The sequence below is a fragment of the Felis catus genome, chromosome A1 (assembly GCF_018350175.1).
Source record: "Felis catus isolate Fca126 chromosome A1, F.catus_Fca126_mat1.0, whole genome shotgun sequence".
Taxonomy (NCBI): domain Eukaryota; kingdom Metazoa; phylum Chordata; class Mammalia; order Carnivora; family Felidae; genus Felis; species Felis catus.
Genome location: NC_058368.1, coordinates 28,002,042 through 28,123,937, shown reverse-complemented (window position 1 = coordinate 28,123,937; position 121,896 = coordinate 28,002,042). Strand labels below are relative to the sequence as shown.

At 42.5% G+C, this 121,896-nt stretch overlaps 1 protein-coding gene and 1 long non-coding RNA gene across 5 annotated transcripts; one reads left to right on the top strand and one right to left on the bottom strand.

Moving 5' to 3' along the window:
* Positions 1-1,068: 1,068 nt before the first annotated feature.
* TNFSF11 (TNF superfamily member 11) lies at positions 1,069-33,862 on the top strand. The gene is made up of 5 exons (XM_023251873.2): positions 1,069-1,589; positions 8,746-8,913; positions 27,919-27,964; positions 28,045-28,143; positions 32,328-33,862. The coding sequence occupies exons 1-5, from the start codon at positions 1,359-1,361 to the stop codon at positions 32,747-32,749; spliced, it is 966 nt and encodes a 321-aa protein (XP_023107641.1). The 5' UTR covers positions 1,069-1,358; the 3' UTR covers positions 32,750-33,862.
* Positions 33,863-33,936: 74 nt separating this feature from the next.
* Positions 33,937-61,560, bottom strand: LOC109498172. 4 transcript variants are annotated; one of them, XR_006595074.1, is made up of 6 exons: positions 59,768-61,560; positions 46,407-46,466; positions 41,243-41,310; positions 37,093-38,752; positions 36,703-36,768; positions 33,937-35,630 (listed from the first exon to the last, which is right to left on the bottom strand). It is a non-coding gene; the product is annotated as an uncharacterized LOC109498172 (long non-coding RNA). The 4 variants fall into 4 exon arrangements; XR_006595067.1 differs by having other exon boundaries at positions 36,703-38,752; positions 59,768-59,879; positions 60,181-61,560; XR_006595056.1 differs by having other exon boundaries at positions 36,703-38,752.
* Positions 61,561-121,896: the final 60,336 nt, after the last annotated feature.

Here is a 121,896-nt window from a genome sequence, read left to right as displayed (position 1 = left end):
ACCTCAACATGTGCTGAGTTCTAAGTGTTCACCTGAGATCACAAGCTTTAATAACTTAGAGATGTGTCATTTGTGATAAATCTTGCCTATAGGAGTGCCCGTTGCAGAACGGTAAAGAGGACACAAAACTAAAAAGTATTAACGAGATGTAGAACATCCACAAATGCGGAATTTTTGTAGGTGTCTAAATTGTCCAGCACCTCCTTCTCTTACCTTCTGCTGAAGATGCCTCAGAATCTGTGAGTCTAGTCCATATTTTCATTTTCTCACCAAGGCGCCCAATTCTAAATAGGGGCTTTTACAAAAACCCTGGGAAGTTTTCTTTAGCAATGAAACTAACATTTAACGACACCTTCAACCTTGTGTAACATTCATCTTTCCCGAGGCACAGGGGGATTAGCTCTCCCGGGGTTCCTTACATCTTGGTGTCTGCCTCTCTTACCTTCAGGATCCTGAAGGGAAATCACCACCGCGCGGTAGGAATGGCATGTGCCGAACCCTGTGGAAATGTAATACATGGTCCTGTACATGAGGCGCACTGGATCCTACCCTTCTCTCCGGACCGGTTCCCTTTTGTAGGCCAGGCTCGGTGCCTGTAGGCTCTCTGCTCCCACATTCAAAACGCGCCTTACTCAAAACCACTTTTTGAGGGTGCAGAAGCAGGGATCTGGGACGGGAGCTCTGGTTTTCTAAGGCTGCCAAAATAATTCGGAACCTGTATTTGGAAGCATGATAGAGGCTGTACCCTCAGGATCCTCAAGGATATTCCTTAGTGAATTTCTTCTGGGGTGAGCGGAGGGGGAAGGGACTTCAGAGATCACCAAGTCCAACTTTCTACATCCTCTAGCAGAAACTGAAGCTCAGGGATGCTAACTGCCAGAGCAATGTGTGTGACGTCACCTTATCCTCTATCCTTAACTGAGGCACTATCTGCATCTGGCCCGGCCCTGAGGGGCAGCTGAGGATGGGCGAGGGGCGTCCGGCACCGCCGGAGCAACCCACAGCCTTATGCTCTCAGTGTGTGATGGGGAGGAGGCCATTCAGTGCGAGTAAGAAAGCGAGGGAGGGAGAAAGGAAGGAAGGGGAGCCAGAGGTGGGAGTGGAAGAGGCAGCCTCGCCCGGGGCTGATTGGCTCCCGGGGCCAGCCCTCGCCAGCGGTTTATAAGAGTTGGGGTAGCCGGGCGCCCAGCCCGCTCGCCCGCGCGCCCCCCGAGCAGCGCCCGGCTCTGAGCGCCGCACGTCGAGGCCCGCCTGGCCCCGCGCCGGCTCCGCGCCGTCTTCAGGCTCGGTCGCGGGCCGAGGAGCCAGGGAGGGAGCCAGCGAGGGAGGCGAGCGCCGCAGCCAGCGGGCCGAGCGCCATGCGCCGCGCCAGCCGAGACTACACCAAGTACCTGCGCGGCTCGGAGGAGATGGGCGGCGGCGGCCCCGGCGCCCCGCACGAGGGCCCCCTGCACGCCCCGCCGCCGCCCGCGCCGCCCGCGCCGCACCCGCCCGCCGCCGCCTCGCGCTCCATGTTCGTGGCCTTCCTGGGACTGGGGCTGGGCCAGGTGGTCTGCAGCGTCGCCCTGTTCCTCTACTTCAGAGCGCAGGTGAGTGCCCGCCTCCCCGGGGACCCGCCCACCTCGTCCGTTCCGCGCAGGTGGGAAACTGAGGCTGGCCGCCGGCTCGGCTCCCCAGACCTTGCAAGTTCCGGAGGGGAAAGGGACTCTAAAGAGGGTGCGCCCCGCTCGGGGCCAGCCTGGCGCGGGGCCGGGCGCCCGGGCCTCGGGTCTCCGCGCCCGCCTGGGCCCCGCAGGGAGCGGAGCGTGGGCTCGCTGGTACCGACCTGGTGCGTTTGAATTTCCCCCGCGACGCAGCATTGGCTGCTAACCTCTAATGGATGATTGCACACTCCCCACCCACCCCAACCCCAAATCCTTGCATTTCTCACTAGGAGCTAAGGATTGACTTACGTCCACTTGGGGAGGGGGCGGGGGGGGATGAGCGCAACCCTGTCCCTTCCCGCCCACCACCTGGAGGGGTTGGTTCCCGGCGCTGGCTGCTTTGCAGGTGTGCTCCGGGCCGCTCGGCTGGAAGGGAGCGCAGAGCGGAAGGTCGCGGTGCTTGCACCGCAGGCAGCCGCTGGAGCACCCCGGGGGGGATGCCCAAGGCGCCAGATGGGCGGAGAAGCCTGGTGGCAGGACCCGGGCTCCGCTCGCGCCTGGGGGCACGAAGAGGGGAGCACCACGTGCCTTCCCGTTAAGGTGGGCGGCAGAAGGAAGCCAGGGGTGCGTGATGGTGGTGAGGTTCTCACCCCTGATACAGCCTCGCTACAATCCAGCAGACAACTAAACTTCTAAAAGATGAGAAAGACGGCTGGGAACTGCAGTGAAAGATAGTAGAAAGGAAGGGGTAAATCTGTAATATTATGCTTTCTGGTGGTTTATGCTCTTGTGTTTTCTTGGAAATTGCAGTGCAGTTGGTTGGATTCATTCAAATGTTCTTGTCTGGTGCTGTGAACTCTTTCTCAGAGGAAGTGGAGGGCTGACTGTGCATTTTTTTTTTTTTTTTATGGGAAAAGAGAGTTGGGTTTGGACTTCATTGGTTTTCAGATTCAAAGGTGATTACCAAACCAAATAGGACGCATCAAAACATGGCATTGCTTGGAGTGTATGGGTTTTGACATGTGCCAGAGTCTTGAACTCCATTATTTGTAATCCTGGGATTTTTGTTTAATATTCATTATCCACTGTTTTGTGTTTTATAGAGCTAGTTTGATTTACCTACTAAAACAAAGGTGGAGATACGATGAGCCATACTTGAGGACACTTGTATTTGTATATTAATACAAGTAATCTTTACCTATTAAGATATTTGTTTAAAAAAAAAAAGCCCACAACTTTTGCTATAAAGATTACACCCACCTATAGGGAAGTGATGGAAAATGCCTTTTCTTTCATCAGAGTATACTACAGTGGAGAATGACCCATTTTCCCATCCAGTTTTCTCCCGCCACCCCCACCTGTAAAGTCTGTATATACTGAGTACCTACACTGCAGATGAGACTATTAAATGCTGTGGAGTGTGTGTTAAGAATCCTTAATTCAGCATACAATCTCCACCTACTGTGTGCATCACGTGGTGCCAGGCATTAGAGAGACCTGTTAACAAAAGACTTAAAATTCTTAGTCAAACACGACAGCACGATTCAGAAAAAGGATGGGACTGCACAAGTTGTCTACTACTTTTTATCTTCTCTATCACCTTAGGGACGTGGCATTTTCGTAGCAGTAATGGTGAAGTGAGTCTTAAGCATTGAGAGAGCAGTAGGCAATGAATGAGCTCAGGGACCAGCAACAGCTCAGATTGGCGGGAGCCATGGATGGGTGTGGCCACGTACAAAAGAGTGACCTGCTTCTGTAAGAATGGCAATGGTCTGGACAGGCCAAAGGGTCTGTCTGATGATCGCTCATTATAACTTAGCAGTCTTGATATTACATGGGTGATAGTGAAATTCTCAACCCCATTTTTCCCAAAACAAAACAAAACAAAACAAAACAAAACCATGCAAATTAGTAAGCCCAGCTAGAAAATTTTCATTTTGGAGATTTAATGTCATCAGATTTCATAAGTACAGTTTTCCTAAATGCCATAAAGATTGGGGTTTTTTAAAGACTTATGCAAAATATATTAACCATTACTCTGGACCCCATTTTGTACTGCATTTTTTTTTAAATTTTTTTTTTCAACATTTATTTATTTTTGGGACAGAGAGAGACAGAGCATGAACGGGCGAGGGGCAGAGAGAGGGGGAGACACAGAATCGGAAACAGGCTCCAGGCTCTGAGCCATCAGCCCAGAGCCCGACGCGGGGCTTGAACTCACGGACCGCGAGATCGTGACCTGGCTGAAGTCGGACGCTTAACCGACTGCGCCACCCAGGCGCCCCTGTACTGCATTTAAAAAAATGTTTATTTATTTTTGAGAGAGAGAGAGAACACGAGTGGGGGAGGATCAAGGAGAGAGGGGACTGAAGAGAGGGTCTGAAGCAGTCTCTGTGCTGACAGCAGTGAGCCTGATGCAGGGCTTGAACTCAGGAACTGTGAGATCATGACCTGAACCAAAGTCTAACTCTCAACTGACTGAGCCACCCAGTCACCCCTGTACTGCATTTTTAAAGGGGCATCTTCTTTAGGAAAAAAGTTACTGAGTTATAGTATCTACCTCTGATACCTAAAGGAGGCCTGATTATTTAGAGATACATTCTGAAATAGTTACAAGTGAAGTGCTAAGATGTCCGGAATGTGCTTCAAAATAGTAAGTGGGGAGCTTTAGGGGTAGAGAAGTGGTTTCCTACAGACGAAAAAAGATTGGCCATGGGTTGATAATTGTTGAAGCTGGGTGATGGGTTTGTGGAGTCCATTCTACAATTCTTCCTACTTTTATGTGTGCCTGAGGCCTTCTTTCAAAGTTCTAGCTAAGAGAATAGACTCCGTTTGACCCGTCACTGATTTAACATGTTTACTCATATCAGCTCCTTTAGGTTAGAACTTGGTACCAAATAAGAGATTTTTTTTTAATTTCCACTAAAGTTGGGGGTGTCAACGACTTGGGGTTTCTGAATACCTCTGAATTAGAATGAAATCATTTTGTGTCAAGTAACTTGTTTGCAGTTTACAGTAAAAAATGAGAAGGAGCCAGTTTTATTGTTTTTGTTTAAAGTGGGGACAGGGTAGCTATGCAATTCCTCAAGAAAAAAAAATAGAATTTAGTTTTAAATGCATTTATTTTTATTTTTATTTTTTATGTATTTATTTTATTTTGAGAGAGAAAGTGAAAGAGAGAGTTCGCGCACGCGTGTGTGTGTGTGGGGGGGGGGGGGTTGCGGGGAAGAGCAGAGGGAGAGAGAGAGAGAGAGAGAGAGAGAGAGAGAGAATCTTAAGCAGGTTCCATGCCGGCACTGAGCCTGATGAGGGGCTCAGTCTTACAACCACGAGATATGACCTGAACTGAAATCAAGAGTAGGACGCTCAACCGACTGAGCCACCCAGGTGCCCCTAAATGCATTTGAGAAGAATGCCCAGAATAGTGTAAAAATTACAGTGAGTTTAAAAAGTTTTTTCCATTCTCAATTCATGATTGAATAGTTAAAAATGAATCAGCCTCCTGGATGTTTGCAGATTGCCTGAGCCCAGATTGAAAAGAAAAAAAAAAAGCACTAGATCTAGACTAGATTGGCTTTTCCTCTACCAACGTTGCCAAAGAAAAAAATAGCATGTGGTTTGTGCTATATATTTACCACATAGTATTCATACTTTGGTTTGCGAAGAAGAAGAAGAAGAAGAAGGAGAAGAAGAAGGAGAAGGAGAAAAAGGAGAAGAAGAAAACCTTGCAAAAAGTTGCTTGTAAAATTTATGTGCGTTTTGTTTCTCTTCTTTTAATCCACATAATCATATTCAAAGTTTGGAGGTTAGCTACAAGATAAGCTTTTCAGAAAACGCAATCTCTGTTGCCCTTTAACTCCTTCCCCCAAACCCCAGTGTGCACACCAACCTCCCTGGCTGTTTGTTACCCAAACAAGGGAGCAATCCCTACCGCAACTCTGATGTCGAGGTGTGCAGGCGCCTGTTTGAAAAAACAGATAACAAAGTAGCACAAATGTCAAACATCCTGCCTCATTTAACCCTACAAATGATTACATTTCTAGGAAGTTTTTTTTTTTTTTTTAAAGAGTCTCACTTCATATGAACTACATTATCTGGTAAATGCATTTATAAGCCTCTTAAATCAGATAGTCAAGATTTATATAATGTGTTCAGACATTTCTAGGTGTAATGAATTCATTTGTAACCCAGTTCACTGTGATTTTTTTTTTTTTTTTTGGATGAGCTTCTGTGTTCCTTTGTTGAGTGTAGTTAAGTTCAAGAAGGTAAAGACTGCCTGTTGTGCTCACTACATTATCGGCAGCATCTAGCCCAGTGCCTGGCATGTTTCGTTTGCTGAAGAAGCTTTTCAAATGATTCAGGATGCTAGAAATTTGCAAATATGTAAGTCAGCTAAGGAGTAGCTAAACTAGGCTAAAAAGTAGCACTTTTTATGTAGTCGCGCAAATTCTCTATCCAGACCATGGTGTCTGGAGAGAGGGTGTGGGGTAAGAGTGTGGTTGCTGGAGCCACTGGATGAGCCCTGGGGTGTCCAGCTCTGGGCACCAATCCCACCCCTTGCTAGCAGTCTTTCCAGCACAGAGACTCCAGACCAGAGACCCTCACTGGTGTGTGCAGTCAGCCCACCCCCATGCCCCAACTCCTCTCTTTTCTCCTGGTCTCCATTTCTGGGAAGGGAGGGCTACAAGACCCTGGAAAAAGACATTCCTAACATACGCTCTAAACTGAAGTAAACAAAATAAATGACTCTATCAAAATGAACGATGCCATGCTTTCGTCACTTCTTTTGGGAAAACAATTGATCGCTTTGCTCTATGTTTTAGCTCTTGTGTTACCTTCTGAACCGTGGTTCTCAGCTGAACATTCGAAGCCCTTGCAGAGAGAGCCAGTTGGCTCTTACCCTGAGGGATGTGGGTTCCATTGGCTGAGGGTGGCACCTGGGTGTGGAGACTTGCTCAGAGAGAGGGAACAAAATCTTTGTGTTACATTTCTTTGCACCGAATCATTAACCATTATTACTCTCACAATATTTTTGTACCAGTCAGCATGACTTGTAAAAAAAAAAAAAAATTCGTGTCCGAGAAATTTTGGGACGTTTTAATAGCAGAACATCTGTATTTGCACGTTTGGTATTTGAAAGCATTTCTGGTCAAACGTTCACGTACGTCGAGAGGGCCTGGGGTCTGGTTAGGACGCAGATCCCCAGGCAGCGTGCCAGGGACCTGAGATTCTGCATTTCTAACGAGCTCCAGGGGAGCCCGTGAAGCTACAGGTGTTTGGACTGGACTTGAAGTGGAGGCAGCATCCGTCACCGCGGCTTCTGTGTGATGGCACTTAGTTGGTCAGCAGGTCTGGAGCTCAACCAGTTTTAGGCTCCCCAGGCGTTTCCCCGCTAACACCGCCCTGTTCCTGTAGCTCAGCGATTTTCTGGTGGCGAGCCAACTAGGTCTTGGCATCATTCTTCTTTCTTGAGGTCTCAACCGAGTGACCCTTCACATCAGCTGCCCAGGCGTCTCTGATTTTGTGGGAAACTGATCGGCATGAGTGAGCTTTTTAAAAAAGTGCGATTGCAAAGCTTTCCTTATATAAAAACTCACATATTCTGATCTGTACTTATCATTTTAATTGTTTTTAGTGCTTACTTTGGACACAGACAAAGTGTGAGCAGGGGACGGGCAGGGAGAGAGGGAGAGACACAGAATCCGAAGCAGGCTCCAGGCTCCGAGCTGTCAGCACAGAGCCCCACGCGGGGCTCAAACTCACAAACTGCGAGATTGTGACCTGAGCCGAAGCCGGACGCCTAACTGGCTGAGCCACCCCGGCACCTCTAAAGAAAATATGAAAAATAAATATGGCTTGCAAATAGTTTTGCTTCATGAATGACACCTCTCCCAGGATTATAGATAATCCTTATTATAGATGCAAGACTGAAATAATAAAATTTGTATTGGTGGCTGCACATTTGTTGAAGGCTTATTATTTCATTTGAGAATCTCAGATATGGAGAGAGTACTTTCTAGTTTATGTCTGATGGTTGGTTAGTAAACCTGCACATCGTTTTGATTACTTTAAAAAAGGTAAATCAGGCAATGAGAGACCTGGTATTAATTGATGGAGCTCATATTATAAACTTCTATAATTCTTCCTTTTTTCATCCCGTCTATACCTATTAATAAGCAAATGCTCATGAGGCACCTTGAACTTTTTAAAGAAGAGGACAATAAATTAAGCAAGTGTTATTTAAACAACTGATGGCTAATTCTCTCTACCCTTTACCTGGCAGCTGAAACCGCTAAAAAGGCTCGTCAGAGCCCCAGGAGGAGACAATTTCAAGAGAAGAGTAATACTTGAAGAACTGTTTAGACAGGAAACCAGCTAACAATTCAAGGGGGATGGATATTTTGGGAGGGACAGTCCCTCACATTATAGAAATTTTAGCATGTCCCCTCCCCAGCATCTGTCCATACAGCCGGTTCGCCCCAAGCAGCCCTCCTTATCCCATGGGACACACCCCCTGATAAACGTACTACTCCAGTTGAAGAAATATTGATGAGAGTTTCAACAAAAAGGGAAATTTGCTTCTGGCTTTAGGTTTTGGGCAATGGATTTCTCCCTCCTTCCTTGGCTGATTGAAAAATATACATTGATTACGGAAAAAGGCCAAACATGGTGGCTAAAGATGGTGTTAATTTTGCCCGGTTTCGTAAGCTTCGTGCTTTGAATATCCTAGTGGGTTTCATCATCCCATCTAGCAATGCTGTGTGTGACTTACAGACCAAAACTTCTCTACCTGCACTGACCACGTGTGATTTTCCTTGATGCTCTTTCCTTCTATGAGGACTTTCGTTGCCAGACAATTTTAATAATTTCCCCATGAATCACACGTGTGTACTTGTGTTGTGAATCATAGCTACTCATAAAAATGAATTAGAAGTCAATGTTTCACCAACACCGAGGGTGATTGTATTAATTATTAATTGTTGGGGACATAAAGACTCTTGCAAGAGTGAATTTTGTGTCCTGAAGTCAGCCACACTTTATTAAATGGCAGAACGATCGAAGATAATTTCTCCGTATCCTGTCTTTTTTCTTCTCCCCTCAGATGGATCCTAATAGAATATCGGAAGATGACACTCACTGCATTAATAGAATTTTCAAACTCCACGAAAACGCAGATTTGCAAGACACAACTCTGGAGAGTCAAGACACAAAATTAATACCTGATTCGTGTAAGAGCATTAAACAGGCCTTCCGGGCAGCTGTACAAAAGGTGAGTCCATATGAGGATCTGAGTCAAGGGCCTGCACTGACCCTGCTATTGCTGAAAATTAATACTGGCTAAGTGCTGTTGACTTTGTTCTTTTTCATTTTCATCATTTGTAAAAGAGCTAAAGAGAATGGTTTTTAAGAGACGAGCAGAATTCTTTTGAAGCTGTTAGTGGCTTGTTATAGTGACCAGAGACTTTCATGCACAGACTTCGTCCCTTCCCTATCCTTTCTTTCCTTTCCTTTTCTTTTCTAAGAGGAGGCATTTAAATTCACACATTGAAGGACAGCAAAGATAGCTTGTGGTGGTCCATGGGTCAGTTTGCTGGTGTGAATTCCCCGCCCTGGAAACCTTTCCCTCAGCGTATAGGACTTGCTGCTGTTGCCTTTACATTTGATTTTGTATTGGCAGACTCTCCTGGTCCACATCTGTTGATGCAGGACTCTGTTAAAAATGCTTGTAACTGGTCCATTGTTGTCATCTGGGGTGAGGAGGTAAAGCGAGCACAACAGGAGTTGATGTGGTGCCCAAGGTGGAAACCGCGTCCATTTTCTCTTTTTCTGGGAGAGCTGGGTGAGAAGGGAGGAGATGGGGTTGGGGAAGACCAGTGACTTCTCTTACATCGACAGCTCTAAGTGAGAAACACTGTCATAACTGTCATAACTGTGCGTCCTACTTTTCTGAATAGAGTCACTCGAGAATTTTGCAGCCTTGGAATTATTTTACGGACTGACTCCACCAAAAACTGGGGAGAACCCAGTGACTCCAGTGAATTCTAGCATGCACATCTGTGTGGATTCTTATATGTACCCATATATCCCAGTCTCTAGTTTGCAGCTCCCTGGTCTATTTCTGATCATCTTCGAGTAAATCCTGAAGATCTCAAACTCCTTGAATCTAAATTGAATTTTAATTTAGTTTATTGTTTAAAAACTCCAATAGAGTAACAGCATTTTTTTAATGTTTATCTATTTATTTTGAGAGAGAGAGAGAAAGTGTGTGCACACGTGTATGCAAGCTGGGGAGGGGCAAAGAGAGAGGGAGAGAGAGAATTCCAAGCAGGCTCCATGCTATCAGCGCAGAGCCTGAGAGCCTGACGCAGGTCTCGAACCCACGACCCTGGGATCATGACCTGAGATGAAATCAAGAGTCGGGTGCTCAAATGACTGAGCCACCCACACGCCCCTAGTAATAGCATTTTTAGAAAAAAGTGTATCGGAGCTAGAAGTAGGGAGATGAAGCTGTTTTGTGTGACCCATAAAGCTGATATTTGCTGTATTTTGTCAAATCTAAGATACCACCAGTTTCCAACTTACATCATTACTTCATGCATCAGAAAGAAAAGAAAAAGAAAGAGAAAGAAAGGAAGAAAAAAAATTAAACATGATCTTTATAGATTCTGTTTGCATCTTACTTTCAGAGTTAGTCTGTTCATATTTTTGTTTCATTTTATGTTTTATTTTCATTGGCTTGCTTTTTATCCTATCTCCCCAATGTTGAGCAAACTATCTATAAACAATGATTTACATGTACGAGGGGGTAATCTATTAGTTAAAAACCAAACCCCTAATTAAGGTAATTCTGCTTAGGTAAGTGGTTGTCTCCTTATTTTGTGTGTGAACTGACTTATATTGTAACTCCTTACAATGAAGAGATAAGCTTTTAATTTCACAGGTGTCCTTGTTCTTAAAAATTATCCTTAGGTTGTTTTGTTTTGTTTTGTTTTGTTTTCCTGGAAGAATGAGATCAGCCATGATAATTTTGAAAATAAAAAATATTAGGAAGAGCAGATAAGGGCACCTGGGTGGCTCAGTCAGTTAAGCGTCTGACTTTGGCTCAGGTCATGATCTCATGGTTTGTGAGTTCGAGCCCTGCATCGGGCTCTGTGCTGACAGCTCAGAGACTGGAACCTGTTTCAGATTCTGTGTCTCCCTCTCTCTCTGCCCCTCTCCCGCTTGCACTCTGTCTCTTTCTGTCTCTCAAAAATAAAGAAACATTTAAAAAACAATTAAAAAGAAGAACAGATAGCATTAACATTTATTTAGGAGAATGCAAGTGTGGTTCATCTTAACCAGTCAAAAGAGAAAAACATTAGCATCTCGTAGATACTAAGAAGTGATTGTCAAAATTTCGCATTTATTTCTGATGCTTAAAATCCATTAGAAAACAGAACCAGATGGATTCTTGATGTTTTTCTAAATACCTCAAACTAAAAGGTAGCTAATGATGAAAAACAGAAACATTTTCTTAGGACACAACAAAGATGCCTAGTGTCCCCGCATTATTTAACATTGTTCAGAATACTAGCTAATGTAATTATACAAGAGAATGAAATCGGAAAGCATATGTGAATATACACACACAGATATGGAAAAGGCAAAATTTGCATATGCTGATTGTATACTTGGGAAAATTCAAAAGGACCAAAAGGCTGCAAGCCAAATAAATCAGTTTGTAAAAATTAATAAGTAATAATCACTAGCTGTCCCTATTTCAAACAAGAATTAGAAAACACAAAACAGGAGAATTAGAAAATATAAAAGTGCCTGGCTGGCTCAGTCAGTGGAGCGTGTGATTCTTGATCTTGGGGTTGCAGGTTCAAGCCCCACATTGGGTGTGGAGATTGCTCAAAAATAAAATCTTTAAAAAAAAAAAAAGGAAAGACAAAGAAAACACAAAAGAAAGATTCCGTTTGTAATTTTTAAAGAGCCCTAAAAATAAACTTAGCAAGGCATGGACAAAGCTTATGGAGATTAAAGTAGAAAACTCTACGTGGGTATTTACAAGGTAAAGACGTAACTATGCAAAGTCCTGACCTGAGAAAGAGACCAAACACCTCAAAGTAGACCTTACTGGAGGTGTGCATGTGTGTATTCAATTTAGTATAATATAACATTGTTTTAAATAAGTGGGCATCGCTTGAATTATTCAAAACTAGTACTGGGAGGATTTGTTTACTATTTTTGAAAAGTGATAGCCTTACTTCATGTCCAAGGTGAAAACAAATCCCAGCTGGAGAAAGTATTGGGTGGCCAATGGCTACTGTCTACTCTCTGGCAGTCCCACGCCTTCCGCAGCTCCGGTGGACTTTTCTGCCCCCAGCTGCCCCCTCAGAACTTACCTGCTCACTGTCCCATTTCCTTTGAGCTTTCCAAGTGACTGCCTAGATAGTAGGACAAGCCAGTCTGTACTTAAAATGAGCAACAATGGCAGAATTTTCACTACTTTAGGAGCCTGTTGGAGACATGGTGCCTCGTTCCAAATAAGTAAAACTCATCTTAGCGCTTCAGTAGCTGGCAAGCCAAAGGAGAAAGATTTGTGGGCAGACAAGAATGATCAACTCTTCTCATGAAAGGCACACAGTTTGCATTGTATTTACAGATTAGTATGACTCAGAGGATGAGTAGAACTTTATTGTTAATAGCGCATTTTTTGTTGCTGTGCTATAAGGTTTTACCCATTATTCATGGGTAATAACGCTACACACAGACAATCCTTTTTAAAGAGTAAGGAGCCGTCATAACATACCAATGTGTGTTTGGAGGTGGAAAATGCCATTTCTTCCCCCAGACAAGAGACTGTTTAGGAAGGAGATGGGTGTTCTCCATACCGTATGATTAGAATCAAGCCATGTTTGGGGTGCCCGGGTGGCTCCGTCGGTTGAGCGTCTGACCTCGGCTCAGGTCGTGATCTCACAGTCTGTGGGTTCGAGCCCCGCGTCGGGCTCTGTGCTGACCGCTCAGAGCTGGGAGCCTGCTTCGGATTCTGTGTCTCCCTCTCTCTCTGCCCCTCCCCCGCTCACGTTCTGTCTCAAAAATAAATTAAAAAAAAAAAAAAGAATCAAGCCACGTTTATTAAGTGCACATACCGTGCTAGGCACTTTGCCATAACTTCTCCTGTACCCCAAGACTCAGCCTTCTCTTACTTTCGCCAAATAGTGATTTGCCGGCTGTGTTGTCCTTTGATGATTATTGGTTAATATGACATTCTCCACATCCTGCCAAAATAATCAGGCTTCTCATTTCTCTTGCCGATGCTGAAAATAGAATGGAGGCATCAGGCGTCCATAAGTAGGTCTGTATCTCAGTTTTAGTTCTAACACAGATATTGAGTGAACCCGTAAAAGAAAATTACATGTGAGGCTGCAATCATTATTGAAAGATCAACCCATCCAGTGGTAACAAATGCTAGACATAAGCACAATATTACATTATATGTGTGCAAAAGCGGTGTTTACCTAGCCTGTCTTTGGTCAGACAAGTAATGCTGTTTTTCTCCCTTTTTTTTTGTTTGTGGCTGGGCTTTCTTGGCTTTTTTTCCCCTTTAGCACAGAACTCTGAAAGCCTCTTAGCGATCCAGCCCTACCAACCACAATTTACAAAGTCTATCATAACAGTCTATGACAATAAAGAAAACACTAGTACAAATATGGTGTCCAATTTATAAAGCAATTCTTGTTTCCAGCTTTGGCAGCCTTTCTGGCCTCTGCCAGCCTGAGGAGTGGAGTGGTGAGCTCGGGTCTGAGCGGGGGGCCCTTGGTCCTTAGGTGTCCCGGCCGGTCCCTGTGGAAAACCACGTGTGTATGCACTAAATGTACATTCTGAGCACTCGGGGCTGTGACTCGACTTACGATTTTAGTGTGTCCAGTTGTTGATTTCCCATTGAGTACCTGTTTGTGAAAAACCATCCTGAAACTTACTTTGAAAAGTATTTGAAAGAATGATATGGAGGAGAGAGATTAATGTGGGCTGTTCAGTGCATTCAAGATAACCCCTCTCCCCCGCCCCCACCCCCCGATGTGGAAAGGCAGCATGAAGATTTACACATATATGACTTTATTTATTTATTTTAAGGTTTCTTTTTAAATATTTATTTATTTTGAGAGAGAGAGAGAGAGCGTGTGCGTGAGTGGGGGAGAGGTTCAGAGAGAGAGGGAGAGAGAATCTTAAGTAGACTCCTTGCTCAGCGTGGAGCCCAGTGTGGGGCTTGATCCGAGACGAGATCACGAGCGGAGAGCGAAATCAAGAGTTGGACGCTTAACTGACTGAGCCACCCGGGCGCCCCCTCCATGTATATGGATTTTTTAATACTAGCTTTTAAATCATTTCTGTGACTATTCTATAATGTACCTAATATACAGGACTATTTTATTTAATACTTACATTAATAAATAAATGTTTGGGAGCATTAAGACATTTTCCCCCAAAAAGCCATATAATCAGAAGTGTTTAGAGGTCGTGGAACGAAGGTGCAGGCTCCATCAGGACAAGAAGTGCAGCTCTTTTGCTCACCTTTGACTACGTCACACATAATGTCGTCTCAAGAATGAAGGAAAAGAACAAATAAATGATAAATGACTTCTGGAACTCTGAGCTAAGATTTTTAAATAAACGTGGGTCATCGACCAACTCATAAAGCCACAGTGTTAGTAGCCTGGTTCTCATTTATCTGATGTCTTAACCAATGTTATAATGGATAATTATTAATATTATAGCCAGAGGCTATAAGGCTCCAACACAGATACAGTAATACAGATAATTTTTGTTGAAACTTATCTCCGTCCAGGCTTCTTCCTTTAGACATGCTTTCCTCAGGTTTCTGCCTTTCCATAGCTTATAAACTACCTAGAGGCAGGCCTGTAATGTGAACTGAAAACACGGCTCTGGCTTATTTAAGTATCATTTTATAAAACTCTCTAATTTCATTGCAGAAAAGCCAAAGATGGTAATGACTACCAATAAACTAACTTGTTGGCATATTCTTTTTTTTAATGTTTATTTATTTTTGAGAGAGAGAGAGAGAGAGAGACAGACAGACAGACAGAGTATGAGCAGGGGAAGGGCAGAGAGAGGGAGACACAGAATCAGAAGCACGCTCCAGGCTCTGAGCTATCAGCACAGAGCCCAACGTGGGGCTCGAACTCACAAGCTCTGAGATCGTGACCTGAACTGGAGTGGGACGCTCAACTGACTGAGCCACTTTGAGCTTCCAAAAGCTTAGTGGAAAATGGGGAGTAAAACCAGAATCACCATTATTGAACAATTAATTCTTACCTGGAATTCTTACTTTATTCCCTGAGTATCAGTGCATATTTGGTCTCATCTCCTGTAAGATTCACAGTGTAAATAAAACTGTCTCCTCATATTAAGAACAGTGTACCCTCGGAGTGCCTGAGTGGTTCAGTTGGTTGAGCGTGCGACTCTTGGTTTTAGCTCAGGCCATGATCTCATGGTTTGTGAGACTGAGCCCTGGGTCGGGCTCTGTGCTGAACAGTGCGAAGCCTGCTTGTGATTCTCTCTCTCCCTGTCTCTCTGGCCCTCCCCTGCTCATGCTCTCTCTCTCTCTCTCTCTCAAAATAAATAAATCAACATAAAAAAAAGAATGGTGTACCCACGGATTTTCAGTGCTTTGATCCCTAAGGAAATATTCATTGTTACATAGCACAGTCTACATTGTTGTAACAAAGAGAACCCTCACTCAATAACTCAATAAGACAGAAGTTTGTGCAATAATCCGGGGTGAGCAGTCCAGGGCTAGCAGGGAGGCTCCCCCATCCTCAGCTGGTACCTTCCATACCTGCCATCTCTTGGTCCAGGTTGGCTTTTCCATTTGTTGATATTTCCAGGGAGAGAGAGAAGGCAAATGTGGTCCCTGGGAGCTTATATGCCGTCACTTCTAGCAGCATCCTGTTGGCTGGGGCTTACTCATACGACCACATCTTGCTGCAAGGGAGGCTGCACCGTATCAGCAAATGAGTTGCCATTTGCACCCAGGCTTGAGGAAGGGGGTTTCCCATAACTGGGAAGAGGAGAGGCTTCATTCTAAGGGACAGTGACCAGTCTCCGATACTCACTAAACCCTGTTTAGGCAGGAGTGGGCTCACTCTATGAGCAGAGTTGACTTTGTTACATAAATCTATGAAAAATTTGAATGACTAAGATTTCATTTTCTAAAAGTTAAAGTACTTTAGGATTATCTGGATTCCAGGAGAGAGAGAAATTTAAAAGTAGATTTAACAGCATGCATCTTATGGAGGAACTTTCAAAGGTTTGTTTAGGCATATACAGCTCCACATCTGTGATCTTTGAATGAACCTTGACTGTCATCTGCACAGTTTTTAGTGGATTTTATGGATTCAAGAACATTAAAGCCAAAAAGTTTATCAGATTAAGTGGTTGTTTTCTCCAAATAGAGAGGTGATCCTTTAGAATTCCTATGTCAATTATTATAAGAAGACTATTTGCACCTTTAAAATTAAAGTACATAAGAAATCAATTAAAATTTGAGTAGATCTTAAATATTTATGAAGTTGTAATCATGACAGTTGTTATATAGCCATTATATCTCAATTGGTTTCTTCGTGAAATACACACATAACAAACGCAAGGGGAAAAATTAAACCCCATTCATTATCGCTTTGCCTTTGTATATGAGTATGTATGTATCCCAAGAAAATTTCTTGTAAACCCACAAGGAAACTTGGGGTTTGGGGGCACTGGTGTTCCCAAATCAAGATGTTAGTCATGTAGTGGTTTTCCAATGGGATTTCATCTACACCATAACAGTTTTGGGAACTGCAATTCCATCGACCCCAATCATATCTAGCATTTATGAAAGCTGTTGTTATGGGAAAGCTGAAGTAAGACCCACAGAATTTTCCTACAAAACCAAGGCCATCTACTGCCTTGTAGCCAGCAATAGGCTATTGGCTATGGTGTGCTCAATCTCAGGGAGACCCAGGGCAAAAGGTAGAAGAGTTTGCAAGAGGAAATAACAGTGAGTGGCACCAGGAGAGGAGGGCCTATCTTTGTGCTAGAAGTACCCTAGGATGGAAGAAAAGATATTTGGAGTTGGTAAGGAAAGACATGCCTGGAAGACAGCATCTCATTTTGTGGCTTGGGATCTTGAGCTACAGTTTTAGAAATGAATAAAACTGAGGGTCCTTGGCTGGAAGGGGAAGTGGCAAAGGATAGATTGGGTTGCTCCCCCAAAGGGGCTCATCCTGGGGGAAATATAACCTGTGGAAGTGGAGAGAATGTTGTTCCCTAGAGCAGTCTCCCAAACCTGCCTGATCTTAAGAATCACTTGGGGACCTTGTTTAAAAAAATAAATGAGAAGCGTTGGTAGTTCGGGAGTAGACTTTGTGATTTCAGAAATCCCCCCTGGAAAGGGCTGGCCTGTCTTTAAAGGAAGGCTTCAGGGTGGGAACGGAGATAGCACCTGGGACCAGGATAGCATCCTAAGAAGAGGTGAGGGCCACTGGGGTACAGGGAAGCCTTTGGTGAACTTAAGTGACTATATTTGAGAAGTAGGAGCAAGTCTGTGTGGTGGAAAAGGTGGGTTTTGAAAGTTGCAGAGAGCAGTCTGTAGCCAAAATGATGACACAGGTTTGCCTGAACTTTTTGAGATTTCGGGTCCGAGAGAGTTTTGTTTGCACCTAGCTTCCTCATCACTAGGGTGCTTCCCTCACCCCTAATCTTTACCTTTTGAGAACCTTGGGTGGTGATGGTGGTGGTGGTGATAGGAGTAAAAATGATAATAACTCTAAAGCATGAGGCTCATATTCATCAGAAAGTTTTGGAGGACTCTGGAACTCTTCCTCTCAGTGTCTGTACCTGCTTCTTATCTCATCGAACCCTTTCACGGTGAAGGACCAGACCATCATCTCCATCACCCCAACCACAAGCCAGAAGATGGTCTTACACTCTCCATTACCAACTCTTCGTCTCGCCCCCGTCCTGTGGGTCCTGCCTCCTTACAAAACCTTCAGTGACTTCTCTCCACCCAGTCACTGTTATTGTCACCTTAACGCAGGTGTCGCTGTCATTGTTTCTTGCCTGGGTCACTGCAAGTGGCCACCCCATCCTGTAGTCCTACAGGACCCCTGAAACCAACAGGATAAAGTCTGAGCTGCTGGACACATAACACCAACTCTTTTATGTTCTGGAAACCTCATTCTCACCCCTGCCTCTCCAGCCTCATTATCTTGTATGCCGTCCCATCACTCTGTGCTCAGCCTGTGCTCAGAGGCCCCGCCACAGTAAAATGCCAGAAGCTTCCTAACCTAGCTGTGCCCTTCCCCACTCTACTTCCCTGCTGTGATCCAAGGCAAGTGAGGGCACAGATGGTATCTCTCCCAGAAACACAGCATCCTCAGCACCGCACAGGATGCCTGGCCCCTAGTGGCCATCAATAAACTTTGTGGAACGGATGGATGGATGAATGAAAGATGGGTGTTTGCGCCTAGTCTTTTACATGCTATTCCAGGCCTTTCTTATGTAGTTAGTTCTCTGATTGTCTTTCAAATTTCAGCACAGTCCTTACTTGCTAAAGCAGGCCCCTACTGATGCCCGCCTGCCCACCTTTGGGTTAGGAGCTTCTCCTGTGCTCGCCCAGGGCCTCGTTATTCACCTCTGTCATTCACTACATCCATCGCAGGAGCATGGCGTGAACTTGCCAAGGATGGGGCTGTGTGATGTTTAGTTTCCCTCCCCAGTGACAGGCACACAGTAGGTGCCCAGTGGAAGGAAGAACCAGTTTAATGAACAAGTGAGCGGGCTCTGCTCATCCCTGCTCTTAGTGTCATCAGGTGGCTAGTTGTTTGATGTTGCCAGAAGCTGGCCACATTACACATGCTCAGGAAGATTCGCAAAGGGCCGGGAGTCACTCCTGAGCCTGATGCTTATCCTGCATCTTGCAGAGAGGAGTTTCGACCTTTGGGGCGTGAACACGTTAAAGGACCTTGAGGCTGGAGGACCTTGACTGGCCACCCCGCCCCTTCCTCCCTGGCCTTATTTGTCCGCAGTGGCTGGCCCGGGACCTCTGTGCCCCTCGGAGTCGCATTCCTAGCCGTCCGATACTTTGGGGAGGGTCTGTGCGGGTTCGCCTTCTTCCGAGGACACGAGGCTCAGTGAATGTCAAAGCTCTGCCAGTGTTAAGGTGGCATTATTGTTTCAAGTGGCAGAGGAAAGCAGCGACATGGTAAATAGCAGGGTTGGCCCAAGACGCTACACGGCAGTTACTCTGCCAGGCCCTTCGATTAAACTTTGTAAACGAGTACCATAGTGCAAGACATTTTGAAATTGGGCTCTTTATGAAGACTAATATTGCTATCATAAGGCAACTTTATGAAAACCCTAGGGGACCTTTAACTGTAGCAGAAGCTTCCTCATTTAAGCCATGAAGGTTAAACAATAAAAACTAATTTTCTATTCCCAGCATAGCCAGTGCGCTGCCAGGAAAGCATCACTCTCTTTTAGGAAAACAAGGGCACACTCTTCGCCAGCCCTTTGGTGGGGGGAGAGCATTATCTGTTTGCAAAGATGTGTCTTTTCCAATCAGCAGATTTCTTTCGGGAGAAACGAGCCCCCGCTGACTGTCCTCGGGTGGGAGGAGGAGACCAGCCCACATCTTGGTAAAGTCCTTCGCTGAGAATTTCCAGAGGTGGTCACGGGGACGGCGGTGGCTGATTTAGTTAGGAGGCAAACAAATGAGGCGGTTAAGAGGTGGGGTGCCGGGGCTGTGGGCTGTGGATAGAATCCGTGTTGAGTAAACTTTGGCCCTGGGTGAATTTTGTAAATCAGTAGTTTATATTAAGAAATAAGTAATCTGGGGGATCAAAATGTAGAATTACAAATACATCAGAGACGGCCCTTCCTTTCAGGATTGGTGACCCCAACGCCCCGTGTACCTGCCCCCCTCACCGGTCCTCCTCCCCCTGTCCCCAGTGGGGCTGGTCAAGAGCTGCCCTTCCCCCTCCCCCGTGCTCCTCTCCCATTGTCCTGGGACCTGAAGGGTGAGGAACACGGGCTGTGCCGTACCCTTCATAACGTATATTTAGGCGACAACACTCAAGGGATCCTCCTCTTAAAGCTCTTTGCTTCGAGGCTGTCTTTGGACTGTTGTTACCACTGACAACTAAGGAACTAAGGGGCCCCCAGCACCATCCAGGTGCGTATAACGTGTTCTCCCATATCCTGTGGATTAGAAGGTCGGTGTGAGCTTTGGGGGGGGGGGGGGTTGAAAGCAAGAGGCTGAGACACCATACTAATTCTGTCTCCTTAGCTGGTGCACAACAGCTGGGTATTCTTTCTGTACCTTGTAAACCAAGAATACATGGACGATAAAACCCTTACGGATTAAGAGCTATTGATAAGACGGTGAGCCGTGTCTCTCTGGGAGAGCCCTTGGAGACAAGGTCTGTATGGAGGGGAGGGCAGGATGCTCGCGGTGGAGACCGATTGGAAGTAGTTCTGCATGGCTGGCACCGGTGGTGTCCCGAGTGGCCTCAGAGGTGGGGTCTGGGGGCCCTGGGGAGGAGTAGCAAGAGAGCGCAGAGCGGTCACCAGGACATCGTACGGGACCTTGTAAGCCCAGGTGAGGCCTGTGGGCTTGCCCCCGACGTCCTTGCGCAGCACCCGGGGGGATGTTCCGAGAGGGAACATACTCCTCCGTGTACTTTAGGATTGCTCCAGCAGCAGAGATCAGTTGGAGCAAAGCAAGAGCCTGGCAGAGAGGTAGGAGGCTGTTCTCCTAATCCTGATGAGAAAGGAGGAAAGCTTGAAGGAAGGCAGTTGTACTTGGTGGCACCAAGGGGATGGATCTCTGAGCGCTTCACGAGGGAGGCGGAAGTCTGCAGGACTTCTCTGCAGGAATAGGAAACCTATTCATTTTCAGAAACAACCCATGTGTGGTATTCATGTGCTAACTCGGCTGATGAATACACCATTCTTGTAACTAGGTTGGAGAAGAATTACATGAAGGGTATCATTAAGATGTTAAAACGAACGCATTACATATGTTAACAAGTGTATGAACCCTGTATTATATCTGGCAAACGGGGTGTTAAATCCTTGTTCAACCAGCCAGATGTCCCTGCAGCTGCTGCTGGTACTGCAGAGGGAGGCAGCCACCTGAGACCCCAGCTACGAGCTGGTGCCAGTGGTTTCCGAGGCATCTGGCCGTACAAATTGCTTCTTCTGTGCTCTGACTGACAGGCGCCACACGGATTGCACAATTCACAGCACAATGCACAGGTGGGATTTTTCAGTCCGAGACGCCCCGCCTCCAGCAACTTGACCTTTTCTGGGAATCTTTAAAGCTAGGAATGTCCTCCGGTGGGAGCTGACATCTCCTTGTATCATTTTGTAAGATAATAAAACACTGCAATCAAGCAAATAAGACCAACTTGATAGCATTCACTGTCGGATTGGAATGTTCTCAAAGTCTTGTTTGGGGCAGTCGTCCAACTGAGTTTTCAAAGGCGGGCTGAACATTTGCTGTAAATGTTTAAATTACCTGGAGCAAAATCCTCCTAACTACCCAAAGGAGTTGAAAATACTCATAGGTATTTGTATTTATTCTTATGGAGTGTAATCTCTCCTAAGTGGCTTTGTCAAGATCGAGCCAGTTCTGGGATGTCTCCCACCTCCCCAGGTTTGGCGAAACACCCTAAAATATGTTAGAAGATGTCTGAAAGAGCCTGTTGCATCAGATTGAAGACACGGTCCTCCATACTCTTCAAATTTACCCCGCCACACTCTGGGTTGGGTGCTTCTTGGCTCTTGAGCTCGGGAGAAGCTGAAAAGAAGCAATCCTAGAGACCACAGTTACACAATCACATCGATCCTTTGTGCGCTTTCTTTCCTGGAGGAGAAATTGTGAAATCACAACATTTCTCTATGAGTGAAATAAAAGTCGAAATTAAAAAAAAATTTTTTTTTGTATCGGTTGTTTTCCTGTCTGTTCAGACGTACTCCGACAGCAAAGATGAAACTGAGTTTTGCAGTCTAAATAGGAAAATACCACAACGAGAAGATTAAAACATGTTGTGAAATCTCCTCATCTCTATTGTTTTTAGACTTTGGAGCGGGGGCGACAGCAATTTCAAATCTGCAGAGCCTGGCTGCGGCATCCCAGGCTTGTCAATGCGGGACGGCGTCCGCTAGGTGGCAGTATGTCAGAGGCTTTCTTTCGTCCCTGACTTGGCTGCAATTTCTTTGGCTGCCTACCAGCAGTCCTGCTTTCCTTCTTGTCCTGTTTTGAAGGGTTAAATGAAGCTATCATAATTTAGGTCCAAATTACACTTATCTAAAAATGCATAATTTTGCTGAAAAGCCTACTTGTTACAGCGTGACCTTAAAATAAATTCATTCATTCATGTGAGTTTTCTTGGTAGCTTATAGGTAATGATCGTAGTTGTCATGGATGGTTGATAGAAACCATGGGGCCATTCTTTCCGTCCCTGGCACGTAATAGATGCTAAACACGCTGTCTTCTGAGAAGGCAGATCGCTGGTCTTCCTGGGGGAGCAGACGGTGGCTTCTCTCTTGTGGCTCTTAGCAAAGACCTGAGACCTTAGGAGGACCCTCTGCCTGACTTCCTCACCTTGGAAACTTCCTGCTTCCTGCTGGGAGGTATGTCAACTACCTGTACTTCTTTATGATCCACTATGCACTGGATGTTTATCCAGAGAGTGCGTTTTTTTTTTTTTTTTAACTTACAGCTGGCTTTAAAGTAGGATAAATCACACACAACATTCTAAAAAAGATCTCTTTCATCTGAATAATTTGTTCAGAGGGAAGGAGATGGGATATCCTTTGTACTGTTTTCCCCGGATTAAATGATCAGAACTTTCTGAATTCAAAGAAACCAGAAGCGATGTCTGAGTGATAAGGTTTGGGAATAAAGAACTGCACGTTTTAAGATACTCTAATTAGTGCGACAGCAGTAGAGGACTAAAGTGGGTGAAAATAAATGTAAATGCACTGCTTAGACAACAAATGGAATTGTCAGTTGGGCTGGAGTACCAGTGCTCCTTTAGAAGGTTTCCTGTAATCTTGAAAATTAAAAATATTAGGGGGCATTCAAGAAAGGTCCGTGGTCGGTATATACGTAGCAAAGTATCCGATCCTTGAGAAAATTGACGAAGCCGAGGGGCTCCTGCTGTGTGGAGTGGGCTTGACAGTGTTCCATCCGGAGACACGGTGCCCCTCATGCCCAAGGTCTGCAGGCTGTAGTTTGGGCGGTTGACCAGCCAAGCCCTGAACATGGCTCAGCCCAGTCTGAGACAGTGATTTTCTGAAGACCCTGGGAATTCCAAGACCATATTTCCTGATGTCAAGACTCCTGTTTTGGGACGCCTGGGTGGCTCAGTCGATTATAAGCCTCTGACTCTTGATTTCAGCTCAGGTCATGATCTGGTTCGTGAGTTCGAGCCCCATGTAAGGCTCAGCACTGTGTGGGATTCTCTCTCTCCATCTCTCTCTCTCTCTCTCAACAATAAATAAATAAAAACTTAAAAACAAAGGCAGCTTTCTGTCAGGTTTTCCAGGTTGCTGGCAGGTACTAGGCACTAGATCCCCAGGGAAGGGAAACCTCCTTTTAGAATTTCTACTTCAGGGAGGAAAACACCCTCTAAGGATTTCTTGACAGGTGTAGTCAGTCCCTCTACCCACTTAGGTTCTCCAGTTGGGACTTCATAAATTAGACTGATGAAAGAAAGATTAATAAGAGAAAAGCATACACATTTATTGAATATAGACTTCATAAAGAAATGAAGACCTGAAGAAATGGTTAACCTGATTTTTAAAAAAATTTTTTAATGTATATTTATTTTTGAGAGAGAGAGACAGTGCATGAGCGGGGAGAGGGGCAGAGAGAGAGGGAGACACAGAATCAGAAGCACGCTCCAGGTTCTGAGCTGTCAGCACAGAGCCTGACGCGGGGCTCGAACTCACAGAGGGCAAGATCATGACCTGAGCCGAAGTCGGACGCTCAACCGACTGAGCTACCCAGGCGCCCCTAACCTGATTGGTTTTTATACCAGGTTTGGTGAAGTGGGAAAATGTGATAGGGCAGAGGGTCTGAGCTAAGTAAACTGAGGAGGCCCATTCCCTCGGATTCTTCTTGGCGTCCTTCCATCTTGGAGATAAGGATGCTCCTTTCCACCAGTTATGAGGACAGCACTCTCTCATGACGGTCTTATGACCTGCTTCAGAGAAGAAGGACAAGGTCAGGGAGTCCTTACTGCACCTGCCATTTCTCAAATTCCTTCAGCTAAAAATATTCACTATGCCAAGACATTATATTTTGGGGTAGCAGGTTCTGAACCTCATCACGAGCCCACGAAACTTTTCTGCCAGCTTTCAGGTGTGTATTTGAGGATTCCATCTTGTAAAGGGAGGTGGGCCTAGAGCTCTAAAAGAGAAGTCAGAAGGCAGAGGTTCTAGTCCCAGCCTTAATTAGGGCAGTCCTTATTCTCTTTCAGCCTCCATTTCCCAGTCTGAAAAATCAGGTTAGTGATAATTACCCAGCCTCTGATTCTAATAAGAATCAAATACGACAATACAAGGGAAACTACTTTGTTGGCTACAAGTGTAAGGGGTAATTTAATTTTCAGTATGAATATGCAGAATATATGTAAGTTGTGAGAATATAATTAATCTGTGACCAGAGAAGATGTCACCAAACAACCATTCACGGGAGCACTTAATTAGTAATAATGTTTGTCAGTGCCTGCCCTATGTTAGAATCACCTGGAGGGGCCCCTGGGTGGCTCAGTTGGTTTATAGTGTCGGACTTCAGCTCAGGTCATGATCTTGCGGTTGGTGAGTTCGAGCCCCTGTCAGCTCAGAGCCTGCTTTGGATCTTCTGTCCCCCTCTGTTCGCCCCTCCCCTGCTTGCACTCGCTCAAAAATAAATAAACATGAAAAAAATCACTTAGATTCTTTTTAAAAATACCAAGTCAGTATCAGACTAGTTACGTTAGACTGGCTGGAGTTGGGGCCTGGGTACCCTAAAGGAGGAGTAGTCTGAGAAGAATGTTCTTCATGGTTGACATCCATGCACATAAATAACACTCATGTTAAGAGTCCAAAAAATCGGGAGTGAGGTAAAGATACATAAACATATATATATATATGTATAATACACATGAATATATATCTATATATAAAGCTATGAAGATATATGCTTGTATAAAGATATACTGGGGGGGCCTGGGTGGCGCAGTCGGTTAAGCATCCGACTTCAGCCAGGTCACGATCTCGCGGTCCGTGAGTTCGAGCCCCGCATCAGGCTCTGGGCTGATGGCTCGGAGCCTGGAGCCTGTTTCCGATTCTGTGTCTCCCTCTCTCTCTGCCCCTCCCCCGTTCATGCTCTGTCTCTCTCTGTCCCAAAAATAAATAAACGTTGAAAAAAAAATTAAAAAAAAAGATATACTGTGTGTACAAATGTATAAGCTTTAGCTTTTACACACATCATGTACTCCCTTTTCACATGGAAACTTCCCTTGTAGGGTTTCTGAGAGGAACTGCAAGTCTTGAGTAGCTAAAAACAAATATAACATGAAAGCAGCATTGCCTAATGGGTCTCTAGCTAGAGTTTTAATTCATCCTGGGTCATGACACGTTAGGGTTTTTTTTTTTTTTTTTTTTTTTTTGGCTTTTTTGGTATTTGGCTTTTTTTTTTTTTTAAGCAGTCATTGAAAGTGCTTCTGACTGGTGCTGGTTATTGAATTTTCTTGTAATGAAAAGTTTCTGTCACAGTTCTGACCTAGAAGTCACTGATTGAATGGGCAGGAGTTTTTTCCCAGGTGGGAGAGAACAACCTTTCCCTGCCCATTTCATCACTGGCTTTAGTCTGCTGCTTCTTTGCCTGGGTCTGAAGCTTCAAACGTATTTCAGATTTGCCCATCTCTGAAATCTTTTGGGATGTCAGAGGGAATGTTGTTCTCAGATTGAGGCCTTAGGCCTGGAGCACCAGTGCACCTGTTAGAAATGCAAATTCTCAGGCCCCACCCAAGACCTTCCTGGGTCAGACACTATGTTTTAACACGCCCTCTGGGAGACTGTGATGCACGCTCAAGCCCAAGAACTTCTGAGCTGGCATATAGGTTCTCTCCATGCTTTTCTCCGTAAGATGTGTGTTTTTCTCCATAGAAAAGCACGAACCAGACATTTGTGGACACACTTAATTTTGCTTCCTTTCTCCCTCCTCCCTCTCCCCTCTGAGGATGAGGCACGTCAGGGCTAGAGGGAAAATGAAGGTAGCTTTAAATTTCTGTTACTCTGTCATCAAGGTTCCCATTCCAATCTTTTAAGAGATAGCAATCAGATAAAGACACATTGCATATACATATGTATAAAGATATTCACAATCTATAAAGACATATTATACTATAAATGTATAAATATATGGGATGAGCACTGGGTGTGGTATGGAAACCAATTTGACAATAAATTTAATATTTAAGAATAAAATAAAATATAAAAAATATATATATACAATGTACAAGTATATATATTTCCATTATAAATGTATGAATATGTAAAATGTATAAAGATACATTGTGTATGTATGTATATATATATATGTATATATGTGCATAAAAATATACACAATGTATAAAGGTACATTTTGTATATATAAATCTCTGTTGTAAGTACAGGGGAGACTAAATACAGGAAATTTCAGAAATCAGAGTACCATTGGGAATCAAAAGGTCGCAAGAAGAGACTTGGGTGATTGGAGGTCAGCAGGGGAGAAAAATAAATCTTGGATGGAGTGGGAAGAAGAAGGTCTGGTAAGGGCCATTGCACAGCTCAAAAGGGGCTGCCACAATTTGCTTAGTACTTCCTGCAAACCATGCTCCCAGAGCTTTGTAGTGCATGTTCTGGGTCAAGGCAAGGGGAGAATGTAGCCCTGGATGAGCAACCATGGTTCCTTGTAAAAGTCAGACTGACTTCTTTAGGTAACAGAAAACAGTTGTGCTATTTTCTCCAAGGGTCTTTAAAAGTATAGATTCTTATCTCTCTTGGGAGTCCTGAAGGCAGAGAGACAATTCAGTGTTATCTTATCTCTAGAACCCTTCCAACTGTTAACAGTTGAAGTTACGTTTGCCTTTGTCTATCTATCATCTATCTATCTATCTATCTATCTATCTATCTATCACCTATCTCAAAGCCCTTCTCTCCAGACACTCAAAGAACTTAAGCTATATGGCTAATGTTTTAAACATCATGGGATGGGGCAGGGGGCTGAGGAGAAGGTTACCATGGATGGTCATCCCAGTAACAGAGGAATTAGGCATCTCTCCAGAGTGTTTCTAGTATCTAGGTATTTGAGTTACCAGAGACACTCTGCTAAGTGCCTACATGCATTATGTCATTTAATCTTAACACCCACCTTATGATAGAGAAGGTGCTATGAATGTCCTTAGTGTAAGTAGGTGGCTGATAAGGGATTTGAATTGAAGTTAAACCTGAGGTTTTACCTACTCCACCTTACTATTTAACGGTCGCTGAGGTCTTGATTCAGGTGGGCATGTAGTTGGATGCTTCATCCTCAGGGCTCAAATTGAGTTACGCCATTACCTACGCTCGTTATATACTTGTGCTCTTTCTTTTTCTGGTTTGTTTCTAAACCTCTTTGTGGCAGTATTTAAACTTAACTATTGATCCTCCAAAAGCTCTTAGACTTCCATATAGTACTTTAAATACACTGTGATATTTTTAAATAAAAAATTAATCATTGGGAGCTGGGCATTATTCTCTTTGCTGTGGGCCAAGCTTCAGTGTCATAACAGGAATTCACTAATGAAATAGATATAAAAAGAGCCTCCCTAAAGATTTAAGAGGGTTATATATTCTGTGGTAATTGTTTTTTTCCTGGGTAACTTCATCTTCATTTGTGTACCTGCTACAAATTCTTAATTATGTTTAATTATTCCAGGTTTTATAATTTACATTGTCTTTTATTTCCTCTTATCGTCCAAAGTATTTTATTAGATGGCATGTGTGTGGTCTATTTTTTAAGCATATAGACATAATTCTTAGGGATGAAATTCTCTTGATAGCTACCTAGAACACCAAAGAATTTCACTGCCTATATATGTCTGGCATAGTTTGAAGGAAAGAAAATTAATTTATTGTATTTCCAACAGTCCTAAATTCTTACTGATTGATTGAAAGAGTGAATATACAAGATTTTTTTTTCTTTTTATTTCAGGAATTACAACATCTAGTTAGATCACAACACATCAGAGCAGAGAAAGGTAAGCAAGGATCTGCATGAATATTTGAAATCATATAGGGCCAGAACTCTTTGGGCTAACGTGGTTTCTCTCATCTCCAGCTATGATGGAAGGTTCATGGCTAGAACTGGCCAGGAGGGGCAAGCCTGATACCCAGCCTTTTGCTCATCTCACTATTAATGCCACTGACATCCCATCAGGTAAGTTCCATTAGCATCCAGCCTGAAAAAGATTTCAAAAGTCCTTTATCAGCCCATTTGAATACTCAAGAGTATTATTGTCCTGTTACTAAAATTTTGAGAGCCCTTAACTTCTAGATCAGAAGAAAGATCATTTGGCGTTCAGTTGATAATCTCTATTGTGGAAATAGTTATTCTCAACTCTGCCAGAATGGATGTCCTCGCTTCAATTTCAGATCATCAGAATGGGTGCTTATTTTTAATGACTGCCAGTTGAGGTTGCACAACTGGGAAGGACAGTCTCTTGTTACGTTCATCTGTATTTACCCTAACCAAAGTTGATACATCCCCACTGCCAACCCATGAAGTTCATGGATGTATCTCTTGCAGAGTTCCAGGTAGGGGCTTGACAGAGTAATATTTAAGAGGCAGTAGCCCTCTAGAAAAGGAAACATATTCCTCCTTCTCCAAGGGCTTATCGCTTTCTCTGGGCAAGAATTTAGCTCAATGCACTGGAAAGCTGATTATCTTTTAGAAATGAAGAAACTCAGAGCTCTGTGCCTCTATCTACTTTAATGCTCCTGCTGTTCCATCATGGCCACTCTACTTGGGATAGATGAACATCAAAAAGGTTACAAAGAAGATTATGATAGGGTGTCAGTTGACATTACCATCCTCATCATTATGACCTTTGTCCAACGTACTCTATGTACCAGGCATCTCACTGAATTCATTATCTCCAATCCTTGCTACAAGCACGCAAGGTGAGTGATTGTCATTCATTTCGCAGACAAGGAAACTGAGGTCCGTGTGGTACATCTGCCCAGGTCACAGTGGTGACAAGAGTGGAAGTTGAACTCCACTCTAGTTCGTTCCCAAGTCCACGGTTTTTACACTACAGTCTATCATATTAGGACCCTGTGGCCAGTTGGCTTTGTCAGAGAGAAGTAAATTCAGAGCTCTTATGTTCTTATTTTCCTGTAAGAAATAGATGAATGTAGTTTTAATAGCAGGGGCTCTGAAGTCTGACAGCCAGGGTGTGAGGCCCACTGTACCTCATTGGCTGTACGACCTCATGCAAATTATTGGAATAATTTGTGTATCAGCTTCTTCAGGGGATGGTGATCACATCCACCTCGTGGGGTGGCTGTGGAGACTGAATGAGGCAATGTCGGAGCATGTTCTTACAGAAGCTGGCATACAGTAAGCACTCCATGAAAGCAAGTTGTTATTATTATTTGAGTTTTATTAAATAATTATCCATATTCCACTTTGTTCTAAAAATCATTTAAGGCTCGTTTTTCTTGGAGTTAAAAAAAATATCCAAGTTTTGGTAATGATTTTGCAGCCACTATCATAGCATGGGCCGCAGAGAGATGTTTCCCGACTGTAGACATAGAAGCTGAGAAGCCAACTCTTTGGTTTGTAGCACATTTTCCTAAACTATCCGTCCTGTCCCAAGTACCTGCTTCATAAACAAATGTTCTCTCTGTGCATGTGTGCGTGCCTCACACTGACGCTACACGGATTTTCTGAGTGAAACCTATTTTGCATATTAGCAAATGCAATCAAATTAATACTGACGTCTCAGCTGTGTGTGCTATGAATGTACTCTGCATTTATCTTTCCGGTTCATTTTAAACGGCATATGATAAATACTGCATTGCTCTGTGTGCCAAAGTCTGTTTGGCAATAGCAAGCGTGTTTTCTTCAGGCACCTAGCATCAAATCATTGCCAAAAAACAAGGCAAAATTCCTAGTTATTTTCCGACGGTTATTGAGTTTGTGACTGAGTGAAATGCAGTAGTGTATGCTTCTGTTTAAGAAAATAGCATTTGCTCCTCTGGCTGAGCCAACAGCTCCTTGAGTCCATTTATCTCCTGGTTTGGGCCAGTACTGGTCTTCAGAGAAAGGGGGCTTTAACTTGGCATGCTCATTTTTGGCCTCTGTTTTCTGTTTATTTAAACATAAGAAAAAACCGATAATCTGCCTTATATTGATTGCTAGCTTGTGGGTTTTTTCAAAGCTGCTTGAATAAAATGCACTGGGAAGTATTTTGGGAGGCCAGACAACATGGCTTTCTTAAGGGGGCTGCTCAGGCTAAATATTTGGAGAAGCCTCTTGTCCCGCACCTACTGGCACTGACCACGGGGGATGAGGGGCTGGGGTGAAAGGTCGTCAGCATGCCTCATCAGTCATGGAAACCCAGGCTTGTCACGCGAGGTCCCTCCACCTGATCACAGGATAGTTTTCTCTTCCTGTCTCCTGCCCTTCTCTGTTCTTGAGTCCTCCTTCGCATTCATGCTGACGGCTGTCCTCCCTTTCTTCTCTGCATGCTGTGTGCATTCCATTCTTTGCACCAACAGTTTTCCTTGCTGACCGCAGTCTCCTTGTCTCAGCCCATCCACATCTGATTGGATTCTCCCTGTCCGCTGGTGCCTTCGTCCCCTCGGTGGGCCGAGTGCTTCTGATCACCGCTAATTTCTGCAGCTTTCACTTGGCAGTTAGATGCTTTAACTGAACTTCAGCCAAGTGCCACGCGATATGCAGCAACGAAACTACTCTATTTTCTATTTTATTTTACTTGCTTATTTCTCATTTTCTCCACTAGTAGTGCTAAATGCCGTGAGGTCATAGTGCTTGATAAAGTTCTTTATTATGGGCAGAGTGAATCTCCATAGAAGACCCCACACAGATATTTATTGAATGACTGATCAACTAACGGATTGGTGAATGGATGAGTGGATGAATAAAAAGAGAGGTGGTTAGTGGGGAATATGGACATTCCTTCCAATGGACTGGCTAACAGTGGGAGTGATATGTGGTCAAGGCTCCTGTCTTTTCTCCCCTCTCTGTTTCATATTCCTTTCTTGTCTTTCCAGGCTATATGTCTGAGCCCTTGGTCTAATACTAGCTAATTCTCCCACTGAGAGAGTAGACTTTGCCTTTCTGCTTCTCTCTGTTAAGAGTCATCATAGGAGATAAACTATAAGACAAGTCATTAATTGAGAAAAAGACTGAACACAGAGTAAGAAGAGGGAAACATGGGATAATTTCAGATGGGAAATTTCTTGAATTTTGTTTACTTTGTCGATGGTTTAGGTGGCTGTTTACCAGCCTGGAGGAATTATTTTACTACTGTTTGTGAGTCTTGCAGTCTTGTCTTGATTCACTGGGGACCATGGGATGATACTGACATTTGAAATGATAGTTACACTTGGCGTGATATTTACATTCTGGATTCTATAATCTGGGATGACCTGAGGCGGGACCTCCAATGAAAAAGAAAAAAAGTGCTACCGTGGGTCCTAGAGGCCGCAGTGCCTCTAATGGCTTCTCAGGCTCACTCTAGCACCCTCATGTGGATAAGGTATGGAGTTCAGGAAATATACTATTCTTGGACAGGGATTGGAACCATTGGAGTCAAGCAGAGTCTGGAAATTCTCTTCCTATACTTGTCTCTTGCTTTTCTGTATCAACTGCCTTTGGCTTATTCTCTGTCTTCAACCTTAAATGATCTTTCTGATTCTGTTGGCTGACTCCTGTACCTATTTTAAGTTCTCAGACTCAGTTGCAATTCAACAAAGTCATTCTTGATTCTTCTGGGAGGAACCAAACTCTCTTTCTTTTGAATTCCCATGGCAATTATCTGTCTGCACCTTGGCTCTCAGGGCATATGCCTTGCTTCTTATCTGAATACACCACACCTATCGGTCATGTCCTGTAGTCCCCTTCAGGGAAGGAACACTGGGTTTTTGTCTTTGTACTCTCTCAGGTGTCTAGCAGAGAGCGCTAAGCACATCTTAATGTTTCTCTGCCCTTTTAGAAAATAAATTCTGAGGAGGTATTCTCCGATTGGAACCATGACTGTTATGCTGTTTTTCTCCAACCTCATAGAATCGTGAGGATGTCCTTCTCCTCAGAGGGACAGATTTTATTTAAAAAAAAAATTTTTTTTTAACGTTTTATTTATTTTTGAGACAGAGAGAGACAGAGCATGAATGGGGGAGGGTCAGAGAGAGAGAGACACACAGAATCGGAAGCAGGCTCCAGGCTCTGAGGCGTCAGCCCAGAGCCTGACGCGGGGCTCGAACTCACGGACCGCGAGATCGTGACCTGAGCTGAAGTCGGCCGCTTAACCGACTGAGCCACCCAGGCGCCCCCAGAGGGACAGATTTTAAATTATGTGCCTTTCCTCCCCTCAGGTTCCCACAAAGTGAGCCTGTCCTCCTGGTACCATGACCGAGGTTGGGCCAAGATCTCCAACATGACTTTCAGCAATGGAAAACTAATAGTTAACCAAGATGGCTTTTATTTCCTGTATGCCAACATTTGCTTTCGACATCATGAAACTTCGGGAGACCTCGCCACAGAGTATCTTCAGCTGATGGTGTATGTCACTAAAACCAGCATCAAAATCCCGAGCTCTCATACCCTGATGAAAGGAGGTAGCACCAAATACTGGTCAGGGAATTCTGAATTCCATTTTTATTCCATAAATGTTGGAGGATTTTTTAAGCTACGGTCTGGTGAGGAAATAAGCATCGAGGTATCCAACCCTTCACTACTGGATCCAGATCAAGATGCAACATACTTTGGGGCTTTTAAAGTTCTAGATATAGATTGAGCCCCATTTTTTGGAGCGTTATTATGTATTTCCTAGGAGGTATGGAAAATTTTTTGTAAACAAGCCAAGAAGGATGTATATAGATGTGAGACTACTAAGGGGTATGACCCACAATGGTACAAGAAGACTCTTTCCATGCTTTTGACTATAGAGAGCACATGTATTTACAGCCAATGGGAGATGTTGGCTTAGGTTGTTACAGTCCGAGGGCTTTCTGACATAAAGGTTTTTAAATTTTGTAACGAATTCCTAGAATTAGGCCATAGGAGCAATTATGGTTGCCTTCATGCGGACTACGGGAGGGGTTAATTCTCTGGATCTGGCCTGTGGTTATGCGCCACGGTGCCACTGAAGTGGAGAGGGTGTCCTCTCATTGCAAATGGATGATCACCAGAAGGGTTAAGTTCTTTTGAATTGTTACATCATGCTGGAACCTGCAGATAAATACTTTTTCTAATGAGGAGAGAAAATATATGTATTTTTATATGATATCTAAAGTTATATTTCAGATGTAATGTTTTCTGTGCAAAGTATTGTAAATTATATTTGTGCCATAGTATTTGATTCAAAATATTTAAAAAATGTCTTGCTGTTGACATATTTAATGTTTTAAATGTACAGACATATTTAACTGGTGCACTTTGTAAATCCCCTGGGGAAAACTTGCAGCTAAGGGGGAAAAAAATGTGGGTTTTTTTTGCTACTATCAACTGTATCATATTTCTTTATTCTTTTTAACTTAGATTTTTCAGGCTTGTCAAGTCTGCGCAAAAAAATTAAAATGGATGCCTTGAATAATAAGCAGGATGTTGGCCACCAGGTGCCTTTCAAATTTAGAAGCTAATTGACTTTAGAAAGCTGACATTGCCAAAAAGTATACATAATGGGCTACTGGAATCTGTCAGGAGTATTTATATAATTATTGAACAGGTGTTTTTTCTACAAGTGCTGCAAATTGTAAATTTTGTGGGGTTTTTTTTAATGGAAAAGTTATCAGTGGCTTATCAGCAAAAAATCCCTTTTTAATATAGGAGATGATATTTTATATTGTACAGTAAAAACATTGCCTTTGAATGTTCATTTTTTTGGTACAAAAATAAATTTATAAGAGGACCTGCCTTGTGATACTGTGCCTCTCTTTTCCGTCTGTCTTGCTCTGTGATTCCATTCTCTCCAATGTGGTATTGTGGCTTCCATCTTTCCAAAGGTTACCAGGAGAAATGCAGATTTAATTAAAAATTAAGAATGGATTTAATTGAATTAGTGAACCTCAGAATTTGAAAAATAATTTATAAGGAATTTGTATGCAAGAACGTAGCCAGATCGAAAATAGAGGCTTCGTCGCTCAAAAAAGAACAGTTTGTGTCATGCTATGTCATGAGAAGAAAATGATATTGTGCACAAGTTCCTAATGCCCTGCAGGACAACCATTTGACCTGGAGGGGCCCCTGAACATTTTATGGCTTACCATGGTGAGGAAACATTAGCGATGGACTAGATCCTCGACCTCATGGAAATTTATGTGGGGAGCTGTCCCAACTCTGCTGGTTACTCACTTGAAAGAGATGTAAGAAAACAAGCAACTTAGGAAGGCACAGGAAACCATAATATAAGGCACTTGACATTCGCGGATAAATGTTTCTTGATGGTTGTGAAGAATGGAAAGAGGAAAGAAATAGCAGATGCTAAAGAAGAAATTGTACATTGAAAACAGCAAAGCTATGATTGTAGCACTCAATCATTGTCCAAAATGCACCTATTGTTTTAAACCTATCAGTAACTCTGAAGTAGATTGGCACAAAATATGATTTCAGTGACGCATATCCCAATCGCTGAGCCTTGCTTTAAGGAAAAATGATGTGCAATCGGAATTTCTCCACTCTCCTCGGACACAAAATGTTGTTATATAAAGAACCTAATTAGCTGCCCTAGCTCCTATGATGTGATTCTGTCATTTGCACAGGTGAATAACGTTCATTTGTTCCACATTATTTACGGAGCACTATGTGCTAGGCACTGTGGATTCTACAGCATTCTACACACTGAGGATTCTACAGCATTCTTCCCGCCCTTGAGAAGTTTCCCTTCTGGTGGGGAGGAGCCTCATAAGAGTGTGGGAGGTGAGCTCCAGGGCATGGACCTGTAGAGCACGCTGTGGTATCAGAGAAATGGCCATTGAACCCAATCCTGGGAATCACAGAAGTTACAGAAATTAAATTGGGCTGGATAGTATGTGGGCTGAAAGGTTCCGAAAGTGAATATAGAGTAGGATATCCATTACTATTTTTAATTTAGAGGCAACTGACGTGCAATCTCTCAAAGATGAGCTAAAACCCAAAGTCTAGGGTTGGAAAGAACCCAGGATCTTGTGCGACAATACATGGTGGCACCAGCCAGACTGGGGAACTAACATGGCGGATGGTCTGCAATACTAAGGGAGATCCTTTATAGAAAACCTCGAAAATTCAGCCTGACTGTAACGTTGAGCTTGCATATGTTAACAACCTGGTAGGGATTGTTAGAGCTCTGCTGGAATGAACCTATGACTTAATGAAATGTTGGTGTAGACTGGCCTGTGCCTTGAAGGAGTAAGCTGTAACAAGGGGCTGTGCCAAGGGTGTGGAGGTATAGAAAAGGCTTTTCCTCTTTTCTAGTGATGCTCGAGGCTTTCCGGGATCTGAAATGCAGGACTCAATACCCGACTTCCCCTCACACACTATTTTACTGCTGTATTGTCTTCTCACTCACCCCTTTTCCCATTTCCATCCTTCTTACGTGTTTTCATCTTTTTTCTTTTCGCCTCGAATCCCCGGCCCTTGCCTCAGAGGAACGTTCCGTTTCTCTAGTGGCCCTCGAGGAATAAGGAGGCAGCCGCATCTGACTGAGATGGAAGCAGAGCCTGTCAACACTCAGCAGCGACGAAGTGAAAGCGCTGAGGACTGACAAAATCATGTCAGGAAACCAACACACACACCGGACGCTCTGGCAAGTGGGATTGTGTGCTCGTTGCAAATATCCCACGTCAGTCATCTTTCTAACACATGCCAAATCTGAAGGAAGGAACGCATGCGAATTTTAAAGGCGTCTGTCTTTGTGAGTCGGCTTCTCCAAACCCACCAGACTCACGCACACTTGCGTCTTTCCAAAACACTACGTGTGAGGCAGCTCCTGTTCCCTGAAGCTGCTTTCTGCACTCCCCTCCCGCTTCCTTTTGGCTCCTGCATTTCCATTAGGCCCGCCTAGAAAAGAATCCAGGGAAGACGGCCCATTCCCAGTGACTTACGGGGAAACCTGAGCACCTCAAGCCTCATCCTGTCTCTCTGGGTCTACTTGTTGATTTGGGGTTACACTGGCACACTGTGGGGGACACAGCTCTGACTCAACCTGCCGTTCCACATTTAGTCTGTAGGGTCATTCGGGGCAGGCCAAGCATGTGTCAGCCTCACTTTTGGCTTCGCTAATCGATGCTCTGGCTTCTCTGCTATGAAACTGAAATACGTTTCCCAGAAGCTGCATTTATAAATGCTAATTAGTTATTGATTCACATTATGATGATTTAGGCTTGTGTCACTTCTTACAATAAAAAATTTGTACACAGCGAGTGCTAGACTTTAGCTATGAAACAGAAATCTATCCTTCTGATTAGTAACACGTTGATGATACTTCTACTCTCGTAATTTAAAAATTCTATTTCCTAATCATTTACCCGCCTCCCCTCCCCTCTCCTTTGCTGACGGATTTTCTTTACAGGAGCCGGTCAGCGTCTTGACCACTACTCCAGCTATTAGTAGCGACAGCCTCTGTGATCTTATCAGATGAGGACCAGTTATAATGTTACTCATATTGCAACTGGCTTTCAGTGTTTATAGAGAAATCCTGTAGAATCTTCTGTTTTGAAAACTGAAAGAGGTGTCCTTTCCTTTGGGCAAAGGAATGAGCTAGTAGTTACTTACTCCATTAGTAGCATCCAGAACTAAGAACCTGAGGATCAGGGCCGGCTTCAGAGACAGTAATTTCCCCTGAAAAAATTGATAGTTTAAACTCTCTTATGAGGGCCTTAAAATCATGGTATGTCACTCTCTTGGGCAAAGCCTACTTTTTTTTCCTTTTTCTGTGGATTCTGCAGAAGCTTCGTTTTCTCAAAGGCCTGAACTTAATAATGAACTTATGTTGGTGGAATGGAAGTTCCTCATGAAATGTACACATCTTTTGGAAGAAAGATTGCAAATTGGGTGTCGGCCGGACCCAGGATTGGAATCTACCCTCTGCTGCCTGATAAGCTTGGGCAGGTGGCCACCATTTGGATTTCAGTTTTTTACCTTGTGAAGTAGGAGTCAACCTACCTGTGTTGACAAGTTGTGAGGATTGGCACATGCGAGGGGCTCAACAAATAGGGGCCACCAGTATTGTCTTCCCACCTCATTTGCTACACACTTAGTCCCCAGAGTCAAGCACATTGAAAAAAAACTTTTAACGTTAATTTATTTTTGAGAGAGAGAGAGAGACAGAGACAGAGCATGAGTTGGGGAGGGGCAGAGAGAGAGAGGGAGACACAGAATCTGAAGCAAGTTCCAGGTTCTGAGCTGTCAGCACATAGCCCCACGTGGGGCCTGAACCCACAAACCGGGAGATCATGACCTTAGTTGAAGTCAGACACTTAACCAACTGAGCCACCGTGGCACCCCCAAGCACATATGTTATCTTTTTTGTCTAGCTGCCATGCATGGACACATGGAGCAAAGCCCTGCACAATGCATTATAAGCGACACTAGGATAGATATGAAATTAATTTTCTAGGGCTGCAATAGGTAACAACTACACAACCCGAGTGGCTTAAAACAACAGAAATTTGTTCTCTCACAGTTCTGGAGGCTGGATATCTGCAATCAAGGTGTTGGTAAGGCCATGCTCACTCGGAAGGTTTTAGGGAAGAATTCTTCCTTAGGATTCTGATGGGTTCGGCAGTCCCGTTCCTTGACTTGTAGATGCATTGCTTCAATCTCTGCTTCTATTGTCACATGGATCTTCTTCTTGTGTATCTCACAACCATCGTTTCTTCATTAGGACACCAGTCATTGGATTTAGTTCCTACCCTAACACAGCATGACCTCATCTCACCTTGATTACTTTGCAAATACCGTATTTCCAGATAAGGTCACATTCACAGATTCTGGGTGGATGTGAATTTTTAGGTAAAACTATTCAACCCAATACAGCTATACACAGAGTTCAGGAAGGAAATAAACATCTAAAAACCAAACCATAACTAAACTAGAATTAATTAATGCCACAATAGAAGCATGAGCAATGGTGCTGTTGAATAAACCTAACACAGTGAGGGTTTGTTTCACTGAAATATGAATGAAATCATAATTGAATCCAATTAAGAATGCTGTGTTTGTGTTGGCTGTTTATTTTCATGAGACTATACTGGGATTAGGACAGGCTGTTATGCGCCCTCTTATACCTTCCCTCCTTGTGAGGTCTCTCCCTCTCTGCTCCCCACCCCACCCCAGAGCATTGTGGCTCTGCTGATGGCCACCACCAGGATTTGTATTTGCTTCTTCTTTCTAACGGCAAATGTGATTTTGCTCAAGGATGGGGAGTTTAAAAGGAACCAATTTGAAAGAATTCATCTCCGTAATAGACAGGGAACCAGATGGAGAAAATGTTACTTACCCAAAGTTCCAGAGCTCAGAGGAAGGCAGCCAAGCTTGATGGAGCTTTGCCCGTGGAGGTGTTCAAGGCTGGCTTTTAGCAAGAGCTCCGCCTGCATGCCAGGGGGTGGGTGATGGCAGGAAGGGCAGGGGTTGAGAGATCAGTACCATACCTGTGATGCTGAAATCTTGGGTAAAGTAACCAGCATCTTCATAAGTTTGTTTTTATTGTAGGGTGCCTGGGTGGTTCAGTTGGTTAATCATCTGACTCTTGATCACAGCTCAGGTCTTGATGTCAGGGTTCTGAGTTCAAGCCCTGTGTTGGGCTCCATGGTGAGTGTGGAGCCTACAAAATTAAAGTTTTTATTGCATTTCTGGTGGGAGTTGTGGACATCTGTCATTGGATTTAGGGCCCCCCTGGATAATAGAAAAAGATTTCCTCTCAGGGTCCCTAGGTGGCTCAGCTTGTTGAGCATCTGACTTTGGCTCAGGTCATGATCTCGAGGTTCATGGGTTCCAGCCCCGCCTCTGGCTCTGTCCTGACAGCTCAGAGCCTGGATCCTGCTTCGGATTCTGTGTCTCCCTCTCTTTCTGCCCCTCCCCTGCTCACACTCTGTCTCTTTCTCTCTCTCTCAAAAATGAATAAACATTAAAAAAATTTTTTTTTAAAGAGGAAGATTTCCTCTCAAGATCCTTAATTATACCTGCAATGAGCCATTTCCTAAATAAAGTATTATCCACAGGTACTAGGTTTAGAATGTAGACATATCTTTTTGAGGCCACCATTCAACCTACTATGCTTTCCAAATCACAATTATTAATGGGGCCAGTCACCCTGATATCCTTCTCCTTGTGGCTATGGCTTTCACGGAGGGACAAGGAAACCATCAGAAGAGGCCGGGGTCGGGAAAACAACTCATAAGTAAAATACTGAATGATACAAAAATCCCCAGATCTGCAAAATTCTGAAAATGTGAATGCATGAGACAGATCCCAGAGGGGATAGACGTGTATGAGAATGTTATTGTGTTAGGGAAATGGGATTATAGATGTTTTCTTCTTTCGAAAATCTCCCTGACTATTGTTACGCTGCCATTGAATTCAATAATAAAGAGCATTAAAACTAATGTTTTCAGCAAAGAAACGATATGGCAGCTTTTGGTGCTAAATCAATCTAGGGCCCCACAATGTGAGGCCTGCTTGTTTTTTAAATAGGATGGCCTGGAGGCCTGGGGAGACTGCATCAGCTGGAAAGGCTGGCGATTTAGAACAGGAAAAAGTGACTTCTCCCCCCGGGTGTTGCCTTTAACCCTTCCCAGCCTTGAACTTAGACAGTCAGAATTAGGGGCTACAACCTTGCAGAAAGCAGATTTCACATCCAACACTCCCTCCTTCCCTCCTAATACTTGGCTTCTTCACCACTCTCCCTGATGCTAGAAGGACAAGGTGAGGAAGCAGGACAGTTTCAAAGGAGCATGTTTTCCTGAACGCCTTAAACCCAAGAGGTTCCAAGTTAATTTTTTAAAGATAACTTGACAACTTGTTCACTTTGTTTTCTGCCCTCAACGGGGGAGTAAACTTGACAGACAGAGACAAGTTAATTGAAATGTTCCCTTGGCGTGCAAACTGCTTGGGTAAAGATGGTATCCTTTATGGCATGGCTGTTTAATAAGGTTTTTGTTTGTTTTTTGTTTTTCATCTGAATTGTCAAAAGGAACTCAAAGCTGAACATTTTTGTTTCTGATATAAGGGCTGGTGATAAAGCTTTTCCTTTAGAATAGAAACTTTATTGTTTCAAAACCTAGTAAATTCCTTTTTGTCGTTGTTGTTAATGCTTATTTATTTATTTTTGAGAGAGAGAGGGATGGACAGAGAGAGGGTGACAGAGAATCCCCAGTGGGCTCCACGCGGATGATGCAGGGCTTGAACTCATGAATTATGAGGTCATGACCTGAGCAGAAATCCAGAGTCAGATCGAGCCATCCAGGTGCCCCCAAAGCTAGGAATTCCTATTTAATCCTCAGATATTGGCCCACAGAAGTTCAACTATGCAGGTTACAATGTCAAAAGCATCTCCTCGACTAAAAAGTGGGGTAGGCTTCTGGCTAAAGGGAGGAACACAAACCTTTTTTTTTTTTAATTTTTTTTTTCAACGTGTATTTATTTTTGGGACAGAGAGAGACAGAGCATGAACGGGGGAGGGGCAGAGAGAGAGAGGGAGACACAGAATCAGAAACAGGCTCCAGGCTCTGAGCCATCAGCCCAGAGCCCGACGCGGGGCTCGAACTCACGGACCACGAGATCGTGACCTGGCTGAAGTCAGACGCTTAACCGACTGCACCACCCAGGTGCCCCCACAAACCTTTTTTTAAAGCCATATATGACATAATCTTGTTTTTATAGGGAACCTACAGAGATCTGTGGCGTCACTGATGTGCCTGGAAGGAATGAGTCATTGAATACTCTGGGTCTAGAACGTAGGCCCCAAACCACAAGGCATAGGCCAATTTACCCCACTTTAAATGACTATTTAAAACTATGTGTTCACAATTTGTTTAGGAGAGGAGATTGATGTATGTGAATGGGCAGAGGAGACTGCTTGTGGCAGCATTAAGCCTCCTTTGGACTGCCCTGAACAGTAATGATCTGGTCCAAACTTGCATATCACACTCAGTAAAATGATTCTTCAAGTTCATCAGAACCCCCCCCCACCCCCAAATAGTTGATCACCTCCCTTTTTTGGGAAGAACATGCTCCTTGGGAGCCTGACCCCTATGGACGGCCCCAGGGGCCAAAATGAGTTCCTTCCTGGCATATAGAAAAGTAAATATATTACCTCCATCTCTGTTTTCTTATATTTCAACTGTCCCAGGCACCTGCTCCTCCAGCCCAACCAGTTTGGCTCTGCAAAACACAGCAATGTATGTAGTCTTTAGTCTTTCCATGAAAAATAATGATGGACTGTATCACATCATCAAATTGTCAAAGATTATCAATAGTCTGTTAATGCGTTTTCATGCATTTTTCTTTGCCTCAAGCAACGATTAAGAAATACCCAGATTTGTTTCTTCTCTTTTAGGAAATCTCTGTAGGGCTGTTCTCACACATAATCTCTTTAACCCTCATTACAATTCTAGGTAGTGACTGTTATTATCCCATTTTATAGATTCATAAATAGTAAGTGACATCTGGAGCGTGTGTGTGTGTGTGTGTGTGTGTGTGTGTGTGTGTGTGTTTGGGATTAGAATGTAAGACTACTAGAATTTCTTCTGCCCTCCTGATGCTGCAGACAATGTGACAGACCATAGCCCACTATTTGCTGTGTGGCTCTTAATTTTTTGCTCCTTGAATTTTTGCCCTCATTTCTTCCCAGGGCGACCCAGAATTGGGTGTGGGATGGAAGGGGAATGGAGCTAAAGAAACCACTTCTGCCTCATGAGCTTTTTCAGGTGTGGTGCCTTCTCACATAGAATCCCAAGAAGGGAAGGATGACAGAGTGGAAAGATGAACAAATTTGATGTTGGGAGAATAGAGATCCAGGCGTGCCTTTCCAACAATTGTTTCATATCTTAACCTTCCTGTCGCTCCACTTCTTTATTCACAAAATTAAGATGATCACAGCGACATCACCTGTTTGGCGCTCTTGAGAACTCAAGTAAAAGAAATGTGCAAACGTGGAAGAAAGAATAAAGTGTAATATGGATCGGGTAGGGTCAGTGTTTTTGAAGTCACTCACGGCAGTTGCAGTTTGACCTGATGGGCATCTAGTATCTTCCCTGAAGCTGCTTTCCTCCTCCAGTTCGTTCACACCCTCTCTGGTGCCATCTCCCAAACCAGCAAGCATTTATGGGAAAGATTTTAGTGGTCCATGAGCTCAATGCATGTCCTGCTTTCAATGGTGATGCAAGCCTTCAAATTAATTCTACTAGGATTTGACATTTTATTTATTTATTTATTTTAACGCTTATTCATTTTTGAGAGGCAGAGAGAGACAAAGCATGAGTGGGGAAGGGGCAGAGAGAGGGAGACACAGAATCCGAAGCAGGCTCCAGGCTCTGAGCGGTCAGCACAGAGCCCGACACGGGGCTCAAACTGACGAACTGGGAGATCATGACCTGAGCCGCAGTTGGACCCTCAACTGACTGAACCACCCAGACGCCCCTAGGATTTGACATTTTGAAGGGTTTTTTTTCTCCTGTTGAACTCGGGTTTCACATTCTAGAGACTGAGTTTATCTCTTCCAACCTTTCCTTTTACTAAAGTGGAAGAGAAAGGGGAAAGGCAAAAAAAGTACACTTTAATCACAGTGGCAATGGATCACTTTCTCTTTCTTGCAGGCAAGTAGCAATGAATTAGAATCTCAGGGCCAAACCCACTTTGCTCTCCCTCTCCACTGGGCACTTCTGGCTTTACTCCCTTTGCCTGGTGGAGCTGATTAGCCTGCGCTGAGCCCTACTGCTGAAAGTGAAGGGAGTCCAAGAAGATAGTGGCTTAGACCATTCTCCTTCATTTTTTGTAAGCAACTCTTTAAAGACCACTCCCATCCCTTAACCGAAAATCCTCACAGCCTCCAAGGTCTAGCATTTGGTAAGGAGTCGATAAAACATTAAACAACACTTAAAACAATTTTTAGAAAAATGAAAAGATTTAAAGAGGATCTTCCAGAGAATGTGTGTTGTTCATTTAGTTTTGAGAGAGTGAGTGAGAGAGAGAGAGAGAGAGAGAGAGAGAGAGAGAGAGAGAACAAGCAGGGGAGGGGCAGAGAGAGACGGGGGACAGAAGATGTGAAACAGGCTCCATGCTGACAGCAGAGAGCCTGATGTGTGGCTTGAACTTGCAAACTGTGAGGTCATCACCTGAGCCGAAGCCGGCCGCTGCTTAACCAACTGAGCCACCCGGACACCCTGAGATACGTGTATTATAGTAGAAAGAAAATTCCCCAGTGAAAAGAATGGTTCACTAAGGAGAAACATTTCAGATGGCAAGGACTGGTTAGAGAAGAGATATTTCGTGTGTGTGCGCCCATGTGCATTTGGTAGGTATAACTTTGCATGTTTTACCTGTAAATAACAGACAACCTAAACTCAAGTGGCTTGAACAATCAGGAAGTTAGGAAATCTGTTTCCTTGTATAACAAGAAATCCAGTGGTGAATCAGGCTACAGGTGTAGTACATCAGAGCTCCAAATCTGCTTCTATTGTTCTCTTTGATTGGCTCTCCATCGTGTGTTGACTTCACCCTCTCGGTGTTAGCAGTCCCAGGCATCAAATTCCAGTACAATGTTCAGAGGAAGAAATAAAAGCATAACTGGCCCAGGCTTGGCCAGTGCCCTTGCGGGGGGTGGGGCAGGGGCTCCCCGTGGCACACAGAGTAAGTTTGACAAATCTCACTAACCGGCTTCTAGACAGAATTCAGATGAGAGCAGAGGGAGCTGTATGTTTAGCTTATGGAAGACCATATTGTTACGGATTTTTATGCCCCTTTTGTGTGCAGAACTCAAACCGGAAGATTTCTCTGCAGCAAACTCCACTGGGCACTATCTGCTCACAGCTGTGTGACCTTCACCTGAACCTTTGCTACTGTGCTTACTTGGCTTACAAGTACCACATTGGGGCTGGATTTCTAACATTGCACACATGTTATCTGAAATCCTCCTTAAATTTGCTGCTCTAGTCAATACACCGAGGATCCACTAGAGAAACGTTCTGTTGCTTTAACGTCAGCTCTACTCAGGGCTTGTTCTTGCAAACTTGTTTGCCCACTGAAAACATGAGATCGGTAGTCCTTTTGCGTTCCCAGATGACTTAACAGCTGCTTTGGATCAGCTGCACGACTGGCCCGAATGACTGCAAACATTGGTCATCAAGATGGCTAAGAGACAAGTTTCAACAGCGCAACAGTCAATTTCAGGGCAGCAAGTTGATGTGGCCAAGCCCTAGTCCGCTCTTCCTATGTATTCCCAGCTGTGCTGCTTCTAATCCTCATCCTCGGCGCTGGGCAGGACAATTTTGTAAAACACAGTTACAGTCCCGTCATTCGCTTGTCCCCAAGCCTTACATCCTTTCTCCGCACGAACAGATGAAGTACAAAAGAGCTGCTGGCATCAACCTCTTTTTGCAAGTTTTTCTCCTGAAATCTCTACACGATGACCTGTGGCCTCTCCACACGATGCCCCAGTCACCCCAAAGAACCAGCTGTTGCCTCTTTGAGCACCCGTGTGCTTCCTCACCTCTGTGAGTGTGTATGAGGTTCTGGGCAGACGTACCCCCTTCCCTGTCTCATATCGGCTTCTCATTCCTTTTTTTTTTTAAACGTTTATTCATTTTTGAGAGACAGAGACAGAGCATGGGGGGGGGGGGCGGAGGGGCAGAGAGAGAGGGAGACACAGAATCGGAAGCAGGCTCCAGGCTCTGAGCTGTCAGCCCAGAGCCCAAAGCCGGGCTTGAACCCGTGAACCGTGAGATCATGACCTGAGCCGAAGTTGGATGCTCAACCAACTGAGCCGCCCAGGCGCCCCTCTGCTCCTCATTCTTGAGGTTACAGCTCAAACATCACCCTTAACCAGAGACTTTCTTTATTCTCATGGCTGTCAATCAGGTAGTCCCTTCTCTGGGCCCCTGTGGCACTTTGGTCCAGGGCTCAGCGGTTGAATTGTAGTTATTTATGTACCTGTTTGTTCCCCCCACTACTACAATGACTGACTCTTTTTCATTTTTGTGGGTATGGGTAGCACAGTGACCAGGAACTAGGAGCTGTCCGAAGAACATTTAACAGGGGAAGGAAACAAGGAAAGAAAAAAGGAAAGGGAGGAGGGGAGGCAGGAAAAGGAGGAAGGGAAGAAGAGAGGGAGGGAGGGAGGGAAAGAGGGAGGATGGAGGAATCTGGTCAACATATTCTCCTAGATCCTAGGGACTCTTTATCTCCCTTTCAAGTCTTATCTCTGGCCAGGGGTAAAAATGATGACTAAAGGTAAGGAGAGGACCCGAAAGGTAGCCTCTGGAGGGTGTCTAGCTGTCCCAGGCTTCAATAGCCAGCCCAAAGACAAGCAACCGCCCTCTCTTCTCTGTGGAACAGAGTAAATGTTTTACTGAGAATCTCTTCTGTGCCAGATATGTGCCAAATGACCCTGGTATTTTTAAAAAGATGAATTAGACACAGTCCTTGGTAGTCTACACGTTAGTTATCCCAATGCTCTCCGGATAGCTCAGAGGCCATACTCTTCTCATATCAAAAAACTCCCCTTCTTCGTTAGTCTGGTTGTTTCCGAACTCTGGATGTCAAGGTCTGGAGAAGGCCCCAGTTTTCACATCACACTGAACCTGAATGTGGAAGTCAGGTGATCAGTCCCTTATTATTGTTCTTTGTTTTTTTTCTCCCCAAATCTGTTTCTTTTTTTAAAATTATGTCTATTTATTTATTTTGAGGTGGGGAGGGGCAGAGAGAGAGGGAGAGAGAGAGGATCCCAAGCAGGCTCTGTGCTGTCAGAGTCCAGACCTGAGCCCAGATCAAGAGTCTGACTCTTAACCTTAACCGAGTGAGCCACTCCAAGATACTAATACTTGAAATGAATGACTTCTCTGCAGGGCTGTAGGGTTGGAGGAATAGAGAACGAGTGAACAGACAGCCCCATCACTGCTGGGACAGACAGGGAGAGGTGGCAGCCACCAGTCAGAGGGCAGCATTCAGACGAGACCCCTCTGACCACTGAAGATACTACATTAGGAATAACGTGGTAAGGAAGACGGTGGTTGAGGCCCGGGAACCTCCCACACAGGGGCCAAAGACAAAATGACAATGGGGCAAGTCAACCTCCTCTTCCCCCTCCCTGTGCTTGCTCCGTGTGGAGACCAAGGGTCAAAAGGGGGCTTCTCTTCCCTCCAAATCCACCCCCCTCCACGACCTGGTCACCAGGGTGGGGGCTGCAGCAGTCACCCCTGCAGAGGGAGAAGAGGCTGGAAGAAGGGACCGGAGAGGAGAGGAGAGGCAGTGGCAGATGGAACCTTAGGTAAGCTGACACTCCAAGCCCCCAGTGCGTGCTCCAAGGTCCCATCAGCCTTCAGCTGTAAAACAAATTAATTAAAACACAATTACTTCCAAGTCGGCACGGTCAAAGCCTTAATCCCCAAGCACTGGCGGTTTGGTGATTAGGGGCCCGGCGAGACCGCGCTGCTCTCTGGCGCCCCGCGCCGGGCAGTGGCGGAGCCTCAGGCAAGGCAGCAAGGCGAGGATGGGCTGGGCTTGGTTCAGCCGGCCCCCCCCTCCCCCCCCCCCCCCCCCCCCCCCCCCCCCCCCCCCCCCCCCCCGCCCCAAAGGCGACACTGGAGCTGGAGTTTCTAGTCCCAGTGTCAAAGAACGTCCATTAGGTTCCCTGCCTCTGATCATCTGGTTCAACCTCCTCCACCCTCCCTTTGTAGGGAGACCTGGCCAGTCTATCTTTGCCTTGCTTTTTAGCTGACCACCCCCTGTTGGGAGGAAGGGTTTGCCACTGATGTTCTAGGGCTAAAGTCATTAGGCTAAGTGAAAATAAACAGTAATAAATCCTGCCTCAGGCGCTGGGGTCACATGCTGGCATTAGGGAGCCATTTACATCTATCTATATTTTTTTACCGAGAGTTACAGTGGCAGAGGAGCATTATTCACATGCCTTTGTTTGACACACATTTTATTAGACACAGGATCACTGAAAAGCATTAGCCTCTAGTCCGCTTTAACCCCTCTGTTGCCATCCAGCTGGTGCTAACTTCAACTTCAGGGAGTGCCTCGTTTAGACTGTTTTTTTGTTTTTTAATTTTAGTTCTGATTCACTGTTAAAAATGGCTCCTTAAAATAAATTCCCATAGAAGAGGGTTGCATTTTTCCAGTTATAAGAAGAAACTTATATCTGACTTCAAAGGTGCAACAAGTGATACATAATATAATTTAGATTCACAGATATATTGCATTTTGCATGAAATTGCATGGTTACCTTTAATAGAACTGTAAACTTTTAAATTTTATAAATATTGTCTAAGTAATTTCTTATGATTGTATATTTTGTCTAAAATTACAATATTAGCTATGAGGTATTATTTAAATTCTTAATAGAATTGGGGCGGTTCATTTTACTTTTTTTCCAGCTTTATTGAGATATTATTGACATAGGACATATGTAAGCTTAAGGCATACAAATGTGATGATTTCATACATGTGTATATTGATTTGATTACTAAGATCTTTTAAAATTAATAGAGTTACTTGGATGATTCAAATATGTTTTAAAAATTACACAGTCAAAACGCATCAAGTTCCTTAAAAAGTCCATATCCTGGGGCACCTGGGTGGCTCAGTCGGTTGAGCATCCAGCTCTTGATTGCTGCTTAGGTCATGATCTTGCAGTTTGTGGGATCGAGCCCCATATCGGGCTCTGTGCTGACAGAGTGGAGCCTGCTTGGGATTTTCTCTCTCTCTCTGCCCCTCCCCTGCTCACGCGTGTGTGTGTGCACGCACATAAGCTCTCTCTCACAATAAATAAATAAATAAACATTAAGAAAAAGTTGCTAAAAAAAATCCATATCCTTTGACAGATAAATTGTATCCCAGAGAAATCACAATGGAAGGTAAAAAATATGGTCACCAAAAAGTTGTTATTTACAGTCACAAAACACAGAAAGTAACTTAGTTATCCAACAGAAGAATGATTACATAAATGATGGTATTTTTTTTATTTAAAATTTTTTTTTAACATTTATTCACTTTTGAGAGTGAGAGAGACAGGGCATGAGTGGGGGAAGGGCAGAGAGAGTGGGAGATACAGAATCAAAAAAAGGGTCCAGGCTCTGAGCTGTCAGCACACAGCCCGACACGGGGCTCGAACTCACAGACCACGAGATCATGACCTGAGCTGAAGTCGGACGCTTAACTGGCTAAGCCACCCAGGCGCCCCTACATAAATGACTGTATTAGAAAAACAATATAGCGTCAAGTGAGGTATAGGCTTTAACAGTCAACTAGATCTGAAATGTAGCTCTTTGCTTGCTAATTCTGTGACCTGGGGCAATTAGGTTTTGCATCTAATGTATTATTTAACTATTGCTACATAAAAAACTGCCCCCAAACTCAGTGGCTTCAACCATCACTCATTAATTTTCATAGCTCCCATGTGTGTTGGCTGGCGTTGGCCCCACAGAGGCAGGGCTGGCCTGGATTCCTCTACACCTCCCTGCATCTGGCCCTGGTCCTCTGGTCACTCACCCTTCGTGCTTATCCTACTGGCATAGACATGCATGTGCTTCACATGGTGATAGAAAAGGCCCAAGAGGGAAACGTGAAAACTCGTAAGGCGAGGTTGCATTGTTATTCTTTTGGCTAAAGGAAGTCACATTGACCAAACCTGAAGTCAAGGCATTTATTTATTTATTTTTTAATTTTTTTTTAACCTTTATTTATTTTTGAGACAGAGAGAGACAGAGCATGAACGGGGGAGGGGCAGAGAGAGAGGGAGACACAGAATCGGAAGCAGGCTCCAGGCTCCGGGCCATCAGCCCAGAGCCGACGCGGGGCTCGAACCCACGGACCGCGAGATCGTGACCTGAGCTGAAGTCGGACGCTTAACCGACTGAGCCACCCAGGCGCCCCGAACTCAAGGCATTTAAAAAAAAAAATCACACAGTTAAGGTTTAGACTCCACAGCACGGATTCTCAACCCCTACATTACTGACCTTTTGGAGCTGATAGTTCTTTCACGTGAGGGGCTATCCTATGAATCATTAGATGTTTTCACAGCCTCCCCAGCCACTACAACCTAGATGTCAGAAGCACCTCCACACTTGTGATCACCAAAAAATGTCTCCAGACAAATGTCCCCTAGGGGGCAAAATTGGCCCCTGGTTGAGAACTGCTGCTCTGTAGGGAGGGATGAAGAGAGGGGAACAGTAATTGAGGCTGCGACAGGGAGGGGTATAACCTTGTTGATGACGGCGAGATTAAATTGTTTTTATATTGTTTTTCAAGTGATTAGATTCAATTGCTGCTGTTTTAGTAAGTACTTAATACATACTGGCTTCTGTAATTTTATAACCATATACTGTAGTCACTGAAAGATTTCTGAAGGATGTCTAATATCATGGGAAAATGTATAAATATGTATTTCAGTGAGAAAGGATTTGAAAGGATATATGTATCAAGAAAACAAGTTTGTAAATAATATGAATGTGAATGTGAGTATGAATCCTTAGGAAGAAGAATAGACAATAAACCATTAAAAGGCGGTTTTCTATTGGGGTGTAATTAGGAGTGATTTCTCATTTTCTTCGTATTTTTGTTCGCCTCCCCCCCCCCAATTTCTCATGGTGAGATTGCATTTATTTTTTAGATCAGAAAACAAGCGTCACACACAATCACATACAACATAAAATTTATTTAAGATTCTCCAACCTGACTCTTCTCCCCACACTTTTCCTTTGAATAAGAAGAGCCCTTTAAAAATCACCCTGTTTGCTTTGGTCTTTCAGAGAAAGTACTGTTATAGGCAGTCAGCAATGCAATTCGTGATTTCATTTCTTGCAGTGAAAATCTCTTCTAGGGGAGCCTGGATGGCTCAGTCAGTTAAGCGTCTGACTTTGGCTCAAGTCATGATCTCATGGTCCGTGAGTTCAAGCCCCGCGCCCGTGCTGACAGCTCAGAGCCTGGAGCCTGCTTCGGACTCTGTGTCTCCTTCTCTCTCTGCCCCTCCCCTGCTCCTTCTCTCTCTCTCTCTCTTTCTCTCTCTCTCTCCCCAAAATAGGTGAACATTAAAACAAATTTTTAAAAAAATCCCTTCTAGAGGCAAGAATGTATTAATTTGGGGAAGATTTTTAAAATATAAAAATATTTAAGTATTGGAGATTAGGTGGGGAGGCAGATTTACATACTCCAGCTGGAATTACAAACTCCCACAATCTTTCCAGAAGGCGGTTAGTCAGTCCTTTAAAGTGTTCACACATAACATTTCCATTTCTAAGTATATCTCTTTTAAGTAAATCATCCAGAGATGTATATAAAAACTGCTTAATAAAGATGTTCTCAATCTGTTTTGCAATGCTACATTTTGGGGTCGTTTGTAACAGTAGTGTAGTCTGAATCATAACAAAAGGTAAGTTGGCATCAGAAATAGTATCCTGCAGGAGTAACAAAAACCTAAACTCTATCACTGCGACAAGTGTGTGGTCTTTTACCAATTGTGTTAAAATGTATTGTGCTTAAGATCGATCCTTTAACAATCCTGGGATCGGCAGCGAGGAAACAGATATTGCCAGCTGAGAAGCTGGTGACCTTTATGAAATCACAGCAGAACATTTGGTAAAACTGGTCCCTGTTGATGACTTTGAAGGCAGATTTACATGCTTCCCAGGCTTGGAGCTCTGGGGGGAGACAGTGAGACAAAATCAGAATGTTGATTTCCGTTGGCTGTCCCTTGTTGCTTTCAGTAGGCAATGAGGAAGGCAGAGATGGCGTTGGGCAAGAATATGTCAGTTTGCCACTGGAGATGAAAGGAAATCCAGGTTGGACAAGGATGTCCCCCGCGCCTGGGACCACAGTCTGACCTGACTGGCATTCCAGTACTTTGGACCTCGTGGAGCTGGGAAACTGGACTGCTTCAGTACCACAAACAGAAAGAGAGAATAACTGTGTCTATGACCTTTCTCCGGGGCCATAGGAGGCAACCACAGGCAAATACAGAATCAGGCACATTGTCTTCTCATCTGAGCCTGTTAATTCAGACGGCCTCTAAGTTGCAACTGAGTTAGAGAGAAATAGTCCAGGCAGCTCATCAATAGATGGGCAAACAAATGAGTGTTCACAAACTTAAGATTTATGCAGAAAAGACCTCTGGTTATCCTTGCATGTTTATGGAAATGACTGGTAGCCAAGTAGTCCAGAAAACTGCTAAGAATTTTGAAAGTACTATGTGATCAAAGAAACCACAGACCTGGCCTGCAAAAGCTTGTAATTTTCTGATCCCTAAGGCAACCCCCGGGAAAGTCGTGCATCCCCAAGGAAAGCATGCTCTTCTACACTCACTGTAGCTGTGGCCACAGAACTCAGTGGGCAAGCAGTCTCTGAGAGGTCAGTGGACAAAAGACTTTCTGCCAGACGGGAGAACTGGTGTCTACAGACCAAGGAATTTTCTTCGTTGGCTCTGGCAGACTTGTCACTGGGATCAATGTCTTCCCAGTGAGACGTCATCTTTCTCTAGGACCACAGCAGTCCCATCTCCCATTCACCTTTTTTTCCAAAATAGGAGTTTTTACTGCGGCTCTCCTGTTTGACTCCACTGTTGGACAGTAAGTATGCGGAAGGCACCAGAAATCATACCTGTTCGTTTGTAGGTCTTCAGACCCAGGAAACTTCAACCCTGATGGAGACGATTTGATGTCACCCGGAAATCTTAAACTGTGAATTGGATTTAATAACTGGATGGCTCCTTTAGACAGTCCTTGAGGGCAGGAGTGGGTATGTTCTACGTATGTTTAGGAAGGCACAGATGAGTAACTGGGGGACTCGAGACAGAGGCTGGCACTGTCCTCAGTGTTTAGTAAAAGCTCTCCCATGCTATGGTTTTGCAAGATATATGGCTGGCCAATGGGTGACCCACTTTTCCCAGCCTCCCTTATAATTAAGTGTAGCCACGTGGTTGAATTTTGGCAAATGACACGTGGGCAGAAAAGAAGTAAGCCACTATCGGGGCCCATGCTTAAAAGAGGAAGCTGTTTGCTTTCCATCTGATCTGTTTCTCCTTCCCTTTGGCTGGAATGTGATGGGTGGCTACCAGGCCTGCTTCACCCACCTGGATTAGAGCGATGCCCTGGGAGATGTGGCACAAGAGAGCAAGACTAGGTCCCTGGGCAGCCTCAGTGGCAGAGCTACCTGGGGACCCCAGGAACCCCTGTCCACCTCTGCATTTATCTATGAGACAGCAGAAAGCTTGTATCTTGATGGAGCCATCATGTTTTGGGGTCTTTGTACGGTAGTTTCAATCTACCCTAAAAACTCAGTTGTGCAGGTAAAAAACAGAACACAACAAACCAGCGAGCGCCTTATAATCTCAAATTATTTGCTTCCTAATTTTTATTTTCTTTATGTATTTTTAAGGTTTTTAAAAAATGTTTTATTTATTTTTGAGAGAGAGAGAGAGAGAGAGAGAGAGAGAGAGAGAGAGACAGAGTACTAGTGGGGGAGGGGGCAGAGAGAGGGAGACACAGAATCGGAAGCAGGCTCCAGGCTCGGGGCTGTCCACACAGAGCCTGATGTGGGGCTTGAATTTGTGAACCACAAGATCATGACCTGGGCTGAAGTCGGAAGTTTAACTGATTGAGACACTCAGGTACCCCTAAGTTTTTATTTATTTATTTTGAGAGAAAGAGAGAGAGAGAGAGAGAGAGAGAGCACTCACAAGTTGGGGAGGAGGAGGGAGAAGGAGAGACAAACCCAAGCAGGATCCCACCATCAGTGCACAGCCTTGATTTAGGGCTCAAACTCACGAACTGAGAGTTCATGACCTGAGCTGGGATCAACAGTCAGATGCTTAACTGACTGTGCCACCCAGGTGCCCCTCAAAACCAGTTTTTGTAAAGGCATGGGTGCGTAGAAAAAAACCCTGAAAAGCTAAGTACTGCAACATCTATTTCTGAAGAGTGATAGTACAAATAGCTGTATTTTCTTCCTTGTGTTTTTCCATATTTTCCATTTTTCTACTTTGTGTATACATTATTTTTGTGATTAAGGCACCAACATGTGCTATTTTCTTTTAAAGATAAGTGAGCACGGATCCCTCATTTCTCTTCCTCACATTTAACTACTAATATTTTGTTCAATAGCCACAGTTTTTTCAGAGCTAGGAGCGTTAGACCAAATAAATGCTCCGAAGAAGCTCTGAGTGCTTTTTCTTATCTTTTAATGCCATAAGACCTGTTCAACACTTGGTTGACATCTATCAAAAATACTTCAAATTTCATGGAAAACTAGAAGAATAATTACCAGTGATTTCCATAGCTTCTGAAAAGGCCCTTGTACAGCTGCTAAAAAGCACCCCAAGACCAACTGAGTGGGCAGTTAGCCACAGGGAGGAAAAATGGCCCATTGAAGAACTTGATTGCATTTTCTCCCTTTCTAGAAGCCACTTTGGCCAACATGCTTTTTACACTTTACATGCGTTGTTTTGATCGATTTTAAATACGCTTACGACAACCTGCTCAAAATCTTCTTTCTCTCTTCCCATACCCAGCCATCCAACAGATAAGTTGATTCCAGGTGACACATCTCTTACTCCCTCCCCTGCACTGTGTCCTTTCTGCCCTGGTTCCAGCGTAGGCCACTTGTATCCCTCACTGATGACCATAATAGCACCTGGCCTCCCTGCCTGGCCTCCTTCCTCCTCTTAAATGCACTCTCCTCTTTACTGCAGTCAGAGTCGTCCTCTTAAAAGACAGATCTGATTCCATCACTGCTCTACCTAATGGTTTCTGGTGCTTTTCAGGTCAAGTCTAATGACAGACCCTTCATGATCCAAAAAGTGCCTCTATCTGCAATCTCTTCCCCAGACATGATTCCCCGCCCCCTTCATCCGGCAAACACACTGTATCTGGTCCTCAATGAGTCAGCTACACCGAATTTCTTTTTCACTAACAGACCTTAATTTTTAGAGCAATTTCAGGTTTACAGAAAAACTGAGCAGAATGTGCCGAGAGTTCCCAGATACTCCTAACTACTATCCCCAACACAGTTTCTCTTGTTATTAACATGCGCATTAGTGTAGTTCACTTTTATAATTGGTGAACCAATTTTCATACATTATTATTAATTAAAGTCCACAGCTTATATTAGGGTTCACTCTTTGTGTGGTATATTCTATGAGTTTTGGCAAATGTACAAAGACATGTATCCACCATTAAATTATTATACAGGATAGATGCACTGACCTGAATCCCCCCATTTAATCCTTCCCTTCCCTCAGTTCCTGGCAACCAATGATCTTTTCTATCCCCATATCTTTGCCTTTTTCAGAATGTCACATAGTTAGATCGTATGCTATGTGGTTTCCTTTGCTTAGTATTATGAATTTAAGGTTCCCCCAGGCCTTTTTATGGCTCGTTAGCTCATTTCTTTTTATTGCCATATAATATACCATGTATACCACAGTGTGTTTATCCAGTCTCCTTTTTAGTTTTGGTGATTATGAATAGAACTACTGTAAACACTCATGTGTAGGGTTTTTGTAGTCATATTTTCACCTACTGAGTATCTTTTATTTTCTCAAATGTCCTTTTGTTGGGTCCCTTATCTCTGGTCCTCCAAATATGCTGTTCCAATATCCTAGAACACGCTTCCATCTTTTGTGATCTGGGTAACTCCTATATACTCATCAGGCTGCAATCTAGAGATCATTCTCCCCTGAGAAGTCTGCCCTAACCCCTCCACCTTCCCACCTTCCAGTAGGTTAGATATGTCTCCTATGTGCTTCTGCAATATTCTACCCTACCCCTAGCCTAGCATGGATTGTCCTCAACAGAAAATCTCTGTTTATTTCTCTCTATCCTGTAATTGACTCTGGGCTCAGTGAGGTCAGTGACCAGGTATGCCTTGCTCATCATTGGATCTCAGCCATATAGCATAGCCCTGAGACATAGTAGGGGCTCAGTAAATATTTATTAAATAAATAGCCACTTGTCTTGCGCTGCCTAATCTCATAGAAGTATTATATATATGTAATAGACAGTAATACATTATGGTAATATACGTAGTAATATATTAGGTATCTATATTATAGTATTATAGTATAGTATAGTATATTATTCATATATAAGCATTACATATATATTATACATAGGAGTAACATATATTATAAAATGCATGTAATACATAATATATATAAAAGATTATATTTTATAAAATAAGAGAATTTTATGTTGTTTGGTAACTGTTCTGAAGTCATCGTGGTCTTTATTTCTTTCATATTTTGTATTCTAGCCTTGGTATGCATAAGGGATTAAGGACTGTTGCTGACTAACCAAGAGTTGTACTTTCTAATTTCTTTAGACAAAAATAATCCTGCTTGTTTGCTTCTTCTCCCCAGAATATTTCACCCAGTGAACATTTTTATTGTCTTTGATCACCACCCTAAGTCCAGAGATGTTGTCCCCGACGAATAGCTTCACCGTGTGGTTACAATAATAGAATTGCTATCATTTATTGAGAGCATTGGAGTCAGGTGTTGTGCTGGGTACCTTCAAAGGAATTCAATACGTGTTACCAGTAATCCACTGGGTTCATAAAGATCCCCGAAGACCCAGGGAAACAGCATGGTCCCTGTTTCTAAATGTAGGAAAGAAAAAATCCTAAAGTTTTAAAAATTCAATTTATTTAAACAAAAACAGTTCACCCAGTTTTCAGCGATTTGCTTAGACTCACCTAGTTGGGAAGAGATCATAACAGAGAATGACGCAACGCATGTGAGTTTTGGCTGGTGTAACCCATCACACTTCATTCATTCTCTCACCTGCTCAGTAATCGATTCTTTTGGAGAACCACTCTACTGACAGCCATCACAACTGACTCTTAATTCCTATGATGACACTACCAGGTAGATTTTATGTCTTCTTTTTTTTTTCAGATAAAAAAAATGGCAACTTAGAGGCATTAAATAACGCTAATATCACAAAACCATCCAGGTCCCAAGAATTTCAAGGGTCTATAAATTAAAGGGCTATATTGTCTTTACATCGTCACCATCCCATTGTGCTGTGCTGCCTTAAGAGACATTATTCAGTCTTCAATAACACCATGGAACTCACAGGGATCATCACTGAACTGTAAATCACGGCTAGGATGAAGGCTGAAAGGAGGATGCCAAAGAAATGAAGGCATCTTACTCTCTTCAGGAACTGACAAAATGGTTCTATAGATAGAAGTCACATGTAAAGAACACACTAGAATATATGCCAGCATGGTGTATGAACAACATACCACATGGCCACACGTACTCATAGCATAAGCCCATATATATACGGAGGGAGGACCCAGTCTATGTCATACATAACTATGTCTCGCCTCTCCTCTAAGCAAACTCAGATATTGAACTCGGGTTTTTTGTATTTGTTTGGCAAGACCACTGCCTCGACGAGGGCCACTTTAAAGTGAAAGCGGTTGGGCGCTGCACTGAGTTGTTTGCACTACGGAACAAGGAGAGGGGCTCACCTGGGTGACGTCCAGGGGGACCTCAGACCAGCAGCTTTTATTTGGTCTGCGTCAGCACACCGCTACATTCTTAGGTAGGCTGTCAAATGTCATCAACGCTTTGTTATACTACGATGCTGTGTTATAACTAAAAATATATCCTGTAACAGTGATGACCATCAGCGGGAACACCGTGCTGTATCTGTTGTGTGGCTACGTGTTGTGCAGGGCATAATGTACTCCAGAGATACAAGGGACAGCAGAACAAGGCAACATCGAAGCAAGTCCAGGGCTCTTTGGAGTTACGTGTGAAATTTGTTCTCTTGGTCAGGGCAACAGCCGTTCTGTCCAAACAGGGACTGATCCAAGGCTGAAGCTTTGCCAGGTGAACAGTATAGGAACTGTGGGGACTCTTAACTGGAATCCGTGAAACCCTGAAATAATCTAGTATTGATGATATCTAAATGCCTTCTGACTTAAGTAGTACAGTTTTTAATCCTAACATCCCTTTAAGTGACCTCCCAAAATTCTGTTCTTGGAGAAAAGGTGTCACAGCCGCAAAAGGAGTTGAAAGTTACTGTTTCAGCCTGATAAAGCAGGCAGAGCTTCTTCATGCTGGTTTGGAGTTCGGATTTTGAAGTCAAACAGTTCAAATTTGCCTCTCTTGCAACTACTTCCCACCCTGAGCAGTGCTGTCATTGTCACCCTCTGTGTTGCTTGGAGGCCTAGGTGATGCAATGCATACAAAGCATGTTGCACCACCCTGGCAAACGGTAGATGTTAGTTCTCAAGCAGTCTCGATTCCTGAACACGTAGACAGAGGAATGAAATGGGACGAGGTTAGGCCAAAGCTCGAGCGCCAATGGGAACTTCTCCTCAGGCCTTGAAAACTCTGGTCTGGTTTGTGATCACCTCTCCCCAGCTAAATGAGTTCGAGCAAATCACTGAAAACGTCAGGATGTTTCTTTTCTACGTTCAGAGACAAGGACCACGCTGTTTCCCCGGTGCTCCAAGAATCTTTATGAGCCGAGTGGATTACTGGTACCACACGCTGAATGCTTGTGAAGGTATCTTACAAGAATGAAAATGTCTGCAGGATTTCTCTCTAATGGCAGGAACGAGAGCGAGGAACTCTGTGTGCTGCCCTCCACACGCCAGCCCCAAGTGCTTGTGTCTTTGACTAGAGAAAACCGCAGGGTGTAAATGTTCTGCGTGAGCCACTTGCATGCACATCTAGAAATCACAGCAAAAGAATAAACTTCTCACATGTGGTCCTTAGTCTTTCATCAATAATTTTAGCTTTGGCCCTGTCAGACTCAATGGCCTGGCTGTAAGTATAGTTTTGCAGGCAAGCTAGTTCTGGTTCAAGTAGCAATAAATCACTGATAAGCACAAGGGAACTCAGTTTTCTTCCCGGAGCCTGGTCTCAAATCATGTCTTAGCACACGCCCCCAAACTGGCGTATTTTAGCTGACTGCCAAAAAAAGGGAATATACCAGAAAGTCAATTGGCCTCTGACCTCCTCAGTGATGAAATCTCGGCTTCTAATGACTTTCATTTGAAGCTTGAAGAAGAAAATAAATGTGAACAGAAAATACAATAACATAAAGATTGGCCATGCAAGAGAATTCCTTCTCGGCTATCTTCAATAGTTCATTTATTTCTCACTGCGTGCCCACCATTCAGAGAAAGAAAACTATAGATTGCAACTTCTTCAGGTTCAGTGCTTCCGGCTTCTTACCTCTTGTTTACAGGGGCAGAAGAGAATTTAAGTGGCTGAACAACCGCCTCTGGTAGACAAATGTTTATATAGACTATCTGAAAATTATTCACATGATGAGCTATCACTGGTAGATTTCAGACCTCAGAAAGGCTTTTCCCTGCTCTTGGCCAGCCTCCTCCCTTCCCCCTCCCCGATTTATGGTGATGAGCTTAAAAAGAGAGAGAGAGATAGCTTCTAATATAACTCAATTATATTAGAAAAAAAGTCCTCAAGACAAATTTGCTCAAGTCATAAGGCAATTCAACCGGTAGATAAGATTTGCATGGCAGTTCTCTCTCCTTTCCCTGATCAATTGTCATTGTAATTGTGCAGAGCCTGAGCAAATCCAAGCTGGGGAGAGGGTGAGGCTAGCCACGTTCTATGAGCTTGCCCAGGGTAGGAGGAGCTGAAGAACATACGTACTTTGGGTGACAGTCTCTTATGTCCCCCAAATTATTACCATCTTCTGCTTGTAGAACAGGGGCTACTTGTCTGACAATCCTCTTGCTCATTCCTGCTTATCCCAGTCCCCTGCCAAACACATCATGTCCCTGTCCTTAAACACAAGCCCCCACCTGTCCCGTGAATTCTCACTGGCCTGGCGGTTGACTGTGCTGGAAAGAACTCTTAAGATGGCATAAAACTCGGATTTGGGTCTGACTTCTGTCACTCACTACCTGGATGACTGAAAAGAATCCAGTTGTTTGCAATTTATTTCTTCATCTGCAGAATGGGAGATAATCCATGTTCTGCCCAGCTCATGAGGTTGTGAGAAATAAGTGAAGCAATGTTGTGTGTGTGTGTGTGTGTGTGTGTGTGTGTGTGTGTGTGTGCGCGCGCGCGCGCGCGCGCGCGCGCGCGCGTGCTTTGCGGATGCCAAGAACTGTCAAATGGAAAGGAGAATGGGGATGCTGAGTTACTGAGAATATATGCTCTATCAGTTTTTAGGGCACTCAGACTATAGATGTGGGACACTTCTGTGCCTCTGCTCATTCATTTCTGCAGTAGGGAATGACTGGTTTTTCATCACATTGTGTTCCTTTTCTCCTGGGCACACAGCAAGACTACATTTTCCATCCTCCCTTGCTCTCAGATGTAGCTACCTAAGTAAATTCTGGCCAGTGGAATACAGAAGGAAGTGATATATACTACTTCTGGGCTTGACCCTTAAATATTTCTTAGCACAACGCTCTATTCTCAGTTCCTGGTGCTCTTGGAGTCTTAGTAAATTTTTTATGCTATTCCTTGGTCAAAGAAATATGTAACAGTTCCAGTTATAAAATGGCTAGGCCCAAACAACTTAATAAATATTTATGTCTTAATAACTTCATGATGTTGAAAAAAATAGTACACATGAATTCCAAGCCAAATACTATTTTATTTAATTCTTAAATAACCACAATTACTTACTAATGGGCACTGCATATCTTCTTACACCTGGGAATCCGATTGGACGTAGCCACTCTCATTTCCTGTTGCACATTGATTCTCATGAGGTACTTGACATTTATCATAGCAATGGCTGAAAACCCAGATTCAAAAAGGAATAGCCTTATCAGTGACATCAGCATCATGGTGTCCTAAGCCATTTCCCCCTTTTATCCTCCCTTTTTAACAACAAAAAAGACATCCCTCTACAAACAAAAGTGCCTTTGTGGGTGTTAGCACCATAAGCCCAGGAATGTGGGAGGAGTCACATGCACCTGTGCATTCAAAAATAAGCAGACAGACCTTAGTATAGATAGGCTGCAGAATCAGGGCAGTAGGCAAAACTACCCAGACCCCTCTTGCTGCAGTCAGGACAAAATGAGAAGAGTACTGACCTGGGCAAGAGAGAGGATTGGCAGAAATCCAGCCATCCAAAGGTACTGCGAAACAATATGAGTTTCATCACAGCAAAGTGTTGATAAAAGAAAGTTTACCAGACCCTCTCACCCCCTCACTCCCTCACCCCAAGGCAAAGCTGCCCAGGGTTGATTTATTGGGTGGTGGTGACCTCTCCTACAAGGGAAAAGGATAGTTGTAAGTGCCTGGTGACCCCAGTTGTGCTGGTCATGGCTAGAGAAACCCACTTCTCTCCAGCAACACCCAGAATACTGACTGAAGCAGGAACTCAGCTGGTGGGTGGGGGGTGCTGACTGGAAATGAGGCAGATAAGACATGGTTCCCACTGACTATGCTGGGCAGAAAGCCCACCTACGAGCCTCTGGTAGTACCATGCCAGTGGATCTCCCAGTGGGGTCAGTGGGGCCTGTGGGTACTCCAACACCTCAAATGCTAAACCCACGCCTTCCCCTACTCTGTGGCTAACTCCTTGTGCCTGCTCCCATATGTGGCAGTGAGAGTTTTGGTAGACAAAGAGCATGCTCAGAAAACAGGCAAGGGAGAAACCACAACTTTGAGCTATAGTGCCACCTTCTGGAAAGCAAAGCGGATTCCGGTAACCAGCCTGGTGACTTGTGAAAACCAGAGAGGAATAAAAGTTTAAGAATCCTGCCACAACAGGAGGCAAGAGGAGTGGGGCAGGTGTACCCATACAAATATAAAACCCCAGATAATAACAGCATGGAATAGAATGCCCTGTCAGAAGGTAACTAGCAAAGATTCAAGGAGCCGTCTTCTACAATTCTTTTGCATTTGAAGTAGAAAAACTGTAAGATACATGAAAAATCAATGAAATATGCCATCACAAAAAGAAAATAACATTCTCCAAAGCTGAGCTTGAAGCCACAGAGTTTTATGATCTAGCTTATAAAGAATTCAAAATATCTATTTTTGAAGAAACTCAATGAGCTACAAGAAAACTCAGAGTGATAATTCAATGAGATCTTGAAACAGTACATCACCAAACGGGATTTTTTTTCGAAGATATAGAAATCATAAAAAAAAGAACCAAAAAGAGATTCTGGAGCTGAAGAACTCAATTAGTGAAATAAAAATATGCAATACAGAGTATCTTCAAAGAGTAGAGTAAATGGAAGAGAGAATTAGTGAGTTAGAAGATAAGAATTTTGAAATAACCCAAATAGAGGAGAACAAAGAAAAAAGAATGAGAAAGAGAAAGAAAACCTACATGATCTACAAGATTCCATCAAAAGAACAAATATTTCATGGGGCGCCTGGGTGGCTCAGTCAACTGAATGTCTGACTTTGGCTGAGGCCATGATCTCATGGTTTGTGGGTTCGAGCCCCACATCAGGCCCTGTGCTGATATCTCAGAGCCTGGAGCCTGTTTCAGATTCTGTGTCTCCCTCTCTCTGCCCCTCCCCTACTCATGCTCTGTCTCTGTCTCAAAAACAAATATAAAAATTAAAAAAAAGAACAAATATTTGAATAATCGGTCTTATGAAAGGAGAACAAAGAGAGAAGGGAACAGGCCATTTATTTAAAGAAATGATATCTGAGAACTTCCCAAACCTGGGAAAATAACTGTATATCTGACTTTACAAAGCTAATAGATTGCCCTATTATCTTAACACAAAACGACTTTCTCCAAGACATTACAATGAAACTGTCAAAAATAAAAAATAAAGAGTTTCAAAAGCAGCCAGGCATCACACTTTCTGATTTCAAGCAATGCTACAAACTTATAGTAATTAAAATAGTATGGTACAGCATAAAAATAGACACATAGACCAATGGAACAGAATCAAGAGCCCAGAAATAAATCCCTGCACATCTGATCATCTAATATTTGACAAGGGACCCAAGAACAGTCAATGAGGAAAGGACAGTCTCTTCAGTAAATTGTGTTGAGAAAACAGGTCAGCCACATGAAGGAAAATAAAATTGGACCCCTATGTTACACCACTCATGAAAATTAACTAGTGATGGGTTAAAGACTTAGCATAAGACTTGATATTGTAATACTCCTAGAAGAAATCATAGGGAAGAAACTCCTTGACATTGGACCAGGCAGTGACTTTTTGCATATGATGCCAACAGCTCAAGCAACCAATGCAAAAATCAACAAATAGAACTACATCAAACTAAAAAGCTTCTGCATAGCAAAAGAAAAAAATTTCAAAATGAAAACACAACCTCCATAATGGAGAAAATACTTGCAAATATTCTGAAAAGATATCAGATCAGAGGTTAATATCCAAACCTGTAAAGAACCCATACAACTCAATAACAACAAACAAACAAACAAACAATCCAATTAAAAAATGAGCAGAGGAACTAAGTAGACATTTTTCCAAAGATGACATTCAAATGGCCAGCAGGTACATGCAAACATGCTAAACTTCACTAATCAGGGAAATGAAAAGCAGGACCACAATGAGGTGTCATCTCACACTTGTTAGAATGGCTATCATCAAGAAGAAAAGAGATCAGTGTTGGTGAGGATGTGGGGAAAAGAGAACCCTTGTTGGGTTGATGGGAATGTAAATTGGTTCAGCAACTATAGAAAATATGGAAGTTCCATAAAAAAAATAGAACTACTATATGGTTCAGCAATTCCAATTCTGGATATACAGCCAAAGGAAATGAAAACAGAAGTTCAAAGATAAATATGCACTCCCTTGTTTATTGCAGCATTATTCACAATAGCCAAACTGTGGAAAGAACCTAAGTGACTGCCAATAGATGAATGGATAAAGAAGTTGTGAGATATATATAGAGACATATAGATACAGATATCTATACAGAGATATACATAGATATAGATATAGGTATATATAGGTATAGATATAGATATCTGTATATAGGTACATATAGATATACACACATAATGGAATATTAATCAGCCACAAGTAAGAATGAAATCCTGCCATTTGCAATAGTACGGATGGACTTTGGGGGCATTATGCTAAGTGAGAGAAGTCAGACAGAGAAAAACACATATTGTATGGTATCACTTGTTTGTGGAATCTAAAAAAAACTGAACTTGCAAAAGAAAATTAGAATGGTGCTTACCAGGGACTGGAGTGGAGGGATTGGGGAGATGTTGTTTAAGGGCACAAACTGGGGAACCAGTAGATAAAGAAGTCCTGGAGAGTTAATGCATAGCATAGTGATTATAGGCAATGATACCCTGTTATAAACTTCAAAGTTGCTAAGAGATTAGATCTTAACTGTTCCCACCACAAAAAATAATTATGTGGTGTGATAGAAGTGTCAGCTAACACTACAGTTGTAATCAGATTGCAATATGCAAATGTATCAAATCAATATGTTGTACATCTTAACCTCACACAATGTTATATGTCAATCATATTCAGGAAAATAATGTAGCATTGTAGAAATGAGGGTAGCCTGATATAATGATCAAATTGCAACCACCTTGAGCCAGTGGTTTTTGCAGTGTCCAGAAGATGCTGATTTTTGCTGGGTTTGCTCCAACATTTTCAAAGAGCTTGTGACACCCCTGTGAATTCACCGCAGCACACCAGTTGTGTTTGTGCACAGTCTGGAAACCACGGCTCTCTTACTTTCCTCCACCTGCCAGTCGAATGGGGTGAGCTTTGAAGATGTAGTGGATGGTGACAACAAGGTGGAGGCTGGATCCCAAAGTCTCCCTCCACTGAAGGAGAGACACCCAGGAGAAATGCTTAACAAGGAATTCCTATTTTTAGCTTAGAGAAAGAATGAGATTTAATTTCTTCTCACATGCCACTGATTTTTTTTAAATTTTTTTGTTTGTAATGGTAGTGGGTAAATACCGCCTCATGCAACCTCCAAATTCATGAAATATCACTAGGGCTACTGTTAGAAATCCAAACTTTGCTTTGCGTCAAATGGCTCTCTCCCATGGGGAATGAACATCATACTACTCAGTCTCTAGCCTTTGTGACTTGGTTTATCTATAGTGCCCTGAGGAAACACAGACAATATTCTGAGGAAGGGGGTCTTTTTCAAGAGATAGGTGTTCTCTGAGTCAAAGCAATATTTATAAAGTGAGCAAGAGTATTCCTCAGTGATCACATCATCAACCACAACGCAAATGTTCTTGGGGGCTTTGGGGATGTTTGTTTTCCAAGAGAATAAAGTATTGTTAGAAAATAAACAGGAGAGAGTTGGTCTGGGCTTTGCCCATTCTCATGGACACGCACTCCAAGTGGTAAGATGTAAAATGCAGCTTCACGAGAGCTGCACTGAAGCAGATTTGTAGCCCAAGATCCTTTCCCTGAAGGAATAACACACTCACTTGTAGAGCATCAGTGTGTGAGGCCAGTGTACAGGGCTCTGTGCTGGGACCTGAGGGACCATTTCCTCTTTCCACATTTTCACTTTAGCCTTATTTCCTGACCTACTTAGAGAAGACAGTAGTTCAAAGATCAGGTAAACATTTCTGGGAAATTTTCTATTTGATCATAATCTTATTTGTAACATCTCTGAAATTCCACCTGCCCGCCCCCCCACCCCCGCATCTTCACCGGTTTTCCTGTGAAACACAGAGCTGAAAGGGAGGGGCTCTCCTCCTCATGAATAATTGTCACCATGCTTCTGGAACCCTCTTAGCACACGCATGTCTGCATCAACTTGATGGTTTAGGCAAAGTGCTGGGGATCTTTGATTCCGCGTATTTAGTTAGCCCAGATTTTTTCTTTTCACTGGTTGGCCAACTTTCTTTACACTCAGACTTCTTACTGGCTAAACAAAGGTACCATGCTGTTGGTTGTGGATAGAAAAATTGGGAATGGAGCTTCCTTGGCCCCATGACTTTCAGAAAATATTCCAGAGAACGTGAGGTTCTCTGAAAGCGTTTTCACGAAGAGCAGTCTGAGAAGCCTGTCCGCCACCGATTGTCACATCACCAAAAATCTGTCTCCAGTGTGAGCCTCCCAATAAAATTGTGAGACGTGTATAACGTACATTGTGGTGATGTGATATTTGACATAGCCACCCCAGACCAGTACCACAAGCCTCTGCGTCAGCAGTGCTTGTGACGTGTCCTGGCTCATGTCTGTCTGTGGTTGTATCCAACAAGGCTGGGGAGCTGCTTTCTGGAACGGAAGAGGTAGGGCAGGAAGTTCCCTAGTCTTCTGCGCACTCTCTGTCATGTACCTAAGTATGTGGTCTTCACAGCAGGCACTGAGGTTTTTTTATTTTCTGAATTTTATTTTTCTTGCCATCAAATTGAATTACAAGATGGCAGGTAAGAAAGCAGGTGGCTGATGCTGAGGCTGGAAATATGATTGAGGAGAGAGTAGGATCCAGGATGTTCGGTGTGGAGATCACAAGGCTACCAGACGTATGTAGAGGGAAGTTGGGTCATTTTGGTTCTGTTCCTAGACAGTTAGGTGATCATAGTTATTTCACATCATTTTCCAGTTCCCCACTTGCAACGGATAAAGTGGATGAACTTATATTCCTTTTCTATATGACACATCATATGCTCAGCAGAATTTTGGTCCCCACAACTTTCACTGTCTGGTGAAATATGAATATGAAATATTCTTCATCCTTGAATATGCTGTGCTATGTGGCCAAGGGACTTTGCAGTTGTAATTAAGCCATGAATCAGCTGACCTTAACATGGGAAATTACCCTGAATTAGTTAGATCCAATGTAGTCACATGAGCTCTGGGAAGCAGAACTTTCTCCTACCTCAGTGCCAGAGACATGTGAGAGATTCAATGCATGACAAGGATTTGAGGCACAGTCCCTGGCTCAGAGATAGAAGGATCCATATCCTTGGAAAGTGTGAGAAGGAATTGAACTCAACCAACAACCAGTGAGCTTGGAAAAGGACACTGAATCCCAGATGTGAACTGCTGTCCAGCCAATACCTTGATTTCAACCTTATGAGACCCTGAGCAGAGAATCCAGCCATGATGAGCAGCACTTCTGACCTATAGATGCTGAGGTAATCAATTTGTGTAGTTTAAATCACTAAGTTTGGAGTAATTTGTTACAGCAGCAAGAGGAAACTAATACATATCATGAAATTATTTTGGGTCAAAGATTACAACAAAATGTTAAAAGGGAGTGTTGCCTCTCAGGTCGATGAGGAAAAGTCCATGAGGGTGGGGGTAGGTGGAGGTGGAAACAAATACATACTATTCTGCTTTCCCATTTCTTCACTAAGGTCCAATAGACATTCATTACGGTGTACCCTATATAAAATGCTTTCCATATTTTCTTTCATGTAATGCTTATAATCACCTTGTAAATAATAATCTGCCTTCTAGTTAATAAATGGAGATTCTGAGAGTCCAGCTAATTTGTCCAAGTTCCCACCACTAGAATTTGTGAGATTTGAGCCCAGATATTCCGACTACAGGCTCAGAACTGTTTCCTTTACTACATGGGGCCAACTCCTCAATCTGTGGGGGGAGACCTAAATATTAGTTGACAGTCATGAAGATTAATAGAAGGTCACAAAAAAGGAACTATGTGATCTTTATTTTAACGAAGTATGACAAGTGCACCAGATCAAAGATCCTGAGATTCTTCAGCTTGTCTGAAAATCTGGCTCTTTGTCAACAGCCAGAAGCTGGGGAAAAACCAGAATTCTTACTTCTCAGTTGCTGGCTTCCAACTGTTATTGCCATGGAAACATATCAGATGTACAAAAACAAGTTAAGTGCCTTAATATCATCACTACCCAATGGTTGGAACTTCCCGTGTTTCCAACTAGCTAACATCTATTTGCAGGGGGAAGAGAGAAGAGAGCTGCCGTGACAGACTTAAAAGGATATGAACTTACTTCATCTCAGTGGTCAATTGCTGGCCAAGAATGGGAATTGTTGCTTGCTAATTGCCATTTAATTTTAGGCAAAAACTAAAAAGAAAAGGTGTCTGTGAACTCTGCTTCAGAGGATAATTAACAGGAATCTCTTACCTCTTTGTTATTATTGGTCATTGTTATTGACTGCCATTATTTACGTATTGCTATAAATATCAAAGACCAATTTGTGTGTCCCAGACAATAGACACAATAAGAGTTTTAAAAAATGGAATGATCGGGTGGCTCAGTCCGTTAAGTGTCTGACTTTGGCTCAGGTCGTGGTCTCAAGGTTTGTGAGTTCGAGCCCCACATCGGGCTCTGTGCGGACAGCTTGGAGCCTGGAGACTGTTTCGGATTCTGCATTCCCCTCAGTCTCTCTCTGCCCCTCCCTGTCTTGCCCCTCTTGGTTTATTTATTCTCAAAATTAAACATTAAAAAAATGGAATGATTGCCACTGGCCAAAGAGACAAAAGAAGGCTTCCAGGAGTAGGGAAATAGGAGGTTTCTCTATCAGTTGTCTTACAAATGCCATCAAAGACACACATAAAGCAGGTCCCATACCCTCCGTGGCTGCTCCTTTTCTATAGAGGGTTAGATCACTCCAGAGACACAATAGGAAGGCTAATCAGACAATATGTCTAGAAGGCTTTAGATGCTACCAATTGAGTTTCTCTTAAGAAGCCTTGTAAACAAATACTGTGTCATTATAAGACCATTACAACATCTTGGGTGGGCTTTGGCTTTCTGCCCAGAGTTTGGGGGTTGAGGCAATCAGCAGTGTGATTACACCACTTTGTGGTCCATTGGCTCATCAAGCTGTTGAAGCCTTCATTATATCCATCAGTCAGCAGCAACTCTGGGGCACCCACTGTGTGCAGAGCACTGAGCACTATGGGGAACATTAGAGCAAAAGAAGGCACTGCTCCTGCTCCTGAAGAGTTTTGTATTTATTGGGGCAGTCAGGAGCACATACATGAAAACATGTAAGAAAATAAATGACAGAAACCACCATTCCATCACACCAAAACAAAAACTCCAAACCACCATTTTGCTGACATAGTTAGCTGTGTTAGGTCAGTCTGAGTGATTGGATGACCGGAGTTAGATGGAATTAGAAATGGAGTCAGGTGGAAATGTGGAGATTTTGAATAAAAAGAAGGAGAAGGAGGAGGAAGAAGAAGGGAAGCAGTGGCATTCACAAAAGGAGCAGAGGTTAGCTTGTCAGGGGAGCCAAGAGACAGACTGGATGAGGTCAACGAGGGTTGCTTAGATTAGAGCCATGAGCCCAGCTCTAGGGCTGAGGATGATTTGGTATCATGAGGAGGGTAAGTTATGGAGCCCAGTATCCTGAAACTCAAAACTGAGTTTTCATTTGCTTTGAGAAAATAAAAAATGCCAGTATTTCTAAGGTTTCTGAGAAGAAGCCAGACTTCATAAAACAGAGCCAAGAATAGAAGCTGAACATAGAAAAGACACCATCTTCTGGATTCCTCAGTAGAAAGAACTTGAGTCCTAGCTCTTCTGTAAAGCCATCCATGGCTCATCTATTCCCTGAACGTTTACAGTACTCAGAGTCTATACCACGTAATTTAGCATTTGACTATTAGTTGTTTAGCCTGTTCAAATTATATGAAATCAATGTTGGAGCCATGGCTGACACAAATGTCATGCAGCTCAATGATTATTACTGTCAAGGTGTTTTCTAGAGGAAAGAAGGAGCTATGAAATGTTTTTGTGGGGTTTTTGTTTTGTTTTGTTTTCTTGTTTTGGGTTTTTTTTTAATTTTTGTTTTTAGATGAGGGAAAAACTTCAGGCTGAGCACCATGATTGCCTTGTTGCTTTGGGTGAGAAAATACACATCTCAGGACCAAGGCTACCCATTAACTTGCATATTGAAGCAAAATAGCAGTACTGGTATTTTATTTCTTTTGCTCAACAGTAGCATTTAAAAAATTAGACATGGTCACCACTGTTTTCTGCTCCAATGCCATGTTACCTGAGAAGAGCTAGGATCCAGAACCAAGATATCTTTGCCCTCTCTACTTGAGTCTTACCTGTGATGATGATTCAGAGAGAAAATAAATTATCCTAAAGAAGGGGGTATACACTATGTGCCTGGATCAGACCCTGAGGAGAGAGGATATAATGGAGAAGAGCAGAGTGGATATGGCCAGACAGAAGGGAAATGGTAACATTCCAGAAGGTCTACCAAAGAGTCTGAGACTCACTCACCTCCCCTCCTTCAGCAGGTGTATTTGGACCCCCAAACAGTTCTAGTTGAAGTATAAACAACCAATAAACATATGGGAAAATGCTCAATCTCACCAAGGACCCAATAAATGGAATTTAAAACAGCACTGAGTTATGGGGCACTGGGTGGCTCAGTTGGTTGAGTGTCCGACTCTTGATTTTGGCTCATGTCATGATCTCATGGTTCATAGATTGAGCCCCATGACAGTATCGAGTTATTTTTGAAGGGTTTTAAATGGGAAGGATATAGTGAAAATGCTTTCTAAACAATGACAGCCTTGTTTTATTTGAAATTTAACTCAGTGTTGAGTTCTCTAGGTACAGTTTGTAAGTCAGATTTCAGATATTTAACATGTTACAAACAGTACAGATATATATTTCCATATTGAAAAACAGCACAACAGACATGAACACTAAAATCTGACCACAATGACTACATCAGCAGACTCAACTAAAGTCTGGCACACCTAGAATGGGAAATCCTCATTAATACTCCTACTCTCTATGATAAAAACATCTGACATTCAAAAGAACTCCAAAAGCAAGCAAACAAACAAAACAAAAAGCAAGCAAACAAACAAACAAGCATCCAACACTCACGCTGTGCCAAGCACAACACTAAATTTTGACAGGTATCATCTCGTTCAATTTTCATAGCAAGCCCACAAAGTAGGTTCTTTTATGTTTCCTCTTTTCCCAGAAGAGGAAACTAGAATTTAGAAAAATTAAGGTTGAACCATCTGAAATTGCAAATCGTTGACCATGTTTGACCTTACAGATGTGGCAGCCTCATATGGTTGAACCTAATACTGTGCCTGAGATCACGAAGTGGGGAAATGGTGGGGGAGAAATTACAAAGGAATCTCACTGCAAAACTCCAGGGTCTTCACAAAAACAGACACTTAGATCAGTGGAACAGAATAGAGAACCTAGAAATGGACCTCCAGACGTATGGCCAACTAATCTTTGACAAAACAGGAAAGAATATCCAATGAAATACAGACTCTTCAGCAAATGGTGTTGGGAGAACTAGACAGGGACATGTGGAAAAATGAACCTGGACCACTTTCTTACACCATACACAAAAATAAACTCAAAATGGATGAAAGACCTAAATGTAAGATAGGAAGCCATCAAAATCCTCGAGGAGAAACCAGGCAAAACCTCTTTGACCTTGGCTTCAGCAACTTCTTACTCAACATATCTCCAGAGGCCAGGGAAACAAAAGCAAAACTGAACTATTGGGACCTCGTCAAGATAAAAGGCCTCTGCATGGCGAAGGAAACAATCAGCAAAACTAAAAGGCAACCAACTGAATGGGAGAAGGTATTTGCAAATGACATATCAGATAAAGGGTTAGCATCCAAAATCTATAAAGAGCTTATCAAACTCAACACCAAAAAAATAAATAATCCCATGAAGAAATGAGCAAAAAACATGAATAGACACTTTTCTAGTTTCTACAACTAGAGGGTATTATGCTCAGTGAAATTAGTCATTCAGAGAAAGACAAATGTCATAAGACTTCACTCATATGAGGACTTTAAGATACAAAACAGATGAACACAACGGAAGAGAAGCAAAACTAATATAAAAACAAGGAGGGGGACAAAACAGAAGAGAGTCTTAAATTTTTTTTTCCAACATTTATTTATTTTTGGGACAGAGAGAGACAGAGCATGAACGGGGGAGGGGCAGAGAGAGAGGGAGACACAGAATTGGAAACAGGCTCCAGGCTTTGAGCCATCAGCCCAGAGCCTGATGCGGGGCTCGAACTCACAGACCGCGAGATCGTGACCTGGCTGAAGTCAGACGCTTAACCGACTGTGCCACCCAGGCGCCCCAGAAGAGAGTCTTAAATATAGAGAACAAACTGAGGGTTGCTGGAGGGGTTGTGGGTCGAAGGATGGGCTTAATGGGTAAGGGACATTAAGGAAGACACTTGTTGGGATGAGCACTGAATATTATACACAGGGGATGAATCACTGGATTCTACTCCTGAAATCACTATTGCACTAGATGTTAACTAACTTGGATGTAAACAAATGAATGAATGAATGAATGAATGAATAAATAAATAAATAATAAAGCACGCAAGCAAGCTTCAGGGTCTTTACCACTAGGCACACTGCCTATATTTAGCTAAAGGATGAGAGTGGGTGTTCCTGATGTCAAGATTTTAATTAAATTGATAAGCCACTGAAGGCACATCACATCAGGACAGTTCAGAAAAATATATTTACATAAAGTCTACGGAGGCAAAGTGATTGACCATGGACTAACAACGGGGCTGGATTAAGTACACTTCTGACCATTTTGCTTCACATTTGCCACCAAATTGCTGCAGGTGACTTCCTCTCTGAATCTGATATTCCTCTTTAAATGACTCTAATAACCCTGGTCGTCTCGAAGGATGCTTTGGAAGGATATGTAAGCTGAATGGACCAGGAGACAGGAGCTACTCAACATTTCCAACACGGAAAAGTCCAAGCAGTGGGGTTGCTTCCAAAAAGGTTGGCCTTACTGTGTGAGGGAGAGCATGGGGCCAGACTCCCATCAATATTCTGCAGGGTAGATGAGCACCATTTTCCATTTCCAGACTGTTTGCTCCTTCAGAGCTGGAGACCGACAATGATTCAAGAGTTCTGACTCATTTTGATGAGCTGGCTTGTCGTTAACATAAATCAGATGAAGTTGAAAGCCCACCTCAACATCCTGAGGCAACATTGGCTGTTGTCACTGGAAAAACTCCCGAGGCACTTGCTTTCATAACTGTTGTTACTAAGAAGAGGTTCAAAGAAACGTTTGGGCAAAGGGATCTCTGTATTTCCCACAGTGCATGCAGCCAGGCTGCAGATGAAAATGATAACAATTTATTTTGAAATTTGCTCTTTAATTCTGATGGATTTTCTAAGCAAATGATTCTGAATCTAACAGCTGCTGGGCGAGCAGTACGCACCAGGATAAATCAATCCTTCTGCTACCTCCAGAGTGGTGAATAATACGTCTCAGTTAGTGCAGTAAAGATTCCTGCGTTCAAGATACAGAGCACCAGGCACAACTTGCATGTGACTGCAAATATTCAAATGAAGTGTAGGGATCTGGCAGAGACTGAGTAATAAATCATGCGGCCGGCAAGGGCCTTCCCATTTGCGTGGATTTCTGTGGGGTTGAAAGGAAAAAAGAAACAAACGAGGGGCCAGTGTGATACAAAAGCCATCCCAGGATGTCTGTTACTGTTTGTGACCTGGCCTGGTCTTGCAAAAATTTAAATACAGGTTAATGTGGTCACTGACTAGAGAACAGCTTGATGAAAAGCAGGTCACACAATGGAAATGCTCGTTAAACTAAAGGGAAAGTCTACAGGACACAGTGAAGCGTTTGTTTGTTTACTTACCTTCCTTTGAAATCCCTCCAGATGTAATACTTAGGATTTTAAAAACTATATATAGCTATTCCTAGAAGGCCCGCTGCCTATGAAAAGAAGTGTTCTGTTTTAGAAAATCATATGCTTTTACCCCTTCTCGGCCAGCTCTTCTGTTATTTATCAGAGGATGAGTTGAAGGATCTGTGTTTCCCATCTAACGGTTTTGATGCAAAAGGAAAAAGTATAGGAATCTGGAAGGTAAATGACAAATCATTTTATGGATTTCAAGCCTTTGGACATCTTCGCAAGATTGATCCAGATGACTGTAAACTTGCGAAATACAGTGCAATACAGTTAGATGTGAAAACATGAATCGTCGTTCTATTGGAAGCCTATTATTCCAAGGTCTGGGTGTTTAAAGCGGTCTATGTGACTTTGGTGGCTCTGCCTTTCTGGCTCCTTCTTCACACTGACTGGGTAATGGCGAAATGCATCCTCTTGGGGATGTAATGCAGTTTTGTTGTGGCAGCAAGGGGAAGACTTGAAAAGGCTCCTGGCCTCTGACAAGAAGTCGTGAATCCCCATCTTACATTCCATGCCACTTCAATCAGATTGCTTCAGGCAGGCATCCAGGTCCAAAAGTTAGACCTAGCACATGGCGCCCCTTCCCCATCCATCATAAATATAGAATCAAAACAAGTCCATCGCATCTATTAACAAAACAATATAAAGCACATCCTGAGGCAACGGTAAGTTAGTGTCACCTTTGTGCATTTAACTCTGTGAGCTTGTGCTCAGGACCTGTCGCTTGCTGAAGAATATGCAAGCTTCCCGGTGCACGTGAACAGTCGGTATTGGAAAGTTGTAGACACCATGTGTTAACCTAGATTTGGTCTGCATTGGCAGGCTGCTGGCTCACGCAGAAATTCTAGCTGTAGTTCTTTCTGCTGAATGTTTTAGTTTCTAAGTTGTACTACCATGGCCTTGAGGAGATCATTCACTGCGTCTTAGTTCCCGCATTTATAAAAGCAAAAGCCTGGATTTCCAAGATTTAAACGGTATGCTAAGGATTTTATAGCAAACCTTTACACAGACTGAAACTTGTTTAGCCAACTGTGATTACTGTGAGGAAATATTCACTTCACGATGACTCTGTCACCTGCCGGGCCCAAGTCTAGTCCATAGGAAATGCTCACAAATACTTTGCCCCTAAAAGTTCTGGTAATATAGGTGACTGGCAATGCAGTCGCTCTCCATCACTGCCACCAGCAACTTCCTCTCAAGTGGGTTAGGCACTGGTCCTCATGGTTGATACCCAGTTGAAGGGGTTCTAAGTGTGCTGAAATCCCACACGTGGAAGTGCCTGCCTCACATTTTTGTATTTCTGAACCACGAAGAGACCTATTTTAACATTCTGGCAAATAGGCAAATCATTTCAGTCTATATTGAAATCACTTCTCCAACCACTGGAAGACATGCATATATACACTCAAAATATCTCCTTAGTAAAAAGCCATCTACCACAAAGTCTGAAGATTTATATTATAATCATTTTTTTGGAAGACTTTTGAAGGACATCACCCATTCAGCTAAGAATCACACTTCTATTCCAACTGAAAATAACACCCAACAATTCAGAAGCCGTTCAGAGCATGTACAGCCAAGCATTTCAGAAAGGTCTCTTAGGTACCCAACTCCTGTTTTTTTTTTTGTTTTTTTTTTTTTTTTTTTAATTTAAGAGAGAGCAAGAGCAAGCTGGGGAGAGGCAGAGGGAGAGGAAGAAAGAAAATCTTAAGCAGGCTCCACATGGAGCCCAATGAGGGGCTCCATCTCACTATCCTGGGATCATGACCTAAGCCAAAATCAAGAGTTGGAGGTTTAACCAACTGAGCCACCCAGGGGCCCCTGGACCTAATTCTATATTTGTGCAAGAATGTATACTCTGTGCATTGCTTAGTATTTATTAATTGGTCTCACTGTCGTTTCTCATGTTCTCTGAGAGTGTAACATTCAGCCATCTAGAGGGATACAAGAAAAAGGTACAAAATAAATGTGAATTATAAAGCTGATGATTACAGAGATGTTAACTGAGGACTAGACCTCCTTTTTCCGTATTTAAATTAAATAATCTTCACAAGAATAGGACAGTGTAATTCCTTCCCCCACAGGGGTGCAATGAAGTAATCTGATGTGACAGATGGCCACACCATAATCCACCCTAATTAGCATTCATTAGCATACCAGGTTGTAGCTTGCTCAGGCGCTGAACCCGAGTCCACAGAAACGGTGTCTCAACTAACTTCCTCCAGAAAAAAAGCACCTCTTCACCTTGGTGGGGGAACTTGGTAGGAAAAAGATACCTTGATGATGGACGCCAAATCCTGCTCCATGGGCAGAAAGGTTTCAGGCTCAGGCTGAGCCAACCTGCAGAGAGGCAGGACTCCTTAAGAGAAACGGAGTGGCAAGGGACACTGATGACTGTGAACTTCAGGAGACCTGAAGGCCCCCAGAGACGGGAGAGGATTTAGAAGGGACTGGGGGAAGGTATTGTTTTCAGCTTTGTCCTCGAAGAAAAGCCATTCCCTGCTATAGAGGAGAGAAATCTTGGTTGTGTATCATTTTAGAGTGTCTACGTTGTTTTTGCTGTTAGTGTGAAAAGCCTTGGAGCCGGGCCGAAAAGAAACCAGTAGAAAGAAAAGAAGGGAAACGGTGCATACCACCTGTTTTCCTGGGAGGATAGAAAGCGTCAAAAGGAAAAAAAAAAAAAAAAAAAAAAAGAAAGCGTCAAAAGGAAATACATGTAAGGTGCTTTGGGCATAATAAATATATATGTGTGTGTGTTTTTTTTTTAAGCACTGCCTTTCAGGGTGCTGTTGAAAAAAACACTTTCCTCTCCCACGGCTGTGTGATCATCAATTTAAGGGAAATTGCTTCCACCAGCTGATGACGCCCAAATCCATATCTCTAATTTCAGATCCCTCTTTAGAGCTTGGCACCCATATATCTAGGAGTTTATAGGGCACTCACTCATATAGGCATGCTGTAGCATTTCTTAGGGGGTGCCTTGTGGCAGGAACTGTGTGGGGAGAAATCCAGTTTATTGTTTAGCTTGGAAGGCAGAAAACTAAAAAGAAGCTCTGATACAGTCCGAGGTCAGAGAACAGACTATTGGGGAGCATTTAGCAAGAGCCTCCCCTGCCTGAGGTCATGGTGGCCACTGGGGAAATGACACTGAAGCCAAGATCTGAGGTATGAGGGGGGATCACCCCAGGAAAGCTCAGAGAGGGGAGGCCACAACGGTGGAAATGGGTAGGGGCCACAGCCTCTGCCAGTCCCTGGAAGGGATAGACGTTATGCAGGCATTTGAAAGAACCATGGTGTTAGCTAACATCATCCTCAATGGGGAAAAACTGAGAGCTTTTTCCCTGAGATCAGGAACACGACAGGGATGTCCACTCTCCCCGCTGTTGTTTAACATAGTGTTGGAAGTTCTAGCATCAGCAATCAGACAACAAAAGGAAATCAAAGGCATCAAAATTGGCAAAGATGAAGTTAAGCTTTCACTTTTTGCAGATGACATGATATTATACATGGAAAATCCAATAGACTCCACCAAAAGTCTGCTAGAACTGATACATGAATTCAGCAAAGTTTCAGGATACAAAATCAATGTACAGTAATCAGCTGCATTCTTATACACTAATAATGAAGCAACAGAAAGACAAAGAAACTGATCCCATTCACAACTGCACCAAGAAGCATAAAATACGTACGAATAAATCTAACCAAAGATGTAAAAGATCTGTATGCTGAAAACTATAGAAAGCTTATGAAGGAAATTGAAGAAGATATAAAGAAATGGAAAAACATTCCCTGCTCATGGATTGGAAGAATAAATATTGTCAAAATGTCAATACTACCCAAAGCTATCTACTTATTCAATGCAATCCCAATCAAAATTGCACCAGCAGGGGCGCCTGGGTGGCGCAGTCGGTTAAGCGTCCGACTTCAGCCAGGTCACGATCTCGCGGTCCGTGAGTTCGAGCCCCACGTCAGGTTCTGGGCTGATGGCTCGGAGCCTGGAGCCTGTTTCCGATTCTGTGTCTCACTCTCTCTCTGCCCCTCCCCCGTTCATGCTCTGTCTCTCTCTGTCCCAAAAATAAATAAACGTTGAAAAAAAAATTAAAAAAAAAATTGCACTAGCATTCTTCTCAAAATTAGAACAAGCAATCCTAAAATTCATGTGGAACCACAAAAGGCCCCAAATAGCCAAAGTAATTTTGAAGAAGAAGACCAAAGCAGGAGGCATCACAATCCCAGACTTTAGCCTCTACTACAAAGCTGTCATCATCAAGACAGCATGGTATTGGCACAAAAACAGACACATAGACCAATGGAATAGAATAGAAACCCCAGAACTAGACCCACAAAAGTATGGCCAACTCATCTTTGACAAAGCAAGAAAGAACATCCAACGGAAAAAAGACAGTCTCTTTAACAAATGGTGCTGGGAGAACTGGACAGCAACATGCAGAAGGTTGAAACTAGACCACTTTCTCACACCATTCACAAAAATAAACTCAAAATGGATAAAGGACCTCAATGTGAGACAGGAAACCATCAAAACCTTAGAGTAGAAAGCAGGAAAAGACCTCTCTGACCTCTGCCGTAGCAATCTCTTACTTGACACATCCCCAAAGGCAAGGGAATTAAAAGCAAAAATGAACTACTGGGACCTTATGAAGATAAAAAGCTTCTGCACAGCAAAGGAAACAACCAACAAAACTAAAAGGCAACCAACGGAATGGGAAAAGATATTTGCATATGACATATTGGACAAAGGGCTAGTATCCAAAATCTATAAAGAGCTCACCAAACTCCACACCCGAAAAACAAATAACCCAGTGAAGAAATGGGCAGAAAACATGAATAGACACTTCTCTAAAGAAGACATCCGGATGGCCAACGGGCACATGAAAAGATGCTCAACATCGCTCCTCATCAGGGAAATACAAATCAAAACCACACTCAGGTATCACCTCACGCCAGTCAGAGTGGCCACAATGAACAAATCAGGAGACTATAGATACTGGAGAGGATGTGGAGAAACGGGAACCCTCTTGCACTATTGGTGGGAATGCAAATTGGTGCAGCCACTCTGGAAAATGGTGTGGAGGTTCCTCAGAAAATTAAAAATAGACCTACTCTATGACCCAGCAACAGCACTGCTAAGAATTTACCCAAGGGATACAGGAGTACTGATGCATAGGGGCACTTGTACCCCAATGTTCATAGCAGCACTCTCAACAATAGCCAAATTATGGGAAAAGCCTAAATGTCCATCAACTGATGAATGGATAAAGAAATTGTGGTTTATATACACAATGGAGTACTACGTGGCAATGAGAAAGAATGAAATATGGCCCTTTGTAGCAACGTGGATGGAACTGCAGAGTGTTATGCTAACTGAAATAAGCCATACAGAGAAAGACAGATACCATATGGTTTCACTCTTATGTGGACCCTGAGAAACTTAACAGAAACCCATGGGGGAGGGGAAGGAAAAAAAAAAAGAGGTTAGAGTGGAAGAGAGCCAAAGCATAAGAGACTGTTAAAAACTGAGAACAAACTGAGGGTTGATGGGGGGTGGGAGGGAGGGGAGGGTGGGTGATGGGTATTGAGGAGGGCATCTGTTGGGATGAGCACTGGGTGTTGTATGGAAACCAATTTGACAATAAACTTCATATATTGAAAAATAAAATAAAATATTCAATGTGAAAAAGAAAATGAAAGAACCGTGGTGTTTGGCATCCATGCCTCAGGCCCCTCAAATCCAAACCTGCCCTTCCTCTGATACTCTCCTCTTGTGAATGACACTACCACCTTCCCAGTCACTCAGGGCAGCCACCTGCACATCTTCTTGATTTCCTATCTTTCCATTCCTCCCTCAAATCCAGTTAGCTACCCATCTTTCTTCTAAGAGTCTTGCAAATGGGCTTCCTCTTCTCCAAACCCAACATCTCTCCCGTGGATTGCCATGACCATCTCTGCACTTCTCTGCACTTCCAGGTAGAGGGGGGCCTCTACCTAGGCCCCCTCCAACCCATGGCTTGCATCATTGTTAGAGTGCTCTCCTCAGAGCACAGAGTCTCTGTTCCCATCAGTGTTCACTCGTGGCCCTCAGGATTAGCAACTGCTCCATCACAGGCCTGATACAGACGGGTGGGACTTGCCCTCTGCGCAACCTTCCAGAACCATGATGTCTGGCCACTCACCTTACATATATCCTAAGATCTCACTATATGGAGCCACCCTTGTGCGATGGCTAATTTTATGTGTCGGCTTGACTGGATCGCAGGGTGGCCAGATATTTGCCTAAACATGATTTCTGTGTGTGTCTGTGAGGGTGTTTCTGGATGAAACTCGAATTTAAATCTGTGGACGCAGTAAAGTGACTTGCCCCCTTTGACGCGGGTGGGCCTCATCCAGTTCACTGAGGACCTTGATGGAAGAATAATTCAGAGGAAAGGAGAATTCAGTTCTTCCTGCCTGATCGCCTGAACTGAGACATGGGTCTTCTCCTGCTCGTGGTGTTCCCAGGCCTTCAGACTAGGGCTGAAGTATACCACTGCCTTCCTGAGTCTCCAGCTTGAAGAAAGCAGATCATGGGATTTCTCAGCTTCCATAAGTGCGTTTATCCTATTGGTTCTCTCTCTCCCTGTTACCCTGATGAACACACATCTGTTCTCAGATCTTGCTCAGTTTTCAAGGTTTGTGTTTTGTGATTATTCTCTCCCAAGGTGTCTCCATATTTCCTGTCTGGCTAGTTCTATTCGTTGTATAATGCTCAGTGAAAACATCACCATCTCTGAAAAGCCTTCTTCGAAATTTCGATACCTAGTCTCGATGGGGAGTCCTGTACTGCACAAGTCACAATACATTTTTTACTGAGTCTCTTGGACTTCATCATTAGGCCCGAAGTGCTTTGGGGGCAGGTACCAAGATTTCCTCTCATATCCCTTTGAGCCTAGCGCAGTGTTCCCAAGCATTCTGTAGCTCTCTCCTGGTTTCCTAATCATCACAAGACATGGTAATATGTTTCTGTGTATTATCTACTCCAGCATGAGGCGGGTTTATGACACCAGGGGGTTTGTCTGTTTTGTTCAGTCTCCAGCTCTGACAATGGTACCTGGCAGAGAATAGGTACTCAAATAATTGTGTCTTTTTTGTATGAACAAATTTGACATTCATGCCCTTATCCTGGCTTTGGCTCATTATTTCTTCACTATGGACACCACTAATTGTTTCAGTTTTCTTTGACACGAGATCTTCTAGTAAGTGGTCACTAGGTGACTTTGGACAAGTTACTAAGGCACTCTGTTTCAGTCTCCCTGTCTATAGAATGATGATCATAATAGAACCTACCTCATTAAGTCTTCACGAGAGTGAAGTGAATTTATACACGTACAACATTTAAACAGTGCCTGGCACAAGGTAAATGCCCAGTAAATGTTAGCTATCATCATCATCGCCATCATCATCATCGTGAAAATTACCTCCATTTTCATTTTATAGTATCTAATCCTTTAAAAGCACACCTTTGAAACATTTTGCCTACTATAAAACCTTTAAGTAACAACTGTCTCAATAATTTCAGGGGTCATAGGCCCGTTTCATATAGAGTTCCTAGCACAATGCTAGGTGGCTATTAAATGCTTGACTAGAGTGATAATTTGGAATTCCTCTTCCAAAATATTTGCATCTCTATGTATAGGTCATCTTTTCAGATTGCCCACTACTGAACTGATCTGTGCTATTCAATGGAGAATGAGTTTTGGTGAAACAGGCTTTTCTTGTGTGTTCCTCCCACTTTGGTCATGAATAACAGCTATGAGCAGGATAACAATAGGGTTTCTATTTTTATACATGACATTCATCCGCCTGCTTTTTAAAACCTGACACCTGAGCCAGATACAGCTCATCCTAGATTTAGAAAGGAAATTAAACTGGGAAAAAAATGTCCTCAGGTGCCCCAAGGAGCAAATAAACACATGGCTGCCGTGGCATTTCCATGGAGATCTTAAAAAGCCAATCTGAGTGTGCTATTCCAGGTAAGTTGGACAGGTGCAAGTTACACTATTTTTAGGTATGATGGCTTGCCTTCCTATGGTGCCAATAAAAGCTCTCATGCCCTGGAAATTTACTAATGATAAAAATAAGATCTTTCCGACATCTGTGATGGATGCTGGTGGGTCCTGAGTACTTGCCTGACAATATATAGAGGACTATATACACGCGTCAAGTTTAAGCATTGTCCAAAAGGTGGCACTGTTTATTTGTGTTTTTATCATGCTTAATTGCAAACTTTTTATTATGCAGGCACATTAATGAACTAAATTAAGACGGAGCAGAGATATTATCCTCCACACAAATCAAACTGTCATTTTATTACAGGCCCTTTCAAACTCTCCATCATGTTTCTCAGCAAATGAATATGCCCAAGCTGTTAAATGTAATAACTGCAATGTCAGCAAACCTCTTTACTTATTAAGTGCTTGTTTTTTTTCTATCTTAAAGGGGATTCTGGAATCGATTTTTGAAACCATTACAGATGCACTACAGAAGCTGGGTAATTGAGACATATTTAACTTTTCAATCTTGAAAAGCTACATTTTCAAATGTAAGCACTTCTTGATGATCTTTTAAGGGTGACTACAGAGGGAACACACGACCGATAGTTGGAAGTCACTGGCTATTAAAAACCATTGTTCTTTGAAATTAGTTGTGAAGCAAAAGGTGAAAGCTCTAAAATAACTTTATTAGCACAGATAGGGAATCAGGGCTGATAACAGTGGCTCAATCCCAAGATGCACTAGGGGATACTTCGGTACAAAAGTGGGACAGGGTGACAGATGGCTATTTAGGAGTGTTTCTGACATTATGGTACACGTATATATTTTTGTCAGCCCAGCATGTGTTTAGGACATCACCTTTCCCATTCTTTTTTTTTTTTTTTTTTTTTTTGAGACAAGCTGGGGAGAGGGAGGGAGGGAGAGAGAGAGGGAGAGAGAGAAAAATCTTAAGCAGGCTCGACATTCAGCACTGGACCCCACGCCAGGATCGATCCCACGACCCTGGGATCATGACCTGAACCATAATCAAGAGTCGGGTGCTCAACCAACTGATCCACTCAGGTACCCCTCCCCACTCCAACACACACTTTTCCATTCTTAAATCATTTCTATTCACAGTTTATTGGCTGAAGCAAGTCAAACGGCATCCCTAAATTCAATAGGGCAGGGAAGCACAGGGCTGCATGTCCCTGAGGGGAGGAAAACCAAAGATTTAGATAATGAGCACTATTACCCAAATTTGCAGAATGGTCTGCATAAAGTCTGGAAACAGAAGACAGTGAGTGGCTTCATCAAGTTGGGGGTGGGGCATTGTTAAATATAGAGATGAATAAAAACACGGATCATCATGAGGAACTGAGATTGAATGTGCATTAATGCACGCATTGGGCTGCAAAATCCCTTCAAGCTAAGGCGAGATCAGAGCTATATAGAATATAGCTTTATGGAAAAAAATTAGAGAACTAACATCCTTTCTGATACAATAGACAGTAAACAGTGTTAAGATATTTTTATTATGATAGGTAGTATGTGAAATACACCAATTATTTCCAGCAATGTAAGAGACTAGGTAGGGGGTAGGCTGCTAAGGCTTTTGTAGCAATTAAGAATTTCCAAAGCACCAATAAAGATTTCTCTTATGCATATTTAATAACAGCTGAAATTTTATGGCAGAAAGTGCCAGAAAACTTGTGTCTACGTGTCTGTTTTTCATTATGTCTGACTTCCTTCCTTCTGCATCCTTCCCTCTCTGTAGTAATGTGTGCTATTCTTTCAGTGGCTTCAGTACAATAACTTGTGCTGAAGTTACCTGTTTCACATTTTATGCTTCCCGAAGAACTGAGTGTAAGCAGATAAGGTCAGGACTCACTGACATAGGGAAGGTGCTTAGGTGCAGAAGCGGCACTGAAAAAACAAATCCAGGAGGCTAACTGGGGGATGTTTGTTTTCTTTTAGTGTCTGGGCACATACCATGTGCTTGAACATTTGGTTTCCCTTGATGCTGTGCATGAAATGAGAACTGTTCGGTGCCTTTTATAACACACTTTAGCGATCATTAAAAAGTGAATTTGGTCATGTGGTTCAGTCACCTGCCTCCAGCTACATAATGAATGTGAATGCATAGTAAATATTAGTATATTTGAATACAGGAAAGAGGTTAAATCATAGGCTTCAGAGTCAGACAGAGCTCAGTCATTTACTTGCTGTGGTGCCTTACCCCAGTTACGTCACCTCTCTGAGCTTTAGTGTCCTCAACCAAAGAAAGGGTATCAACTTCATAGGGTTGTTTTGATAATTAAATAATGTAATTTATGTGAAGAACCTGGCGTGATGCCTGAACATAAGGCTGTAATAAACATTAGCTATTAAAATATGAATTTTTTTCAAAAAAAATTACATACTCTATCTCCTTAAACCACATGAGGGGTAGGCAGACAAGGTACTTACTGGGCCACACCTGAGAAAACTGAGGCACAGAGAGTTTAAGGGATGTACTTCCAGGTTCCCTGGGGAGGTGGTACAAAGCTCGGGTCTGCTGATGTCTAGCTCAGTGAAATTTCCCTCTCGTTGTTGTGTAGCTGATTAAGAAGCAGTCCTGTGTACCAGCTATCTTTATGAATGTGATGTTTCATTTTATGTGCATAGAGAGCTAGGCTGTGGTGCCCAGTTATTTAACCAAACTCTAATCCAGGCATTGCTGTGAAGGTATTTTGTAGGTGTGGTTAGAACCTACAATCTGTTGACTTCCAGTAATGGAAATCACCCTCAATAATATGGGTTGGCCTCATTTAATCAGTGGAAGGTCTTAAGAGCAAAAACTGAGGTTTCTGAAAGAAATTCTGCCTCAAATCTTGACCTTGCCAGTCCCCACAGTAACAGGAGCCAATTCCATAACGATAAATCCTCTCTCTCGGCTGTGAATTTTAATCCCAAGTTATTTCTAGCTAGTGTAGTCAGGATTCTCTAGAGAAACAGAACCAACAGGATATAAACATATTGCCAATGTGTGTGTCTGTGGGTTATACATATTATATATGCGATATAATATGATCTCCTGTACACGTGTGTATATACATATACAAATGTAAAACCCCCTGTTGGTTCTCTTTCTCTGAAGAATACTCACTGAGTCACTGCACAGAGGAAAGGCTCCTAGAATGGCCTTCCTGGGGGCAGGACTAACCCTGGTCATAGGCACACCGTGTTATTCCGAGCTCCAATATGTGTGGTGGCTACAGGAGACAGAGCCAGTCTACAGAATAGTTCCCTCCCCCAGTCAGCTGCATTGTCTCAGACCACTTGTGAGCTAGGGTTCTGTGTTGACTCTGCAGAAACATGGCACATGGCTCTAGATGCAAATGATAATGCTTAAACGAGAACACAGACACACAAACGTGTGCATCCATTGAGAGCTCAACATGTGGAAGCAGATTCCTGACTTTGGATGCAGACGTTCCAGTGCTGAGATGATCTTCCCCACGCCTGACATATGGAATTTTTCTGAATCCCAGCCTCTCCCCCCCCCCGGCTCCGTTGTATGATAAAGTCTCAGGAAATGAAAAGTATGGTTAACATCACCTAAATGAAATATTAGAAAAGCCAGTCAGAAAGTCATCTTATCATTTTCTTCCAAAGCAAGAGGCATCGGGCTGGTCTCTTCCCTGCCACCTTGGGTGAGTTTTCTATGTTTGCCTCTATCAGAACCTGCTGACATCCAATCGGAGAGGAAGTGGCATCTTTCCTACTGTCTCAGGACAGCCCTCCACTTCCTTTTGGGTTTCACTCCCTCCCGCTCACTCAGAAGACTCATTCTGACAATTATTCCCTCCTTCCTTGACAAGCGTCATCACTAATGATGATGAAGATAATAATGGCCTCCGTGTGTAAACAATTGAACTGAATCAAGTTGCAAGGCTGCACAGCCATTGTTAGCCCTTTTCATTGTATAGAGAAGCTGCAGGCATGCCTACAGCGACCCTAGCTAGAAAAGACCCAGTGCAAAATCAAGTCCATTTGCATCTAGAGGCCGCTCCATTAGCTCCTTCACCTTCTGCTCAACTTGCTCAACTGTAGGCCAACAGTAATCCTAGCATGGAGCACGGAGTCTTGGTTTCTTCAGCCTGTTTTAGTTACAAAGCTCAGCCTCACATGAATATGATTGCCAAAGTGTTACAGTGAGGCTGGGCACATCCTCACGAGTCCCTGAGCCCTGACCCATCACATCTGCAGCCCAGGGTTCGTTCTCACCTTTGGCTGCCACGAGCCGCCAGTAAGGTCATGGGCAGAGATGTCCGCAACACCCCCCCCCGCCTCCCCCCCCCCCCCCCGCCTTGGACAACTTCCTCCTCTTTAAAATTTGATGACTACCACGCTGACATTTCCTATAGAGCAGAAGACTCATGTTGGAGGTGGGACTGATCGGAACCTGGGCCTTGCTGTGCTTGGTAATTATTCTGTTGTGGGATGTTTGCCACGGAGATACCAGCCTCCATTCTTCTCCACTGTTGCTCTGCACCATGGACCCCTCTCGTTCCTGCCATCATCACTGCCCTATCCTATGCCTGGGAAGCCCACGCACCTAAACAAAACCCAAATTTAGAGGGAAGAGCATGAACATGAGTCAGACAGCCTTGCCACGGAATCCTACTTCAACTGTTTGCTGTGTGACATGTGACCATTGCCCATCCCACTCGTGCTCCATATTTCCGTTGGAAATGCAACTCATCTCTGCCTCCGTGGGTTGGAGTAAGAGATATGAGAGATTATGTATGTAAAGAAAGTTACGTCCCTCAGTGCACAGCACGGGGTACACCCTCATTACATGCACTGATTTCACCCTGTTGGATCCAGATGTTTGCACTAATTTTACGTAATTGCCACCTTGTTGCATATCATCTTACAGTTTCCATGTGGCCCACGCACACTTCTTAAAATCAGGAGAATGATGCTCACGCTTCCGTGCAGAGCATGTAACAATTGCTCAATAAATACTGAAGTTGATTTATTGAGCTCCTATTGTATATGTTACATAAAATTAAGTACTGGACCACAGATGTACCTATTTTTTAAGGACTTACAGTTTGATAAAGATTTTTTTTAGAAGAGTTTATAATTCCATTTTTCCCCCCTTCTTGACCAGTTCTAAGTTTACCCATTGCTAGTACTGAATTGTGGCTGGAAATTTAAGCACATGGTATGTTTTCACATTTCTTCTGATGAACGGACAGGTCTAATAAATTGTAGAACTGTGATCTGAAACGAAGCCAGGAGGACGTGCTTTTTAAAAGGTAGAACTACCATATGATCCCTCAATTCCACTTCAGGGTAGATTCCCCAAAGAACTGAAAGCAAGAAATTGAGTAAGTATTTCCACACCCATGTTCATAGCAGCATTATTCACCACAAAAGCTGGGAACAATTCAAATATTGGGTTTCCATAAACAAGAGGTGGCACACACCTACAATGGAATATTATCCAGCCTTAAAAAGGAGTAAAATTCTGATACAGACTACCGGTATGAATGAACTTTGAAAACATTACGTTAAGCGAAATAATTCAGATACCAAAGGACAGATACTGTAAGAGGCCATTTTTGTGAGGCATCTAGAATAAGCAGATTCGTAGAGGCAGGAAGGAGAATAACGGTTACCAGAGGCTGACAGGGAGGGCAGAATGAAGAGTCATGCTATCATGGATACAGAGTTGCCATTTGGGGTGATGAAAAACTCCCGGAGATGGATGATGATAATGGTTACACAACAATGTGAATATACCTAATGCTACTGAAGTACATGCTTACAAACGGTTATGCATATTTCATTACACACACCAAAATTCTTATCTAGGACAGTTCAAACCTGCTCGGTCAGAGCAGGGCCTGGGAGGGAACTACCTCATGGAAACTTCCACTCGGTCAGCACTCCCCAGTGCTGCCTGGCATTTTTAATTATCACTAGCACCTGACTGTTCCTCACAGTCTCATTTGGGGGGCGTGTCAGTTGGCCCCTGTTATCCCGATTGCCCTGCAGATGCTTACTTCCTGGGCTGTAATTGTCTTTTCAGATTACCAGGGTCCAAGGACGGTAATCATTTGCTTGAACCTGATTGTGTCCTCAGCGTGACCCTAGCTGCTGGGCATAATAGAGCATGGATGGAATTCAGCCGACTTGAAATTTGGTCTCCCCAATTGGCTTTCTCCCCACCCATTCCACTACAGATCCCTCTCTTCACTTCTCTGGCATCACTGTGGCTTCTATTCCTTTGTCCACACAGGCCAACCCTCGGGGCAGAGATGACGTCTTGTACTCATCTGAATTTCCCGTTGATGACATCCATATCAAAAGAAGCCCGTCTATCCTGTAGATCAAAATTATTTTTCCCCTCCTTAGCTGCCAGAACCATTCTTATCTCTGAGAATCAAATCTGTGCCATGAGCTCATATATCATCATTACCTACAATACAAATTCTGAAATCAAAGCAGACCTGGCAATTTTATTGATGCACGGAGCGGAACAGAGCCCAGGTCACCCTGAATCAGTTGCGCTGGCTTTTCCTTGCTGACAACAACAAACATGTCACTGACAAAATTGCCAGAGAAAAGATGACTCGGTAAGTTCAGTGCAGAGGGTAACTTGTCAGTGACAAGGGTGGGATATTTTTATCCTTATAACTCAATGCTAATGAAATCGGTGGGTATAACACCTGACTGAAAACGCATCCCCCAGGGAGCAGGGAGAAGCAACTGGAGGCGGTTTGTTTTCAAAGTCATCTTTCTCAATCTAGCCATAATTTAATCAGATGATCTTAACAAGAGCCAAGGACTTGGGGACCCGAAGCAATAACCAATAAGCCAGCTTTGTCACTCCTAAGCATGGCCCCTGGATCAGCTCCATACGGCACAGATAATCCGTCACACCTGGGTCTCGGGTTTCTCATTTGTGCAGTGGAAAAAGTACTGCATGGTTCCCTGCTCTTCTGAAAGTCCAATGCTGTTGGTTAAGTGATGGAAGATCCAAGAATAGAAAGAATTATAAATATGGGTGCACCTCACTCCATTTTACAGTTGGTAGCAAGGTTTGAGGTGGAGAAAGAAAACTGCCCAACCACGAGAGCTTACTGTCTGCCCCTTTAAGAGAATGCAGTGAGGGACACAGGGAGGAAGGGAAGTCAGAAAGGGGGAAGATGTGAGTTGATGGGAGGAAGTTGAAGGGAAGGAGCAAGAGTAAAGACAGGGTGTCAAGTGTCCCAGGCCTACCCTCAGGTTTGATGATTTATTGAAAAGACACACAGGACCCAGAAAAGCTGCTATACTCATGGTTATGGTTATTTCAGCAAAAGGACACAGGCTGAAGTCAGCAAAGGAAAAAGGTGCATAGGGTCATGGGCTCTGGAGAGGACCAGGCAACAGAACCTCCAGCTGTCCTCAGCCTGTGGAGTCACATAGACAGCACTCAATTCTCCCAGCAATGATGCATGACAACACGTATGAATTATTGCCAGCCAGCCTTAGCATCCAGGGTTTTTACTGGGGATCAGCCCGTCACATAGGCAGGAGCACCCACATGACTGGCCTTGACTCCTCAGTCTCCAATCCCCTCAGAGGTCGAAATGCTGCAGGACTCCAGGAATACAGAAAGAGGCATTTGTCATAAATCACACGGTTGGAAGAAACTGTCTATCATGGCCCAAGACCCCAGGTATACAAAGACACGACTATCAGGCAGGATATTCCAAGGGCTTGGTGTGGATCTTCTTGGAACCAGTCAAGGACTAGCCGTTTCTTTAGAATGTACAACATTTGGGCACTCCCAATCTGGGGAGTTAAGCCTTTACTACACGGACACAGAAGGGTCCAAATTCCTCCTACCTGCCCATGGGGCTAAATGTGCTCAACCCTGTATGCTACGTACTCCTCATAAATGAAAGTTACCGCAGACACACAATCTATCCATTACTGTTCCTCTGTTTCCAAGAGTCTTCCAGTAGTCTTTATTCTCAGGTATGATTCACCAAATTTCTTTCAGAACTCTAGGCTAGGAGAGTGGTTACCTTCTCATGTGCTTCTTCTAAAAGCCAACAGACACAATTATAACTCAGCATCCCTCCCTTTTCCTGGGCTGCCAGGATGTTCAGTGTTTAGGTCTGTGCTCATGGCAGCAACTTCTCTCAGCATGTTCTGACATAATTGCTGTCTTCTCTTCTTGTATTCAGTGTGACAGAGTAGAAAGAGTGCACTTTGGAGCCCAAAGGTGTGGTTTCAGACTTGACTACTCAACATGCTGGCTGTGTGGCCTTAGACAGTCACTTAACCCCTTTACACATGTGCCCTCATTGGTAAAATGATTTTTCGAGGTTGTTGTTAAGGATTAAAGGTAAGGGTAGAGTGTATCTGGTGCTTGGTAGGTGCTAAATAAAAAGTAGCTATTCTTATTATCTTATCTTTTTTTCTCCCCGGTGTTATACTGATTTATTTATTTTTCTTTGCCTGACATTTTGTTTGTTTATTGATGTAAACCTCCTTAAATACGTTAATAGTGGACGGGATACAAACATAAGCAACTTGTGAGAGTCTGGGTTGGTCATTTCATATGATCAATGTGAGAATTAGCCTCCCAGGTCTCGGACTGCAAAGATTATAATCAGCCGATGGCCTTAGTTGCTGTGTTTTAAAATCCTTTGCTTTGTGTATACTGAACCCACCTTCCCATGGGCTGCTCCCCGTGAGTGCCACGGGAGTACTAAGGCGGGTCCGTTCCCAGGAAATGTAGTGTCCCTCTGACAAACAACTTTGACCCAATGGCCTTCCCAAACTTTCCTTAGAACTGCACTGAGAAAATGCTTCCACTGGAATCCCCTTCTTCCCCCCAATCCTTCACTCAAGTCAGACCTGCGTTATGCTCTGATGGCTCACCTAGCCTCTCCTGGATCTCAGCTCGTTTTCTGTCACACGTGTTTTTGTAATAAGTTTCTTGCATATTTAATCTCTTCTGGGCACCTGCCTCTCAGAGGCTCCAGACTTGTCCATAGACTGTTGGCCTAAAATGTGGTGACTGACAGAGTGAATTCTCTTCCCGCCTTATGAGTGGACTCTACCCATTATGGACCCAATGTGGTACTAATACCTTCCTTAGACTGTGATCCCAGGACCTGTTCTATAGCAAATCTATACAGGCAGTAACTGGAGACACTTTTTTTCATTCTTCTTGGGCTACTTAGTTGCATTCTAAAAGGCCGGGATGGTCTACACAGCTTCCATCTTGGTCATGAGATTCGCCCAGACAAAAAGAACAACACAAATAGATGCCTAGTCCTCAGGGGGTGGATGGGACGCTTTAAAAAAGTTTTGATCTGCATGTTTATAGGCAGCATTTCCTTTCTTGAAACCAAACGCCTCCCACCAAGGAGCATTCCTCCTTGACTGACTAAATTGCATCCTAACGCAGATTCGCAGCTGTTTACCTTGCCTACCTGAGTCATTAAGGCCCCAAGAGCAAATAGCTTGACAACTATTAGCTGAATCAGTGTGAGAACACTGTGGAGCATACCGCGCCCCCAAGTCTGTTCAGGGAACTGAAACTAATTGAAACTATTTTAAGAGCCCACGAATTTGGGACAGTTTTGATGCTATCTAGTCTCAGCCAGGACACTAGTTCTTTTGAATATGTCCATATTACTAGAACATTCCTTGCAATGTGCTTATACTCAACTGGCACCATTTACCTGTTTCCAGACGCAAGCCTCAATCACCATCTCAGCTCTGGCCTGGAAGAAGAGCTTCCATCAGCACTGAAGCCCAGAGGACCCAGCTGAAGGGAGAGGGGACAGAGTAAATGTGTGAAGGATGCTCTGGGCAGTCACAGGCAAGCAGTCTGCAACAGGTGTGCAGCAAACTGAGATCTCAGCCTACAGATGGAGCCTTTGGATAGGGCATCTGGGACCCGCACATTGGTAAGAAGTCCAAGCACAGAGGGGTCGACCCAGGGAGTCCTGCAGGGGGTCCCTGAGGAGGAAGGATCTTGGGCAGGGAAGCACAGCACAGACACAGGCAAGGGCAACAAAAGTAAGAAGCTGGTTACTGGCAGGAGCCTGGTGGGGAAAACACGGCAGGAGCCCAGGCTCTGGAAACGGTGTCCAAGGTTAGAGTAGGAGGAGCATCAAGGCAAACAGCGTGCTCCAAGGAAACACTCCTCATGATCCTCAGACCAGGGAGAGGATTAGTGGCTGAACTTTTACAGAGTCTAGGGGGAGGTTGAATTTCCTTACAGGCTTTTGGAGCAGGACTGGAAAAACAAGGAAGGGAAGAAGGGGGTAAAGTTAAGAAAGCCTAAGGGATCAAGATATAAGGAAAACAGTAGCACCAAAGGCACAAAAGATCACGATGTGGAATAAAGGAACCCCGTTTCCTCTGTGGTCCACTAACACTTTGTTGTCAAAGGCATCAGGGAGGTTACGGGCTTCCTTTCTCTCCATTCTCCAGCCCTCTGAGTTTGGTTAGGCATGGCTCCCCACACAAGGAACACAGAGGCTGCATGATCTCATGCCGGGGCCAGCACCCTCTGCAGCTAACTCAGCCTCGATAACGTGGTCCTTCTCTTACCTGGATCGTGCTAGACCCTCTGGTGTCCCACGGCCAAGACAGGCCCCTCGCTGCCCGACCAACTGCCAAAACAGACTAGAGCTCCCACAGGTGCCTCAGCCAACTTTGTTCAAAGGAGCAGTGATCTTGGGAGATTTGCAAATGCAGGCAGCCCTGTCCTTGGTGCCACTGATATACAAATTGGCCCCTTTTCCCTTCAGGGTGTGTCCAAGATCATGGGTACATTTCTTTCTCCTTAATAAGGAAATCAGAGGCATTTTCCCTTTGCCATCTGTAGCTCCTGAAACCAGGAAGCACTACCAAGCCATGGGCTCTCCCACCCTCCAGTCCCACCACCGATCCACTCTGCCTTACCCAGGTGTTCAGCCTCTGCTCCTACGACGACACCCCGTTGTTACAGTTTTGCTAACTTTCCTCCTTTCTGGGAACTTCCATTTTAGCTGCTCATTTGCTTAATTACCTCCACTGCTGACACTCACAAAAAGACTGAAGATGTAACAGATGGTGCCTTGGGATGGATGGATGTTATGGATTCAGAACTGTCAACACACCTATCTTGATCCCATTTTAACTTTCATATCATGTCCCCCTGTGGACTGTCGGCGATGAGCTGCCGGAGCCCGGATTCACGTGGAGCTTAGTAATTCGTTTTTCTCCTGTGCCTCCTCCCCCATCCCCTCTCACTGTATTCAGCTTCCCAGTGCTTTTGTAATGATCTCTGTAACATCTTTAAAAACTATTCCACCTCATTTAAAATGTGGCATAAATGATGGGGTTTTGACAAATTAAGTAATAACAAGAAAACATTTTCAATATTCTGCATTTTTCCATTAAGCGCCAAAAAAATAGTGATTATAAGAGCCCCATTCTCTCTCCACAGTTAACGATGTGTTAGCCTGGGTTTCATTAAAAACCTCATTATTCAAAGATTTATAACTCAGCCCAAGAAATCTTCCCTGAAGTTGGAAACAGATCCAATCTTAGTTTAGAAACTTTTTGAAGCATTTGAATGAGGATTGAGTAGCCAATGAAGATACTGGTTAATAAATAAATGTCTCAGGATGTCGAAATGATGGCACAAAATCAACAGAATGAAACTTAACACACGTTATTGTTGAGTGCTATATGACGGCTGAAAGGTAATAAAATAGACAGAATGGGTACTTGAGGGTTAGAAGACCTGACTTTGGTCCTGGATCTGTTTCCAAATAGCTGGCTCTTAAAATATCAACTGATTATAAAGTACACATTTAATTCGCCACTAACAGGAACTATGACTCTTTGGAGAAGCGGCTGTTTCCAGTGCTGGCAGAGTGTGGGAGAGCCCGGAACATCTGACTCTGCCAGAAAATTAGGACGTGCTCAAAAAAAGTGATGGGAACGTGGCAAAAGGACACAAACGCCACCTGAAGTGCTCTCACTGCCCAAATTTGGGACAATGTGAACACCAATATATTTAAATATGGTCATAAATGATGAGAGACAGAACCGGAGAGAGAAGAGTGGGAGAAAAAGCAAATGGTAAAGCAAATTGGGTAAAATGTTAAACACTGTGAATCTGGGTAAATGATATGTGGGTGTTCTTTGTACTATTCTTCTCATAGATCAGAAATTATTTCCAAAGAAAAAGCTTTTAATTAATTAATTAATTAATTTTTTATGTGCAGACTTAGAGCTACCTGGCTTTAAAGTTCAGGCAGGAAAAAACCAAAACCTAGGTGGTAAAATGTGCAATGTGAGCTAAAAGTGCAATCAGAGTTAAAATACCCTATTCCAATGTTAGAACACATCTGGAGTGCTGGGTTAGCACCTGCTGAGTTTCTCCAATTAAACGAGATTCTGAAAAACTTTAGGTATATTTGCAGAAAGGTGACCAGAATGGTAAATGGTTTGGGGAAATTGAAGGAACTAGCTGGGCACAGAGGAGATGAAAATTATTATGAGATATTTGAAGAACTGGAATGCTCCAGAGAATAAATGTGTTCACTTTAGCTCTAGGGGACAGGACCATAGGTAGATCTCACTCCACATGAAGAATAATCCTTTTTTATTAGATTTTTCTAGGAATGAAATGGCTGCCCCACCAAGTAGTGAATTCTCCTTACTGTTTCACACAAGCTTCTACCGTGATTAACCGGGAACGTGTCCAAAGAATTATCACTGTGGGGGGTGGTCTAGATTGGTGGTTTCCTATCCATTAGCTAGAGAACTTTGGAAATCCTCGGAATTATTTCAAGAGGCATTCAAATCCATATGTACCCCAAATATCTTTAGGTCCAATAAATAATGTCTTGGGGCACCTGGGTGGGTCAGTTGCTTAGGCATCTGACTTCAGCTCAGGTAATGATCTCACAGTTTGTGGGTTCAAGCCCCATGTCAGGCTCTGTGCTAACAGCTCAGAGCCTGGACCCTGCTTCAGATTCTGTGTCTCCTTCTCTCTTTGTCTCTCCCCTGCTCATGCTCTCTCTCTCTCTCTCTCAAAAATAAAATAAATATTAAAAAACTTAATAAAAATTAATATCTTTCACTTATATTCATTATTGTTTTCCAAATGTATAGATGCTATTTGATTAGTAATTTTATTTTAAAACCTTCCAGAATACATACTGCCCTCATGATGTTACCGTTTGTTTCAGTATCCATCTTAAAAGAATAACCATAATTGTGGGAAATCTGTGTTTTTTTCTTTCCTTTGTTCTCCTATAAAAGAAGGCTTAAAGAGAAAGAGGCAAACCATGTTCTTCCACAGGAAGAACTAATATTGTAAAGGCGTTAGTTAATCCCTCAAGTAAGTTATAAATATAATACAATTTTAATGAAAAACTCCGTTATTTTCTTTTGCTGTGGGCAGTTGCAGGGCGATTTGACAAGTTGTTTCTAAAATTTGTTTGCAAGGGTTAATGGTCAAGAATGCTCTGGCCTTCCTCCAAAAAAAGTTTAACAGAAGGATTCACACCCTACGGAACAGAAAGCTCAAAACCACAATAATGGAGCTGAAGGAGACTTTGGATGGATGGAAGAGAAGAAAGAATCTCAAACCAGACTCAGGTATATGAGAATTCAGCATGTGATCAAGATATAACAGCTACGTGTTGTAGAGAAAATAAAAGGCACTAAAGGCATTGTAAAAACACGAGGATTCAATTCAGATACATACTTGCAAAGTTGTTGAAAGGCCTTAGGAGCCATTTCAGGACGAGGCTTCTGGAACGACCCAGAATACTGCAGCCTCCTGCCAGGAGCCCTACCATCTCAGCCCTTCTCAGGAAGGGAAGGGATTATAGGGCCACCGCTGGAACTAGAGTTTAAGAATGCACCACCAAAGCTGTGATTGGGGGAGCCAGAAGCTACCACCTCCACTGCCTCAATTTCTAGCCAAAGAATGAACATTGGACTATCCTGCAGAAATGTTCCATGTTTCTAAGACCTTCAAAAACCTGCATGAATGTGTCTACCTGGCAGCACCTAAGTTTTACGGAGAATTCTAGTTGCAAAAATCAGTGCTTGGTTAGGAAAGAAGGCTGAGTTAGGAAAGAAGGCTGCTGGTGGGTACCAGGGGACGTAAAACAAGTCTTATCAGGAAAAATTTGTCACAGGGGAAAACAATAGTTACCTAGTTATTTGAAAACATGGCCAGGGACACTCATATGTAAAAATTAATAATAATAATAATAAACCATTGATCTAGATCAGAGGTTAGTAAACCTGTAAAGGACCAGATAGTACATTTTTTTTAAGCCATAGGTCTCTGTCACCACAACTCAATTCTTCCACTGTAGCAGTAAGCAAACATAGAGAATACATAAATGAAAGTGTGTAGCTGTGTTTCAATAAAACTTTATTTATAAAAACAGGTGGCGGTCCAGATTTGGCCCATGAGCTGTAATCTGCCAGCTTTTGATACAAAAGGTAATCACTGAAGTACCTTTGTGTATTAAGATGTGTTGATGTGATTATTGATAAGAACTTACCTATTGTAATTGTTTTTCTTGTAATCTCTTAGTTTGGAAACATCATTTGTAGCAATTTCATTTGGAAATGGAATAATTTGCTCTGCATGTCGTCTTTTTCAAAAAAGAAAACAAATTCTTAAAATGCCAAGTTATTCAACTTTAAAGCGTCCTTGAGCTGAACAGTTCCTTAATCCAGACATTTTCACAGGGATATGCACCAGATCGATGGACACTTTAATTATGCCTTTGCCTTGAAAGAGGGAGGAGAGTAATCTGAAATTGGTATGTGTGAACCAAATTACGACCTCTTATAAGAATGTCACATCCTACCAAGATTGCCAAAGAGCTTGAAAACAGGGCTCCTTGGAGGGAAGCTCTACTGTTTCTCACCATGTCTACACCAATATTTTCATCTTCCTCCAAAATCGCAAGCACACTTCCTCACACATGCACACACACCTGCACACTTACATTGCCACTTTTTGATGACTTCAGTTTACCATCAAGTGCCCTCTCTTTGCGACAGTCAACTTCATATAACCAGTTCATAAGAGCTCATAATTGTACTTCTATTCCTTATGTCCAAGACCCCTGGTTCAGAATTAGAGTTTATTTGGGCTAAGAAGTAGTTGATGCTTCCCCTGATGTTGGCTGATCTTAGCTCACCATCAACCTCACTGATCAGAAAAGTTACAACAAACTTAAAATTCTATAATTAGATATTTTTTTGAACTGGGATAGATGATTGAGATTATCAGAGTCAACCCTTCCTTTTTTTGTAGAATAAGAAACTGAGATCTGAAAACATGGACTCACACAGTTTGTTAGTAGAGCTCAAATCTGAAGTACCTGCTCTTTTGGGGACTAAATCTTCCAATAAAGAGAGTTTCATTATACCACAAACTACTTCAGAAATGTTTTTTTTTTTTTTAATGTTTATTTATTTTTGAGACAGTGCAAGAGACAGACTGCAAGCAGCGGAAGGGCAGACAGAGGGAGACACAGAATCCGAAGGAGTTTCCATGCTCTGAGCTGTCAGCCCGGAGCCGGACGCGGGGCTCGAACTCACAAACTGTGAGATCATGACCTGAGCTGAAGTCAGACGCTTAACCGACTGAGCCACTCAGGCGCCCCGACTTCAGAAATGTTTTTAAAATATGAAGGACTGACAGAACAGCTCAGCCACATTTGTTTGGAATACTTAACTTTATATAAGTTTTCAATATAAGCTATGCACTCTTCTCTTGTAAATGCCGTATCAGTCTTTTAATTCCCTTAAGTTAAGGTAGATTTCTTTCCCAAATTTTTTGTAATATATTCATTGTTTTAGGGCCTTAGTCATATGAAAATGACCAAAGAGTCTATAATAAATAGAGACTCAAAAAATCATACTGTAACGTGAAGCCAAAGTAGAAATATGTGAGGAGTAATTTCTCCAGATTTTATGTGTTACACAGACAAAATACAATTTCGTTTATTCAGGAAAACCATACTAATCTCTTACTTAACCTCTGATTATGCATCTTGGGTGTATGTACACCTTGAGTCATATGCGTTTAAAGAAGAAGGATCGAAATAACTCATGTTCTGAATATTAGGAAGGTTGATCTTCAACCCCACTGTCTTCTTCTTCTAAGTGAGTTTTGCTCCTCTTCAGTCTGAACATTTGAAAAAGGATCTTGTCAGCAAATCTGGGTACTAGTTATCTTGGTGAATAATGGGAACATCTTGTCTCAGTAGAGGAGATTAATTCCACCTCTGTGGAATAGACTCTGATATCTGGAGGAAATTTAATATGAGAGGCCAAAGTTTCAGTAATGCACTTGAAAATTTGTATTGCCCGAATGTGTGATATAAGATACAAACATCATCTTTTATCACAGTACAGAAAAAGGTCTAGCTCCTCAGCTATGTTAAGAAATTACGAGTCTTTCTAAAAGTAAGACAAGTTACACTTGAGTGGTTTGATGTGTCTAGCAAGTGTGATGACAATATGGAAATATTATAAAACATTTAAAATGAAGATTCACGAGAAATGAACGCTAAATATACATCCTCAGGAAAAGCTAGGGAATAAAAGTCTTACATCCCTAGAGAGACATGGGATTCAGGCTTAATTTTCATCCTACCATTAAGGAGAATGACATAAAAGGCCTTTTGTAGGATCATGTTTTAACTGAGTGTTTTGAAAACAAGTATATTATTACGCGACTTCTCAAAGTCCATCTGAATCTAAGAGTTCATTAATAAATGCAGGAGTATCTACAAGATCAACTAATTCTTCACTTACATTTATCAAACTGATGTCAAGTTGTAAGAATGGAATATAGAAATAGAACAGTAGACAGACTCAAATGAGTAGTTGTAAGAAGAATTTAAGAAATTCATTAAAGAGAGCAGACTACACAGTTATTTTTTTAATATCTCTCCCCAACTCCTCAAACCATAATTTCTCTAAATACAAGAAAATAATTTAGCAAATTAGAAATATTGCCCAACTTATGCACGCTGCAGTGCAGACAGGAACTTCACGTTACCTGTATGACATAGTGGCTGAAAAGCGTAGGGTAAATACCACCTCTATAGGAGGTCAAGATATTTTCCTCCAGTCAAGAATTCTTCAAGTATTCTTCCCATACCTTTTACGAGAAAATTACTTGAGGATATAGTCCAGCCAAACAAAAAAGGGAACCAAGGGAGGAGGGGCAATGTGGGTTCATACAAACAGTGGAACCAACCGGAAATGAATTGAAAAGAAATTCCAGTAAGAAATCTGTGCAGCAGTCACAGAAATAAATGAGTCCAAGTTAAACAAGACAGAAGGTTCCACGTGGACTGTCTTTGTGAAGAAAACAGAATCTATTACATTCCTTACATCATTTTTTAAATAATCAGATAAAAGCATATGTCTCTTTTGTTCATAAGGAAAAAGAGACAACTAAAACTTCCAATTTTTTTTTTAAAGGCTGCATAAGGAAGTCATGATTTATATATAAAAACACTAAATTTATTACCAGGAGTAGGGGGCTGAAGTAACAGATAGTAAAATGTAGAATCGGGAATGCCTGGGTGGCTCAGTTGGTTAAGCCCCTGATTTTTTATTCCAGCTCAGGTCAAGATCTCACAGTTCATGAGATTAAGCCCTGAGTTGGGCTCTGTGCTGTCAGCATGAACTCTCTCTCTCTGCCCTCGCCCCCATCCCTCTCTCTCTCTCTCTCAAAAAATAAACAATTTTTACTTTATAAAAGTTTATTTATTTTGAGAGAGAGAAAGAGAAAGAGAGAGAGAGAAAGAGAACATGAGCAGGGGAGGGGCAGAGAGAGAAAGAGAGAGATCCCAAGCAGTACTCAAAGAGGATCGATGTGGGTCTTGAACTCACAAACCGTGAGATCATGACCCAAGCCGAAACCAAGAGTCAGACTTAACTGACTTGGGCTCAGGTCATGATCTCACAGTTGTGAGATCCAGCCCCGCGTCAGACTCCATGCTCCACGTCGAGCCTGCTTAATAGTCTCTCTCTCCCTCTCCATCTGCCCCTCACGCCTAAAAAACAAGATATTAAAAAATGGATTTAGGTTTCTCATTACAAAAGCCAATAATTAACATTCTACTCCACATAAAATACAAAAAGCAGAGGCAGGAGAGCAATAAACTTAGCAGAAGGTAAGATTGGTTAGACCAGGTCCCTAAGTCTCTCCTAAGAAACTCTTGTGAGAATTCTCTCCTTAACAAAAGGGGCAAATCAGGCATCACTGATCAGATTTAGGGTTGGGGGGGTCTCTTCCCTTTTAAGTGTTTTGTTTTACTTTGTCTCGAGGAAGGATCATAAACAAAAGGCAAAAGAGAGAAGACAGGAATTCTTAACAGTAATGTGCAGACCAGAGTGTTACCATTGACTATTCGTTTATGAAATTGCCTAGAAACAGATACACTGGAAGCCTACTTAGTTACTATGGGAAACACACGGCCAAATAAAATTCAAACATAATCACATCAACCGATGATTGTTCAGCTTTTAAGGAAATACTAAGATTCTTAAACTTACCTGAGGGGAAGTGAGCTGCTACATCTTTGTAATTTCTAGAACTCTCTAATGACCATCTGAACTGTAACTTTAGGGTATGATTAACAAACACTATTTTCCAAGAGGAAATATTCAGGAACATGAAGAACAACAGTCAGAGAAAATTCTTCCAGAGAGAAGAATTAGCAAGCCTGCAGGATATGGACCAGTGATTTTGTGTGTGTGCTTCACCATCCTCTGTTTCTTCAAATAGGATGTTTAAAGACTGAAGTTACCCTGTCCTTTCCCACCATTATATATGTTGGGTATATTTAGGTTGAATAATTATCTTTTGGACAAATGTTCCCGGACCACAAGAAACCACATTTAATTATGATAGAGATTATAGTACAACCCCAAAGATACAGAACTTAGTAGAACTGAGTATAGTAACTGATGAGACTTGGAGTTTTCTCTTTTGAGGAGTAGCTAAGTGTGTTCTGTGTAGGATTGGGAATTTCTGAAAGTCCCTGTATGGAACAAAACATATGTATTGATGTTGGGTAGCAAAGATAAACCCTGTTTGTTGCCTCCTCAATAATTTCTCCTCTCTTATTTCTTCCGGCAATACCACAATCATAATCAGGTATTACTATGCATTACATGCACTTCACCCTCAACTCAGGGCATGAAGGGCGATTAGTTTAACTCAAATCATGAGAAATCTATTCTCTTTACCAGTGATTAATGTAGGTATTGTGGCATGTGTTGCAAGAGGATGCGATCCTGACCAAGGAAATATACGAGAAAATCTTCTTGGGAGGGTTCCTAGTAAAAAAAAATTTCACTCTTTAAGATGGATATAGATAATAGCTTGGTTGTTCTTGACTCTGTATGTTGTTTTATAAGGATATAATACCTGAAGCTCCTAGAGTAATAATGCAATGCTAAGGGGAAAGCTATGAAAATTGCAATCACACCCAAAGCCTAAACATTCTTTAAATTCAAAATCAACTAACAGAGTCTCCTGATCATGTAAGGCAATAAACTCTTCACTGTTTTAGAGACTTTTAGCTAGATATTCTGTTACTTATCGCCAAAGGCAATCCTTGGTGGGTCAGTGGATCAAGAAATAGATGCTTTAGTGCATTATTTCAAGAGTGTATCAAGAGTCCTTATGTGTTTCTGCTTGTTCTCCTTTATGCCTCTGCCATCACCGTAAGAACATGGCCCGGCTAGCCTGCTAGAGGATTAGAGACATGTGGAGCAGAGATACCACCTGAGACCGGATGAGATCCGTCAACACAAGCTTCTCCCACCCCTGACAAGTGAGCAGGCACAGCCAAGAGCAGCACAACCGCCTAACCAATCACTCCAGCAGAAGCAATAAGCACTGACATTTATGCCATTAGAAGATCTCAACTGTTTCTTACGCAGCATTATTGTGCCAAGAGATACCAACACAGGCTGTTCCCACGCATTCGGATTGTCTTCAGTTCAGGCATGTGATAGGACTGCTTTCCCTTGATCTACTGAAGTTAAGCATGGCCGTGTGACTTGCTTTAACAAGTGAAATGTAAGTAGAAACAACATGCATCTCCTCTGGGTGAAGGGGTTCAATTACCTGTGTAAGACGAGGCAGGTCATCTTTCCTCTGAGTGGTGATGGAGTAAGCACATGTTAAAATGGAATTGCCATTAGCCTGGGCCCCTTAGTGACCGCAACAAGCAGGCATTACCCTGCTGCCCTGTATAGACACATGGCATGAACTAGAAGTACATTTTTGTTGTGTTAAGGCACTGAGCTTTGAGGGTTGTTTAGCATCACAGCATAACATGGCCTATGCTGACTGATGCAGGTTGTCCTAGTAGGCTCATTGAATAGGCGACATTTGAACTTGGGCTTGAAGGTGAGTCACCTGTGTCCTATCTACAAGAAACTGTTCCAGGTGGAGAGAACAACTAGTTCAAAGGCCCCAAGTCAGGAGTGTTCCTGACACGTCCAAGGAGACCCATGTGTAAAAGGGGGGTGAAGGGCACACCAGTAGGAGGTGAGGTTGGGGATGCGAAGGGGGGTTGCAGGTCACATGGAACCCTCCAGTTCATTCTGAAGAATGAACTGGCCTTTAATCTGAGTGACGTATGCAGAACTTGCAGAAGTTTGAGCAAATAATGGCATTTGTCTGACTTGAATTTCAACAGTGTGGACAATGGACCACCAGGATAAAAGCAGGAGAGCAGTTCAAACCTGGAATCTAGCAAAGAGATGGTAATGGTGGCTTGGACCAGGTAGTAGTTACGGAATTGATAAGAAGAGGTCGGGCTCTACACATATTTTGAAGGCAGAGTCTACATGATATCCTTGAGGGGTTGAATGTGGGATGTGAGGGGAAAAAGAGAAGCAGAGAATGACCCCAAGGTCATCGGCCTGATGCAAAGGAAACGTGGAAGCGGATAATGAAGGTCTGAAAAGCCGGGTGGGAAAGTTTGCATCTTATGATGTAACCAAAGAAAAACCATTTTGGGGTTTGTGAATAGCAAGACGTGGGGATGATGAAGTGAAGAGAGGGATATAGGAGATCTACAGCACACAGAGAGGGTGGTGATAGATCAGAGGGGGCATGGGTACAAGAAGGGGTGCCAAGCAGGTCCCAGGAACATTATCCAGGAATGACTCCAACTGAGTGTGACAAAGGAGAAGGCAAGAGGGCAAGTCAGGAAGCGAAGAGTGAGGACGGAGAATGATGGAAATGGGGCACATTGTTTAGAATGAAAGTCAACTTGGCAGTGAAGGAAAGCACTGTTGAAGCCCTCCATAAGGTCCAGATGCCTCTGGACCACCCCCCCCCCCCCGCCGCTTTAATCAGACAATGCAAAGATCTGCAGGAGTGAGAAAACTGGGCAACACAGACCACGGTAGGGCTTCCCTCCTCTGTTAGGCTCCATGCTGCTTTGGTTTAGATAACGTTTCAATGGCAAGCCGAGGAACAGAGGGTACACAGATCCACTGTTTTAGACTAGAGTAAGCTTGAAATAAATTGACTATAAACAGCAATAAAGAAATAAATGTAGCTAATCCGCTGATAAAGAAGTAACGCTCTGACCTTATCAGAACAGTGATAATAATATCCCTTATCTTTGTAAGGTACTATATGGTAGAAATAAAACCGCCTGAAGATTTCAAGACACCAAGGTATACTTTCATAGTTCAAAGCACATTTTAGTCTAGGTATACCTTCTAAACTAAGCCTTTCATGAAAAGAATAACAACAATGATAACCAAACAACATTGTAAAGAATATAAAAAGGAAGCTAATCCTTCTTTCGAGGGACACGAAAATTCCTAACCCACTCCTGGCCTTCCGCCCTGCTGGCTAAAAAGGGAGAACATCTTGAATTAACAAGTAATTTGTCTTTTCTATATTGTAAGTGTGAGAACTGGTAAGCTCACTCATGATATAAAACCTGAACTTCTCAGATGGCCTCAGGGCCCTTAGGGTCTGGCCTCTGTCACCTCTCAGGAGTCGCCTCACTCCACTTCCTCCTCACTCACAGGACGTCAGACACACAGCAGCCCTTCTCCTGATTTCTCAGGCACGTTAAGCTCTTGTGCCCATTAGAACCTCTGCACCTGCTGTTTCCTCTCCCTGTGCCACTCCTCCCAAGTTTTTCACGTGGCCAGCTCCTTTTTGTGATGGTCAGGTCCCAGGCTAGAAACCACATTCACACCAGATGGTCCATGTGAGGGGACTTCAGAGGTGGCAGCTGGGTCAGGGAGCTAAAGGGAAGGCTCCCAAGGACTGGCAACCGCAGGAAGTCATTATCACACCTAGGGCTGAAGGAGTAAGAGGGGGAAGTGGTATTACCTGAGCCCCTGTAAGCTAGACCCATGAGGAAGGAATATTCTGGTGGGAGTTGTAGTTTTGAAGACACCAGAGCATGGACAGAGAGCCAGGGAACACCTGGACATCTCTATCCTCCTGCCCCTCAATCCTCAGCCAATGTCTCACTTTGGCAAAACTGAACAGGAAGCCCGAGGGCAAGGGAGCACAGGTGATGCCACCCACTGGGCACAAGTAGGGTGAGAAAGGCAGAGAATGGTTGAGAGGGTGTGTGGGTGGGAGAACTGGAGATTAATCGGTACACTGTTCTCATCACTCTCTCTAATTATCACCTCCTCATAAAGGCCTTCCTTGACCATCTTTTCTATGGTCTTGACTAGATCCCTTCTAGTACTTTCTTTTTTTTTTTTTTACATGTTTATTTATTCATTGAGAGGGAGAGAACACGAGTGGGCAAGCAGGAGTGGGGAAGGGGCAGAGAGAGGAGAGAGAGAGAATCCCAAGCAGGCTCCTTGCTGTCAGCCCTGCCCCCCATCCCCCCATTGTGGGGCTCAAACTCACAAACCGTGAGATCATGACCTGAGCAGAAATCAAGAGTCAGATAGCTAACCGACTGAGCCACCCAAGCAGCCCTAGATCCCTTCTGGTACTTTCAATTCCTTTCTTTTTCATCTGTAACTATAGCTGTATCTGATTATTTGTTCAAATGCTCTTTTCTCACAATGGATGGTACACCATCATCAGGACAGGCACCTGCTGCTTTGTTCTAGAAAACTGGTGCCTGGTATAGGTGCTTGGTACCGAGCAGACACTGACATATCTGTGCAAAGAAGAAAGGAAGGGTGATGGCGGGGGGGGGGGGGCTGTGGAGAAAGGAAAAGGAAAGATCTCTTTAAAAAGATACAAGTGACGGAACTCCTGGATGGAGTGTGTGACTCTTGACCTCAGGGTCATGAGTTCAAGCCCCACACTGGGTGTGGAGCCTACTTTAAAATATTTTTTAAAAAATAAAAGAGATAAAAAAGAAGAAAAAAATAATAAAATAAAATATAAAAGTGTGTGTACATACATGTGTGCACCTTCACACCTGTGGACATGTGTATATATTCAAAATTTTCACTTATAATGTTAAAAACAAAACATAAAAGATTTTTAAAACTTAAAAACAGAAAAACACAATGACTGCGTTGGGAAGAGAGGAGAAAATAAAATTTATTGGTTGTTTACTTAGTACCAAACTCTGTCCAAACTGTTCCACTTAATCTCTGTGAAAGTCCGGCAAGACAGGGAGTGTTATTCCCAATTTTATGCAAGCAAACTGGGTTTCAGAGATTTTAAGTGACTTATTAATATTGTCCAAGTCACAAATGGTGTTTAAACCCAGTCAGAGGTGCCTGGGTTGTTGAGCATCCAACTTTGGCTCAGGTCACGATCTCACCGTTTGTGGGTTCCAGCCCCACATCGGGCTCTGTGCTGTCAGCGTGGAGCCTGCTTCAGATCCTCTGTCTCCCTCTCTCTCTGTCCCACCCCCACGCTCTCTATCTCAAAAAAACTAAACATTTTTTTTAAACTAAAAAAAAAAAAAAACCCAGTTCACATGGATTGAAAGTTTAAACCCTTCCCTTAACTCTTGGATACTCTGGGAATTCTGTGGAAAACATTCAGGACACTGTGTTGTGTATCTTTTTCCTTCTCCGAAGAGTAAGCAGCATGACTTTCAGGATTTGATCTTAAAATAATACTTTGTGTGTGTGTGTGTGTGTGTGTGTGTGTGTGTGTGTGTGTGTGTATCTATCTATCTAAAAGTGGCTTTTGTGAAAGGTAATTTAGCAAGATGCTTTGTTTACGGGAGAAAAAAACCAATCATGCTGTAAAGATGTTCATCCTTGAGAACAAAAGTAGACGAGTAATAGATTGGATGTTAATTGAGGCAGATGCCTGTGAGAATAATTTGAAGTAATCTGCGAGCAGTGAAAGGTGGTGAACACTCTTTCCCCTCCTAATATGCTCTACTTTAAGTTGCAAGAGGAGCAAGAACCCTATAATGGAAACTCTGTTCTGTTCAAAAAGTGAGTCTTTCAAACACATCAGCCATTCAAAGTTAACCCTTACACGCCATAAAGTAAACCATGTGGACAATAACTACCTCACTTCATTGTCATTAACTTTTTACAGCATGCGTCAACTGTCCACAGCATTCACAGGTTTAGGAACCAGAAGTAAGTATACACCTGATATGAAAGAGGATGAAAAATGCACATGGTGTGTGTGTGTATATATATATGCATATATATATATATATATGTATTCTATTTCATATCTGGAATGACTGAAGTAATAACTTGGATAGTATACTGATATGAATTCAGAAAAGGAGAATATGTTGGAACACTGCCTATTATCTTTTTCGTTCCATTCTAAATTATCCTTCATTCTATGACGTTAATTATTAATAACATTTTCATTCTATTTCCCCTCTTTTCAAACATTAGGATAGTGTAATTTTGACATCAGAGGTCTTTCTCAATTTTTATCTTGTGTTTTAAGTGTAAAATAACTTTTGCATTTTCCCTTTTTAACAAGTTAAATGTCTGGCTATTACTGCCTTGCCCTGAAAACTCATGAAGTGGAAACACCAAAATGTGGGAAGGGTTATACTGATTTATTAGCCAATGATGGATGATGAGCTAATTTGAGTTTCAAAAAATTCCGCCTTTGCTAAGTTAAAACAACTGTTTTTTTATACTATCTGAAATCAGAATTCTAAACTCATAAGTTGTTTATTTCTAAATAACTTAATATTTGAAATAAGACTGTCTGAATAGCTAGTCTCGTGTCATATCAAGCAATTAATTTCAGCTCTATCTTTTGTTATCATTGCATTTGGTTCTAGTTCTCTAGACAGAAACATAGAAAATCTTAACAGATTCTGCTTCCAGTAAAGCTGTAACAGATTGTAGTTTCCAATGGTATTTGCACCAATATACATATACTCTTTTCCTGCCTCTGAGAGCTGGGACTGTATCTCCTTTCCTTAAATTTGGGTGGAGCCTTGTGACGGTCCTGACCGTAAATCAACATGACAGAAGTGCTATTTGGTTTCTGAGTCTAGGGCATAATAGAAATACAGCTGTGCCTCACTCTCTCAGACGTGTGCCTTCAAAACCTCGCCACTTGGTTTTGTGAGGAAGTCCAAAGTAACCCCTGTGGAGAGACCACATGAAGAAGGCCACGCAGAGAAACTGAGGCCCCCAGCCAACAGCCAGCATCAGTTACCAGACACACAAGTGAACAAGCCTACAGTTGACTCCACTAGCCTTTGAGCTGCCCTCGTCCCACACAGAGTGGAGAAGTGAGCTGTCCCCATTGAGCTCTGGCCAGGGGGGCAGATACGGGAGGAAAATGAAAGTCAGGATTGTTTTAGCCTAAGTTTTGCTGTGGTTTGTTGCAGAAATAGTAACTGTCACAATAGTATTACCCACAAATTAAACGGACAAAGGCCAATTCACTTTTCTTCGAAATACAAAGAAAACCAAGTATTTAACATTTGGTGCTTTCCTACCTCTGTTTAGAATATCAAGCAATTAGGAATTACTCTCTGGGATCAGCATCGTAAAATGGTCCAGCTCAGGATTGTTGATAAAGAGACAGTGTGTAAGAAAGAGTAAGATTTTTTTTTCTTAAAAAAATTTTTTTTTTAACGTTTATTTATTATTGAAAGACAGAGAGACATAGAGCATGAGCAGGCGAGGGGCCAAGAGATGGAGAGACACAGAATCTGAAGCAGGCTCCAGGCTCTAAGCTGTCAGCACAGAGCCCAACGCAGGGCTCGAACCCACAAACTGTGAGATCATGACCTGAGCCGAAGTCGGACACTTAACCGACTGAGCCACCCAGGCGCCCCAAGATTTTTTTTTTCTTTTCAAACAACTTCAAACATCTGGTCTAAAACATTGTAATTTTCCTGCCAATTGCTTTTTTTAATAAAGATTTTATTATTTTTAGAGCAGTTTTAAGTTAATAGCAAAATTGAGAGGAAGTGCCAGGGAATACTCACATGCCCTCTGTTCTTACACATTCATAGCCTCCCCCATGATGCAGGAGTACATTTGTTACAAATAATGAACATATATTGACACATCATAATCACAGGAAGTCAATAGTTTACCTTAGGGTTCACACTGGGTGTTGTACAATCTAGGGGTCTAGACAAATGTGTAAAGCATGTCCCATCATTACAATATCGTACACTGTTCTAAAAATCTTCTGTGCTCCGCCTAGTCATCTCTCTCCTACCCCCATCCCTTAGCAAACACTGATCCGTTTATTGTCTCCATAGTTACACCTTTTCCAGAATGTCATATAACTGGAATTGCACAATATGTAGTCTTTTCAGATTAGCTTCTTTCACTCAGTAATATGCATTTCCATTTCTTCCTTGTCTTTTCAAAACTCGATAGCTCATTGCTTTTAACACTGAATAACTTTCCATTGTCTGGATGTGCCACAGTTTATTTATCCATTCACCTACTGAAGGACAACCTGCTTGCTTTCAAGTTTTGTCAGTTATGAATAAAGCTGCCTTAAAGATCTGTATACGGGTTTTTGGTCTATAGTTTCCAACTCCTTTGGTAAACAGCAAGGAGTGTGATGCTGAATCATATGGGAAGACCGTGCTTAACTTTTAAGAAACCACAAGACTGTATTCCAAAGTGGCTGTACTATTTTGTATTCACACCAGCAATGAATGAGAGTCTCTGTTGCTTCACATGCTCACCAGTATTTGGTGTTGTCAGTGGTCAGATTTTGGCCATTCTAATGGGTGTATAGTGGTATTTCATTGTTTTAATTTCCCTTTCCCTAATGACATATAGCGTGGAACATCTTTTCATGTTTGTTTCCTTCTGTATATCTTCTTTGGTGAAGTGTCTGTTAAGAACTTTGGCCCATTTTTTAGATGGGTTGCTTATTTTTTGTTATTAAGTTTTAAGAGTTCTTTATATTTTGGATAACAGTCCTTTATCAGGTGTATCTTTTGCAGATATTTTCTCCCAGTCTGTGGCTTACTTCCTCATTGTCTTGACAGTGTCTTTCCCAAAATAGAAGCTTTCATTTTAACGAAGTCTAGCTTATCTGTTTTTCTCTTGCATAGAAGGTAACTTCGGTGTCCTATCTAAAAGGCCATCACCATACCCAAGATCATTTAGGTTTTCTCCTATGGTATTTCTAGAACTTTTATAGTTTTGCTTTTTACGTGTAGGTGTATGATCCATTTGGAGCTAATTTTTGTGAAGGGTGTAAAGTCTGTGTCTACATTCATTTTTTTGCACATGGATGTCCAGTTGTTCCAGCACTATTTTTTAAAAAGACTATCTTTATCTTTATTCTTTTGTGTTGCCTTTGGCCGTTTGCCAAAGATCAGTTGGCTATATTTATGTAGGTCTATTTCTGGACTATCTATTCTGTCCCATTGATCTATTTGTCTATTATTTTGCCAAGACTACAATATTAACTATTACAGCTTTATAGTAACTCCTGAAGTTGGGTAGTATGTGTCCTCTAACTTTATTCTCCTTCAGTATTGTGTGGGTTATTGTGATCTTTTGCCTCTCCATATAAACTTTGGAACAAATCTATTGATATCCACAAAAAATAACTTGCTGGGACTTTGATTTTCATTGCACCGAACCCAAAGGTCAAGCTGGGAGGAACTCACACCTTTACATTATGAAGTCTTCACCTTGCTACCTTGCTTAATTATTCCTTCCAAAAACAAAAACAAAAACAAAAACAAAAACAAAAACAAAACAAAACACACCACCAAAGAATGAGTGAGATTTGTATTCCCCATCTAGAAACCATATAGATTTTCACTAAACAAGTGCTTAGTTATCCTCCTCTTTGCTATCAATCTACTCATTTGCTAACAGAGAAATAAAACCAATACTTTTGCACTTTATAAATTCTAGGGTCTCATCTATACACTTTTCCACAGGTATGAGTCTCTCGTTGGGAAGCCACAATTGTGGCGCATTAAGGTCATCATTCAAGACTTGCATGAATTCACTATTAACTTTGTTCAAAGTTTTCTTAAAGTGGTACCCCCTGAGTCAGCGTGGAGAGTGGGGAGGTTTGGGGTGAATGGATCTGGGTGCAGATGCTGATTCTACCACTTGGACAGATGATATTGTAGACATTCCATATTGGTAACAGGTTTTTTGCCCCTATGCTAACTACATAGATTAGGTCTAGAACATGCTGTGTAACAATGGTTTTGAATTGGAAATACCAACTTTTCTGATTCAAATGTTAATCTGGAAGTAAATACTATGCTAAAGTAATTCCTAGCAATTAATTATCTTAATTATCTAATTAGTGGCTTTTTTTCTAATCCCAGGCTAGACTTACGCTTAGACCTGCACAAATAAATAATAGTAATACCATCTGTAGTGAGGTTAGAGTTAAACCCTGAAAGAAGAAAAAGCTTCCCACCTGCAATCTATAATGCCTGGATATGGGATCCATCTTGTCTAAATATTTGCCTACAATAACATCTGGAGGGAATGGAACATCATGAAAACTATGTAAAACATAATCATTAAAAAGAGAATTTACCCTATTAAATGTATGTTTAATGTATTCTAGCATATAGTTAATTTAAGAATAATTATTTAATGGAAGAGAATCTTACAGTGTTCCAACACTAATTTTCAGTTTTCTATTCCTACAAGTTGGAACCCATATGTTTTTTTTTTAATTTTTTTTTCAACGTTTATTTATTTTTGGAACAGAGAGAGACAGAGCATGAACGGGGGAGGGGCAGAGAGAGAGGGAGACACAGAATCGGAAACAGGCTCCAGGCTCTGAGCCATCAGCCCAGAGCCCGACGCGGGGCTCGAACTCACGGACCGCGAGATCGTGACCTGGCTGAAGTCAGACGCTCAACCGACTGCGCCACCCAGGCGCCCCCCCATATGTTTTTAAAAGATTTTTCTCTTCTCTGGTTTTGTTGGATTTTTCTTCTTCTTGAGTCAATCATGCCCTAGTAATACTTGTCGGTTAGTGTGTTGAAAGTTTTTCAAGGCTGACATAGTCACATAAGATTTTTTTTTTCAGTAGAATTCTTGAATAAGAATTTTTTCCAATATTACATGTAAGAGGGAAGTGACATCACCAAGATTAAGACATAGGTTGTTCCTCACTTTGTTTCCCTGCACAAAAAGAAAAACTAACAAATAGTCAAAAAACAAGACATGACTCAGAATTCTAGAACATGGTGGTGAGGTGGAAGCACCCCCTGCACCAGAGACCAAGAAAGACTGCATTAGAAGGGTAAGAAAAACAGCCACATGTTGACCATATTGCCCCTCCCCCAGCCAGTGCAGCCCCAAGCAGAGGTCTCCCCTGAGCCTCTAGTTTCTCCAGTAGGAAAAGAGAACCCAATGGAGACAACCAGCACCGCCCCCCACCCCCAGCATCGTGCATCACTTTGGGGGAGCCCACATTCTGATCTTGCGCCCCTGGAATTGCAGGGGAATCTGAGGGGCTCAGCCACTGGGAGTCTGTGATGGAAAAGGGGGAAGGGGCTGCCATAACCGGCACATGGATCTTGGGAGACTGAAATCAGACCTACAGTGCCCGAGCAGTAATCCCGACCAGCACATCTGCCCATCTGCAGAATCAGGTTGGGGTACACTCCAACCAGGGAACTCAGCAGGGTATACAGATCTGCCTGATTTGGATCCTCAAATGAGGAATTTTGGTGTCCCTAGAGCCCAGTTTGCCCTTGCCTAGGCAAGGAGCCAAGTCACAGCCCCAGCCGCTGCGGAGAGTGTCTCCTGGCCCCATCTGACCAGAAGAGGTGGTGACAACACCTAGAAGCAGTGTGGCCCGGCCGTATTCAAGCAGAGAGGAGGGCGGGCAAAACTGATTGCCCCAGAAGAAAGCCAGTATCAGGCATGGAGCGCATCCATGCTACACACAGGCAGGGTGATTCACTCACAGCCGTGGCTGAGGGTAGCACCTGGCCCCTCTCAGCCTGAGAGCCTGTTTGGGAAATCAAGAGCAGCCTGGAGCATCCCCTCCCTCTTCTGCCCGGGCAAAGAAGCTGAGACACAGCTCCACTCACTGTGGAGGGTGTCTTCCGGCCCCAGCTGACCGGAAAAGCTGGCATCCACGTGTAGAAGCTGTGCGGCCTCCCGGCACTTGAGCGGAGAGGTGGGCAGGCAGAGCCAATGTGTGCAGAACAAAGCCAGAAGCTGTGTTTGGTCAGGGGGCGTGGGGTGCACATCAGCCTGAGTTATGATAACAAACAGTTTTGCCAGATCGAGAGCTGCTACTTGCACTGTGCCTGGGTGGGGAATCTACTTCATAGCCCCACTTGCTGCTGAACACACCCTTCAGCCTGTTGGGCCAGGGGACCTGACCAGAGCACAGAGGAAGGTACGTAGCCCATTCAACAGCTCCATGGAGAGAGTGGCACTTGAACGGGGAGTGCGTACCATGGTTTTCCTTATCTGCAGAGCAAAACCAGTGGCCTCATCTGACCATGGAATTCAGTGTACATCTTGGCCCAATTTGGGTCCCCTAAACAATGAGTTGTACAGGCCCTGGGTCCCTTCCTGCTGCCCTTCCAGGGCAAGAAAGCTAATTCATAGCCCCACTATTAATGAATATAGCGCCCAGTCCTTGACCAGAGATCCAGGCAACTGCGGAGCCCATCCCACAGCCTCACGTGGGTAGGTACCCAAGCCAGCAGTCCCATCCAATTGTCCTTAGCCAGTGGCACACATACCCCATCCCCATTCCTAGAGCTTGAACAGTTGCTTCACCTCAAAACAGATCAAAATAGCAGGCCCCACCTGCCCAAGGACATTACCAGCAGACACATCCAGAAACCCAAATTGGTAAATAACTGTTGCTGCCAGGGCAAATCTGTAAAGTCTGGAAGAAGAGCCCCATTACCTCAAATGCACAGATGCCAACATAAGGAGTCAAGAATAAAAAAAATCAGGTAACTATGACACCACCCAAAGGAACTAATAAAACTCCAGTAGCTGACCCTAAAAAAATGGAGATCTATGAACTATCAGACAAAGAATTCAGAATAACTCTCTTAAGGAAGGTTAGTGAACAACAAGAAAACACAGAAAACTAAACCAACTTAGGAAAACAATGCATGAACAAAATGAGAAATTCAATAAGGAAATAGCAAACATAAAACAAACAAACTAAAACCAACCAGAAATCCTAGAATTGAAAAATACAGCAAACAAACTGAAGAGTTTGAGACCAACAAAATCAGAATTGACAGCCTACAAATAAACCTAAATATGGCCAACGAATATTTGACCAGGGAGCCAGGGACACTCAGTAGTCAAAACAGTCTTTTCAATAAATGGTGTTAGATATTCATGTGTAAAAGAATGAAACTGGACCCATATCTTTTGTGAATGAATCATTCATAAAAATTAACTAAAAAGGGATTAGACTTAAATGTAAGACCTGAAACCATGAGATTCCTGGAAGAAAACATAGGTGTACAACTCTTTGGCATGGGCCTTGGTAGTGATGATTTTTTTTTTTGATACATCAAAAGCACAAGCAAAAAAATAAAAGTAAACAAATGGGACAGCATCAAACTAAAAAGCTTCCACACAGCAAAAGATATTATCAACAAAGCAAAAAGACAACCTATAGAATGGGGACAAATATTTGCAAACCATATACCTGATAAGGAGTTCATATCCAAAATATATAAAGAATTCATACCACTCAATAGCCAAACAAACAAACACACACAAATAATACAATTAAAAATGGGCAAAGGCCTTGAACAGACATTTCTCTAAAGAAGATAAACAAAAGGCCAACAGGTTCATGAAGGGATGCTCAATATCAGCAGTCGTTACAGAAATGCAAATCAAAACCAGAATGAGACATCACCTTATGCCTATTAGAATGGCCACCATTAAAAAGATAAGAGATAACAAAAGCTAGTGTGCATGCGGGGAAAAGGGAACCAGTGTGCCCTGTTGGTGGGATTGTAAATTGGTGCAGCCACTATGGAAAACAGTTTGGAGGTTTCCCACAAAATTAAACATAGAACTACCATATGACCCAGCAATTCCACTTCTGGGAATACATCCAAAGGTAACAAAAACACTAACTAGGAAAGATATCTGCACCCTTTGTTCATTGCAGCATTATTTACAATAGCCAAGACATAGAAACAACCTAAATGTCCACTGATGGATAAATAAATGAGTTGTGGTGTGCATATATATATATATATATGTATATATATATATATGCAACACATAATCATATATATATATATATGAATACATACACACACACACACACACACATTCATCCATTTAAAAAACGAGGAAATCCTACCATTTGTGACAACATGGATGGACCTTGAAGGCATTGTACTAAATGAAATAAGTCAGACAGAGAAAGACAGATGCTGTATGATCTCACTTGTATGTGGATTCTAAACAACAACAACAAACCAAACTCATAGAAAAAGAGATCAGTCTTGTAGTTATCAGAGGCAGAGTCGGGGGGGGGGGGGAGGAAATTGGAAGAATGTGGTCAAAAGGTACAAACTTCCAGTATAAAATAAGTAAGTACTAGGGGCATAATATGCAACATGATGGCTACAGCTAACATGGCTGTGATATATAAACAAGTTGTTAAGAGGGTAAATCCTATGAGTTCTCATCACAGGGAGAAAATCTTTACCTTTTCTCTTTTTCTTTCTTTCCTTTTAATTGTATCCATATGAGAAGATGGATGTTAGCTGAACCTATTGTGGTAATCACTTCATAATATATGTAAATCAAACTGTCAGGCTGTGTACTTTAAACTTCTTCTGTGATACATGTCAATTAGTTCTCAATAAAACTGGGGGAAATTACAGGGGGGTTGCTTCTTTCAATATGCTCAACAAAGGGCCTCCACTAGTCACATAGCAATCAGCCAGGAATGTTCCAGCCCTGTTGTCCACTCTGAGTGGCTCTGTGGGTCATTCTTCTGTTTGCTTCATGTCCTAAGTTGTGATAAAGTGACAAGTGTCCTAAGTTGTGATCAAGTGATAAAGGCTTCTTATCTCTTTCCAGCATGAAGAAACATTTCTTTGATTGAGTTTCCAAGATGAAATTGATTCCCCTTTGAGCAGAAATATGAATGTCATTTATGCCTTCTGGTTAATTTTATTAAGGGTCTACCTAGGTAGCTCAGCTCATTTATGCCCACTGTAACATGATGTGCATTTTAAGGTTTGGTATGTCCTAGAAAAACATCCCTTGAGATGATTACTGAAAAATAATTCCCAGGTGCGGTAGGTTGAGCAGAACTGCACGGTATACCTCTCTCTTAGAAATTCTTACAACACATTAAATTTATGGGCTCTGGAAAGTCCTGCGGTAAAGACATTTGGCTTATCCTAAAATTTTCCCAATTTAATTTGAGCTGGCAATTTTATTTATTTATTTATTTATTTATTTATTTATTTATTTATTTATTTATTTATTTTGCAGAATATCTATTAGCCTTTGGGAACTTACCTCCTATGGGGCACACTGGGAATGCTAGTGTAAGGTTTAAGATAAAAAGTGCTCTGATAAAGACTCTCATCTAAACATCATTCCTGAAATATATTCAGCGACAAGAATCTAATTCTATCAGGAAAGGGGCTAATTCTTCAGGTAGTTAAGTGAAAAAAAAAACAAAGATAGCTTTCACGTTAGTGGCATCCAATAACTATTCTGCAGGCTAAAAGAATTGCTGATGTGGCATCGTATTTGTAGAAACATGAAACTGGTTTGCTTAAAAAGGAAAATGGAATCTGTGTGTTATGTGTGCGTGTGCATGTGCGTGTGGGTGTCCATGTGCTTATTTCTAGGTGCATGGGCTTGAGTTGGTGCCAATTAAGAATCTGAAAAGATGGGGACAGTTGAACTCAATGCATGGTCTGTTGGCATAGTTGGGTCCAGCCTCCCTGACTTGTGCTCCCAGAGCCTCCAACATCACAGAAATCATCGGATTTTGTGGCCTGAGAAATAAGAGGTCTAACGGTTTGAGCATAAGCCCAGAAACACAGATACTCTTGGTACTAATCCAGTACTCACAGTGCATACGAAACTTCAAGAATAGAACCCCTCTCAGTAATTTGGATGCCAATAGGAGAAAACAAGCCATTGGGTTCTTTCCATTTCATTTTCCTCTAATACATGAGAACTATGGTGTCATGTTGAATCCTGCATCCCTTACATAGGCGGCCCCAGTTGTTGGATGCAATCTTACCAGACACTCATGGCAGAATTTCTCTTTGTGAAAAGTGACCACCAAAGGGACATGTGCTTTTAAAGGTTTTTCCATGTCAGTCAGCAAAGTGCCCGACTTCCTGTTGCAACTTATTAATAGGACAACATCTTGTTACATTGGAAATTTCCTCCACAGAGCCTTCCTGGAGCTTCTGCTGATACAACTTCAACAATCCAATTGTCTTTTATGACTTTAAGAGATCTTTTTATCACAGCTTCATTGCTTTCATAGCCAAAAGCTGTTTAGAATGGAGCTATTTTACCCAAATCCAAGTCTGATGAATATGCTTACATACCTATTATATAGGAATTTTAGCAGGGAGAATCATGTTTTCATTACTTCTAGACTTATTTGAATGATTCATAGAAACTGAAGCCTGAAGATTTCTGTGGTACTTATTTTTCTTCTCTAGGTGATATGTATGTTTATAGATCTGGAGGATTCGGTTTAGAATCCAACTGAACCCCACAAAACATCAGGTTAAATCCTGAGTTAGTTTGATGCTTGTGTCCAGTTATCTAAGGTGGAGAAATGGAGCGTAATGTTAAGTAGCCTAGGGTATCCTTGCCTCGAAGCAATTGAGCAAAAAAGAAGATGACAGGTATGTTTCAAAGAAGAGAGATTGTGTTTTGATTGGGATGCTCACAAAGCCTGTATCTATTAGCCTTTGGGGACTAATAGCCATGAACTTTAGCCATGCTAAAATGGATCTGAGGCTCCCAGAAAAACAATTAGCCACTGAGCCTGGCTGCTGGTCACCATCTCCATTCCACTCACTGCTGTTCTTCTTAACAAATTCCTCCCTTCTTTTCCATTCAAGAGTAACCTCTGGGTTCATATAATTAGGTTTAGGATGTGCTGCACATTTGGTGTTGTGTGGAAAGAGAGTTTTATCAAGAAAATTGACTTGTCTAAAGTCCACAGTTACTTAGAAGAGCTAAAATGAAATCAATTCTCAGTTTAGTGTTTTTTCCAACTCTATCATCCTTCCCGTCCTGATGAAACTCAGAACAATGAGGGATACAGGTGGGGTGAGGAAAGACGTGCAGGATTACGGCATAGCTTAGAGAACATGTTGAGGATGGAGAATCCAGGCGCTGTGTATGACCGTTACCTCACACACACAAACATGTTAGGATGATTGTAAGACATTAAATTGCTTATGTTAACTGGACATCCAAATTAAATATAATGATCCATATTTCCTCATCTACAAAACTGTAGTTGAAATAGCTTTGAAAATGGAAAAACTGTGTTGGTTTGCAGAAAACTCTTTTGATAACATCTGACTTGAACTCATATTAAAAAGGCTAAAATAGTCATAATTCTCCCCATCGTATGAATATTCATACTTTTGCTGTGCCAATATTAACAGGTTTGGCTTTGGGGTGCTGGCTCACCAACCCCTAAGGGTACTCCATAAGCACCCTATTGCCTTTCTAAAATTTGAAAAATTCTAATTTGAAATGTATCTGGTCCCAAGGGTTTTGAATAAAGGATTATTGGCTGAGCTTTTATAAATTAATTGTTTTCACAAAAAAATACATGCTTATTATAACTAGCCAAGCCATATAGAAAAATAGTGGGAAGAAGATTAAAAATGGTTCCAAATTCTACCACCCAGAAATCATCACTATCTACATCTGGTGAACATTATCTGTATTATTTCTGTATGCAATTACACATACAGCAGGATAATTAGGTACAATTTTCTAAAATAAAATTGTACTATAAGAAAATATTTCTTCACCATAAGAGCTACGAATTTCTAAAATATTTCTCTAAGTGTAGAAAAAAGGTAATGGAAACAAGATGGTATTAAAGCCATGATGGAAGTATGTATTTAGTTACATTTCATTTTTAGGCCTTATCAATTGACTACTATAAATATCAGAAAATTAATCCTCTTATACATAACTTTCTTTCTCTCCATCTCCTGATTTTCACATTTACATTCTGTTCTCTTTTCATAATTCCCTCAGTTCTATAAAATTTGACAAATGAATTTTATATTGATGGCAAGGCATTTTATTTTAGCCTCTTCATTTTGGGTTTTTTCTTTTTAATTTTGATTTACTCACAGTTGAATAAATATTGTCATTTTTTTTTCCCCAGTGAGGTTTATGGTATATGGTTTCTCTCATATTTGAGCATGTCTGCCTGATACTTTTATACTTGACTCAAATGACAACTTGGTTGGGTATAAAATTCTTGGGTCTCACCTTCAATGACTCATAACAAAGCATTGTACACACCTTTTGGCATTAAATATAATTATGGATACGTTTGAAGGTAATGTGATTTAAAAAATTTTTAAATTTGAGTTTCCATAGGGATTTCCATGTGATCCTTTCTTTATCCTTGAAATTCACTAACTTTTCAAAGGTTCAAGACTTTCTTCATATTAAGAATGCCTTGGGGCTCCTGGGTGGCTCAGTCAGTTGAGCATCTAACTCTTGACTTCCACTCAATTCATGATCTCACAGTTTGTGGTTTCGAGCCCCACATCAGGCTCTGTGCTGACAGTGAAGAGCCTGCTTGAGATTCTCTCTCTCCCTCTCTCTCTCAAAATAAGTAAACTTAAAAAAAAAGACCATTATAATAAGAAAATGTCTCGCAATAATATATGGACTCTATGTATCATTTGTTCTGTTACTATTTTTGGAGACCTCAATTAAACAATGTTTGAACATCTTTGTTTTCAATATCTATAACCTTATTTCCAATCACTTTCCTTAGTTTTTATATTATTTTGTGTGATTTCTTATGTTTTACAAAACATGTTTTTAGTCATATTTATTCTACTAGCTGTTTCTTAAATGGTTTTCAGGCCTGCAGCAGCTTTTATTTTTCTCATCTATTTGTTTTCTGAGTTCTGCCAACTTACTTGTCACCTTTTATTGTTTTATTATCCCTTCCTTGAGTTCTTAAACCTCTCCTTGAGCTGACTTTTAGGAAAAAAGCATAGTGTCTTAAGATCCTTTTAAACAAACAATTTGTTCCAAATTAATGCATTCTTTACCTTGACAAACCCCAGGCTATTCCCAGGATGGCCAGCTCTCTGTGCCACACAATTGCTCAACTTCAGACTTTATCGGACTAGTCTAGCAGTTACACTTGTGCCCCGCCACTTGGGGACACCAGACAAGTTGTCTGGATGATCACTTTGAAGGACGGCTTTTCTGACTTGAGATGAGAGAAGGAGGCCCCTCTCCTCCCCCAAGGCAGAGCGCAGGGAAGGACAGAAAAGTGCAGATTTAGGACAGAATATACCATAGACATTCATCGCCTTTTCCAGAGGCATGCTTCCTCTAATTTCAGACCACATGTCCATCTGAGGTGATTGTGCAGTGAATAAAGGCAAATTCAATTTTCAGCCACATCCTTTGCAAACTCTGTACTGGTCATTTAGTACCTCACTTTGGGAATATCAGGGGACTTGGCAATTTTGAGATCTCTTAAAACTGAGTTGCCAGTTTCCCATTTTGATACTATGTTACACTTACTTTTAGAAAAATCTCTCTTGGGACTGGGATCTGAAAAAGTTTGTCTCAACTCTTAGCCCCCTTTCTAATTTTGGTGCAAATTTCACTTTATTTGGCCAATATTCACTATGGCTTATGGTTTACATTATAATAAATTTTCATTTCAAAGAAATGGTAGTTTGAGGTTTCTTTCCTTCCTTCCTTCCTTCCTTCCTTCCTTCCTTCCTTCCTTCCTTCCTTCCTTCCTTCCTTTTGCTGTTTGTTTTTGATGGATTTTAAGGCAAAGGAGAGTATAAAATACTTCATCATTTTTAACCAGATGCCTGTAAGTATATTTCATGGTGGTCTTATTACACATATCCCCTGAGGTGTCTCAATGGAAGAAAACTCTGGGTTGCATTGAAATATGATCAATGATGCTGCTTTGTAAATGCAACTCTTCTTGTTTTAGGCCATAATACTGTGGGTAGCTTACTTAATACTTGTCCTCGGGACCCAATGTGTCCCATATGCCATATGGTTTCTATTGGCAGCAGAAAGGGAAAAAGGGATCCATACACTAAATAAAAGCAGAATGATTTGGTGTATAACTTTGTACTCAAGTTATTTCATAATAATTACTTAAGTACCTATTTAAATAATCCATTAAAGTCTATTCTTTGTTAAATCTGTAATTCTTATTTCTATCTGGGGTCCATGCAACAGCGTAGCTTACCTTCTACTGATTCTCTGTTAGGATTTCGTAAACAGTTTAAAATTGTATGGCCGGATTAGGGTCTAGGGATATTTTAATAAAATCTGCCCACACCCGAACTCCAAATATTGTCCCTTTCAGTTGCTCCAACCTAAAATTTTGGTGTGTACTTTTCTCTCTTTGACGACGCTCGGTGATCTATTAGTGCTTTCTATTAGCTTTATCTTCACGAACATATTTGTTTCCTAGGGCTGCCGTAACAAAGTGCCACCAATTGGGGTGGTGTAAAACAGAGATCTATTCTGTCATAATTCTGGAGGCTCGAGGTCTGAAATCAAGGTGCTGACAGGACCATGCTTTCTGAGGGCTCTAAGGGAAGAATCCTTTCTTGCCTCCTCCTAGCTTCTGGTGGTTACCAGAAATCCATGGTACTCCTTAGCTTGTCAATGCATCACTCCAATCTCTGCTTTCCTTTTCACATAGCATTCTCTAAGTGTCTCCTGTCCTCACGTGGCCTTCTTGCCTAGGGAGCAGTCCTTGGCTTTTGAACACACCCTAAACTACTAGCCTTATTTTAACTTAACTAATTACATCTGCAAAGACTCTATTTCTGAGTAAGTTCTCATTCTGAGGCTTCAGATAGACAGGGATTTTGAGGGGACACTATTCAAGCCAGTATAATGAGATAGCCAGGATTTAAACCCTTCTCACCATCACCACTGCCACTACCGTGGACGAGCCTCCTAAACCAATCTGCAGGCTACTCTCCATGTTTATTCTCAATGCAGCGGTCAGTACAATACGATTAAAGAATACTTCAGCTCATGCTATTTCTTTGCTCAAAACCCTCCAGTGGTTTTCCACCTCCCTTAGAGTAAAAGCCACAGTTTTAAGGGGCGCCTGGGTGGCTCAGCTGGTTGAGAGTCCGACTTCGGCTCAGGTCATGATCTCAGTGGCTCACGGGTTTGAGCCCCATGTCAGCTGTGCTGATAGGCTCAGAGGCAGGAGCCTGCTTCGGATTCTGTGTCTCCCTCTCTCTCTCTCTCTCTGTGCCCCTCCCCCACTCATGTTCTGTCTCTGTCTCTCTCTCTCTCTCAAAAATAAACATCAAAAAAAATTTTAAGCCACAGTTTTTAATATGCCTTGTGTGTATGAGGCTATACATGATTCGGCTCCAGCTACCCCTCTAACTTCATCCCTTATTATTTTCCTCTTCATTCAGTCCATCTCAGCTTACCCAGTTTCTTATTACTCCTTAAAAATGCCAGCTGAAGTCCTACTTCTGGGCATTTGCATTTTCTGTTTGCTCTACCTCAAATGCTCTTCCCCAGATATCCCCGAGTCATATTCCCTTACTTCCTTCAGGTCTTTAATTGAAGGGATGTCTTGTCAATGGGACTATCTGAGCCACAATCCAAAACTATAACTCTTGGCCCTGACACTTCAATCATTCTTGTCTGCTTTATTTTTCTTCATATACTAGTTACTGTCTAATGTATGTATGTGTGTGTACATATGCATATATATATAAACATATACACACACACATATATGTGTGTGTATAAACATATACATACACATATATGTGTGTATGTATATGTTTATGTGTGTATATGTTTATATATATATACACATCTTAGTTATAATAATTATATATTATTATATATCTAATTATATATATAGTTATATAATTAATATATAAGTTATATACATAACTTATTTATATCTTTAAGCATATATAGTACTTATTTATCTTAGTTATCACCTATCCACATTACTGGAATGTAAACTTTAGGGAAGGAATTACTGTCTATTCGTTCACTGTTTCTTGTTAGTGTCTAAGAGTGCCTGGTATATAGCAAGTGCTGATGGATGTGTCCAAAATGAATGAAAAGCTATGTCACATATATAAATGTCATCAAGCACATGCAGAGCAACAGAAGAGTGTTGAAAACCACGCTTACATCACATTTTACGAAGGGAGGAATCGATACTGATTTATTTTAAAGACCCTGTTGACATTACCAATCAGCTGCCATGCTTGACCATGGTTTATCCCCTCACCCTCTCTCAGGATAAAGCTTACCTATCAGTCTCTGGGAGGGACATGGAGGTGGATCAATAGTCATTGATAATAACAGTGTCTTTTTACCCATAATAGTAAAGGGTCTTTTATTTAAAAAGAAAGAAAGTGAATTTTAC

Coding starts and splice junctions, on each gene's coding strand:
- TNFSF11 (XM_023251873.2), top strand. CDS start 1,359: ATGCGCCGCGCCAGCCGAGACTACACCAAGTACCTGCGCGGCTCGGAG. Junction 8,914..27,918: donor TCCGGGCAGCTGTACAAAAG/GTGAGTCCATAT, acceptor TTTTTATTTCAG/GAATTACAACATCTAGTTAG. Junction 28,144..32,327: donor TGCCACTGACATCCCATCAG/GTAAGTTCCATT, acceptor TCCTCCCCTCAG/GTTCCCACAAAGTGAGCCTG.